The sequence below is a fragment of the Octopus bimaculoides genome, chromosome 22 (assembly GCF_046866305.1).
Source record: "Octopus bimaculoides isolate indiv1 chromosome 22, ASM4686630v1, whole genome shotgun sequence".
In the NCBI taxonomy this organism is placed as follows: Eukaryota; Metazoa; Mollusca; class Cephalopoda; order Octopoda; family Octopodidae; genus Octopus; species Octopus bimaculoides.
Window position 1 is genome coordinate 22,605,057 of NC_142949.1, and position 144,179 is coordinate 22,749,235.

Genomic DNA, 144,179 nt, shown 5'->3' on the forward strand with positions numbered 1-144,179 from the left:
AATTTACAAATACCCTGCTTTTCTCATGGACAACTATATGTCACATGCTCTCAAGTTAGCAGTGCAGATGACTTGTATATTTATTCTATCAATACTTGGCTTATGCAAAACATAGTTTACCCAAAAGCATTTCACTTAACACATGTTGAAGTGTGCAGTCTGCCCAAGCATTAGAGATGATGCTTTTCACAATGAAGCAGCTTTCTTTCCATGTACCTTACTTTCTGCAATGTGGATACCTATACATCCTCATACGTCATCCAATTTTTTAAACCTGTAAGTCTAGGTCATTTTGAGGGCAACATAAGGATTTCATTCTAATCTAAGCTGTCATTCTACATGTTTTTGGTGTCAACAATTTCAGCATTGTTCATCACAAAATGACCGAAAAACAAGTTTATAAAGAAGAGTTGATTGTTTCACACTCCTTGTGTGCTGATTCTGCCCATAAGAAACAAATTATACAATGTGGCTGTAATCATAACATCCAGGCAACACAGTGATGCACTGCTAGTATATAGAAAAAAGTTGAAAATCATTTCAGTATTTATGACTTATGAAGAAATTTCTATACACTCACAATTAAAAAAAAAACAAAAACAGACTCCTTATGTCAGTTGTTTGCTGTCAGGACACTACACAGCCTTCCAAGATTTCATGCTTCCCAAAATTCACCAACACTACTCCTGACATACCTGTATACCCTTCCCTTTTTTGGCTCTTTTACTGTTTATTTTTCAGTCTTTTTGTGTTGTATATTGTGTACAAAGTATATATTTGTTACTTTCATTGCTGTCTTTCTTTGACTTATGGCTGCTTTCTGTCCTCTCTTTTACCCTTTCCTGACCACTTGTAGTGCACTTCATGCAAGAAGCTCATTTCTGTTATCTCTTTTGAATTTTTTTTTTCAGTCTTTTCTTGAGAATCTGCTATCACATCCTGGCAAGAAAACTGCCTTTATACAAACAATCTTCAAAAGTACAATGAATCGGATAAAGGAACACAAAAGATATATAATGTGTGATGAATTCGCTGTGGCTGCTATCATTAATGATCAGTGTGTGTTAGACAGTGTGGAACTTTATGCAGAAGTAGAACTGAATGGATCTATAACCAGAGGTCAAATGGTACCAGATTGGAGAAACATAACAGGCAAGTCAAGTAATGTTCGGATTGTGACAAAAATGGATATGAACATTGTAGAAGACATCTTGAAGAAATGTTATGATTTTTAAATCACAGACATATGCGTGTGTACCCTTTTCCTGATGACACATGACTGTTGTAAACAACATTGTCATACAAGTGGTCTCTTTCATATCCAGTCTTCTGTGAAAACATGTCTGATCATGGAGGAATTATTACCTTGCTTGGAAACAGGTGAGAGTTAACCATTTGAAAGTCATCCAGCCATAGAAACTTTGTCTCAATGAATCCCATTGAATTCATAGAAGCATGGAGAAGCAGACATTATAATGATGATGATACATTGAAACTTGTGTGTGTGTTTGTGTGGGAATTAAATTGGAAAATGTTAACATATTTGGTCTGAAATTTTATTTAATTTTTAATTTAAAATATATTGGAGAATTTATATTGGTGGCCAAGGGCTCTTAAAAGCCCAGTTCTCCTTATTTGTATTTAGGGTAGGTAGGTAATGTAAAATGGTAAAATTCACTTCCAAAAGTAGCATTGGAAGCATTGTCAAATTAAGTATTTTGCAAGATTTTGAAGAAACCAGGGTTTTATCTCTTCCTGTGGATTTAATTTCTAGAAGAATGAATTCTGTCAATTTGATATTCTCTAGTTACACAGCATGAAGGTCTCCAGAAACTAGGTGATGACATTCAATCTAGCAATGATTAAGTCCACCAACAAATGATTACTTTTGATTTATGCTCAAAGATATTCCAGCCATGGCTGTCCCATTTTTAATTCAGGCACAATTTTTGTTGGGCTGCATTGTTTAATGTGTTGTTCTTGTTTTGTAAATTGTAAGATGTGATGAGATGGGAGATCTGACAGCTACTTCTAGCAGCTCATGCAACCACACTGCAACACTGGAGTTCTCATCTCTGAATGTAGAAGAAATTGGTGAAACAAGTAAAGGATTAGATGAATCATTCAAGAAAAAGCGGGCCAATTCTAATGGTTTTTCATTTTGAGAGAAAATCTAAAATGGAAACCCACAGATTACAGAAGCACTGTGTTCCTGAAAATCTTGTCATAATGTGGAATTCCATAATGCAAAACATATTCTTTTACTTATGTCATCTTCATGAACTTCCATATATACCAGAAAATAGGTTTCATTTTATGGAACAACGCAATAAGGCAAGATTTGTCTGGTTCCATAATGCAACTGAAACCTGTACATCATTTCAACAGCTAAGTTGAAGCACACAGAATAATGTCCTCGCCTTTAGGATACTGCTAGATCAAACACCAGTCTAGGATATCTATCAGATTTTCTTGATAACTGTGAACACAATTTGTTAAATTAATGTAGCTTACTGCATCATTTTATACTTTTTTAGACTCTGACTTGTAATATACTATTTAATTTTTAAAATAACGAAAAGTTTAGTGAGATAACATTGTAGTTATTAATCTCTTTTGAACATAACATGAAATTTTGCAGGAGGATTTTAATTTTGATCACTTCAAAACATGAAGTTAGCCATAATTTTACTTCATGGTGCACCAGAGATAAAATATATATAATTACTGGTGTACTTTGTATACAAAGTACCCCCCCACCCCACCAAAAAAAAAAAAAAAAGAAAAAAAAAAGAAGAAGAAACTGATATTTTAGAGTTGAAAATTTAGTAAATAAGTCTATCACTGACAGCTAATGAAATACTTGGTAGTATATACGCTTTTGTACACATACAGAGAGGGAGTAAGATAACCATGGTACTATTTACAGTGTCCTTACCAATGAAAAAGTGCTAAGTTAGTGAGAGGATTTTTATAGTAGATGGTCTTCATCAAAATTTGAACCTGTATGTTTAAGTTTTAAAGGCAATATATCTGACAAACAGCATTACTGTATTTGGTAACATCGACTGAATTACTGTTGGTAAATATTAATACCTTATATGGTAATTGTCATCATCTTTTAACATCAGTCTTCTGTGCTGGCATGGTTTCTAATGGCTGGATGTCCAAATGCAATGTTAGTGTTCAGATATAGTGTTGATTGTTATGTGGTGCATCCTTTTGGATGTGCCTGTAGATGTACCTAGACATATGTCAATTGGTAACTAGACCTTTACCCAACAACTAGGTTATGTGTTCCAGCTAACAGTTGATTATATATCAGTACTTGACTAGTACTTTATTAGCCCAGAATAGGTGAAAAATAATTGTCTTCTAATGATTCTACTAATATAGAATCCACTGCCATAGACTCCAGACTTTCATCCTGTCATTCTCATGTTTCAGGTGGCCATGATCCCCGCATATTGTTAATCGACAGGAAATTGAATAGTATACAAGAAATATTAGCAAGACAAGGAAATGGTTAAATAGAATCATTACTAAACATTTGCTTCCTAAACATGTTCAAATCTTATTCCTCAGATCCAACAGCCTTCTGAAACTTCCTTTTCACTTTTGGTTTTACCTTTTTTCTTTAGTATGGGTACACTCTCTGAGTGGTTGGCGTCAGGAAGGGCATCCAGCTGTAGAAATTCTGCCAAATTTAGATTGGAGCCTGATGTTGCCATCCGGTTTCACCAGTCCTCAGTCAAATCGTCCAACCCATGCTAGCATGGAAAGCGGACGTTAAACGATGATGATGATGATGGGTATGACGTTGTCACTTGACCTGCTAGAAATGGCAGCCAAACTCCTTCAAATTGCACTTTATCATCTTAAAATGTGACAGAAATTTGTGGATCTAGGATATAGGCCTAGATACATTATATTGTTAACAAAGGTGGGATGATGATAGGACTGCGGAATCAAGGATGTTCCAGGGCTAAATAACAATTTAAACAAAACCTTTTCTTCTCTAACTTCATTCATCTCAATTTTATATCATAGGGATGGAATACACTAAGAAATAAAAACGTCACAAGCACGGCTTTTTCTATTCCAACCAGAGCCTATGTGAGAAAAAAGAGGCCTGTAAAAGCCCATAAGTACTTCAGGGAGCACCTTTCTCCAAAATACTCTTGCACAGCACCCTAAAATTATGAGGTGACCCTTCCTCTTTCAGAAATTGAAAATATCCTTGTTGCACCTGGCACCAACAATAAATGGTAAAGAAAAAACAAAGAAAAAAAAATTGCACAAAGAAAAAAAAACACCCAAAGTTGGCTGAAAGACAAAATAGAAAGTGAAAAAAAAACAACAAAAAAAACTTTTTTTTCTAAAATATAATTTTATAAAATTCAAAATATAAATTTTATCAATCAATACTAATTTTTTTTTTAATCTCTTAACAGAAAATATTCACTTAATTGTGAACCATGCTCACAAAATGTACATATTTCTGCACATAAAAACCCATTCACTATGCATACATCATTTTGCCAACAACCATAATAACAAGCAAAGCATGTTTATTGTTATTATTATAACGATAATGAAAATAAACACTTAAATAACAACAGCAGTATCATATTAGACAACTATTTCATTTACACTGAATTTGGTCTTTCAACAGATACAATTTCATCAAATTGTAAATTTATTGTAAACAATAACAATATAGGCACAAAGCCAGAAATGAGGTGGGACAGGGTACTTGCTTATTTAACCAACTCCAGTTTTTGATTGGAGCTTTACTTTATCAACCCTTAAGAAAGAACAGTGGTTCTCAACAAGAGTTCATATAAGATTTTGGGGTGGGGCCCATGCTAGCAAAATCGTAAATTGGGGATCCACTGAAAAGTTTTGAGTTAAATGTATGTATTGCAAGAAACAGCTACATTTCTTTTCTCTAACGTTTTACCTTGTTCAACCTATACAAGTGAATATGTGAATAACAAAATAAGAATTTTGAAAAAGTATCTATAAAATTAGTTAATAAACATTGAATGGCAATGGGGTTCCACCAGAATAAAATAGTAAACAAAAGGGCCCATAGGTAAAAAAATGGTTGAGAACTATAACCTTAGAAGGATGAAAGGCAAAGTTGACCTTGGTGGGATTTGAATCCAGAACAAAAAAAAATCATGACTAAATAATAGTAATAAAAATAATAATTGTTTCTAATCTAGGCCCAAAGCTAGTAATTTTGAGGAGAGGCTAGTTGATTACCTCAACTCCAGTATTTGGTTGATACTTTATTTTCATCAACCCTGGAAGAATGAAAGGCAAAGCTAACCATAGCAGGATTTGAACTTGGAACATAAAGACCCACAACTCAATATTTTAAGACATTTAAAATAAAATCCTGTGCTCTAATGCTTCTGTCAATGCACCATTTTTTAATAATTTCCAATAATAGGTGCAGGCATGGCTGTGTGATAAGAAGCTTGCTTACATGGTTCCGGGTTCAGTCCTACTGTGTGGCACCTTGGGCAAGTGTATTCTACTATAGCCTCAGGCTGACCAAGGCCTTGTGAGTAGATTTGGTAGACGGAAACTGAAAGAAGCTCATCATAAATTTATACATACACATACACAAATATATATGTTTGTGTTTGTCCCTCACCACTGCTTTGCAACTAATGTTAGTGTTTATGACCTTGTAACTTAGCAGTTCAGCAAAAGAACCAGGCTTAGAAAATAATAAGTCCTGGGGTCAATTCACTCAACTAAAAATTCCTCAAGGCTGTGCCGCAGCATAAATGCAGTCTAATGACTGAAATGAAACAAGTAAAAGATAGGTACAAGGCCCAAAATTTCAGGGATACAGGGGTTAGTTGATAAAATTGACCTGTAACTGACCGGTACTTTTATTTTATCGACTCCACCCTCCCTCCCCAGAAAGACAAATCTGATCTCAATGGGATTTGAACTGGGAATGTAAAATCCTGAAGGCATTTGATCTGGTGCTTTAACAATTTTGTTACTACCACCTTCAGAATAATTGTTTCTGAATTGTGATTTTTTTTTGGGGGGGGGGATATGGTTTTGTTGATTCAACACCCAATACTTGCCTGGTACTTTATTTTTACCAGTCCCCAGTGTGATGAAAGGGAAAGTTAACCTCTAAGGGATCTGAACTCTGAATATGAAGTGTTGGAACAAACACTGCAATATATATGTTCTGACACTGTGACACTAATGATTCTGCTATTCCAACACCTTCATAATAATAAAAACAACAATAACCCAACAAATTCTGTCCTAGTCACAGTCATATACTAAATATATATATAAAAAAAAACAACACATTTTGAACAATTTGTCCACCTTTACTCCAGCAATCATCCACACACTTTCTATTTACCAACAAAAATTAGCCAACAAATAAATTGTAATTTCTCTAACTTTACTTTGATTGTTAGCGAATATTTTGATCTGTTATCAATCAATCAATCACTCTTGGCTATCTTTAGAGAATTCTGAGTGGGCCTGTTTGCTGTGATCATGTTTCCTTTAGCTTTGATAACACCTCGGCACTTAACAACAACAGAATAACACACAGCCCATTCCATTGACCAGTTCTCAGAATCCATCTGGGTGGTATAGCTTCGGATGATTTCTTGAAGTGTTGCATCAGGAAACATGGCTTCCAGAGAGAAATGAAGAGAAAAAAGAAAAGGTAGAAAAATACTGACAAATTTACAAGTTAACTTAAATACATATTCTTCTTTTTGTAGACTTTGTTGACATGCACAGTGACAGACAGACACACAAACAGCAGCAGCCACCACAACTATCACTACCAAAATCATCATTTTTTTAATGTCCATCTTCCATGCTAACATGGGTTAGACAGTTTGTTAGGATCTGATGGATTTGAGGATTACATCATGCTCCAGTGTCTGCTTGTTGTTGAAACAAATGAAAACCATGGAATAAATATAATGTCACACAGCATTCTTCACATTTGTTTATACTCTGCAATAAGCAAACAATAGATTTTCTGTTAATTTGAAACCTAAGTTTCCACAGGAGAAAATTTTCCATCATACACTTCAAGCTGCTGATCCTGTGAATGCTACCTGAGGTAAGAGCCTAGATTATCTAATTCCTCCTTGGTTATATGTGTATGTGTGTATGCCAGCAAAGAATTGCCAATAAATCAGCTTGTTCATAAAGAATGAGTTTATAGTATGAGCTATGTCCCATTACAGAGTGGTAGTGACGGTAGTTTCTTCAAGAAACTAGATGAGTTGGCTACAGCAGCTGGAGTCAGGGATAAATCCAAATTGTGAGGGCTGAATATGGCTGTGAGAACTCCAGAAGTTCCAGAGTGTTTCTCTGACATAGGACTCCATCAGTCTGGCGATGCAGCTAGTAAGACTGACTGGATGATAGTCGACAGGTGAGGTGTGATCACCCTTTTTGAATATGAGAATGATGCTGGCAATTTTCCACTGCTCTGAAGGCAGAATTGAAAAAAGAATGAAAGCTGGTGTAAATGAAAGAACCCACCACGTTTGAGAAACAGATAAGTAATGCCATCAAAACCAGGAGAGGCATAATTGCGTTTATTCCTGAGGTGGTGTCACAGTTGTAGGTGCAAATTTTACAAATGTTACAGAGGTGGTGAAGATGCTACATTTGGATTATCAACAGTAAAAATGCCAGCATAGTAGTCAGCAATAAGTTCTGTGCATTCTTTGGGATCATCAGTAATCCGACTTGTGTGGGGATTGCAAAGAGGGTCAACTGGAAAATGAGGTCTCTGCTTCGAAAGTACAATATTTCCAGAACACTTTGTTGTCAGGGTTGGTTGCTATATCGTCCAACCCATGCTAGCATGGAAAGCGGACGTTAAACGATGATGATGATGATGATGTTGTTCAAATTCAAGCACTGTCTTTTTTTTTTTTGTTACTTGCTTGAGATGGTTAGATGACCTATTGTGTCTTCTGCTATTCTCCTCTGTTCTATGTTGTCTGTATTCTTGTTCAGCATCACGATGCTCTTTCTTGCCAAGTTGGTCAGCTGAAGTCTTCTAAATTGCACTTCTGAGATTTTTAAAATCACTTAACTAAACTATCTGAAGGTAGGTGTCCCAGCATAGCTGCAGCCCAAAGGTTGTAACAAGTACAAGAATATAATAAAAGAAAAGCAAGATGAATACCTTTAGGGTCATTGTGGGTAAGTAACTGTATGTCTGTAGCCTTGGCATATTCAATCAACTCAGGAGGCATGGTACAGCAGCTTGCTAAGTTCACTTGGTTTATACAGGGTTTTACCTGCCAGAAGTGAAATGGAAAAGAAACCCAAGTGAATAATACACACACACAAACACAAAAAGTATACACATACTTTCACACATACCTACATACACATAAATTCACTGGCATGCATATTTACACACACACACACATGGGCATACACATTTACACAGGTTTATAGAAACACACACTGGCTTACATATATTTACACATACATAGACACACACACATTTGTACAAACCTACACACAGAGGCATACATATTTATACTTACCTATACACACCTACACATGCATGCACTCACGCACACACAAATTTACACATACCTACAACTTACATGGTTCCACTCTCCCAAAAAACATCTACAAAGAGCCATTAAATATTTCCTACATCGTGTCTTTTCCTTCTTTTTTACGATGCTAGTGTAAGGGTTGAGGAAGAATTAGCTATTATTTCTAGCAGTATGTAATATAGAAGGTCACATCTGTTGGTTGTGCAAAGACATGAGAGGAGGAGGAGGAGGAGGAAACACTGAATCCTCTTTCTCCTTCTAATCTAATCCAAACTGGTCATCAGTCTTGCCAATCATTGCTTTCATCAGTTACCAGGTTCGTCAGTCATCAGTCTCACTGGTCTGGGAGAGCCTACATAGGCTAAGAGTACTACCCATTCTGCCCTGACTAACATATTCTCTTACTGTCCCAATGGTTTCCAAAGATACACATATATACAATATATATTAACATAGCATGGCTGTGTAGGTAAAAACTTTGCTTTGCAGTCTCATGGTTTCAGATTCAGTCCCACTCTATGGTATCTTCTACTATAGCTCATGTGAACCAAAGCCATATTAGTGAATTTAGTAAAGAGAAACTGAAAAGATGCTTATATATACATATATATATATATATATATATATATATATATATATATATATATATATATATACACATGTGTGTATGTATTCATGTCTATTTGACATTACTTATTGTCAACAATGTCACCATCATATAAATGGTATCTTTTTCTTTATATAATCTCCCATGAAAAATTGCCTGGACTAAGGAAAAATATCGCCTTGCTTGAATACAGGGGAGGGTTGGCAACAGCTAGAGCATCTGGTTATTGGAAATCTGCCTCAATGTATCTTGTCTTTTCACCTGTGCAAGAAGTGGTTCCTGTCTGAGAGTATATTTGTTGACTTGCTGCCTGACAAAGCTGTTCATTTTGTGTTCTGTATATTGGATTTGTAACAGCCTTCTGAAGCACTTGTGCTCAAATGCCTAGATTCTTTGCTCCATGTTAGCTGTAAGAGTCCAATTCTTGCATCCATCCAGAAGGACATCCCATCAGGGACTTGTACACTATGAGTATTACTGGAAAAGTAATGAGATTGCTTTTCCATATGGTGTTCAGCTTTGTCATAGCAGCAGAAGCTAAACTGAGTCTTGTTATCTTCTTTTCAGATCTGCCATCCTTGGTTAAAGTGGATCCTAAGTACTTGAAGGGGTCCACTTTGTCAAGTCTTGATGAAGTATTATGTATTATAAAATGGCAAAAAAACATATCTTCCAACTGTGTAATACAAAGTGGAACACATTGTTGGCCCCACGCAGAGTAATATATCTTACTCTGGGCCCATAATAAAATTTCTGTTAGTAGTAAGGTTTGTTAGTCGTAGTCTGTAAGTCATCTGGCAGTTATTGTGCTAATGTAATACAGACGTTTTCACTGCAAACATCACAACAGCATCATCATTATTGTTTTAATGTCTACTTTTCCACTCATGCATGGGTTGGACAGAGATTATTGAAGCAAATTTTCTACGGCCAGATGCCCTTCCTGTTACTAATCCTTATCTGTTTCCAAGCAAGGGAATATTCCCCCATGACCAGACTCATTGTTTGCAGATTACTGAAAATGAACGACACTGCTTGTTTGGCAGTGACACTCATCTACAACTACCATATGATGTCAAAATAAGAAGATACAAGCATACACACACATGCTTGCCCAAGGGAACATGCAGTGGAATTGAATCAGAAACCATATAGTTGGGAAGCAAATTTCTTAACCACTGAGTCATGCCTGGACTATTAAAATGTTAACAAGTTTTGCTCATGTTCAAACACTAACCTTTGCCCACTCATATAATTCTTCCAACAGATCTCTGTCTAAGTCAGAGACTCCAGCATTAAGCAATAGATCGTCATCATGTAAGTCTTGCAGGACTTCCCAGTAAGGTTGCAAGTGCTTTAATCTTAGTTCATCTTCATCTTCGTCTTCACCAAACTCAGCATGCCATGATAGCAAAACAGTTTCTATGTATTCCACATCAAGTTCACTGAGAACTGGAAACAAAGTACAGAAAACAACAATTTGTTACTGTGAGATATATATATATATATATATATATATATATATGTATGTATACATATATATGTGTGCATATTCTTTATATTTTACAATACAAATCTAGTCTAATAATAGCCAATTCATAAAACTGAATGGTTTCATGCTGAAGAACCTTCAAAAGGTGAAAAGATAAATTAACAATCATCAGGCATAGTTGAATGGAAAACCATATAAATTATAAATTGACTGTTATGAGACTATAAGACAAAATAAAATACATATATATTTATGATATAAATCACACACACACACACACACACACACACACACACACACACACACACACACACACACACTTTAAAGATTCAATAGACGCAGAATCAACAAAAAAAAGTACTCCATCCAGTGAGAGATAAATATCAATTTAAATACACAACCGGAAGAGCTACTAATTGTTTCATGATACTTGGGCAGGAATGTTTATAAAATATGCCATGTATCTAAAAGCAAACTTTCGGGCCCTGTTTATGCATTATATATATATTTTAAAAACAAGGATGCTGGGCAGTAAGAAAATAAGAAATGACATGAGGAAGGTTGGTGCAAAAAAATGGGATGAGAAAAAAAAGAGAACGAAATCAAGAAAAGTAAGATCTTCATCCTCTCTGATTGCAGAAAGATCATTAAATACGACTGGTTTAGAACAAAATAACAGAAAACATGTCTAAGTCTGCGAGAGAGAAGACTACATTGGTTTGGATATGTGATATGTATGAATGAGGACAGCTGCATAAAGTAGTGCCAATCACTGGGAGTGGATGATACCCACAAAAGAAGGAGACCCAAGAAGATGTGGGATGAAGTGGTAAGGACCAATCTCAGGATGTTGGGCCTCATAGTGGATATGACAAAGGACCAAGATGTCTGGCGATATGAAGTTCTAGAGAAGAGCTGCCCACATCAGCAAAACTGAGTTCTAGAAGTGCTGATTCTCTCACCAAAACTTAATAAGAAAACTTCTCACACATTCTAACACAACAAACCAAACTACATCTCTAAATCTCTTCTCTTCCTCACATTTCCACTTCATGCACTAGACTTACCTCCCACTCTCCAATCCTGTCTTGTTGGCCTTGTGCCACTGCATCATTCTCTCTGTTAGCCCCTGACCCATGTGTTCCACCCACACGTAACAAGAAAAAATTTCCCAACAAACCAATCTACATCTCCACATCTCTGGCTCACATTTCCTCCTTCATACGCTATGCCTAGCTCTCACTGTCCTCAAGCCCCTGTTCTTCTGTATCATTGCTATCCAGTAGCTCCTCCGTCTATATATATATATGCCCAGGTTTTTGCCACTCACTCCCCCCTCCACACTCTTTAATCACACTTCCTTTGCAATATCCTGCCACAAGAGTATGCCCTGGCACTTGCCACCATCTATATCTCTCTCTTCCTTTACTCAACCATCCCATTTATATTCTGATCCCCCGTCCCTTGTGAGTATCTCTGGCATTTTGCCACCATCTTTATCCTGCTGTCTCTCTCCTATTCTCTCTCTCCTTCTCTTGCACTTCCCTCAGGTTGGGTAACCATGTATTTCCTTTGCAGTAGCACACCTGTTTCTGTCTCCATTCCTGATCTCCTGCTCTCTGGCCGGGTAACTTTGTACTACTTCCTCTACAGCAAGGCACTTGTTTCTGTCTCTGTGTCTCACTATAACCTTTCATCATCTGACACAAGATCACCTCCTCCTACGCCCCCTCCCCTCTTGAAAGCTTTTTCTCTTTTTTTGTCTTGCAAGTACTTGGTGACCCTGTCAGTGCAGGTGCCACTTAAAAGCACCCAGTCCACACTGTGAAATGGTTGGTGTTCTGAAGGGCATCCAGCTGTAAAAACCTTGCCAAAACCAACAACACCTGTGCTTGTGTCATGTGAAAAGCACTAAGTCCACTCTGCTGAGTGGTTGGTGTTAGGAAGGGTATTCAGCTATAAAAATCCTGCCAAAACAGTCACAGAAGTTTGATGCAGGCTTTGGCCTGGCCGGCTCTTGTGAAACCATCCCACCCATGCTAGCACATGGAAGGCGGATGTTAGACAATGATGATGATTATGATAAGAGCTGAAAATGTATGAATGGTAAAAATACTGGAATATGTGGAATGGTGATAGGTGAGAATGTATGAGTGGTAGAAATACAAGATACAGAATACTGGAATGGACTTATAAGTTCATTCCAGTATTCTGATTGGTGAGAATGTATGAAAGGTAAGAATACTGGAATCATGAGACACTGAATACTGGAATGGACTATATGGTATAAGAGAATGTATGAGAGGTTAGAATACCATATTCTATGGAGGAGAAGTAAAATGTTAGTAAGATATGAAAATAATTACAAATATAGGGCATACGAGAAGAAAATAGAATCAAAACTTAAGAGGTACTTTTACAAATTCTAATGGTTACATCGACAAAATATTTAATGGAAATGTAATATAATATAATTGATTTCTAAGCATTGAGGTACTTTCAATGAAAATGTTATTTATTTCTTATTATATGGCATTGAGCATATGGGAGATCAATTTCCCTTTGTTTATGAGACTATTTAGAATACAATATTTTACACAGAAATAACGGCATGCTTGAAACAGACTAGAACTTAGAACAATTCATATCCATCCACTCATCTTGCTTACATCTTGTCTCTGCAACCAAAGAAAATTTGCCTCGACAAATACCATCTGACACATGCAAGCAAGTAAAAGTGGGCATTAAAACAATGATGATGATAGTGGTGATGGTCTTGATGAGGATAAATAGAATAAAAACGAACATGTACCTTTCTTAACTGCATCTCTAACAATTGTCGCAGGTTGATTGTTGTATAAAAATATTTTCACTGCAAAACAAAATAAACTGCTATATTTACTGATTATTTATGTATGTGCGTGTGCATGCACACGTATGTACATATGTATGTTTGTATGTATGTATGTATGTATGCATGCATGCATGTATACACAAGACACATTTTTTTAATACAAACATATTTCTTCCAAGAGTGAGTGGAACTATACTTTTACTTACAAACAAACATTTTTCATGAGCTAACAAGTAAAACCTTTATAATTTGTGTCTGATGGATAAAGAAAAACAGATTTATTATGGATTAGATTGCATTTACATATGCAAATTCAAATATCCATCACATCAACAAAAACCACAAACATGAGCAAATCCAAATTTAGACGTTTCATTCATTTTCTTTTTTGTTATTTACCAACTTCCATTTCATTCTTCACTGATGATCATCCTGCTTCTCATCATCCATAGCTGCCCTTTCAACTTGTTTATTTAAGAGTCTCTTAAAACCTTCAATATTACATACAATCCTTTAAGCATTTCAAGTGTTATAACAAACACTGAAGTCTAGTACAGTCTTCTGCCAAACCATCCAAACCATGCCAGCATAGAAAGCAGATATTAAATGATGAGAATGATACACACACACACACACACACACACACACAAACACATATATATAGTAAATAAAAACATATATCAGAAAGAAGCACACTCTAAAGAATAGAGCAGTAATTATTGCAACAAAACTTTATATCTTGGATATAGAGTTAGCCGAGGTTTTGCATCCACAAAGCCCAAAATTTAAAATTTCTATGTTGCGGATGTGAGGAAATGCTCAGAAATCGAGATATAAATCGTAACAAAAAAAAAAAAAAAAAAACGTTAATGAGGAAGCAGAAGACAAAACAACCTTTGTAGATCCAAAGAGGCTTAGCCTGCAAACAGGGAAATCAAATTTTCCAGTAAGTAGTGCTAGTGGATACATTTAGAAAACACTTCTTTCCAACTATTTAATGCACCAGGTTTCATATAGTCCTTAAGAATTTTGGCTCTCTCCATGATGCAGATCTTGCAATGGCCACATCCATTAATATATGGGCCCGGACGATCAAATAATTTCCACCTGATAGCACACAGGGTCCCTTGATCTTTGAGGTGCCACACATGGTGGGCCAGGGACGTGACAAATCGTCTTTCTGGGACTCTGAAGGATGACTGGTGGTTAAGAAAATGTCACTTGAAAGAAGTACTCACAGATCCAGTATATTTACAAATATGGGACGTGGCCCTATTCGCATCCCTGGTAACATATGGTGTGGAGCTGATTATCCCATTGGTGTTGAAGATAATTATTTGGTCATGATCTGTGGTGGTGGCACTAGGAATGGTGGATACCTCTTCCACGTCGCTGGTCCTGGACTGGTCATCATTTCTAGGTGTGGCAATTGTACTGGTGGTAACATGCATTGTGGTCATGGTCACTCTATCTGTATCTATGGTTTGTTCATTATCTGTGGTGGTGGTGGTACCAGGGTCTTTGGCGACGCTCTCTGTGACAGTGGTCCTGGACTGGTTATTATCTCAGCGTGTGGCAATTGTATTGGTGTGAGATCTGGTTAATCTGCTAATATTGCTGTTGGATGGTATGTTACTGTTATTGCAGATAGCAGTTCTAGGTATTATGTAGTCACATAAATGACCCCTTCAGCCTCGCATTGGCCTCCTACTGGACAGTTATTATATACTCTGCAAGAACAACCTGCTTCCTCCCTCGTATAGTGGGTACTTGTTAAAATGTTTTTTATGTTAGGTGCACAACTAAAGGAGACTCTTAGGTGGTGTCTGTTAAATAAATGCCCGTATCTATGTGTGTGTGTGAAATGATTGTCTATCAATCTAAGGAAAATGTTTCCCACACAAGTCTTGACATTGAGCGAGATGGGTGGAGCAAAGCAAACAACATTTCTGTGGCACTTCCTTTTCCTGGTGCAAGGGCCAGGCATGTAGGAGATGCGGTCCTTAAACCTACTCGATGCCAGAACCTCATTGTAGTAGGGGACAGTGGCATTGAAGATATCTTGGTTTGAGGATAGATTCGATAGCCTCTTGCTTACACCTTTCACTGGGTTCTTGAAAATTATAGAGGAGTGGTAGGAGGCTGTGTTAATATAAGGCAGTCTCTCGTTTGGCTTGTGATAGGGCCTGTATGTACCAGAGCCCAGATCTAAAACAACATCCAAGAAATCTACTTTGGTGAGATTAGTTTCAATGGTGATCTTAAGACCCATTGAGCCTAAGGTACTAATTAGGTTCTTTCTAAGTCTATCTAATGTGTGGCCATTGGCTCCTCTAGAGATGGCTAGGGCATCATCTCTGTACAGGCCAAAGAGGACCGAAGGAAACCTCTTCCCTAACATGTTCAGGATGTAGTCTGATAAGATCACAAACGTCGACGATGTCATATACTCCCATAGCTACATCAAAGGAACCCTCAGGGTTAGATTCCTTGAACCAAGTTGAATCTTTACTGAATAGCACCGTCTTCCTGACATGCAGGATAACTCTAACATCTGGCAAAGGAAAGTGCCTTCAACAATAACCATGTCTATTCTATTGTTTATTCAAACTCATTTGTATCAAGGAGCACATTATATATAAATATGTCCTCACTGGGATTTTAAAAACTGTGATTCCTTTTAGTGCTGATGGGAAATTTGTGAGGGGCTTCTTACATTTGAGTTGATATTGTTGATATTTTAGATAGTAAAGTCATTTGGAGCTCTGCTAATTATAATAGCCCCAATAAGCCTGTTATTTTTAATTGCTGTTTGTCTCTGGACTGATAATACTGTGTAGCATGATTTTTGTCTGTGGGTAGCAACTGTTATTTCCTATTTGCTTACCCCTAGAAAGTATGAAAAATGGCTAATATTTTCTTCAAATTTTGCTTTGGTTACATTTATTCAAAACCCAGAGAATTCCTGGTGGGGCCAGAGAATAAAGGTGTCATCAACATATTGCAGCCATAGGGTTGGTTTTAGTGGTGTTGATCCTAAAGCCAAATTCTCAACAACACTAAAACCAAGCCTATGGCTGCGATATGTTGATGACACCTTTATTCTCTGGCCCCACCAGGAAGATGTCCAAGTGCTGTTAGACCATGTGAACTTAATAAAGCCATCCATACAGTTCACAATAGAAAAAGAAAAAGACAATCAGCTAGCCTTCCTGGACATATTAATAACACGTACCAAGTATGGATTCAGGACATCCATATACCACAAGCCAACCTTCACTGGACAATACCTAAACTTCAATTCTCACTATCCATACAGTGTAGAGAGAGGAATTGCTCAGTGCCTAAAACATCGAGCAAAGAATATAAGTAGCGATCGCGATACCCACCACGAAGAAATGATCAAGCTCAGTAACAATCTATTAAGCAACAACTACCCCAAAAACATACTATCTACTGCAATTACGAGGAAAAGAGAGGGTGAAACCAATAAACTGTCTACAGTCTGTCTACCCTATGTGAAAGGCCTCTCCAAAAAGATACAAATGATATATGGCCCATATGACATCAGGACAGTATTCAAGAGTAATACAGCACTTCGCAAATATCTCCTTCAGGTAAAACTACCAATAGAAGAGAATATGACCAAAAACTGCGTGTACTCCATCCCATGCAGCTGTGATAGGTTATACAAAGGCGAAACATGTCACCCCCTCAAAATAAGGGTAGAGGAACATCGCAAAGCTGTGACACGAGGAGATGTTGAAACATCGGGTATAGCTGATCATGTATGGAAAAGCGAAGATGACCTTCCTCTGTGGGATGAAGTTAACAGAATAGACAGAGAACACCACTGGAAAATACGAAAACTAAAAGAAGCAGCACATATGCTAGGACACAACCTCCTAAGCAGACTGAGTGCAGATATGAATAGCATATGGGAACCGGTATTAAGGAAGGATAGGAAAATATTAGATTTATAAACCCTAAAATTCACTCCGTAATTGTGAGCATATGGCGTAGTGGTTAAGAGTGTGGGCTACTAACCCCAAGATTCTAAGTTTGATTCCAGGCAGTGACCTGAATAATAATAATAATAACATCGGAAAATACCTTAGGAATGAGAACCCAGGTTCAAAATTTCCCCAAGACACCTGATGAAGGCTGGAGGGTATATCAACCGAAACATTGTGTTAACAACAAAGAAGATGACAAATATCCGACAAATGTAAATAATATACATAATTCCTCATCTCTTAAATACAAAACTGTACCAATGGTTTAAATCACCATTGCACCAGCATGGGCTGCAAACAAAAACTATTTATAATTTATAAAAAACAGAATTTTCAATCAGCTTGGCTGCTTGCTACTAGAAGAAATGTACCTGTTAATTTCAGTTCTGATCGTTCTTCCTTTGGTAAAGCTTCCTTAAATTCAGAATGGATGCAGTTGAGTTTTGGAACGTTCTATAATGGAGATAAACTTGGATGAACAATCACTTTATGCTGTTATTATGAATTGAAAGCTCATAAAATTTAATCAATATTAAAAAGAGGAGTAAAAGAACCCCAACAGCCTGTCTATGATAAATATTTTTTATAACACAATAAAATTACTTTTAATACACATAGACAGACACACACACACAATCAGTGACACCATAAAGTAATGTCCCAATTCCATCTATAAAACATCTTGCAAATATATTTATTCCTTCATCATTATTGTCATTGTTAGCAATAATATTTTCCTAACCTCAAAACAAGTTTCCTGATTCCTCAGGCTAAAAAAAAATCAGGTTTTTTAAAAGAGAAAAGTGTTTGGAGCACTGTGTTGGCATCATCTCCACTTCTCAATGTTTTTCCACTCGTAAAATGTTCAAGTTTATCTGAATAAGTGAAAATCTGATGGTACTAGGTCTGGTGAAGAAGAGTTTCCCAGTCTAAAGAATGTCACAGCTATTCATAGTTATATGGGTCAACAGGCTTACATTTTTCCCACTGCTCACTGATGTGAGTAGACATATAAGAAGAGAATTGAGTTTCTGTTATAAAATAGTAGCCAGAAAGGAAAAGTTAATATACTGCAGCTTTTGATAGTTTACCTGCAAAGTGTCCGTATGTGATGACTCAAGGAATGATGATAATGTTCCCTTCACACTTTCAATAAACTGAAGACAAAATGAAAAAAAAAAAAATCAATATCAACATCATTATATAACAACAACAACAACAAATCCGGTTAACATAATATTTTCAGTCTACATCACAATATTGTATACTATGTGATAGAGGGCATGTAACAATATCAAAAAAAGCAAATTTGTAGACCAAGTTCTCAGTAGTTCCAAAATAAGTGAATTGCAAAAAGATCTTTCTAACAGGGGCCTCAAATATTTTACATAAATTCCTCTCCATGTAAATACAATCTTACTCATTCAGTTGTATTATAAATTTTATATAATGATTTTGTTTCCTTTATAACACACAAATATCAATTTTATCAATTGCATAGTGTCACACCTGTTTGCATCTTTAGATGTAAAATCTTGTCCCTTGGCATCTCTGATTGAGACCTGGGTGCGGCTTGTATAAATTAAAAGCAAAACATAATTATAATAAGCAAACTTTAGTTTTAGTTAAAATATGTTTGTGACATATTTCAACTTCTAAATGCAAATTCACTTATGGCAAAAATGTGTAAAAACTCTATATCTGTCCAGTGCTACCCCCTGTCGGATTCTCATATGTGTTTCTAGCTCTTGTCCAGTGGTGCCCCCTGTTGGATTCTCAGATGTGTTTCTAGCTCTTTAGCCATTATCAATGGGAAATTTCGAAGAGAGACAACTCTTACAGACTTACAGCTGTAGCTTTAACTAAAACACAGTCATCAACATTGACTAAGTTGTGCCATTAGACTGCTAAGTCGTAAAAAATTACTACAATATCAGTACCAAGCAGTTTTTATGCATAAGCTAAATTGAGGTTAGTTGAAATATGTTTGTGACTTCAACTAACCTAAAGTTCACTTATGCCTAAACACTGCTTGGCACTGATACACTATAATTATAATAATAATAATAACAATAAGCTTGGAATTTAAAGAATACAAAAGAAGCACAACTAGTACAAGTAAGAAGGCAAGTGCTTGTTACATAAACATTGCAAAGGAAGCACTGTTTGTGCAGGTCAGGAAGGCAGGTGCATGATATATAAATGACACGAAGTGCAAGTAAGGAAGGCAGGTCTATTACATACAGAAAGCAATCAAGATCAGATAAATTACAAACGAAAGACAGAAACAAAGAAGGAAAACAACTGAATGGTGAAGAAGATGCATGGTTAGTTCTTGAGAGAGAAATACAAAGTAACACAGATCCAGATAAAAGATGGATGTGGTTATAAAAAGAGTGACTTGAAACAGGGAGCCAGGGGCCTACATATATGTAGGACAGGAACAAAGGTATATTTAGTAGAGCCTAGATATATGCAGTTCAGGAACAAGTGTTGCGAATAAACTATATCAAATACTGAACTAATCATTCCTCAGAGTGGTGAAATTGTGGCATATTTTAAGTGAATGCAGCAAATTGGCTCAGACAGAATACAACTGAAGGCACGACAATGTTGCCAGAATGGTTCACTAGAAAGTATTTAACAAGTCTAAATTAGAAAAAGTGAAAAAATTAGATGAATATGAGCCAAAGTGTGTTCACAGGAAGTGAACAACTGACACGTTAAAGGTACCTCCAGCAATAAACTGAGTAAGTTAGATACAATAATAATAATAATAATAATAATAATAATAATAATAATTATTATTATTATTATTATTATCATGTACATTGCTTTGTCTTGGAATAAAAGATGGGCTACAGCAAATATTCTGCTCAATACCACAGATTTGCTTGTCAGTTGTTTGACCGTAACCAGTTGAGCATGTTCCTTGGTGGCTGGCGATATGTGCATCCCTGATCATGAGCAGAAGTAGTGGAGGAGCATCATAGCCATGTGTTGAAAGGAATTCTTTGGTGTTTGTATAATTCACCTCTGGAAACATGGGTGCTTTGTTCAACATCCTTAAACAATCCTTAATCAGAGACCTTTTGAATGGGATAGGCTACTTGACCTGAAAAAAATTTTAACCTGCAAGGTCATGTGCTGTTTATCTTGATATGAGATCACCATGTCATGCACATATGGCTGTGATGCATGTACTTGGTGTACCCTTATCAGACGGGTAGTCATGATGGGTATATTGGGCTTCGTATATTTTACCCAGTGTCACTTCGATAACATGCACTGCTCTCTCACTCAATAATAATAATTTCCACTATAAGCATAAGGCCTGAAATTTTGGGGTACTTATTTTATTGAATCCAAAAGGATGAAAGGCAAAGTTGACTTCAGCAGAATTTGAACTAAGAATGTGAAGATGGACAAAATGCTGCTAAGTATTTTGCCTGGCATGCTAATGGTTCTGCCAACTTGCCACCTTAATAATGACAATAACAACAATAAAAATAATAAGATGGGCTACATCAATTATTCTGCTCAATACTGTAGATTTGCTTGTCAGTTGTTTGACCTTAACCAGCTGAGCATGTCCCATAGTGGCTGATTATCTATGCATCTCTGATCATGAGCAGAAGTAGTGGGGGAGCATCATAGCCATGTATTGAGAGGAATTATTGGGGTTTGAATAATTCACCTCTGGAAACATGGGTGTTTTGTTCATCATACTTAAACAACTCTTATTCAGGGACCTTTTGAGAAGAATGGGCTACTTGACCAGAAGAAAATTTTAACTGGTCCTCACCTGCAAGGTCATGCACTGTATATCTTGATCTGAGATCATCATGTGGACGTGATGTACCTGGTGTACCCTAATCAGATAGGTAGTCATGATAGGTATATTGGGTCACTTTGATGGCATACACTGCTCTCTCACTCAATTATAATGATGATGATAATGGGTTAACATTTTGGCACAAGGCCAGCAATTTTAAGAAGAGCCTAAATCAATTATACTGACCACAGTGCTTGACAGGCACTTTATTTTACTGACTCTGAAAGGGTGAAAGGCAAAGATGACTTTGGTCTGATTTGAACTCAGAACCTAAAGACCCAAAAGAAATACCACAAGGCATTTTTTCTCTTGCTCTAATAATTCTGCCAATCCGCCATCCTCCTGTATTATTCTTACAGTAGCTATGTATAAGGAACAGCTTACAAGAAAGTGTGGGGATTTACACAAAAATCAAATGAAATAAGGAGTGGCTGTGTGGTAAGTAGCCTGCTTACCAACCACATGGTTCCGGGTTCAGTCCCAGTGCGTGACACCTTGGGCAAGTGTCTTCTACTATAGCCTCAGGCCGACCAAAGCCTTGTGAGTGGATTTGGTAGACGGAAACTGAAAGAAGCCCATCATATATATATGTGTGTGCGTGTGTGTGTGTGTGTGTGTGTGTGTTTGTTCTCCCAACATCACTTGACAGCCGATGCTGGTGTGTTTATGTCCCCATAACTTAGCAATTTGACAAAAGAGACCTATAGAATAAGTACTAGGCTTACAAAGAATAAGTCCTGGGGTCGATTTGCTTGACTAAAAGGTGGTGCTCCAGCATGGCTGCAGTCAAAATGACTGAAACAAGTAAAAGGATAATATAGAATATATGGTCAAGTTCCAAGAGGAGGACCACCATTTATGGCCAATCAGATCCGGGATTATTCTGAGTACCAATACTGAGTGTTCTCTCACCCAAATACATTCCCTAGCCTAACAGTAATTAGCAAGGCCATACTTTGCGGCACCAAACTTTTTGGATCACCCTTTGCCTTTCCAAAATCCCTCATTTGAAGCCATTTGAAACTTTCCTCTCCTTGGGGAAGAAGTAGATCACTGTTCTCTTTGCTCTTTCTCATTGATGTACTCTTCAAACAAAGAGGCATGGGCCCCTTATGGCATACCTAATCCATGTCTTTTTTTCTTCTATAATATCCTTGTTAGGTTCAGGTGTTGCCAGTTGCCAACAACACAAACCAAAAATTGTTATTGTTGCTTACATTAATTTTACAGCTGCTTTTGCCAATATCAGCTCTAATAGTAGTGTTGTTGTTTACATTAATTATATTTTTTTTTTGTGTGTGTGTGAGTAATTATCATTGTTTTCTATAATTACCATTTTTATTGTAATTGTTAAAAATGTTTATGAAGACATACTACAATCAAAACCATACATCCACATCTCCACACATACACACAGCTATAGCAAGATTCAGGTCTGACTGGTGGTAAATACAAAATAATAATAATAAAACCAACGACAGTTTCTATATTTTACTATTATAAATTGTTCCATGGAGCAATAGCAGCAGATTGTGTGCACTAGATAATTTTGTGTCATGACTCACTTCCAGGTTGCAAGATTGAGTTAGAAAATGTCTGGTTATTTGGAAAACTGCAGTGCTTTTAATGTACTGCACCAGGTTAAATACATTTTTTTTGCAGCAAAGTACAATGCCTACATCCATCTCTGGTTTTAAAACAATTGTGAAACTTTTATTTATGATTTTACATGACCTTTTTATTATTATTATTACAAGAACATAGATGTTATTGTGTAAGCTTAAAAATACCCTTCAAAAATTCTATACAACTACCACCCTTTCCTCTTAAAAACTTTTTATTGTTCATTTTACTATCCTTTTGTTTCTTTATCCTGTGAACTATTGAAGTATACACTTTTGGCCAACACTGCTGTCTTTCTTTACTTGACTTATTGTTGCTTTCTATCCTTGCTTTTGCAGGGATGAAAGGCAAAGTTGACCTTGGCGGAATTTGAACTCAGTACATAGTGATGGGTGAAATACTGCTAAGTATTCTGCCCAGCATGCTAATGATGCTGCCAGCTGAAAAGTTCATAGGCTGACCTTGAAAAGTTCATAGGTAATGATCAAACAAGACCAAATGTGTTTTATTTTCCAACATAGTCTAACCTGTGGTCCATATACTTCTTCCATCAGTGATGCAGTGCTTGGATTCCCATGGCATAGAAGCTCTCATCCTGACCCTCAAAAAAGTCCTCAACAGCAGATATGACCTCATCATCAGTTAGATACTGTTTCCCTGCCAAGTGCTTTTTCATGTTGGGGAACAGAAAATAGTCAGATGGTGCCAAATCAGGAGAATATGGAGAGTGATCAACTAGTTCAAAGTCACAGTTGTGCACAGTAGCCATTACAGCCACAGATTTATGTGCAGGAGCACTGTCCTGGCAAAGCAGGACCCCCTTCATCAGTTTTCCAGGCTGTTTTGACTTGATTGCCTTTTGCAGCTGCCTCAGCAAGTTGGCATAGTATTCTCCATTGATAGCATGGCCTTTCTGAAGGTAGTCAATGAATACAATGCCCTTTGCATCCCAGAAGACAGAGGCCATTACCTTCCCTGTTGATGACACCCCCTTGGCCTTCTTTGGTGGAGAAGAAGATGGGTGTTTCAATGCATGGACTGCTGTTTGGTCTTTGGCTCAAAGTGGTGAACCCAACATTCATCTTGGATGAGGAAACATTCAAGAAAACCGGCTGGATTTGCTTCAAAAAGTGCCAAGTTTGCCTGCGACATGACCAGCCTGGTGTGCTTTTGATCAGGCATCCACCAAGCAGAAACCTTCGACATGCCAAGTTCGTTATGCAGAATGTTTTCAACTAGTTCATGGGAGATGCCTACAGCATTAGCTATCTGATTAACATTTAAACGTCTGTTATCCATCACCATGTGGTGAACGTGGTTGATGTCTTCTTGGGAGGTGGCTGTAGCAGGATGTCTGGACCTTGGGTCATTTTTAATACCTTCCCTACCCCCTCTTGAATTTAGCTGCCCAAGTTTGCACACTTGATAAAGCTGCAGTATCATCCCCTAATGTAACAGCCATGTCAACATGAATGTCCTTGGGGGCTAACCCCCTTTTTCTGCAGATATTTGATAACACCACGGAGCCAAAAATTATCCATTTTTCATGAAATGTCTCTTGTACCACTTTTCCAAGTCCTCAATTTTGTATCCAATGCTGGTTCATGTGGAAAGAAAACATGCACTTAGCATCAGCAAAGGTTGAATTTAAGGCATGCCAAGTTTAATTTCTGTATGATAACCCCTTCTTAGTCAGCCTATGAACTTTTCAGCCCAACCTCATACTTCGTTTCCATCATCTACCACCACCTGACCATTGTCCCTTGCCCTGCTCCACAGTTTATTAAGCTAGAGTGCTTGCTCTTCCACTTTTGTGGAAGGGACATGTTCTGGTCGTCAGAGGCCACTGAGTAGAGGACCGGGCATGCTGTGGCTAAGGATGTGCAGACATGCTGAGGCTGTGACATCTCCAGTGCTTCCTTAAAGTGAGCAGGTGTGGTTGTAGTTTGTCAGACAGATTTTCTGCAGCTTGTCTCACTGATGGTGTTACAGTCCTGGATGAAGTGTAGTGCAAGAAAGAGCACTTGACACCTGGAGTATCAGCAAGTTCTCAGAGCCCTCTGCTAGTTGGGCAATGTGGTTGGTGGAAATACCACATTGGAGTTCTGTAGGAGATTAGTGGTGGGCAAGAAAGATGAAATCCTTGGAGAAACTCTGACCATCATGAGGGATGAATTAGCTGGTCTTTTCCAGAGGACTTTCAGGCTGGGGCTTAGGGATAATTTCCAGAAATCCTTGGCATGGCAGTGCTGCCAGGGGGTTCAACAGGTTTGAGAAAAGCTCTACAGGCATTGCATTGCAGTCAGACAAACCTGTCCAAGATGTGTGCTGACTTGTCAAACAGCTTGATGACTGTAGGATGGATCTGGCTAATTTTTGTTGTTAATTGTTAGTAGTTTTACTATATACATGGATTTTAGTGCTAAGCCTCACATGTCTCTTGTTTTGTATTGTTCTTTTTTGTTTTGTGTTTGGCTCTTGTGGCCAATAAAGAAGACATTATTATTATTATCATCATCATCATCATCTTTATTGTTATTAAGGCGGTGAGCTGGTAGAATCATTAGCACACTGGGGAAAATGCTTAGCAGCATTTCGTCCATTTATTCGTTCTGAGTTCAAATTCTGCTGAGGTTGACTTGGCCTTTCATTCTTTTGGAGTCGATGCACTGGGGTCAATGTAATTGACTGTTCTTCCCACCAACCCAAATTTCAGGCATTGTTTCTATCGTAGAAAGGACTATTATTATTATTATTAAGTCAAGTTGAAATATTAACCTGATTGAAACATTGGTATGAAGAGATGGGGAGGGGCATTTAGAAAGAGTTCCATAAAGCACTGAGCCAGTCACAGACTTCAGCACAGTTGTATTCCTGAAGCCATACCTTCATTGCTCCTGTTTACAACGAGGTGTCACTGTTCTACCTGTGACAAGCATGAAACATCAACATAGGCATCGTGTTTGTGTCTACCATAAAATCATATCCAGCTGCTGTGGAGGTTCGTTGTTTTAAGGACCAGGGTAAGTCAGTGAATATATAAGAAAGCGCATTTTGCAGGAACACAGTTTTCTGACATATTTGGGGAGAGGTAGGAGGTGGGTCAGTAGCCTGTCAGTACTTTGTATCACAAACTGGCATTGACAACTTTCCTTATATTCTGCTCTTTAATCTTTTCTGTTCTTATCTCTCCTTTCCATCCCTAACCCACCACCATCCTCTTCCGCCTTCTCCAGAGACTCCCTCCCTCCCTCCCCCTTCTCTCTCTCTCACTCACAAAGTGTTTTTTATTTTCTCTCTCTCTCTTTTCACACTGTTTCAGTTTTATCACAAATTATAATTGATTCAAACTGCTGATTTCATTGTTTTGCCAACAATATACTGGGTTGTTGCAAAAATGAGGTCATGTTTGTAGGAATTTTCACACGACTCTCTCTCCATTTATTTGTTTGCTTTAGTTTTCAAAACTTTTGGAGTTCACTTTAAACTCTTTCTTTTTCAATTAAATTTACATTTAATTTTCAGTTTACGTTTGTACATTGCATGATTATTTCTAATATATATACATATAAATATATATTGTATATATACATAAATATATATACATATATATATATATATATATATATATATATATATATATATACATACATACATACATACATATATACATACACATATTGCCTTAATAACACTCTAGCTCCGTTCACAGTATTTCGGTTGAAAAAACTCTCCTCTCAGACCATGACATGATACTCTGCAATTTTAATTCCCGGCATATCAAAACCAAACCAGCCAGTCCCACTCCACTGCACTTATTTGACAACATAAACTTCCACAAAGCAGACTGGGGAGCAATCAGAAAGGATCTGTCCTACACTCTCAGTTCCACTCACATTGAGACTGCATAGTAGCACTTTGAGAACATTGTCACCTATACATGCTCAAAACACGCTCCTACAAAATCCACAAACACAAACAGAAACTGGCTCCCTAGAAAGAAGAAAACACTCATCAGGCACATCAAAAGACTCAATAAAAAATCAACCAGTTAAAATACTCCCTCATACAACATCCACATTCAACAACAATGAAAAGGCTGGAGTTGGAAAAACTTCATCTGCAGACCGACATGAAAACCTCCATTGAAAATCAAAGAGTTGCAGAGGAACAGTGGGTAATCAAAAACATCAAAAAGAACCCAAAAGTGTTCTATTATTATGCAAATAAGCATAGAACTGCTGTCTCACTTATTGGGCCATTGATTGATGATAATGGCATTCCTCAACACAATGCTAAAAAAATGGCAGAAATACTGCATAAACAATACTGCTCTGTCTTTAGTGATCCCACTGATACTGATGTAAGAGAAGCGAATGAAGTTGATTTGCAATATAAAATCTCGGACATAACCATCGCTGCCTCAGACATCAATAAATGAGGTCAAATACTATTCTGCTGTAGGCCCTGATAGATTCCCTGCAAGTCTCCTGAAGGAATGTAGAAACCAACTTGCAGTCCCTCTGACCAACCCCTAGAGAAATTCTTTAGACTCAGGTTATATTCCGAAACAGCTCCTAACCCAGTCTGTCATCCCGGTTTTCAAGCAGGGAAACATCCCTCGCAGTCAACTATTGCCCAATTTCACTCACCTTCCACATCATTAAAGTGTTTGAAAGGGTGGTAAGATCAAGGATAGCTGGCTTCCTGGAGACCCACAGACTCCTAAATGCAAACCAGCATGGATTTCGCTGTGGCAGGGACTGTCTAACACAGCTCTTACACCACATTGAAGATATACTTAAAGCCTTGGGAACAGGTTCAAACTCTGATGTCATATATATTGACTTCAGTAAAGCATTCAACAGGTTTGACCATAATATCTTACTCTCAAAATTGGCAAATGTTGGAATTCATGGAAAGCTTCTACACTGGATTGAGTATTTCCTGGCGAATAGAACACAACATGTTGTGGTCGATGGAGTTCACTCAAGCCCAGCAAAAGTCACCAGTGGTGTTCCTCAGGGGACTGTCTTGGGCCCACTCCTCTTTATAATCTACATAAACGACCTTCCCAGCGTTGTAAATCAATGCAAAGTGAAAATATTTGCTGATGACACTAAGCTCCAGCAAATCATCAATGAAGTAGAAGACCGAACTGAACTCCAGTCTGTTCTATATGCTCTGAGTCAATGGGCAGATAAAAACAAAATGAAACTAAACGAGGGAAAATTTGAGCTGATGCATTTTGGAAGAAAGACTATACTAAAACAGCCGTACTCTCTTCCTTCAGGGGAACCGTTCACAGCATCTAATAATATCAGAGACCTAGGTGTAATTGTTGATAACAATCTCAGTTGGAGTACCCACATCAACAATAAGGTCGATGTAGCTCGTAGGATGAACTCCTGGATCTTAAGAACCTTCCGGTCCACAGAACAAGGATCCCGTCATCTTTAAACAAAGTCTGGACAAATTTCTACAAGCCACCCATACCTGGATACAGATAAACCACCCATACCTGGATACAGATAAGCCACCCATACCTGGATACAACTCATTCAACAAGAACTGACTACTTGAATGGCCCATAATACCACAAAACTTGACTTAAAAAGGATTTAGATAATTCTATCAGGTGGTGCTATTAAGTTAGACATGGTTGTTATTTCTAGCAAGTAAACTACAATATTGAGACTCTTTGGTTTGTAAATTCAATACTACCATGAGAACCAGTGATTTGAGACATGCACGTTTTGGAAAACAATTAATTTTGCTTTGTCATGTTATTAGACAAGTAAGAAGAGTGTTAGTTGTCTTTTCTGAGATAGTTGGGTATGGTCTGAGGGAATGTGGTTAAATTCAAGTAAGTAAACTATGATATTGAGATTCCCTCCTTGGTTTGTCAATTCAATGTTGCAATGAGTGTCAGAGTGAGTTGAAATATGTATGTTTTGAAAGACAATTATTTTGCTTAGTCATGTCCCTTGACAGATAAGAGGAGTGTCAACTGCTTTTTCTGAGAGGGTTGGGTATGGTTTGAGGGAACACAGTTCCACATCAAGGATTCCTCCTTGGTTTGCAAGGTCTGTTTACAATGAGTATCAGGTTGAGGCGAACTACATAAATTTTCAAAAAAATAAAATAAAATTTATTAGCTTTGTCATTAGACAACAGTAACTGTAGAAACAAAATATAGGGCAGTTAAGTTTATGTACACTGTAGAAAATGCATGTAAGTTGATTTGCTTCTAATCCATTGGAGGTAGAGTAAACAAATGCCAGTAACATTTCTTAGTTGACTTAAGTGCTTATCTTGCCTCTTATTTAACACTTGATCTTGTGTCTTCAGAAATTCTGCAACTAATTTCAGATATAAAACCAGAGTGGTAGAGATTATTATTGCATTAGATACATTTTATGTATGCAGTCAAGAGCCTCTCACTTCTGAGTTCAAATCCCATTGTTGTCAACAGCTTTTTGTTCCTTTAGAGTCAATTGAAGTAATTGATGTCTTTCCTTAACAAAATTTGACCTTTGCTCTGAACAAGAAACCTATTTTCCATTTCCAGCCTCAGTGGAAAGATAAAGATATTTTGGAATTGTTTATTTATTAGCACTTCACTTATCCTCCTGGGGGTCTGCCGTCAGTGAACTGTCTTCTTAAAAAACAGTGGCCCTTGTAGTTAACCGAGGCAGATTCTTTTGCAAACTTGTAGAAGGTTTTAGGATCCATTTTAATATTGTCCACTGCCCTGGATTCTCTTTCTACCCTTTCTTTTATGGGAGAGTCTGGGTTTATTTTCAGTCACTAAGAGTACTTCTTTGAGGAGGGATTTCTCACTATCATTAAGTTTATTTAAGTACTTAGAGAACTTTATTCTCTGTTTCATAAGGACTCTCCTGCTCAGAGAATGAAGTTTTTATATGTAGTTGCTCTCTTCTCTGGGACATTAGTGACATGAATTCTTTAAGTTTCATATCAATGTCTTGCAAAGAGAGACTTTTAAGCCAGTTTTGCTGGAGAATCTGTTTTTCAACTGATTTGCAGCCAGCTTTATAGGAGTTCAAACTGAAAATGGTTTGAATACCATCTGTGTGGAATACATCATTAATTAGTTTTGGTTTTTACGTCATCAGTTTTATAATGTTATGGTCTGAGAATATTGTCAGTGATATCTTCACACTGGGAATAAGTTCCTCACAGTTGGTGGAGCAAAGGTCTAAGACATTGTTTCTGGTTGGGAAGAGTACGGTTTGCCCAATGAACAGCAGTTTTGTGAAATCAAGCAAAAATTCTATTTGATTGTGCTTTTTGCATGTCATTCCTGAGTTTAGGTCACTTTCCAGCCATCTAATATTATAGAAGTTGAAGTCACCCATCAGAAGTACATTTACGCTTTATTCTTGTTTTGTTAGCACTTCTTTTATCATTGTAAGGCTTTCCTCAAATTTACTGTTATGATTTGAGGCATTGGGTGGGCAATATAATGTGCATATTACCACATCAAGTTGCTTTAAATCGATAACAGGGCCCCTCCAAAGGATCCTTCTATCTACTACATATTACTAACATTTTATTTAAACAATCCAAGGGAAATAACCCATATCACCTGCAGTTTTTAGCGAAGTGATCAATATTTGATTCTCACGATCAGCCAACCTAATTCTGCATTTCACTACTCAGTCTTGAACTGCTAAACATTATTATTGCACTTCCTTGATTTCAATCTTAAAGACTTCATTCATACATTTCTACACATACATACTTTTTGAATGCCCATTACACCGATAATTCTGCTTTTTTACAGTTACACTTTTTCCAAGACAATAGATAAATTTTTTATTCCACAACATATTTGTAGTGGCTTCATGCAGGCATAACATGGATTCAATCCTTGATTGCTAAATTACATAAACTTGTGTTTTGCTCATGGCAGCTGTTTGAAGCATGACAACTGTTTTGGCTACCATATTCCCCAGTAGAAAACAGAATTTCATGGAAGCATGCTGTCCCTTCATTTCAGCTATTGCAAAAATCAACAAACATGGGAGATGCACTGTAAAACAAAGATGCACCATGTGGCAGTACAACCAGACTTAACACCAGTCAGCAGACTGATGCCTGAGGATTGTATCAAGTGGCTTCTAGCAGCAGAAGGCTGAACTACAATGGGTTTGTCCCACAGAGAACATTTCCAGTTACTTTTGGGTGCCGTCTTGTATATTATATATGTATATATATATTAGTATTTATAACTTGTGTCACCTTGAACTGTGAGCTACTCGGTAAAAGAAGAAGGTTAATAATGCAAAGACAGTGAGGAAACTGAATGTGATCCAGCAGTTCTTTGAAAGCAACATGCCTGGAAAAAATGCAGCTGGATTGTATTCATTTATGCAATTATTTATAAAACAATCCATGTAATGATACAAGACTGAAAACTAAACAACTTGCAGCTGTTACCACAGCATGGAAACAAATATTGCAATTGTAATTAAAGCCTGTAGTATAAATTTTCACACACACACATGTCCATATACACATATATATGCATATATATATATATATATATATATATATATATATATGTATATCATCATCATTTAATGTCCGTTGTCCATGCTGGCATGGGTCGGACGGCTTGACCAGAGCTAGCAAGCTGGAGAGCTGCACCATTATGAGTGACAGAAGCAGTATTAGTTCAAAATAGCAATCTGTGCATCATACTTAATGCAGATACACTATTCAAAGCCTGATACAACTGCAATATTTGTTTCAAGATAACATGGCTCATAAGCGTATGGTTTTAAAAGAAACAGATATACATCATCTACTACTGGTATGTTTTTTTTGTTTTGTGCATTCTAGCACTCAGTCTTTACAAAATGCGGTGAAGGAAATAAGGAAAAACTATAGACAGTGCGGTGAGGTATTTTAAAGAAAGAAAGAAAAAAGAAACAAAGATGAGAAACTTTAAAAAAGGAAAAACAAAGGTGAAAAAAAAAAGATCAAATCACCAGATTATAAATAAATCGGTAATCTTTCGATTTAGCCCAATAAATCGTACCAAAATGACAAGTTTCCAACAATAAGAAATTCAAGGCCATATCGTGGTCAGTTATATAACCTGATATACGTGAAATCACAACTATTGAACACAAAATCCGGTTTTTTTTTTGGGGGGGGGGGAGGACTGTAAACACCCGAAACAAAAATTTACCTATCGACTTTTTTTTTAGTGACCACCCCCATATATATATAAACAGGTAAACTGACGCACAGACAGACAAAGAGAGATAGATAGATAGATAGATAGATAGATAGATAGATAGATAGATAGATAGATAGACAAACAGACAGAAAATTAGATACATACAGACAAATATATAGACAGACATAGACAAATAGAAAGACTGATAGGCAGGCAGAAAGAAAGAGAGACAAAGACAGACAGAGAAAGGCAGCTAGAAATACAGACAGAAAGACAAACATGAATAGTGATAGACAAATACACATACAGAAGAACAAACAGAAAGATTGACAGAAAGACAGAGAAAGAGAGTGAGAGAGAGAGAGACTTACAAATAAAGAGAGACAGCAGACACAGAGACATATTTAAATGTCTTCTGATAAGCAAGGGGGAAAAATATATTCTCCCAGACAATCTGGCACTAACACATTTACAATGACGAACTAAATGGACTTGGTCAGAGAGGGATAAGGTGTCCTCCATAGGGAAACGAAATAAGAAAGCCCTTACATCAGATTGAACTCACAATGCACAGTTTATTTATTTAGCTAGTTAAAAACATTGTTCAACTTGAACATATACATACACATGTGCGATACGTGTCTGTATGTGTAAACACACACTGGTTACGCTAGTATGTGTATGTGTGTGAAAACAAAACGATGAGCATGTGGACTAATCTATGATTTTTAGGGTTGGGCTTACCTTTGATGCAATTTATTACAGAAATGGAGACACCCTCTAATAATCAACACAATAACTTATTTTATAAACAGTTTTATTTCTTTTTCTTTATAATTCTATTACCTAAGAACACCACGTTCACAGTACTTATATATATATATATATATATGTATATATATATATTGTTTTATGCGATCACCTCACATGCATAAAGCACACTAGCTTCACCTAAATGGAAACCTAAGTACGTGAAACTATTAGTAGCGTGGTTTATGCATGTGAGGTGATCGTATAAAACAATAATTTTTACTCTCGCCAGATGGAGTACACTTTTTGTTGACCAACCCGTATGAATTCATACATAAATCATGAGTATTTAGTACTGATTACTAGAAATAATTAACGAGCTATAAAACAGAACCTCCAAACCACATCTGGGCAAGGCCAATTTTCAGGTATATATATGCATATCATCATCATCATTTAATGTCCGTTGGTAAAGAATACGCACATCACACTTTTTCAGTGTTTAGTATTAGGGTTACGCCCAAAACGGGTGGTGTGCGTATTCTTTACCTCCGCCATATATATATATAATGCACACACACACACACACACACGTATATACCCTATCCCCTAGCGCAGGGTTACATAACCGGGTTGTTACATAACCCGTTGAATCCTTAGTGCGAAACCGATTGGTCACATCGGCCGTAATAGATATATAATACTGTACACTTCGATTAATAAATAATATATGCGTGTATGTGTGTGCGTGCATGAATTTGTTATTACAAAAGAGGAGTAAGATTCGAGATATGAAATTGAGTTCAATGGATTTTGTTGTTAAAAGAGCTTTTCAATTTCGACTTCTTATTCGATAAAGCCTAAGTTCCCTGATCAACGGCAACGCGAGCAATCATAACTATATAATGATAGAATCTTCACGTGGACCACTGTTACATAACAACCAAAGAGCTTATAATAATGATAAATAATACAATAATGATAAATACACACATTGTGGATTGAGTACTGTGTTTTTTTTCCCCCTCGTTCGAAAGCGTCTACGTATGTGTGTGCGTGTGTGTGCATATGCACACGCAAAGAAGATTCTTCAATATGTTGAAATGTTAGAAACAGCAACCAAATCTTCCTAAAATTAAATATCATACTATCACAAAATAAAGGAAAGAACAGTTTGAAGTATCGCAGTTCTTCTAGATAACTCTAAACGAAATTAAAATCAAAAGGTCGAGATGGTTTCAACTGAAACACTTTCGATCAATAGGTCAGTTAATTCAGGACTGGCCTGGGACAGTAAACAAGTATAACAAAAATAAACAAGAGACTTCTCTTTACCTCTTCTTGTTGACTCTGTAATGGTTTTTTCTTAAGTCGATTCCAATTTAATATGTTGCCACTGTGCACAAACAATGATGAAGCGTTCGGAAAGACTGGACATGGGTAGGCCATTTGCGAGCAGTTGGAGAGAAAGATATAGACAGAAGTATTGCTTCGATGGTGTGCGTCGCCACTGTGTAATTAGACAGTCGGGACTGCTGCAATATAAGAGGTCAGAGGAGATGAGACAGAGGTAAACGGGATAGGCCTGAAATAGAGAGAGAAAGGAAGAGGAAGAACGAGAAGGGAACAAAAAGAGAGAAGGAGGCAGCTGTAATATAGTTAAGTGAGAGAGGAAGATGTGTACAGTTCAGAGAGAGAGAGAGAACATGTATAGTGCAGATAGCGGGGAAGAACGTATATAGTACAAAAAGAGGGGAGAAAACGTATATGGATAGAGAGAAAGAATGTACAGTAGAGAGAGAGGAAGAAGAGTAAGAGCGAAGACGGAGTGAAATAATTTAAAGAGTTGAGGATGTTGATGAGAGACAGGGAGAAAGCAGAAAGAAAACGTATAAAATAGGGAGAGAGAGGGGGGGGGTGAATGAAATAAAAGAAAAAGTGTATAATCCCTCTCCTAGAGGAGGAGAATTGAATGAGTTGAGGATGTTGCAGAAAGAGAGAGAGGGAGAAAGATCAGATTGAGAGAAGGGCAGAGTTTAATCGGGCCAATAATTAATAGTTAATGACAGAGAAATGAAACAAAAAACAATAAAGATAAAAGCAACAAGAAAAGGGGATGAAATGGGAAAAGTGAAGCTGTAGAATAATGCGTGATACAGTTAGATCAAAGGAATTAGGGGGAGAAGAGGTTAAAAAAAAAGCAGTATAGATATCAAGAACACTCACGTATACACATATACAAAGATTTAAAATTATTAAAGAGTGAGAGAAGGAAAACAGAAAGGGGGGAGAGAGGAAGACAGGTCGCGTGAGTGACAAAGAAGCGGAAAGAAACATATACAAGGCGCAGTGTCATTTTGAAGTTCAGTCCCCAACCTACACAGTTTCGGGTTCAATACCACAGCGGGGTATATTGAGTGTTTTCTACTGTAGCACCTGGCCGATCAAAGCCTTGTAAATGGATTTAGTAAACGGGAACTGTGTGAAGCCTGTAGAGTTAGAAAAACATTAAATAAATACAAATAAACCTTTTGTATTTTTTTTAATCCCCTCTTATTTAGTTTTTTCTTGTTTGTTTTTAAGTTAGATGAGAGGGGATACCACTTTTAAAAATACAGAGATTATGATTATGAAAATGCTTTTTTTTTTTGTTTTATTAAAATTACAAGATTCTTTTTTAAAATTACAATGTCGAATATTGTAGCCGTAGAGACTAGTCAGATTGTTTTTTTTTTTCAGATTTGTACTCTAAAAAGTTACGTATATTTTTGAGGAATCGTAATCGCGGACATTTAAAACTTATGCAATGCTTAAAAACATACACACTCCAAAACACTACTGTTTTGGGCACATTAGATAATTTCCGACTCTATTCTCCTATAATGCCCCATTGCTTACATTATTTTCTTCTTTCAATTTGTCATCATCAACCAACGGTGAACAAAGGTTCGTGCACTTTGTTACTTAAACGAATCGTTTGCAGACTTCGACTTCATCAATCGTTGCACGCGTGATTGTGCAATAATAATGCGTTCGTAGTCACAAGTTCTATAGGTTGAAACTCAGAGAGCATCGCTATTTCATGCTTTTTGTGTGGTTCTATCTAATCAAAGAGCGAAATGATGACCTTCTAAAACTTCATATTCCGCTGGGGTTAGTTTTATCTTGCTTCAAGGGTCGATAAAACAATGCACCACTATTGGATCGGGTGGCGTTTGGCAATAGCTTTTGTTGACTCATGTGAAGAAAAAAAAGGCCAGGGATTGAGTAGAGTTCCCCACCCCCTCTCTCTTCTTTTTTTAAGATTCTTGTGCTTCATACAGCAGAACTTAGGGATTCGGAAAAAAATTACATTTTCTCCCCAAAAATTTTAATATTTTTAATATGTCTCACCCACCTAATTACGAACCTTTTTTTTACCCACTGAAGTAGTGAGAACCGTTCCAAACTCCGCCGATTTACAATAAAAGACCCCCGGAGGGTTTCAAGGCAAGGTCGACTTCAGCGGGTTTTGAACCCAGAACATAAATAATTGTAACTAAACTTCTCAAGGCATTCAGTGCTGCATGCTTGTGTTTTTCTTAGATACTGCTGATAGAATGGCCAAGGGTAAGGCATAATATTAACAGAATAACGATGATCATAAGAATTCCAATCGAATTTGATAGTTGATGACGGTTTTCGGAATTCTCCGGTAATTTACGGAAGTGACACCAGCGTCCTAAACAACAATCGAACGAAAGGTACCATAGAAACAGTTACTAACCTCTTAGCATCACGTGTAAACAGTGTACACCGCCAAAAAAAAAAAAATTAATAAAAAAAATAATAACTTTTGTTATTGATTAGCTCCAGCTTTGTCCTGACCAAGTAGACCCAAAGGCGTTCCAATCATGAATATCCATCGGATATAGTCTACCTGGGATTGTATTCTTCAATGTGACTCCTTTTTGGAACTGTGATGCTATATTATTTAAGTGAAATTTTGCTGTTATTTCTAGTAGGTCGGATAACCTTGTAGAGGGTTTCTCATTAGCTTGTTTATAAGTTTAACATGTCCGGCCAATAAACAAACATTTATCGTCGTTGCTTACCAAAATACTTCAACCTTCTGATCCACTGATGTGCTGTATCCTCTCTCCCTTTTCTGTTGCTACTACAATGGTTTCTGTTTCACAGAACTATCTGGTACTGTACTGCCTCCTCTCAGGTACTCCCAATCCACTTGTCTCTAGTAGTCATACCCCATATTGTGTTCATCTTAAACTCTACACTACACACTCTATCAAATTCTTCCTTATCAGGATTTTGACTCTCTGGAAATTCCCACTCAGCACATGGTTTATGTGCTACACTTGGAATGATGTAAGCAAAACATGAACACCATTAAACTTTTGATACTAGCAGACCTGACACCACCTTTGGTTCTATGATACAAATTCTTTGTTTCAAAGTGATCAAAATTAAAAACTTCCATCAAAATTTCATATTAATTTATATTCCAAGCACCAGCTTCATGACTGTTTCTAATTTTGGTATAAGGCCAGTAATTTTGGGAGAGGGGTTAAGTTAATTCTATCAACCCCAGTGTTCGTCTGGTACTTATTTTATTGACCCCCGAAAGGATGAAAGGCAAATTTGACCTCGATGAAATTTGAACTCAAAATGTAATGATGGACAAAATACCACTAAGCATTTTGCCCAGTGTGCTAACAATTCTGCCAACTCACTTAATAATGACAAAGTAATTTGACTAAATTCTTCATTATTTTCAAAATTAATTGAAACAAAGGTGGTTCATTTTGACAAATATGGTAACGGTAACATTATCATTATCTGGTCAAGCTTGCTCAGACATCTTTGAATGTCTTTCCTCATCATCATCTAATGTCCGCCTTCTATGCTGGCATGGGCTGGAAGGTTTGACAGGAGCTGGCCAGGCAGAAAACCACACCACACTTCAGTGTCTGTTTTGTCTCTCCTACTCTTATACCCCATATTGTGTTCATCTTAGACCCTACACAACACTCTGTCAAATTCTTCCTTACCAGAACTTTGACACTCTAGAAATTCCCACTCAGCACATATTTTATGTGCATTTGCCAACTCTTGCATTCCATTCTTTACTACTATCCCACTTTCCAATGATGGAATTTCAGCTCTTTTCAAGGCTTCAGGATTTCACTTTGACTTTGGCTGGGTGCTAACAGGTGCTATATCTTGCCAAAGAGTAACCCAAGATTTTCTCTCTTTCTTTTTCACTCTTTTTCACCACTCTCTCTCTAGCTGAGTAACCATGTACCTTCTATACGGTAAGACACCTGTTTCTATCTCTCTGTCACACCTTACCCTTTCATCATCTAACACAAGATCACCTCCTCCAATGCCCCTTTCCCTCCCAAAGATTCCTTGTCTTGCAAAATTACTTGGCGACCCTGCCAGTGTTTTTGCCACTTAAAAAATCACCCACTTCACACCGTAAAGTAGTTGGCATTTGAAAGGACATCCAGTTATAAAAGCCATGCCAAAACTGACCTTGCCTAGGATGTAATCTTCTGCCTGGCCAGCTCCTGTCAAACTGTCCAACCCATGCCAGCATGGAAGGAGGACGTTAAATGACAATGATGGTGATGACTGCTTACTGAGTATTTGCAGCTAACCTGTATATCTACAGGTCACTCCCCTATCTCCAAACAGGGGGCCTGTTGATTGGGAGTTATCATTACCACACCATAAATATGGTAGCAAAAGGATTAATATCATTTGTTTCAAATTATCTAATATAAAAAAAAATCAGTAAAGTGGCTGTGTGGTAAAAAGCTTTCTTCCCATCCTCATGGTTCTGGGTTCAGTCCACTGCATGGCACCTTGAGTACGCATATTCTACTGTAGCCTCAGGCCAACTGAAGCCTTGTGAGTGGATTTGGTAGATGGCAACTGAAAGAAACCTGTCATATATATATATATATATATATATATATATGTATGTATGTGTGTGTGTATATATATATATATATGTATGTATGTGTGTGTGTATATATATATATATATGTATGTATGTGTGTGTGTATATATATATATATATGTATGTATGTGTGTGTGTATATATATATATATATATATATATATATATATATATACACACACACATACATACCCATATATATATACACATATATATATACATTACATACATATCAATGTGTGTCTTTATGTCTGTGTTTGTCCCATCTCCCACCACTGCTTGACAATCAGTGTTAGTTTGTTTACATCCTTGTAACTTAGCTGTTTGGCAAAAAGTGACTGATAGAATAAGTACCAAGCTTAAAAAAAAAGAAGTACTGGGATTGATTCTTTCAACTGAAAGTTCTTCAAGGCAATGCACCAGCATGGCCACAGTCTAATGACTGAAACAGATAAAAGAAAAAGTAACATCAAGTTCCTTACATAGGGCCAAATGTATACTGTTACAAAACAACTAGCCTTGTATTTGGAATCATGTATCGTCTTTGATTCCTGGCATCACATTCACAAGATCACAAGTAGGAAGGCATCTATCTGATTGATTAACTCTTCTTTTTAGAATGTCATACACCTGACACACGTTCACTCAGACTTATGGGTAGTAAGCTTAATAGATTAATGCTACCACCACTGCCACTACCATTTGTTGGTAATTGGAGACTTTTAGTCATGTTCATTCTGTTGCAAGCATTCAGATCTATCTCTTTCTATTCTTCTCAAAGAACCCAGGTTATGATGATTAAAATCCTTTTGACCCTTTTATACCAACCTTCTTGAGACTGCTCTCTAGATCTATAATAAAAAAAGATCCCCTTATTTCAAAAATGATCATATTTAAATTAAAACTTATCATTGTTTTATGTAAGAACCTTTTGTAATGTCCCAAACACTGGGGTTTTATAAAAAAAATTCATTTAGTTATTTTATTTAATCCCACCAAATTATTTCAAAAATTAATTGAAACACGTTGGTTGAGTATTTCTTCCACATTCTCACAGGTTTTTTTTAAAAAGCAAGCTTCTTAACCGTATGGTTTTGGGTCCAGTCTCACTGCACAGCACCCGCACCTTGTGAGTGGATTTGGTAGAAGGAAACTGAAAGAATCCCACTGTGTATTGATATATATATATATATATATTCATAAGTTTGATGAACATGCAAATGACAATTTTGTTGTGTCTATGGAGAGTCATTATGCTAATATAATTAACACACATAATAGACTCCCAGTCCTTGATACTGAACTTTGGTTAAAAACTGCAAACAACAGTGTACAACTCCTCCACTCCTAATACATGAAACCCATAGCTTCTAAATACGTTGTTCACAAGGACTCAGCCTTGTCACACAATATGAAAATTAACATACTGATAGCAGATTTAGTTAGGATAATGAATAATATGTCCCTCCTATGTGAACCCAATGAAACAAGGAAGCACATACAGAACTTCATGAACCACATGCAATTCTCTGGATATGACCAGAAATATAGGATTTGTGTATACTGGGGAACTAGAAAGAAATTAGATAACATCATATGTAATGACGTCAGTGGTATCTGACCTAGATACAGAGGTAAAGACTGGAATAGTATACAGAGTGAACACATAGTACAAGGCTGATAAATATCAAGGACTGATGATTGTAGAGGCCACACCCCATGAGAAATTAGCCCATAAATTTAAGAAAGCTCTGAAGGACACCAAACTCAACATTAGGTTCGTTGAGAAGCCAAGGAGCTCCTTCAGATTACAATTATGTAGGATGTACCCCTTCGAAAACACCACATGGACTAATGAGAACTGAAGTACATAAGATAAGCTCTGGTATTAACTGTAAATGTAGAAATGTAGTCTACAGCATAAGGTGTATAGAAGTTTGTAAGGACAGAAATATGAAATACATTGAGGAGACCTCTAGAAGTATAGCAGAAAGACTAAACAAGCACTGGAGAGAGTATGACAAGAAACAGTCCTCCATACTCTATCAACATGCTAATGACCAATATGGTGGCACACTGGGATGAACTAACATCCACATTTTGTCCAAGCACCTAAAGGATCCAACACTTAGACAGATACAAGAATATGTCCACATAAATGAAACGTTACCTATACTAAATAAAAAATACATGTACAAGGTAGAGATACCCCAATGCCACAGATACCATTCACAGAGTATACATACATAGGTACATTCATAAGTCAGCAGTCAAGTAGGTAAATAGGTAGGTAGATAGGTAAGTAGATAGGTTTTAGGTGGTTAGGTCAGTTATATAGATTGTTAGTTACTTACTTAATTATGTAGGTAGGCAGATAGGCAAGAAAAAAAGACAAGCTAATAAGTAGATAAGTAAGTAGGTAGATAGGTATATATAGAGAGAGATAGAGAGATATGTAGGTAATACAGACAAGCACGCACACACACACACACAAAGAGACAGAAACACATGACCATATACACACACACACACATGCATACACACAAAGACACATGCATACACAACAGACACGTGCATCCTCACTCAAACTTACATGCATAGACACATTCAAACATGCACACAGAAGGAAGCAGAGATACATACACATACATACATACACAAAGAAACAAGCATGCACAAATACAAACACATGAATATGCAGAATACATCCATACATGCACACATACATATGTAAGTACATACACAAGCACACACACATGCTGCCACACACACGCACATGACAAATCTCAAGCAGACACACCCAACCTCTCTAATGGTCTGAATCAATAGTTATCGAAAAGGTTGCAAGTAACAATGAAAGAGCTTTGACAAGTAAAAACACAACAAATTGGTTACTTGGATATTTAACCAATTGACTAATAATAAAAAAAGTACTATATACACATAAACATTTATATACACTTGTATACACTCACATTCATAAGATTATATGAATTATATCATAAAAATGCTGAATCACTGTTACTTGATACCTTTAGAATTTCTAAAAGGTCAACATTTATACTGAATAACCATTGGTTTAAAAACTGTTTTATCATTGCAGTCACAGAGGTTAAGATATATCTTTGGAATAAACATTTCACAGTACAAGCTTATAAGATTAAACAATATGTAATACACACCAACGAAGAAGGGAGACTCTATGTTATTGTTTGACCTGCTAGAAATAGTAGCCAATTTGTGATCAAACTGTAACATCATTTTAGCATCTGCTTTTCAGTTCTTGAATAGGTTTGATGGAATTTGTTGAGGCAAATTTTCTATGACCAGATGCCTTTCCTGTTGCTAATCTTCACCTATTTTCAAGTAAGGTATTTTTTTCCTCTGTGGCTGGATGGTTACAATATGCAGTGTCAAGAACAAACAGATACTGACATACACACATATACATACCTCTCTTTCTCTCTCTCGCTAATATATATAGTTGGTGCTATGTAAAAGCTTTGGTGTTGGTACCATGTAAAAAGCACCCAGTATACTCTGTAAAGTGGTTGGCATTAGGAAGGGCATCCCGCTGTAGAAACTTTGTCAAAAGAGACTATGGAACATGGTGTGGTTCCTGGCCCTGCCAGCTCCTGTCAAACCGTCCAACCATGCCAGCATGAGAAATAGATGGTAAATGATGATGAATATGATGATAAAATTTTTAATTATAATCAACTCTAATAATGTAAACATCATCATTGTCAGCATACATACTGTATGTGTTTTGTTTAGGCACTCATTGGCTCTGAGATTCAGTGTAAAAACACTGAATATTCAAAACCAGGTGAGACAGGAGAAAATGATGTAGTATCTAATAATAACCTGATATTTCATCAAGTATTATAGGAAGCTTTTATTTCCGTATTTAGATTTATGTATTTGAATTTTAAAAGTACTAAATAATGATTTCATGGGTCAAGAGTCAGAGTTACTTTTTCATTTCTATTTTTAAGATGAAAGTATTTTCCTCCACCTTACCCTCACAAACTTCTCTTTTCATTTCTCTTTCCTTCTCCTTCTTCCACTCAGTTTTCCTCTCCTGCGATTTCCTGTGCATGCATGCAAGTTCACAGTGTTTTGTATTCCCCATCAGTTGCAGCCAGTTGCTTAAACATAGAGGATGGAAAACTGCTGTCTTTCTTTTTATTTCCCTCTTGTCATCTCTACTCTGAAGAAGGACTTTAAAACATTGGATATTCCATTCACCACAGCTATTTTACTGTACACTTTCTGTCACTTTCTCCAAAAACAAGTCTTGCTGACATACATCACCACCAATCTTCTAGAATTCTGTTTTTTTAAAAATTTAATTGATATAACAAACCAGTAATATCTTACTGTTAATTGTTTCAGCAACAACAGAGAGACCAAATCAACAAAGGAGCATGAATATGGTCTATCAGTATAACTTAAATAGCAGCCAAATCCAACTTAACTCCATGAAATATAAATGATATATTGGATAATGTATCTTTAGATACAGTGAATAGAAGACAGGCTGATCATGGTTGGTGCACTTTTGGTCACAAGGCAGACCTGGATTTAAACAACAACAGAAAGATACCGTAGATTATCTTCTGTTAATCATAAATGTCCCAAATATCTACAGGAGTGGACATGGATGGGTTATGTGATGCTAAAAGGTTTGTGCTTGAACCAATGCTATTCAAGATTTGAGTTAACTGGAACGGCAACTTACAGCTGCCGATGTATTTGACATTAGTTGAAATCTTCCAACACCACCATTGTCACCACCACCAGCAATTAGTTTCCCCACTTTTGCAACAAAAAAATGACCATCAGGTAGGCAAATGAAACCCCCTGTGTTCTTCATATATCACATTATGGCAAGCCAGTTGACTACTTTCCAAAAGGGTCTCAAATAATTTTTCAGAATTTTCCTGTCATTCATTCTCTGGAAACCTACATTTAGTCATCAGTGCGGGAACAAAATAAGCTTCGTGGGTGCAGACCCAGTTCTCCAGGAGGATCTTCATAGCATTTTCACTGCCCCACCTCAAATTTTAGTGGGTGTGTTTGCACACCATGTAACCCCTGTTTTTGAGCCTGTGTGTTTAGTACCTGTATTCTTTCCAATTCCAAACTCTCTCATTGAAACTCCTTTTCTTCAGTTCCCTTGTTACACCACACACATCTACTATCATCAAATATGTGGTGACAATTCCAGTTGATCTGATCAACATAACAACCTGCTTCTGAAATTAGCATGCATGTGGTTGAGCACTCCAGACATGTGTACTCTTCATATACAGGGGTTGGACAAAATAATGGAAATACCTAGCATCATAGCATCATAATTTTGAAATATCTACTTAATTTATCAACCTCGACAGCAGTACAGGCAGAGAAGCATAGTAAAAAGAAAAAGGGGAAAAAAAGCTGCACTAATAATTGTAAATAAGGGCACAAAGAAGAAATTGGCAATTCCTACACAAATATATTTAAAAGAATGAAAGAGGTACAAAAACACATGGTGAACGAAAATGAATCGGATATTTCTGTATCCGAAACCGAAAGCAGCGATTCTGAAGAAACTGAAAGCGGCAACAGGATGATTTACACCAGAATGGAGTAAAAACTTTAAAAATATTTTTATTAACAATTTTTCTGAGGAGACAGGGTCTACCCACAGTCTTTCTCAGGAAGCGAAACCAATAGACTTATTATTATTATTATTTTTTTTCTAGTATGCTTGTTTGAAGCGATCACTGCGGAAGCAAACTGTTATGCAGTATGTAAACAAGCTGGAAAAGAAAGATAGCTTGTGGTTACCCACAACCGTAGAAGAACTGGGGATGAGACACAATGCAGCTGTGGACTGAACCCAGTTCAAATGACAAGCAAAAAGTGAACGAAAATAGTTTCCCAAACAAAATAAACTGAAAAAATGGAAAAAAACAAAATAAACAATAACTGGAACGATTAAATTATACACATGTGTATCTCAAATGAAATATGTCATAAATAACAGTGACAATTATTTTTAAAATCTGGCGGCCAAAGGGTAATATGTCAGAAATAACAGTGACAAACTAAATATACACCGCCGGAACGTGTTGTTGACAAACAACAGCAGTAATTGTTTTCACCTCAATAGACGTCATTGACTGGTTGAAATTACCGAAATACAACTTTAACACCAAATAACTTCGAAAATAGATAATTCTCTTAAAAACGTCAAGAGTAAATGACGTTTTATATAGCACATTCTACCAGTATACGAAATTTGAAAGTGTTTAGTTACAAAAAATTATTTTTTGAATGTGCCGGCCAAAGGGTAAAGATCCTAATATTTTGTTAAAATTTATGTGCCATAAAGTGGTCATAATTTTACAATATATGAAATATTTTGTATAAAAACACAGTAAGACCTTTTTTTTATATATATATACAATCAATGGAGGTTGAGTAGAATAAAATGGGAATCAAGGGGGACCATTGTCTAAAAATGTTCGAGAACCACAGCTTGAAATAAAACAAGCAAGGGAGATAACTACTTTGTTTTAGTCATCTACGTACTCGCGGGGTACTCCCCTACTTTCCAGTCATATTGCCGATATTCTTAAGAATTTCTAATTTAGACAGAAGGTCAGCGATTAAAACGATCACAGTACTTGACTGGTATCTTTATTCATCAATAAAACCTCGATGGATAAAAAGCAAAGTTGACCTTGGCGCTATTTGAACTTAGAATGTCAAGATTCGGAACAAATGCCTACCGCAAGACATTTTGTCCATCACCCTGATTGTTGATATTTATAATGGCTTTTGATTTAGGTACAAGGCCAGCAATTTTTTTTTTTTTTTTTGGAAGATCTTGATAAAATAAAAGCAATGGTGGGATTTGGACTCAGAATGAATAAAGAAATACCACGAGGCATTTTGCCAATGCATTAATGATTCAGCCATTCCACCAGCCTTGGTTTCTGCTTCAGGCACAAGGCTAATAATTTTGAAATAATAGGGTTAGTCGATTTAAATTTATTTTAATGGCTCCGGAGGGATGAAAGACAAAATTGACCTTAGCGAGATTTGAACTCAGAGCATAAAGAGCCGGAATTTCGTTGATATTCATAAAATCCAAACATGTCTGTAACTTTTATCAGTTGATTTTAACGACCAAATTCCGTCGAATTTACATTGGATGTCATGGAAAAAAAAATTGATAAATTTAATTGGAGTTATCTTCCTTACATTATTTAAATGTACATTTAAACACCCGGAGAGGGAGATGGTTTTTGTCCTCTGCTTAAATACTTTCAATCGGTTCAACTTACATTACATATGATTGGCTAAAATTACCCAAATTTCCCAACTTTAATTCCAAATAACATCAGATTCTTTAATTTACGAGATAAAATAATTGGTTGATCGTAATCAAAATTCAGAGTTGCATCGATACATCACAATTGAAAGCAATTTGAACAAGATTAAGCGGGGCTCATTTTGCGAATAAGAAAGACTAGATCCATCTATACACACACACACACATACATACATGATGCTAGAAATAGCAACCAAATTATTTATTAATCGTACTTAGGCGAATTGGCCGAATGAATAGAGCGGCGGAAAATATGCTTCGCAGTATTTAGTTACGGTCATTTACATTCAAATTCCACTGAAGTTAGCTTTGATTGTCGTTCTTCCGCGTTTCGATAAAACTGAACAATGACATACAGAGCGGACAGGGTATAGCAGAGAACGAGAAATGGAAAGGTTTAGAGTTAGGGTTTACTGAGAAAAGTGGGGAAGAAAAGAAAAGGTAACAGTGTGGGTTGTACTGGAAGGTTTAGGGATATCCCACATTATAAGGGTGAGTATAGATGGAAGGTCGGGTGGGAGATAAGAGGAAGAGAGCAAAATATTAGATTGGAAAGGAATTACGAGACAATGACTGGTACTTTATCGAGGCGCGGAAGAACGAAAGCCAAAGTTAACTTCAGTGGAATTTGAATGTAATAGACCATAACTAACTATTGCGAAGCATATTTTCCATCGCTCTACTCATTCTGCCAATTCGCCTGTGTACTATTAATGAATAATTTGGTTGCTATTTCTAGCATCATTTTGGGACCACTTACACACTCTCATCGGCTGCAAGAGAGCCTCGTTGTCAGCGTTCTTTTGGGGACGACTTTTAACTGGTCATATGATTACGTCACCATGACAACAGGGCGGAAGTAACAAGACAAACATCATGGTGGACACAGCTCTTCACTTAATTAGTGTAAACTTTCACCTATGTTTACATGCATATATATACACTTAATACACACACATATATATACACGTGAATAGATAAGTCTGCTTACGTATATACATATATATATATATATATATATATATATATGGGAGAATATACAAATAATAACAACAGACGAGGACAGGTGGTGTAAATAACAAAAGTATATATTAGTATGACGCTCAGGAATACGGAAAGTCTTTGACGTTTCGAGCTACGCTCTTCAACATATATATATATATATATATATATATATATATATATATATATATATATATATATATATATATATATATACATAATACATGCATATATGTTTCTATGTGTATGCTAGTAAAACATCAGCATTTGAATATAACAGTATACTACCCAAACGCACTCCTCCGATAACTGTGTGTTTTCTATACACATATTTATGGCTACCTTCACATATATAAATACAAACGCATACATGTTGATACAATACTGTAAACATACACACTTGTATTAGCACATATATCTTCACTTGCGCAGACATAACATTTATACACGTATACATACGCTTATATGCGTATACAGTTACATTATTTTACAAATTTTTATACAATCTTACATAATCATAAATATGCACACAATTTTCAAACATACATAAATAAACACACATGAATTTTATCTTAAATAGATCAACAGATAGATATAGCTAGCGATACATACATATATATACAGTTGTACTCACGTGTGCACGCACGCACACACACATACACAAACACAGACACACACACACACACACACACACACATTTCGCTCAGTGTCACTGCACATACAATCTTTCACACACACACATGCATTGGAAAATTCATTGACCATTTCAGTGTGTTGCTTGCCACTACATGTGATGAAAGACTCAAATAGTAACCTCATGAACTCTGACCTGCCACCACTTACCCTGGCCAATGAAAAAGATGTCCCTCGTAGCAACCACACGCAAAACGATGAAGTGAGACCTGTCACCAGTCACCATTTGTTCAATGTGATGCCTGGAAAAAATGGTACTGTCAGGAATTCAGCTGGGATTGATTCCATAAAAAGTTTTGATGGGCCCCCAAACTTTGGAAACAATGTCCCATATACAGAGCCAGAAAATGGAGATATGTTTAATGAAGAGGTTTTCTCAAGCCATCTGACTTTACTTGATCTCAGCTCCAAAATGCTGACCAATATTCCTAACAGTGTGATGTCTCTAAACAACCTTGTGGTGTGTTGACTTAAATTTACTTTCATTTTGTTAGCTTTGCTTTTGTTATATGTTTTTGATGTTGATAGAACTGATCAATGATGAAAACCATTCTAGTCATGACCATTCCATGTCCTTTATCCTTCAGTTTATCAAAAAACACCATTGTTCAACGTGTTTTTTTCATTTTCCAATTTTTACTTTGATTTTCAGTGCCATGAGGAAGATTTATCTGCAATTTCTAGCTAAATGAGCCACCACACAGAGGCTCCTCGCTGTTGTAGTTTATATGATTGTAGGTATAAGAAAGTAGGGAGAAGAAGATTAAAGTATTAGTCCAGTACTGGGGTCAATTTTTCCTCTCTCACTTTTACACTTTTTCTCTTGAAGAGATTATTGACTGTGTTTAGGTCTAGGGAGGGATGTGCTCCTCTAGGTTTAAAGTACTCAAGACCTGCTGTATGACATGACAGCTCACCTATGGCTTCAGCAGGAGTTGAAGGACCAAGAAAGGATTGGTGATCAGTCCTGAAACCCTAAATGTATGTATATGCATGTGATGAGCCGACATCCATAAAACTGATTTTTCTTTGCAATCTCTTGATTTCAAAGATTTATGCAGATAAGTTTTTCCTAAAATAAAACCATCTCAATTTAAGTAAGCATGGCAGTTTGCCTCTTTTTTAATCCACATAGTTCCAGCTTCCCATGAAAAATACTATCAAATAATATAAGTTCTATATACCCCTACAAAGACTTTTGTTAGGTCATGACTGGAATGACATTGATATAATATCTGTCTACTTGAATTGGATTGATGCAGAGCTGGTCAACAAAGTGGTGTAATTGACAACTAGAAGTGATAGAACAGAACTTTTCTTTTTACTTCCTGGGTGTAGAGGAAGGGGCATTGCCCCAGTGTAGTGATTAGTGCAGGAACACAGTTTTAAACTCACACAGATGTCTACACCTACTACTTGCATACTACTTCTGTCAAACTATGTAACTGATTGCTTTTGGAGGATTTTGTTTTTTTATAAGTGATTGCATAAAGGTTCCTGTTTTGGCTTATGTATTTATACAGCATGTGAATGTGATGTTGTTGTTTATGTCAACTCAATCTTGATGAAACACACTTATGATTCATAGACATTCCACCTATGGACATCCCACATTTTTGCTTTGTCTTTATGCTGTTATATATTTAGCAGTACATTGCTGTTATATATTTAGCAGTACTTTTTTAGATAGTAATGTGTGAAATGAAGGAGATTTAGCTGTTCTTTCTAGCAAGTCAAGTGACTGAGCTGGAGATCCTAGCCTGCGGTCTGCAGATTCCAGGGTTTCTACAAAGACAAAAATTGAGGTTTGCGAGCTGTGTTCATAATTTTAAAAGGCTGCAGTATATAATGTATAATTGTGAAAATATTAGGAATTTCCTCATTAGTATAATGATGTGGAGTGATATGATGTGGTATATTGTGATGTAGCATACTGTGGTACAATTTAAAGAAATTTACTACACTGTGCTATATTCTATCACCCAACGCTCTATTAATGGTAGCTTGCAATGTGCCAGTAGAAAAGCTTCTACATGGTTGCTCAATCTGTTAGAAGTAGCAGCCAAATCTCCTTCTAACCACAGTATACCAGATTCAAAAAGAGATACATTGAATGTTATAGTTCAGGGTACGCTAGGTCTGAAGCAAAAAACAAGATGATCATGGCTAGAATACATTTGGCTATAGCCATACTGGACTTGAGGTTATGAAATATAAACAACAACAATGGGCATTAGAGTGGTGATGATGATATATGGTACCTTATATAATTAATGAGAAAATGCTGACTGTGCTGTGTGGTAAGAAGCTTGCTTCCTAATCACGTAATTCCCAATGCATGGCAGCTTGGGCAAGTGTCTTCTACTATAGCTCCAGGCCAACCAAAGCCTTGTGAGTGGATTTGGTAGATGGAAACTGAAAGAGGCCTGTTGTGTGTATATATATATATATATATATATATATATATATATTTAGATAAAGTCAGATAAGGCCGGTCTATGGGATTACCCTGGGTTTCACATCCATAAAGTGCTTAGTTTTACAGCATATCATTTGTGTGTGCCTGTATATATATATATATATATATATATATATATATATATATATATATATACATACACACATATATGTGTGTGTCTTTGTATCTGTGTTTGTCAACCCCACCACTTGACACCTTGTGTTGGTGTGTTTGCGTCCCCTTAACTTAGTGGTTCAGCAAAAGAGATCAACAGAATAAGTACTATGCTTAATAAATTAGGTACTGGGGTTGATTTGTTTGACAAAAATTCAAGGCCTCAGCATGGCCACAGTCTAATGACTGAATTAAGTAAAATATATATAAAAAAAAATAACACTTTTTTTTTCATTTTTCTATTCCCCAGCACTTGTACTTGGCGAATAACAAACTCTGCCAGCTGCCAGACCATTTCTTCAATCACTTCCCAGCACTACAGTGGCTTGACCTTCGCTACAACAACCTCACTTCACTCCCTGGTCGAGATATTGACAAGTGTTACAGCTTGCATTGTCTACTGCTGGAAGGTAACAACATAATAGAACTACCAATAGAGTTAGGTAAGTATGTGTGTGTGTGTGTGTAAAACAAACTTCAACCAGCTATTCTGATTATATGTCTGTGCTCACGTTTGAATGTGGTGAGTGCCAGAGGGCTTGAAAATCCAATGGGGGTCTTAAAAGACATGTTAGGATCCACAATGAGCAGAACTTACTTGCAGGTATTGGTAGTACAAATCAGAGGTGCAATCCGTGTGGGTGTTTTTTCAAAACATTGTCTGGTTTAAAAAGCCACATCAGACGCCATGAAAGGGCTAAGGTGTAGGTGCAGGAGGTGGTCAAACTCTGGGTAAGGAGTAGACAACCACCGTATATATATATATATATATATATATATATATATATATATATATACTGTACCTGTATCTGTTTACACTAAGCTGAAAGCTCTACTACCTCCAGGCAAGTGCAACTGTTAGGATGAGTATGACTTGATCACATGTACCATACCTTCACTAACTGTAGTCATGAGCTGACAAAGATTGTCTCTCAACTCTCACACATTTTGACCCAGTGGAACATCAACCAGATGTAGAGAAGGCTGCACCAGTACTTGAATAGTATTAATTTTTTGCTCAGTAGACTGGAACAACACAAAATATCTTTCTGAAAGACACAAGCCATCCAGTCCAGGAAAGGAAAATAAAACCTTATGATCATGAGCCTCCTTATAATAGTCCTTTATCTGGGCTAAATTTCTTTCAAAGTTCTTTATGAACATTAATTAGTTTTTCTCAGTTTCACCATTATTATCAAGCTATCAGCATGTATATGTATGTATATAAATAATATTTATTTTACCTTGTATTTCAATAGGTTATGTCCATACATTGCATGGACTTAATGTCAGAGACAATCCCTTGGAGATGCCCCCAGAACATATTGTAGAGCAAGGAGTTGAAGAAATACTGAAATACTTAAGGGAGAAATATCAAGAGCAAACACAAGGTCTGTTTGTAGAGTTTTATATACTTTTTCTCATTCATAAAGTAATGAAACTCCATCAGTTTCGACAAGCATATTCATTGTTCATTCAAATAAATTACTTGTTCCTTGAATTAATATGTAAGTGGTCAGATATCCTACAGAAACTTTGTACCCTTAATGTAATTTTCAGGCAGAATCAGCATATTATAGTGTATTACAATCTATCTGACAGTTCTTCTCTACCTAGTTTCTGTCACGCACGCACTTCAAATCTGAAGAGGCAAAAACAGCCTTTCATGATTTCATCACCTCTTGCTCTCCAGAATTCTTTGCAACTGGCATAAATAAGCTACCGATAAAATAGCAAAATTGTGTCGATCATTTAGGTGCATACTTTGATTAACTGCATTGCTTTTTGTTGAGATAAAGTAAAATAAACTTTCAGTTCAAAATTGGACATTTCATTCTTAATGACCTGATATGTATGTGTGTGTGTTTATATATATATATATATATATATATATGCATATATGAACAATAAATTAAATAGAGAGATACAATTGACAATCCAATAATTTATTCATATTATAATATACTATGAATATAATACATATATAAAAAACTTTAAAAAAACCAAAAGAGCCAACAATTTGTTTCAACATTATTTAATTTATAAACAATTCAATTCACTTATATATGTCTCATCAGAGCTATCGTTTACAGACGGACGAAATTCCATGTGAGAGGATGGCTGGATGGTAAAAAAATTAATTCAAATGGCTATGTATTATGAGCATGAGCGTTAACGTTTCAGCTACAATTACAATTACAATGAAAATATAACAAAATTATAACAGACAAAATAATTAAGTAAATAGAATCTAAACTATTGATATATATTTCTATATAACTCAAATAATATTAACCCAAACTTGTTTAGGTTGAAGACAATCTTTGGCTATTATAATAACATACAACAACAATACATAGGCATATAAATTAAGTATCAGGATCTTACTTAATCTAGAGACTGTAATAAAACATGTAAAAAAAATATAAATGATAATAAACTATTATATTGATAATATATAAGAACTCTTAGTATTACTTATTTCTATTATTGTAAAAATTGTCTAATCCATTATTAAAGGAAGTCATACTTCTAAACAAATTTTTAGATTCTGAAAAACCTATTCTAATCCTTTTATTATTAATTATTTTATTATATTTATGTTCTTTATTAAAGTGCTTAGATATAGATCTGTAAAAAAGCTTGACCAAATTCGTCTTTATTTGCCGTACTTAAGGAATGATAAACCAAATATAATTATCTTTATTGTAGTTAACATTATTAGGTGTATCTGGGTTGGCATATGGCGTATACTTATTATCCTTAGACTTAAGTCTATTTATATATCTATTTTTATACAGGATATATTTACTATGCTTGTTCCTATTAATATTATCACTATTGTTAATCATATCATTGCTACTTAGGAATAAATTGGATACATTTCTACTATTATATCCACTCACTTCGTTGTCAACCAATTTTTCATTATTATAATAAGATTTATTGCAGTTCCCATTCTTATTACAATATATTATTTTATTCAAATATTCTGCTTTTTTCAGGGCTTTATTATAATATTTGGCATTATTATTAAGATTTCCTTATTAGAGGATAAATAAGAAACACGTCATGAAATATTATTAACCAAAGTTCTTGTGATCACTTTAGGATGGTTACTATGAAAGTTGATATATTTCAAATTATTGTTGGGTTTATGATATGGACTGTATAGGCCAGTAACAAGGTTCAGATTAACATCCAGGTAATTAACTGAATCATGTTAATTTTCTATAGAGATAGATATACCAAATCTTTTTTAAAGTTATGGAATTTTTTCATATATAGGTTTGTTATTCTGTTGTATTGACTATTAATCAAAAATAGTGCATCATCTATATATAGTCCACCTTTAATGTCTGGAAATTCATCATGGAAGTGATATAGTATGTATGTATGTGTATTTATGTGTATGTGTGTGTGTATATACATACATACATATATATATATATATATATATATATATATATATATATGTATGTATATAGATAAGAAAGAAATGGAGCAACAATTAACAATTAGAAGCTGATCATTGGTATTAAAAGGTCATAGGTTAATTGTAGTTCCAGAACATTTACAGCTGTTTCAGTTTGTTATTTCGAAGTAAGTTTGCATTTATCTTGTTCCATTTAACAAACATTGTCAGAATGATTTAGAGTTTATTGGAGGAATATAGATAGGAGAAAAGGGAAAAAAAGAAGGAAAAAAGGAAAAATGTTTGTTAAGTCTATAGGCTTACATTTTTGTGTCTTTTTAGGTTCCACGTGTATGTATATTTCTTTAATTAGATGAATGGAGCAATAAGCAGGGGAAATGACTGATTGACCAGCAGTGTTAGTCGAAAGAGTTTTACCTGAACATCAGTCACATCACTCTTATCAATTAGGAGAAGGGCTTGGAAAGATCAAAGGCATAACTTATTTAGTCCTCATCAAAAGGCTGGGAAAAAAAAATTAAGAAAACGTCTATATTTGAAGATATGAATAAATGTACAAAAAAAAGAAAAATGTAGCAACATCAACAACAATGTTATTCTCTTGTTTTGTCAGCTTCCAAGCAATCCGGGGAAGCTGTGGAAGAAACTGCCTTGAAAATTGGTGTTGAAGATGATTGTAAGGAGCAGAAGGAGGAGGAGAATGTCAAGTCAAAGAGTAGGGTCCATGAGATTGGTCTCAAAGAGCAGCACCAACAACAAGAGTACCAGCAGCAGCAGCAACAACAACAACAACACCGACGACAACAACAACAACAACAACAACAGCAGCAGCAGCAGCGACAAGATCTGCAGCAGCAGCAGCAGCAGTCATTTCATCAGAGTGACCTGAAAGAGGAGATGAATGCCAATATGGAGCAGAATTCAGAGTTACAAAGGTTAAAATGATAAGAGGGAAAGCACAAACCACATCATCCTCCTCATCATCATCATCATCATCATCATCACCACCATCACCATCACCATCACCATCACCATCATCATCATCATTTAGCATCTGCTTTCCATGCCAGCATGGGTTAGGTGGTTTGACTGGAACTGGTAAGCCAGAGAGCTGCACCAAGTTCCAGTCTGATTTGGCATGGCTTCTACGGCTGGATGCCCTTTCTTAATGCCAACCACTCCAAGAGTGTAATGGGTGCTTTTTTCATGTCACTGGCATGGGTGCCAGTTATGTGACACCACCACGGGTGCCAGTTACATGTCACCAACACAGGTGCTATTATGTGCCACTGGCATGGGTGCCAGTTACGGGACACCAGCATCAGCCACAACTACAATTTCAGTTGGCTTGATGAGTCTTCTCAAGCATGACATATTGCCAAAGGTCTCAGTCACTTGTCATTGCCTCTGTGAGGCCCAACATTCGAAGATCATGCTTCACCACCTTATCCCATATCTTCCTGGGTCTACCTCACCAAATATCAAAAATAGAAAAAGCAATGATCACAAGAAAACCAATACCGGCATCATCATCATAGGTGTATACATTTACATAGGTCACTTGATCACATGACTGATCAGGCTATCAGATGTTGTTACACATCACTGGTCACAGTGTACTTTTGCATTGTTTTAGCCTTCAAATGACACAACCCCACTGGCTAGGTGAGCAGGGACAACAATCCCACCTGATCGAAAGGGGGACTGGTGCAATGTGAAATAAAGTATTTTGCTCAAGAACACAATGTGCCACCCAGTCTAGGAATCGAACCCACAATCTAGCAATCATGAGTGCAGCAGCCTAACCACCAGGCCACGTGCCTTCACATTTACATAAGTGTGTTCCTATAAGTGGAGGCAAACACTTCCAAAAAGGGCAACAAGTGTGTATTTTGGTTGTCTGATGATCCTTTCATTTATCATGAATATCTCTCTTGGACATGTTATGTAGCCAACTGATGAAACACTAACTGACAATATTACCATTATCATTAATTTGTATTGATTCACCAAGGAGAGATAAGTCACAGATCTCTGCAAATGTAGAATTGTCTCTAACACTTTAGCAGTTAAACTAGTCATGTCTGACCAAAACAATCTACCTGTTTTATGTTTGAACTGGCAAGACTCAACCTCTCATATTTCCCCTGTAATCTCATTCTAAAAGTAATTAATCACATCATTAGAATATCAAAGCTATGGGAAAATGCATAATAGATTCAAATTAATATGAATAAATAAGCTTTACACTTGACAGAGTAAGCTGAATGCTAAAGGGTTAACATAAATTCTAACTCAGTAATTCTGAACAAGAACTGGCTCAGTTTCTATTTGGCCATCAAACTTACGCCAACATTGAAAAGTAGAGATAAAATGATGATGAGGATATGGAATATAGGATAGGATAGGATATGTCTGTATGTCTGTCTGCTATGACCGCCCTGAAGTGGAGAGACCCACGCTAGTCCTACTTCTGTCCAAATGACCCCACTCATTCATTCTCTTCTGGTAGGGCCCCTCAGCCATTGGCATTACTGACCCTTTTCTCTTGGTTCATCTCATCCCCACAGACAGCTGTTGAAACTGCAATTAAGAAGGTAATGAAGGGATCAGAAATGATGGCTGATAGGGAAGGCTTGAAGAGGAAATTGAGCAAATGTTACAAAGAGAACTCTTTAGATTCATGTCTAATCCTCTACTCATATCTATTCTCTTTATGTTTGTAAATTTGTTTTATTTTATACATTTCTTGTTTTATATATAATTTTAGTCAGAATTTTCCAAAGAAACATCAGAAAGATATGAAGAAATTTCTAGAATATGAATCACAAATATTGGCACGTCAAAAGAATGCAAAAATAGAACACATTTTACAGAAGAGGAAGTACGTAACTTATTGTGCTAACTTGTACACTGTATGGTATATTTTATTTATTTTATATCTCATCACTTGTGAAAGATGGTTTTGTTGCTTCCAGATTCCCATGGATCCCCAATTTCACTTCATTTATTGTGCTAAGAGTGACAAAGAAATGCCTGTTCAACTCAGGCAGGATATATACATACCTAAAGGTATTTTTGTTTAAAAGACCAATTTATTGGTTCTTGTCAAGCAATGTTTATATCAGGTCATTAAGAATGAAATGTCTGATTTTGAACTGAAAGTTTATTTTACTTTATCTCAACAAAAAGCAATGCAGTTAATCAAAGTATGTACCTAAATGATTGACACAATTTTGCCATTTTATCGGTAGCTTATCTATGCTGGCAGCAAAGAATTCTGGAGAGCAAGAAGTGATGAAATCATGAAAGGCTGTTTTTGCATCTTCTTCAGATTTGAAGTTTTTTCCTTGAAAAAGTTGTCTAATGCCTGGGAAATGTGATAGTCAGTTGGGGCAAGGTCCTGTGAATATGGTGGATGACAGAGTACTTCCAAGTTCAGTTCCTGTAACTCGAGTAGCGTTCTTTGTGCAACATGTGGTCAAGCATTGTCTTGCAAGAGAATTGGCCTGTCTCTATTGACCAATCTCAGTTGTTTAATTGCAAGTTCACTCATCATTTCATCCAATTCGTTATGTATGCATCCACTATAATTGACTTCCCAAGTCTCATGAAGCTGTAGTGGATGACACCAACGCTGGATCACCAAACAGACGCCATTAGCTTTTTTTTGTGAATATTCTTTTTTGGATTGTGTTTTGGCTCTTCATCTCTATCCAACCACCGTGCAGAATGCTTGCTATTGTTGAAAAGAATCCATTTTTCATCACACATAACAATATAATGCAAAAATTGTTCGCTTTTTATGCTGTGACAAAGAACAGCAAGTTTCAAGACAATGTGTCATTTGATGCTCATTCAATTCGTGTGGTACCCACTTGCCTAGCTTCTTTACCTTGCCGATTTGTTTCAGATGGTCCAATACAGTTGGAATCAAGACCTCAAACCTTACTGCTAACTCATGCATAGTTTGAGATGTATCCACTTCCACTACAGTTTCTAGCTCATCATTATCCATCTTGGTCTCAGGTCCACCACAGGGCTGATTTTCAAGAGTAAAGTCACCAGACCGGAACTTCTCAAACCATCGACGTACAGTGCACTCATTCGCCACATCTTCACCAAACACCTCATTGCTGTTTTGATCTGTCTGGGATGCATTGGTTCCACAACGGAACTTATATTCATAAACAACACGAATTTTTGATCTATCCATGGGTTCACAAAAATTGAGTTAGAAGAGAAAACTCACAATATAACCAGACACCATAAATTGCATTTCAAAAAGTGATGATGTAACTCTTCAATGTTGTAAAACAAGGAATTGTCAGGATAAAACATTAGATTTAATGACTGTCAACCTTGGTGCATAAGAAAATCGGACATTTCATTCTTAATGACCTGATATTTAATTGCTAATTATGTGTCAGCAAAATATATACAAATGTACTATACTTGTACTACAACACATATCTGCTGTAGTATCAAAGCAAAACAAAGGTAATACACAAGTAATTTGTGTGTGTGTGTGTGAATGACTGATTCTGTGTATCTTCACATTGTCACTATGTGAGAAGAATCAAAGACATGTTTACACCTGTAAATAATATGTCTCATTACTATACAGTTTCATTGGTTTAGACATGTGAACACCATTGTAATAACAATGCATTTATTGAAAACAGCACAAGTATTGGTGACAGATACACACACATGTATACATATTAATATCAATGTATTGACCAGACAAGGAGGCGCAATGGCCCAGTGGTTAAGGCAGCAGACTCGCAGTCATAGGATCGCGGTTTCGATTCCCAGACCGGGCGTTGTGAGTGTTTATTGAGCGAAAACACCTAAAAGCTCCACGAGGCTCCGGCAGGGGATGGTGGCGAACCCTGCTGTACTCTTTCACCCCAACTTTCTCTTACTTCCTGTTTCTGTTGTGCCTGTAATTCAAGGGGTCAGCCTTGTCACACTGTGTCACGCTGAATATCCCCGAGAACTACGTTAAGGGTACATGTGTCTGTGGAGTGCTCAGCCACTTGCACGTTAATTTCACGAGCAGGCTGTTCCGTTGATCGGATCAACTGGAACCCTCGACATCATAAGCGACGGAGTGCCAACATTGACCAGACTGTTAGATGTTGTTATACACCACTGGTCACAATGTGCTCCTCATACTGTTTCAGCTTTTGAATGATGCCATCCTGCTGGCTAAGCAGGCAGGCCTATACTGACCCTGAGCAGAATGGCAATCTGTTGCAGGGTTACCTGTTTACAGCTGAGTAAACTGGAGCAATGTGAAATGAAGTGCTTTGTTCAAGAGCTCAATGCACTACTGGTTTGGTAATCAAAGCCATTTATACCACCAGTTTCAGATGATTTGCAAAGGCCACCTGTGCTACTTTTGCTACCTTAACTAAAAAAGAAAAATGAAAAAAAAAGAAAGAACTATTTCATGGTTGGCTTGTCTTTAGTTGTAGGAAGAACATTTAGCTGTAAAACAATTGTTTTTAGCAGTAAAGAGGATATATAACATAGTAGTAGTGGTGGTGATGGTGGCAGCAGTGATGGTGGTGGTGGTGGTTGTTGTTGGTGGTGGTAGTAGTAGTAGTAGTGGTAGTAGTAGTAGTAGTAGTAGTAGTAGTAGTAGTAGTAGTAATAGTAGTTCTATCTAATCATCAATAGTCTGTTGTGGGTTTCAGAGATGAAGACTCACTGAAAAAATTCAGACAGGAGACTAAACACAAGCAAGAAATGTTAACAGCTTCCGAGAATGGTAAGTAGAAGATTAGATGAGAAAGGATTTTTTTTTACTCTAAATTGTAATGATCTATGTTTCATTGTTGTTGGTTAGGCCCAGTTTAATCTTGAGTTCAAATTCTATGAAGGTTAACATGGCTTTTCAGTGTTCCACTGCCAATAAAACCAAGTACCAATCTAGAGTGGTCATTTAGTAAAATTGTTAGAGCAAAATGCTTTGTTATTTCTTTATTGCCCACAAGGGGGGGGGGGCTAAACATAGAGGGGACAAACAAGGACAGAAAAAGAGATTAAGTTGATTACATCGACCCCAGTGTGTAACTGGTATTTAATTTATTGACCCTGAAAGGATGAAAGGCAAAGTCGACCTCAGCGGAATTTGAACTCAGAATGTAACTGCAGACGAAATACCGCTAAGCATTTCGTCCAGTGTGCTAACGTTTCTGCCAGTTCGCCACTTTGTGGTGTTTATTCTAATTTTTACATTCTCTGAGCCTAGGCAGGTGTGACGAAGTTGTCAGTATCTAATTGACAAAAGAAAATTACTTTTGCATTTTCTCATGGAAATTCTCATAAAAGAAAAGTGGTTTATTCATGACAATCCTACTTTAAGTTATATATCCTAAATACAGTATATCAGGACTTCATTATCTCATATGTTTACCATTTTAAAGACATGAGAATGTGATCTGAGGGGTAGTTAGGCACTATTTGTAGCTGGTCAAATGATTGCATTGTAGTTTTCTTGTTGCCTTGACATAGCACAATTGTTTTTGTTTAGCCCTCAAGTCAAATGCTCATTATTCTGTACATCTAAAACTTCATTCTAAAACTATTATGTGTCCTTATTTTTTTGAACATCATGTTGTGATTTCAAAAGGATTTGATTGCTATTTCTGGCTATTGACTACATAGGTATTTCTTATTAACTTCACAAATTGTTATTTAATATCTTGTACTTTAGTCCAAGTGGAGGCACAATGGCTAGGTGGTTAGGGCAGCGGACTCACGGTCATAGGATCGTGGTTTCGATTCCCAGACCGGGTGTTGTGAGTGTTTATTGAGCGAAAACACCTAAAGCTCCACGAGGCTCCGGCAGGGGATGGTGGCGAACCCTGCTGTACTCTTTCACCACAACTTTCTCTCACTCTTTCTTCTTGGTTCTGCTGTACCTGTAATTCAAAGGGTCAGCCTTGTCACACTGTGTCACGCTTAATATCCTTGAGAACTACGTTAAGGGTACACGTGTCTGTGGAGTGCTCAGCCACTTGCACGTTAATTTCACGAGCAGGCTGTTCCGTTGATCGGATCAACTGGAACCCTTGACGTCGTAAGCGGCGGAGTGCCATAATAACTTTAGTCCAATTCAGCACTAATTAAGTAGACATGCAATCAAAAACATTCCAGTAATGACTGACCCATCTTTTATTCAGACCTAGTGATCTTTGACTACATTTTCCAATAAGATATTAGTGTGATTTGAATGAAAGAGAATTGGTTACTGTTTAAAGCAAGTTATGCATCCATGGAGCGGCTCCCTCATTGGCCATATATATTGCTGATTGTTGTTGTTTTCATTGCTATTATTGTTTAACCCTAGGTCAACCTTAATTGAGTAGATACATGATTAAAGGCATCCCAACTGTGATCAATATTTTTAGAGGTGTATCTTGGCCTACATTACTTAAGGTTGTCCTTTCATTTTTAAGTAGACCAGGTATGGTTTCAGGGAGAATTAGCTGCTATTTCTAGCAGTGACTGTGTAGAAGTTTCCATGACAAAATGATGGTAATAATTTTTTTGCAAATTACATTTTCTTTTCTTTTTCTTAGAAATCCCCAATATCACAGGTGATGCCCCGTTTGGAGTTTATGGGGAATACATGAAAATGATGTCCCGTGAAGAAGCTAATAAGGTAAATAATGTGACAATGTGAGGATATATCTATAATTTTCCAATTTACACCACCAACACCACAGTTCTTCGCTTCATTTTCTTACATGTTTTCTCTGCTTTTTTCATTAAAAAAATCCCTTTTGAAATAAATGCTTCTGAGGCACAAAGCAATAATTCTCCCTTTGTCCCCGTATATGAAATTTGGAACATATATTCTTTTATCCTTTTACTTGTTTCAGTCATTTGATTATAGCCAGGCTGGGGCACTGCCTTGAAGGGTTTTAGTTGAAGAAATTGACCCTAGGACTTACTCTTTGTAAGCGAGCCTGTCTGTCTGTCTGTCTGTCTGTCTGTCTGTGAGTCAGTGAGTGAGTAAGTCAGTCAGTTTTATTTCAAGATTTCCTGCCAATAGAGAAAGAACTGGTTTCTAACCTAGATCCAGGGCTCCTTCATTGGAATTTCAACATCACCAGGGTATTTTTGTATGTATGTATGTATGTATGTTTATGTATGTATTCTCATACATATGTATGTATGTATGCATGCAAGTATGTATATAAGTATGTAATGTAATGTGTGTGTATATATATATATATATATATATATATATATATATTGGTGTGTATGTATTTATACACACACAAAATAGACCCTTTCATACATACAGGGAGTTCAGGCTAAATTTGATAGTTTGCATAAAAGGAATAGAAAACACAATATCCCATGCTGAAATAAAAGTATTTTAAACAATCAAGAAATATCACCTAGATTATGGCTGGGAGATAACAGTTTACTCAAAGTATCCTCCACCTCAGCTTCCACCATGGCCTCAAGATGGCTTTGGAACCTGGCACATGCATTCCTCCCTGTCTCCCTGGTAAGACCTTTGAACACCTCCTTGATCTTGGCCACCAGCTTGGCCTTGGTGCTGCAGGCAGAGTGGCTGTTTTCTTTCTCACACATAATAATCCATTGGATCATAATCAGGGGAATTAGGAGGCCAAGAATTGGGGCTGGTGAAGTTATTGAAATTCTCTGGCAACCATTTCTAACTCTTTCCAGAGGTATGACAAGGAGCTGAATTTTGCTGCTACACATATGACCTTCCAGTAGCAGCAGCAGCCCTCTCCAGCCAGGTATTAACTACAGTCTCCAGCGGCTTTACATAACCATCTGAATTGAGCCTAAGGTCTGTTGAAAGATGTGGGGATTAATTCCAGCATGCTAACACAGAACACCTATTACGACCCTTCTTGCTAGCCACAGCTTCATAGTCTCCATTATAGCTCTCCATGTCTCAACTTATATCCTTTATAGTGTTCATGGAGCATTGAGTAGCAGTTATGATGTTAGTCTTTTGACACCTGGCATGAAACATTATGATATAGGTAACTTTTTTCCTATACCCAGACAGTTTTCAGTCCTCTATGTCAGCTAATTTTTTCTCAACTACAACTTTAATATTTATGCTTTCCAATGCAGTTCACTGTTCACCAATAAATATACCAAGCTGTTCCTGAAAAAAGGGGATATAAAAATCATCAACTTTAGCCTGACCATCCTGTATACAAGCTTCCCCTAACTGAAAAATTTGTTGTTTTATACTGCCTTTATTATAAATCACTTTTTCTTTGCTCATTATTTTCAGGAACCAGTATTGACTCAGCCACTTCCAAAGCTGGTCCCACTTGAAATTAAAAAGCTGATATCTAAAGAGAAGTGAGTCATGTGTACATAAATATCACACTCTGATATACACACACACACACACACACACACACACACACACACACACACACACACACACACGTATATCGTTGTTGTGTTTGTTATTACAAGATTCTTGGTATGAAATCATGTGCTGAAACAAAAATTGTAATTTGGGAGGTTCATGCTGCCAATTAAAACATGCCCAAAGTCCCATGCAGTGGGACTGAACCCGGAACCATGTGGTTGGTAAGCAAGCTACTTACCACACAGCCACTCCTGCACCTTCTAGACATTTCATAATGTCCCTTACTACCACCTTTTTTCCAGGTTTTGCAAGCCTTTCCCTTAGGCTGTTACTGCCCCATCAATCATATCATTCTACTGCTATGTTACTTTCAGCTTGGTTGGGACTTTGATCCAGCTACACGTCTAATCCGTGGCTCTGAGCTAGTTAATCTGTAGAAATTCTTAGCTTTTGATTGTGCTATGTGTATCTAAATCTAACCGCCCTACAGTTATATGAATCAATCATGATTTCTCTAAATCTCTACGATCTTTTAGTTTCCATCTCTTCCTTTGCAATGCCATCATTCATTTCTGTATTTGCCTAGCTCTGACTCTGAAGTCACTAACCATTAATCTATATTGAGTTGAGTATTCTGTACCAGGAAAGGTTTTGGCATTTACAAGAGCTCTTCTGTTCCTTTTCTTGATGAGAATGTAACTTATCTGACAGGTGTACAGAAGTTTTGTAGGTGATTGGCTGATTTCCTAAAGTACGGCAAAATAGACATTAAAAGACGATGGTATTACATGTATATATATATATACATATATATATGGGAGAATTTACGAAAAAAACAACAACAGACGAGGACAGGTGGTGTAGACAACAAAAGGATGTATTAGTTTAACGCTCAGGAATACAGAAAGTCTTTAACGTTTCGAGCTACGTTCTTCAACAGAAAGAATACGGAGAAAACAAAGAGAAAAACACGAGGAAAAATAGAAGTTGAAAATGCACTAAGAATAGTTAAAATATATTTTATTAATATATTTGAAGCTTTAACCGGTTTCGCAGTTTGCACTGATTTTCAAAAACTTCAAATAGAAAGACGTGGCTTATGTCGAAGCTGTCTTGCTTCTGACTAGTATTTGAAGCTTGCCCTATTGTTATAGGGAGTTCATGGCTGAAATTGGTATATGTTTTGAATAGGATTTGATTGGTAGAGAATAGTTACATGACTGGTCTTAAAAACATTTGTAGATTCCCCGTTATGTCCATGTGTTAGTATCAAAATGTTAAGGCCGACACAGTTGACTGAAAAAGTCCAAACATTCAATGCTCTGAATGTTTTCTGTCAAGTGTTTGTAGAGAATGAACATGTTAAAGTTTATAACCTTTTGTACGTTTCCCGCTACATCCATGCGTTAGTGTCATGTGACAGTATGTTCAATTAAGTCTATCTGAGGCTAACTAATAACAGTATCACACCACCACCAACATGCATTCACTTCTCCATGGGTTGAACAAATACATAATATCGACATATTGCTTCACAGTCAGATGCTGTTCCTGTCACTTATGTTTACCTACTTTCAAGTAAAGAATTATCTATTCTGCTTGTCTTTAAAAGCTACAAAGGCATTCCAGCTGTGACCATCCCATCTGGATTTATTCAGACAGTGTGCATATAGGACTATCATCTTATGTGATCCTCTTCTCCTTTAATGATAGCAAGGTGTGATACAATTGATGTGACTGATATTTCTAGCAGGTCAATCAATCGCATAGAGGCTTCTTTAATGGTTTGATTTAAAGTATTGTTATAGTTATTTTCAAAGATGTTCCGTCCATGACCATCCCATCTTCTTTTCAAATGATTTATCGAAGACTCCATTAACCAGCATGTCATTTTTTTAAGACAGCAGGATATATCATTAGGAGGCTTTGATTGCTATTTCTAGCAAGTTGAGCAGTTATCAAGAGGCTTCTTCATTGTGATGCTATTGATAATGCTGTTGTTAATGGTAACAGTGATAATGGTAATGTTGGTGATGATGATGGTGTAGTGGCGCGAAATTATGGCCGCCATTGAGGAAGTACAATCTACGCATGCGCAAGGAACTTGCATTCCCGGAAGCTCCTTGAGTGTGCATGCGTAGTAAAACTAGTACTTAAAAAGTTTCTTTCACTTTTTAACAGACTTAGCGCGATGCCTTCTATCTAACAACTTGCTCTTGAGGGCGATACCTTCGACGTGAGAGCTACTTGCTCCTTTGGCATGCCTCAACGAAGCTCTTAACCTTCCAATGGTGATTACAAGTTAACCAGCGACTACTAAGCTGAATGACTCAGGATTTGTAAAGCCAAGCATCCCAAAAAATAAAACTTATTTTTATTATGTTGTTAATTGTTCTACTGTTTGCTTAATATATAATTTTGTTGAAAGGTGATAGAGAGAGACTAATGCCTCTATTGCAAATATCAACCTTTTACAATGTCAATGATGATGATAAGGAAGCTTAAAATTGTTTCTTTATTTTTTGAGATCGGAGAAGATTTTGGAACTGGAGAATAAAATTAGGTCCCATTATATCAGGATGCATGAGAGACGTAAAAAACCAAAAGGGACAATTGCTGAAGAGGTGGCAGCTACGAAAGAATACATGAATATCGTAAGTGCTTTAATTATCATCGTCATCATTTAACGACCACGTTTCTTGCTGGCATGCGTTGGGATGGTTTGACAGAATCCAATGAATCGCATTGTGCTCCAATGTCTCTTTTGGCATCGTTGGACTCTTTTTCTAATGTCAATCACTTTACAGTGTGCACTAGGTGCTCTTTTTTTATATGCCACCTGCACTATTAAGGTTACTATGCAGCTCACAGGACTATGAATCTTAGGGTAGGGTGTTATCTTCATTCTGGGGAATAAGGAGTTAAATTATGAGAAGAGGTGAGGCGTCAAAGCAGGTTCTTGTTGCAGATCAGTATGGCTACTCAAATTTGATAGAGGAAGGGGTGGAAGAAAAGAGAAATGATCAGTAGGAGCTGAAAAGAGATAGATAGTGGCAATGAGGTGCCTAGGTGGCCCCAAAAGGCACAAGGTGAGTAGAAGTGGGTGGCAGGGTGGGTGGTTTGCAAGATTGTATGGACGGAGATGAGGGGATGGGGAAGTAGACTAAAATCTAAGACTGCTGAAGGGTGGATGAACAATGATCCATGAGTTGAAGAAGAAAGAGGGATGTAGTAAAGAGTAGGAGTGGGGGAAAGCAGCAGGAATAGTAATGGCGATACAGTTAACAGGCTGAGGAGGGGAGAGAGAGATGACATAGTTGGGTAGTCTGCAGGAACTGGTGGTGGGGAGAGGCAGGTATAGTGCATGGGAGAGAACATGGTTCATGGGGGAGGGAGTCACTATAATGTGGATAGAAAGTATGTGGTATGAGGGAACTGTAATGCAGGGAATAAAATACAGTTCACCTACCTTTCATTGTTGGCTATCCAGCTGTGTTAAATCCAAGCACATGCCCTACCTGTCTCACCCAATGTCAGAAGCTGCTACTACCAATGCCTGCTACCTCGTTCCACTCATGTCCATTCACCATGACTGCCCCAGGCTGGAAAAGTGAGGACCCTGGTCTTGCTTCCCTCACTGCCTCTCCCCCACTTCTTGTTCCTTCCAGTTCATCTCATCCCCACAGAGTACAATACATAATGCTTTCAGAATTCAGTTTTGCTGAAGCAGAACGGTCTTTTCAAGAATCTCTTTTCACCAGACATCTTGCTCCTTTGCCATCTTTTCCTTGAGATTCAGATTCTTGAAGTCAGTCTTCAATTTAATACGGAAAAATAATAACAAACAAAAGACTTGCAACAGAGTGAACTCCTCTGCTAAGGATACAAAGCACCAAATAGGCGTGTTACATCAGGTGATGGATTAAATCTGCTACTCACACTGGCCTCAGCAAGGTTTGAACAAACAATATGAACAGTTGGTACAGATATCACAAGGCATTCTACCCAGTGCTTTAATCATTTCCCCCATCTACTGCTTGAAATTGGCACTTTATTTTATTGAGCCTAGAAAGTCGAAAGTTGACATTAGAAGGCAAGGAGCTAGATGAGTACGATGAGGCTATTACCTTTATCAATTCACTGTGGCCTGTATGGTGGACTCATGATCTGCAACATTAGATTGTAGATTACACTTAGCCATTTATGTGACTGACTGGTAATATATCATCAGATCTGTTTACTTAACATTTTAGCATTTAATCCGGCCATATCAGACTGAAATAGCTCAGCTGTTTCATGTTCAAACCAGCCAGATCTGGCCTCCCACACCTACTTTACAATATCGTTCTAAAACTAAACAGTCATATCATCAAAATCTGGGAGTTACAAGATAATGCATGATTAATTCAAAGATGGCACCTGTGCCCAGCATCGCCTTTCTGGCACTTGTGCCCGCAGCATGTCTAAGGACTTTCGAGCGAGATCGTTGCCAGTGCCCCTGGACTGGCTCTTGTGCAGGTGGCACATAAAATACACCATCTTGAGCGTGGCCGTTGCCAGTACCGCTTGACTGGCTTTCGTGCAGGTGACACGTAAAAGCACCCACTACACTCTCGGAGTGGTTGGCGTTAGGAAGGGCATCTAGCCATAGAAACTTTGCCAAATCAGATTGGAGCCTGGTGTAGCCATCTGGTTTCACCAGTCCTCAGTCAATTCGTCCAACCCATGCTAGCATGGAAAGCGGATGTTAAACGACGATGATGATGATGATGATGAAACTGAATAAATAAGTATTACATTTGATAGGGTGATCTGAATACTAAAGGGTTGGGCTACGCAACAACAAACAAATAACTGCTTGACTGAAATGTTGAAGTTAAATAGAGCAAAGTGTAAGATGTCAGTGAGGTGTTTCAAAACCTGCCTAAAACTAGTTCAGTTGATTTATATACCTTAGGAAAAATGTAAATGTCTAAACATCATTTCCAACACTTGCTTAAAATTTGGAGTTCTTAAAATCTACTCAAACAAATAGAAACAAATTCATTTTTATTATTCCATTTTGTTTCAAAATTTCAGGCAATAAATCTACAGCTTGAACTTGAAGAGCAGCGCCAGAATCTAGAGTACCGTTTTAAAGCATTCACTGCTGACACATGAGTTATCTATACCCGTTACTGATATATTTAAAAGTTTTTGAAAAGTATATTGATAAGCTTAAGATTGTTTCTCACTTGTTTGAAGAATTGTTATCCAATTCAAATATAAAACAAAAACTCTTATATTTAAATTTAAATAAAAAATGTATTAAAAGATATGAACATATTTTAATGATATTAAAAGTGTATTGATAAAAACTGCCTGAGATTGTTTCTCACTTGTTTGTAGAATTTGTATCCAATTCAGATATGAAACAAAAACAATTACACTCTTTGTATTTAAATTTAAAACAAAAACACACTAAAAGATATGAACATATTTTAATGATATTAATATACTCGTTGCCAGTTCCGCCTGACTGGCCTTCGTGCGGGTGACATGTAAAAGCACCCACTACACTCTCTGAGTGGTTGGCGTTAGGAAGGGCATCCAGCTGTAGAAACTCTGCCAAATCAGATTGGAGCCTGGTGTAGCCATCCGGTTGCACCAGTCCTCAGTCAAATCGTCCAACCCATGCTAGCATGGAAAGCGGACGTTAAACAATGATGATTATGATGATGATGAATGGTTATGAAAACTATAAAAAGTATTGTTAAAAAAAGAAACAACTCAGAACAAATAAAAGAAAAGATCTCTCAAAGTAAATTGTTTTATATTGCGTGTACATCAGTGAAGGCACATGACTCAGTGATTTGAGCATCAAGCTCACAATCATGAGGTAGTGAGTTCAATTCCCAGACTGGGCTGTGTGTTATGTTCTTGAGCAAGATTCTTTACTTCACATTGTTCCAATTCACTCAGCTGTAGAAATGAGTTACAACATCACTAGTGCCAAGCTGTATCAACTTTTGCATTTCCCTTGGACAACATTGGTGGCATGGAGAGAGGAGGCTAGTATGAATGGGTGACTGCTGGTCTTCCATAAACAACCTAGCCTGAACTTCTGCCCCAGAGGGTAGATTTCTAGATGCAGTCCCATGGTCATTCATTATACCCTTTTACATCAGCTTCAGTTTGTATCAGACATCTAATATAGAAGCTACTGAAAAAGGCATCTAGCATGATAATGTGATGAGGCAGGTTTTCTTTGAGTTATGTTAGTCAAACTATTTTTGAGTTTTATAGGAAGTTGTCAGTATGACAGTACTTGAGGAATGCACTGCCAACTTTCAGGATGTTGTTCTCTCTGTTTTTCAACATTAGGTTTATATATTTGTAGCATAGACTCGGGTGAAATTCCTCACTCCCATTTATTATATAAGATAACACACAACGGTGGTCAAATATATATGTGCATTTGAATGTAGCAAGGAACGGCTAGCCTTTGGCCTCTATTTAGATCACGTTGTGTCCACTACTCTGATTGGTTGGTATTGGCGCAATTTGTCTCCTCGATTGTGCCAACTTGTCGTGGATAACCAAACAGAGGCTCTAAGCAGGATCACGTGGGGCAGCTTGTTTACTACCCTATTTTAGCCTACAGCTCCTTATAAAAACTCAGCTTTTCCTCATTCCGGTGTCTTTAGTTCCAGACCTTTTAAGGTCTAGCCACTGACCACAAAGACAGCCAGTTCCAGTGACAAGAACCACTACCACAGCAGCTACGTTCAGACTTACCAACTTCATCACCATGACATTCAATGAACTGTTTCAGCCACTGTTTGCCCCAGCAGAGAACAGAATTTTATAGAAGCAAGCTGTTTGATTGTTTCAGCCATTGCAAAAATCGATGAATGGGGAAAAGGCAGTGCAAAACAAAGACACACCATGTGGCAGTACAACTTCATTCAACGATGTCAGTCATCAGACTGATGCCTGAGGGTTGCATCAAGTGGCGTCTTGTAGGGCAGTCTGAATTACAATGGGCTTGTCCTACAGAGAACGTATCCGGTTACTTTTCGGTACCCCTCATACATGATGTATGTCAGTATGTAAGTGTATGAGTCCACCAGTTTTGTTTTCGATATCAATCACTAATATAATCATTACCTACACACTCTGAAAGGTATATATAGAAAATGTCATTAAAAAGTATCAACTTTCCTGAAAGTTACGAGGTAAAAGAGCTGACTTGTGTGAATTTTCTGAAACTCCTCTCTTCAACCTCCTTGAAACGTTCTTTCCCTTAAATCCCTATATACTCTGATTCTAGAGCATCTAAATGGCATTTTTTGAAAATTTCGTTAAAATGTATCCTTTTTTTCTGGACGTTATGTGGCAACAAAGTCAGGAGGGGTGGTACACATCTGTAGTTATGCCCTATCTATCTATCTATCTATCTATCTGTCTGTCTGTCTGTCTATCCGTCTGTCTGTCTGTTTGTCTATCTGTCTGTCTGCCTATCTATCTATCTATCTATCTATTTAGCTAGCTAGCTGAATGTCAGTCTGTCTGTCTGTCTATATTTGCGTATATATGTACGTACATATTTGTGTATAATTATGATAGATAGACGTGGCTTAGTGATTAGGATGTCGGATTTATGATAGTAAGATTGTTGTTTCGATTCCTCGACCGGACGATACGTTGTGTCTTCGAGTGAAACAATTCATTTCACGTTGTTCCAGTTTTTATAATTATGATAACAGCATCAAATAATAATAATAATTATTATCAGATTTATGGTTATTAATAACTCATGAAATTTATGAACGAAAAGAAGTAAGAAAGAACCTACAAACATAGGAAGTCTTTACCAAAACATCACAAATACGCTTCTTGGATAATCTATACACACTCCACCCTAATTCCACTTACACCGCTCCTACTACACCGGTTCATGGTGGAGCTGTTTATATTTCACAACTTTCTATTATGTCCCAACAAAGTAAGCAGTTTCTTTCATTTTATTTACAGAAGTTTCATTTTTATCTTAACTGTTTTAAATAGCATTGTTGTGCAATTAGATTTTCCATGTCTTTTTGTTTTTTTTTATAGATTTTTGGAGGTGGCTCTGAGCATGTGGGCGCAACTTTATGATTTATTTACTTTGAAAGTCTGCAAAGTAATCTCGACGTGGTTGTTGTTTAGAAAAAGCGATTACATCTTCCTTAATCTACATCTAACTGTTAGAAATGGTAGCTACGTCTTCGAATGTGACGCTGTGAAGTGAATGTAAGCACGCAGCCATGTCTGTCTGTCTGTCTCCTGCACACATTTACAGACACGTGTTTATTTGTAAACACACATATATACATGTATGTACATGTTTGCATCTCATGTCTGGTACCAACAGAGCATCACAGACGAAGAAAAGTTTCTGTGTACCGTGTGTGTGTGCTGACGTGGCTCTTTTACTCTGATAAGATCAGGGTCAGCCCTAGGGTTGTTGGCGCCCCGGGCGAGCTAAACTTCGGAGTGTACAAGCTGACAGTCGTGGAAATTTCTTTGTCTTTGTTACGCTCTCCTAGGTGTCCCCTAGCACATGGCGCACCGAGCGACCGCCCGAGTTGCTGGTACCTTGAGCTCGCCCTGGGTAAGATATGGACCCTTTACAGGCGTGTAAAGGTCCTTGAACGCCTCCATCAATGTCTGAGACACATTCCGAATGTTGGTCGTCTCTGCGGACTCCAGACATAGGGTTGTTAGGTGGAGCCGATGTCCTGAGCATCAAGACGATGGTGTACAGGCACCGTCTATGTTGGATTGGACACCTTGATCAGATGAATGATCGGAGGATCACTAAGCAGATACTATATAGTGAACGGCGGAGTTTCAGATCAGGACGCCACCCTAATTTGGATTTTCTCCGTTTTGACGGGGATTTTTCCATTTTTTTTTTTACCACGGCCTTCGAAATGTGCATGTGGTATTTATTAATTTATTCTTTTACTTGTTTCAGTCATTTGATTGTAGCACCGCCTTTAGTCTAGCAGATCGACCCCAGGACTTATTCTTTATGAGCCTAGAACTTATTCTATCGGCTTCTTTTGCCGAATCGTTAAGTTACTGGGAAATAAACGCACCAGCACCTGTTGTCAAGCGATGTTGAGGGCGAGGCAGCGAACACAGGCTCAAACATATACACACACATACATACATACATAATATATATATATATATATATATATAAAAACAAATAGTAAATGAGTATATGCATATATACGTACAGGTATGTGCGTACCGACATCCACCTGTATGTATAGGTGCATATCTGGGTACAGGACATTGCAAACAAAACGTAGACGGGAAAACACACAAGCCACATAGAGAACATTCTACTTCATCAGCTACCTCCGTTTTAACACCGGCGTTTCGAAGAGCTAGATATATATATATATATATATATATATATATATATATATATATATAAATAATAATAATATATAAATAATAATAATATATAAATAATAATAATAATAATAATTAATAATAATAATAATAATGGTATTTTTTTCTAAGCTTAAAGCTTATTACGATCACCATGCAAATGACTAAGGAAAATAGTCTAATAATGGGGCTTCCTGTACAAGAAAGCCTAATTTTTTCTGTCAAGGTCTTATATGCCCCTTTATTAGACTATTTTCCTTAGTCATTTGCATGGTGGTCGCTATAAGCTTATTAAAAAATACCATTATTATTATCTACAGAATTGTAAAACTTGACATCGCTTAACAAAATCAGTCACACATATATATATATATATATATATATATATATATATATATAATAATAATAAGGAGTTACGACGCAAAAACGTATAAATTCAAAAGAACATATTTATCTCCTTCAATATATATTTCAGTATAAAGAATTCATTAAGATGCTATATCTGTTCCTGAATGATGTGTAAAGAAATTTTGATTTAAGCATCTTAATGAATTCTTTATACTGAAATATATATTGAAGGAGATAAATATGTTCTTTTGAATTTATACGTTTTTGCGTCGTAACTCCTTTATTATTATTAATATAACCAAAAGGATCGATTCTTGAAGAGTCTGCATATCTTCACTGTCGTTTTTTTCTGCTATTTAGGTGATGATTTTTTTAAGTTAGCTTACCAATTATTTTTGTTGGTAGTTAATTTATGATATATTTTTATATATATATATATATATCTTTTAAATTTGTCTATGGCAAACGTTTTGAATATGCAAATAAAGCTCGTATTCCCTTTTGCTGGCCACAGTCTAATGATGCTGACTGGTTTTTGGGGTTGCATCAAGTTGTACCAATATGATAAGTAGGATAAGTCTAGTAAGGAAAACAATAATCCTTGGATGGAATTCATAAGCATTTAATGCATTTCTATGCACATTTTCACAAATCACATGTCCCCTAAGATCACAGTCCAGAAACAATTAAAAAGTCACCATAAGAAAGTATCATTTATCAATTCAGACAATGAACTCCAACAATTGATGGCAGTAGTGGCTGTACCAGCTGACCTAGAGCACTGTCCAAGCGTGATCGTTGCCAGAGCACCAGCTACCTGGCTTCGTGCTGGTGACATGTAAATAGCACCATTTAAGCGTGACCGTTACCAACGTCGCCTGTCTGGCACGTGAAAAGACATTCGAGCGAGTTCGTTGCCAGTGCCGCTGGACTGGCTCCTGTGCAGGTGGCATGTAAAATACACCATTTTGAGCGTGGCCATTGCCAGTACCCCCTGACTGGCCTTCGTGCCGGTGGCATGTAAAAGCACCCACTACACTCTCTGAGTGGTTGGCATTAGGAAGGGCATTCAGCTGTAGAAACTCTGCCAAATCAGATTGGAGCCTGGTGCAGCCACCTGGTCCACCAGTCCTCAGTCAAATCATCCAACCCATGCTAGCATGGAAAGCGGACGTTAAACGATGATGATGATGATGATGATGATAGTCATGCCTTAAATGAGATTGAACAAAGGAATGTACTAACCATCCCTGACATCTGCAGATTGAATAGCAAAATAAGAACGACATCACCGCACACACCTCCATCTCCATATAACAATCATTCCTTCGTCTCTTTCCTTCACCTTCCCCTCTTCCCCACCAAATACACACAGAAATACCCACATAACTCAGTCAACTTTCACACTGGTCAAAAGGGATAAACAACCCTCTGTTAAACATCCATTAATGTTATATCACCTGAAGAAATGAATCCACAAAGATGATCTGCCTGATGCCCGTGGATACTACAGACTACACTGTAATCATCCCAGGAATATGGACTGTGATCTAAAGAAACACTTGATTTGTGGAAATGCATGTAGTTATGCATTAAATGTTTATAAATTCCATCCAAGGGATTTTTGTTATTATTATTATCAAAAAATAAGGGAAAAAACATAAAAAGACAAAAACTTCATGTATCACATGACTGAAATGTTTGCCTGTTTTCCATTCATTCAGCAAGGTGTCCGGTATGTGATGAAAAGGATTTTGAAAATATCGATGGAATGTATTACTGTTTAACCTGCTGTAGTCAAATACCGGTAAGTTACCAAATGGTGTTATCATTTTCATTTTATTAAAGCAGTTGGTTTGTAGAAATGTTAGAACATTAAACAAAATACCTGGTAGGATTTTGTTACAACTCTTTACCTTTTGAGTTCAAATCCTGCCATAGTCAACTTTGGATTTTATCCCTCCAGCATTGCAGTCTTGGGGTTGATGGTATCACTAAGTGCCTCTCATTGTACCAAAATCAGAAATCATTATTATTTTTATTATATAAGCATACCAGATTGACAGGCTGTAGACTATCTGGTAAAATCATCATCATCATCATCATTTAAATCTGTTTCATGCTGGCATAGGTTGCATGGTTTTACAAGACCCCATGTGTTAAAGGATTGCATTGTGCTCCTATGTCTGTTTTGACATGGTTTTTTTCATGGCTGGATGCCCTTCCTAATGCCAACCACTTTACAATGTGGACTGGGTGATTTTTTTCATGCCATCTACACTATTGAGGTAACCATGCAGCTTGCAGAACTACAAGCCCTAGGAAGGGTGGGGGTCAGCATCATGCTAGAGAATGAGGGATTTAATTATGAGATGTGTGTGTGTGTAGTGGGGGGAGCAGTGCAAGTTCTTGTAGAGGATCTGCATGGCTACACACATCTAATATGAGAAGGAGAGAGAAAGATAAAATGAATAGTAGGAGTTGTAAGAGACAGTGACAATGAGGTACCTTGATGGCCCCACGAGGCACAAGGTGAGTTGAGGAATTGGGTTGCGAAGTTGCATGGGAAGACTAAGTGATGGGGGTGGATGTCAGACTGCCAGAATGGGTAGGGTTGAAGAGCCAATGACTAAATCAAGAAGCCATGAGATGAGATGCAGATGCAGAAGTGAGTGGTGGAGTAAGCAGCAGGATTAGTAAAGATGATTAAATTGTCAGAGACAAGAGAGGGGGATGACATGGTTGATAATCTGCAGGAGCCAGGGTGAGGGGACGATGGAGAGTGCAATACAGAGCACTTCCAGGCTGCTGTATAATGAAGTGTTGGTCACTTAATATAATGGAGCTTACAGAAGGAGACCCTGGAAGACATGGGATGAAGTGGTGCAGCCTGATCTCAGGACTTTGAATTTCACAAAGGAGATGACAAAAGATTGAGATCTCTGGTGATATGCAGTTTTTGAGGAGACCCAACTCAGCAAAAGTAAGTTCTGGAAATGCTAAGCATGCACGTGAGTGTGAGAGTGTATGTATGTATGTCTAGATAGATAGGTATATATATATATATATATATATATATATATATATATATGTATATATATATATATATATATATATGTATATGTATGAGGACAGTTGCATCAAGAGGTGCCGATCTCTAATTGTAGAGGTAACATGTGGAAGGGGTAGAAACAGCAAGGCATGAGATGAAGTAGTAGGAAAGGATCTGCAAATATTGGGACTCACAGAGGGAATGACAAGGGATCAAGACTCCTCGGGGTTTGCTGTGTTTGAAAAGACACGTCAAGCCGAGTAAAAGTACGGTTGCCCTTGCAAAGTGTGGTTGCCCTAATCTCGTGGGCTTGTAAGTGCTGGTGCCATGTAAGAAGCATCTGTACTGGGGCTGTGTAAAAGCACTCAGTCCACTCTGTAAAATGGTTGGTGTCAGGAAGGGCATCCAGCCATAGAAAAAATGCAAAAACAGACATGGAACCTGAACAATCCTTCAGCTGGTCAGCTCCTGTCAAACCATCCAACCCATGCCAACATGGAAAATGGATGTTAAATGATGATGATGATACACACACACACACACACACACACACACATGCACAACTGGGTCCTTTTTCTCACTTTTGTTCCCAAGACACTTTCACCATCTTCTTTCTCTCTATCTACTAATCTTTCTCATTACCTGATACCATTTCACTTGATGTCCACCCCTTACCTTTGATATTATCCTGTTCAAACCACATTTTACATTGACCTTTTGTTCCCTTTGGTTATACTTTAACCCTAGCATGAAACTGCCCCTCTCAGTGTTTTGTAGTCTTGCAAGCTGCATGGCAATCTCACTAATGCTGGAGGCACAAAAGAAACACCCGGTACCTGCTATAAAGTAGTTGGTATTAAGAAGAGCATCGATTTAGAGAAGACATTGGAGAACTATATGGTTATTGGACTCATCAGATCCTGTCAAATCATCCAACCAATGCCAGCATAAAGCATGAATGATAAATGATGGTGATGTGTGTATGAGAGAGAGAGAGAGAGAGCTGGTGGTGGGATTGTGAGCGTTGACATAGTTTCTGGGTTGATGCAAGGAAGGGTATCCAGCCATAGAAGCCATGCCAAATCCGACTGGAGTCTGGTGCAGCTCCCCAGCTTGCCAGCCCTGGTCAGACCATCCAACCCATGGCAGCAGATGTTAAATGATGCACTGGTCAACTAATTCCAGGCACTGGTCAACCTGAAGCTATGGCACGAGGCACTTGCTCAGTGTTGCACATTGCCTTGCTTGAGTAACTGCAAAAAAGAGACCTTCACTTCTTAACTGACCAATAATGCTTGCTCTTGTGTTCATTTTGTCTTTTTTTTTTTGTTTCATTGCAGAAAGTATTTGATACAGAAGTTGAGAGTTATGGCCAAGAAAATTACATGTTTTCATCTAAGCTTAAGAGAGCACTTCCTGATGGTATGTATATACAATCTTTATTTTATTATTTTCTGTCAAGATTTGTAAACAATAACATTGTTGGTTCCAAGTCTTCAATGGTCCATTTGTTGGTTCTCTGCATTTTTGATAGTGAGAATGAGAGAAGAGTATCTGGAACATATGTAGAACAAATATCTTGAGTGTCTCAGTTTTTAGAAATACCTCTTGTTTAGGTTTCTCATCAGTGTTTTTATCCTTTGCCTGCCATTTCCTTGCGTTGGCCAAAATCTTTGGAATTTTGTAGACAGAAACTCTCCTGAATCCTATTGTATATTTCATTTGTTGATTTAACATTCATTTTCCCAAGATGATGGTCTTTGAAAGTGCAATTTGATCAGTCAGATATCACCACCTCACTGAGACAGCATTAAGCAAAGTCAGGTGGTGTCAGTATGCATTTACATACGCACTCATATAAAAACCCTCTTTGGTTATGAATGACCATGGGATTGCACCTGGAAAGTTCCCCTCCGAGGCCCAAGTCCAGGCAAGGTTGTTTATAGAAGGCCAGCAGTCGTCCATGCATACCAGTCTCCCTTCTCCTTGCCACTGATGTTATCCAAGGGAAAGGCAAAGGCCGATACAGCTTGGCACCAATGATTTCACAACTCATTTCTACAACTGAGTGAACTGGAGTGCTGTGAAATAAAATATCTTGCTCAAGAATATAACACACAGTCTGGTATGAGAATCAAACTCACTACCTCATGTTTGTGAGCTCAATGTTCTAACCACTGAGCCCTGCGCCTTCACTCAAATACGTATACTCATAAAAATGTATATTTGATGGATGGACTTCCATACAGCTCCTCTTTACCAATTCCACCCACAAGACATTGTTTGACCCTTAACTGTAGTAGAAGACAGATGCTCAAGTGTCCATGATGTGGGACTGAACCCCGTACCATGTGGTTGAGAGGCAAACTTCTTAACTACACAGCCACATATATTAATACTAGCAGTAAAACCTGTTGTTGATCGGGTAATTACTTTTACTGTTTATCAGGAGCCACATTGAAAGTATTATTATATGTATAATTTACTCCTCCTGTATGTGTGTATTTTTGGAAGAAAAAAAAAACCATGTAATAATTGAAGTAGAAGAAAGATCAGTATCATACATTTGTTATGATTTGTTTTGACTTTTGAATATGTGGTATGTCGAAGGAGAATTGAAATGTTCAGTTTTGAATCTGAAGCAGGTTACTCGTCCTGTATGTGTATGTTTTAAAAGAGAAAGTGAAAGGATAATTGAAAGATTCATTTTGAATGTGATTGAAGGTAGAAAAATAGCTATATCATATAGAAGAATATGTTTAGACAGACAGAGACAGAAAGATAGATAGAGATACAGAAAGAGAGAGAAACTGAAAGAGACAGAGAGACAAAGAGGGAGACAAGAAGAAAATTTTGGGTAATTTTAGCCAGTCGAAAGCCACAGACATATAGGTGCCTGTTTCCATAGTAAGAAGCCAAACTGTTACCAAACTGCACACCCACATGGTCATTTTTGTTTATTAAAATACTTCAAACACATGAGGTCTGTGGTGGTCAAAAATAATAGCTAAATAGGCCTTAAATCACACCACCCCAAAATTTTGAGTTTTTGCATAATCGTATAAATTCCCATGTGTAGAATACAAATTTACAAAAATTTTCTGAAAATTTCAAAACATAAAACACACACGAGGGGTTATATGGCATGTGTAAAGCAGAATTCTGTCAATATTTCGTTTGTTTAGAGTTGACAACATGTGCAGTCACGTACAAAATGACAGCTTTGAAATCCTGTTTTCTGACTGGGTTAAAAACTATCAAACGTTAAACCACTGTGACTTTTTTTAAAAGTTTTTCTGGAAAAAGCAAATTAGCCCCAGAGATTCAACATGGAAAATTACATCAATACACCAAATTTAAAAATTTTCACTAAACTTTAAAATTTCCAAAGGAGGCAGCCAAACAGAAAAGATCCATATACTCAACTCATTTTTCTTCAGTCTTCATATATATCCTGCATTTAATATCCATTTTGTGCAACTATGCAACATGCACTCTGTATACAAGCATAATACAATCTGCCCTTTTATTTGGAAAGAGAACTCTTTGTTGCTATCAGAGGTAATAACTTCATGAACATTTCTATTCAGTTCCTATTTTTGCTACTGTGCTTTCAGAATGTCTTTCTCTTTTTCACATAAGGTCATCTAGTTTACAGAAGGTGAACCTTTCTATGGAATTCTCTGAGCATTTGGACAATTTATTTTATGGGTGCTCTACTTTTTCTATGCATCTGTGATATAAAAACCCTTCTTTGTCAACCTGCCTGTGATCACACTGCACCTTATTTGTGCCCATAGCTTACATTACACATATCATATAGAGTACATATCTATTTCTTTTCTCCACATCTAATATAGCTGCTTCCCGAGTCCTTTCTTCTTTACTGATAAGTTTTGATTTCAAATTTAGAATTTTAATTAGATTTGATATTCAACTACATTAACCCTTTAGTATTTAAACCAGCCATATCTGACCAAAATATTCTACCTGTTTTTTTAATGTTCAAACTGGCCAGATCTGGCCTCTCACACTTACCCTACAATATTGTTCTAGAAATAAACAATCATGTTAAAATTTCAAAGCTACAAGATAATGCAGGACTAATTCAAATCAGTGCGAATAAATTAGCATTACATTTCACAGAGTAATATGAATGTTAAAGGGTTAAAAATGTTCTCCCTTTGCCACATAATTATTGGATTGATTTTCCATTTACATTTTTTTCTTCCAGTCGACAAATATGGTTGCAAATGGTCAACTATCGAAGGTTTCCAGTTTGTCATAAAGGAGCAAGTGAAGGCCTTGATAGCATTAGGAGCTGACCCCAAACTAAAGGTATCTATCTGTACATCCAAACCAAAGTAAAGGTGTAAAAGAAATTTTGTATTATTGTTTTGTGATGCATTTTAAATGCTTATTATTGTTCTTATTTAATCTTAAATCAGTGCTAAATCAAGTACATCCTTGGATCAAAGACATTTCAGCCTTGATTACATTGTCTTTTTAGGTCTCTGTTTAGGTCTGGAAAACAAATGAGGATTTGCAACAGGAAAGGCATCAGGCTGCAGAAAATCTGCTTTTATCCATTTTGATTGAATTTTGATTGGACATGGATATTAAAATGATGAAATGGAATAAGTAGAAATTCCATACGGTAACAAGCTACATTTTATAAAATGAGCTATAGTAAATTTAAGGGGACACTACATTTTATTCTTGTTTTAAAGCAAGGACTGTATTAGTATTGTAGAAAATTTTCGTACACCCCGAGTAGTTACACATTCATTACAACTTTGTTCTCTCAATAACAAATTTGTGTTGATATTATAGAGAATGAGTTATTTTTTTATTTTGAATTAAGAGCACAAAAAGTTCACAAATATTACCTAGAATGTGCATTTAAAATCAAACTTAAATTTTGGCAATAGGAATAATTTGATACATTGGTGTTAAAAGTTTCTCCTAAGACTTCAATGTACCCCTGCTTCAACAAATTGCCACATCACTGCATTTTTGATTTTAAAAAATCGATTTTTTTTTATTTGGAGAGACCAAGATTCTTTCAACTTTGATTTTTAATTAAAAATCAGTTAACTATTCAGACTATTAAATTTTATTATTCTTAATTTTCTTCATCATCCAGACTCAATTTTTTTAGAGAAAGGAAACATCTTTTAATTAATCACTGAAACTTGCTTTCATGATAACTTTCCCATTTTTCAAATTTCTTAACAGGCAGGAGTCTCACTTGAAGTTGTTGTTCAGTTGTTTCATATAATCTCATCAATAATTTTTTTTCTTTTTTTAAAATAGTTAAATCTTTTCCAATTTATTGAATATGTTAACGTTGAGTTTCCTTTTAATTAGTAATTATTTGATCAACTTTCATAGAGTACATTCACTGCAACTAGCAATAAAAGATGGATTGCAAAATTGACATGTAGCTACTCTCATTGAAAAACTGAGGCAAGTAGCGATTGTAGCCCCAACACCCAAAACAGATGCCATTTCTGAAGAGTCGTGCTGGAAAGGGGGCTATTTTAGATCAAGCAACACGCTGGGGTAGCACCTATTTGATGAGCAAATGTTTACTTGCACTAAAAACTTTCCTGGAGGATCTGGATAACCAAAATATTTCACTAACTGAAAACAAGTGGACACAAGTAAAAGAACTAGAAAGTTTGCTTTTTCAGTCTTTTAACGTCACCAAGAAGTTGCAATCTGAGGATTTAACCCCAGGTAGAGTCTTGTTGGAGTGGAAAAAGTTGATATTTAGCCTGAACAAAAAAAGGAGGATTAATTTCTTATGGCATTGTTCTTTCAATGAGAAAAAGAGTATCTCTCTTGCTGGACAATAAAATTTTGTTAGCTGCTATTTACAGTGATCCAATGAATCGAATTTTACTAAACAATGAACGAATTGATCAAGGAAAACAGGCACTGAGTGAAATAGCATATCAGATGAAAGGACGTGAGAGGCAGCCCAAAACTGAAACTAAAGATGTTCATAGTATCAGTAACATGAAAGCAACCTGTTCAGAATCAAATGAAGAATTAGACTTTGAAGCTGTCTTGGATAAAATGGAGCATTCAAAAGTGAGGCAACAATGATTGAACAAAGAGACTGCAAAAACACCAGTAAATCTTTCAAAAAGAAAGTTTCAGCAAGATGTTCTTAATGCCTTAAAAGAAGTGGAACAGTATGATCGGTCATCGAAATTTACTGTAGAAGAAGCCATCCCTCTTTATCCAGAGATTATTAGGGATGTAGCCAGAACAGAATTTTAACAACAATGCTACCAACCCAAGCCAGTGTTGAAAGACTGTTTTCTGCTCTAAAGATTATTAAATCTGATTTAAGGGTTTCTATCAAGGAAGATGTGGTAGAAGCCATTCTGTTTTTAAGAACAATGTATAGGTGCAGGAATGGCTGTGTGGTAAGTAGCTTGCTTACCAACCACATGGTTCCGGGTTCAGTGTCTTCTTGGGCAAGTGTCTTCTACTATAGCCTTGGGCTGACCAAAGCCTTGTGAGTGGATTTGGTAAACGGAAACTGAAAGAAGCCTGACGTATATATGTATATATATATATATATATATATGTGTATATATATGTATGTGTGTTTGTGTGTCTGTGTTTGTCCCCCCACCATCGCTTGACAACTGATGCTGGTGTGTTCACGTCCCCGTAACTTAGTGGTTCGGCAAAAAGAGACCGATAGAATAAGTACTAGGCTTCCAAAGATTAAGTCCTGGGGTCGATTTTCTCGACTTAAGGCGGTGCTCCAGCATGGCTGCAGTCAAATGACTGAAACGAGTAAAAGAGTAAAGAGAGTAGTTGACTCATGAAAAACCTTAACACCAATTGAACTTTTTTTTTTCATTTCTTAGGGTATTCCTGACTATATAATTAATAAAATCTGATGTTATAGACTTTTTATTTTTGTTATGTCTTTTATAACCTGTCAAAGATTATATTTCAGCTGGTTAGATAGTAGTTTTATTTTTGTGATGTACTTATTTCTTATTTACAGTCTATACATGTAAAAAGTCTTACATTTAGAGCATTTTTATTTTTATTGTCATTTCTTCTATATCCTTTCAAAAACTGTGTCTCTAATTCTGTTAGAAAATATTGAAGATTGAATAGGTATGATATAAAAAAATCACAATATCTTTATTCGTTAATATAAACCAGTTATAACAAATGGGCCTACTCAAAGTACAAGTGTATGCATATGCTTTATGAGGTACGTAGACCACCATCACTTAATTACATAAAGAGGAGGTGCCAATAGTACAGGAGTTGGTTTCAAAGTCTTTTGTTTCAATTCCACAGCCTTCTCACTCTCTCTTTCTCTCTCTCTCTCTCTCTCTCTCTCTCTCTCACACACACACAGAGTTGTACACATAACCACATATCATTCCCTATAGTCTTAAAATAAAGGAGAGAGTACTAATTCTACATCAGTTTTTTTTTTTCTTCCCCCCTCCATCTTGGTCCAAACTAGTCAGGTCTGCTCTACAGCATATCACCATTAGTCTTAATTCTCTGTCATTTCATTTGTGATGCTCAGTATACATTAAATCAGTTTTGAAGAATTCTTATTTTCAAAAAAACCGTTTCTCTTCACTTTTAGGATGTAGTCTTTGATTTGTGGGTTAAGTACCTTACCAAAATCAACATTGCATTCAATAACAGTGCCCATGGAGAGCAGCCTTTCATTATAAAATTTCCTACAAGATCTCGGTAAGTGGTAAATAAAATTATAAATTTTGAAACTTAATTTACTAATTAAACTTTAAGAGATGAAAGATTTTCCAGTATGAGCATTTCATTTAACCATTTCCAAAACAGAGCATTTCATATAACCATTCTCAAAACATCTTCTTTCCAAAACACAAGGAAACGTTTCAACTAACTCACATGTATATAAAAGGTAGGAATTTTCTATAAGGCACCAGGCTCCAGTCTGATCTGGCAAAGTTTCTACTGCTGAATGCCCTTCCTAATGCCAACCACTCTTAGAGTGTAGTGGGTGCTTTTACGTGCCACCTACATGAGGGCCAGTCAGGCGGTTCTGGCAGCAACCACGCTCAAAAGGTGCTTTTTATGTGCTACCTGCATAGGAGCCAGTCTGGCGCCACTAGCAACGGCTACACTCGAATCTTGTTTTTCATGTGCCACCAGCACATGTGCCAGTAAGACGACGCTGGCAATGATCATGCTCAAATGGTGCTTTTTACATGCCACCAGCACAGGAGCCAATCAGTGGCCCTGGCAATGATCACGTTTGGATGGTGCTTTTAACGTTCCATTGGCAGGAGTGCCAATCAGGTGGTACTGTTATTGGCCACGTCAGAGATTTTGATTTCCCTTGCCTCAACAAGTCTTTGTAAGCAAAGTTTATTGTCCAATGAATGAAGGGTACTCATAAGTGGGCTGGTTACACCCACTAGCATAGGCCACGGGTTATGGTCTCACTTGGCTTGTTGGGTCTTCTCAAGCACAGCATATCTCCAAAGGTCTCGGTCACTAGTCATTGACTCGGTAAGGTCCAATGCTCGAAAGTCGTGCTTCACCATCCCAGGCCCTCTTGGGTCTACCTCTTCCACAGGTTCCCTCAACTGCTAGGGCGTTACACTTTTTCACACAACTGTCCTCATTCCTTGCAATCTTACACATGTCCTCAGCAGTCACAGCCCATGTTTCATTGCCATGTAGCATGGCTGTTCGTACATATGTGTCATACAATCTACCTTTCACTCTGAGCGAGAGGCCCTTTGTCACCAGCAGAGGTAGGAGCTCTCTGAACTTTGCCCAGGCTATTCTTATTCTAGCAGCTACACTTTCAGAGCATCCACCCTCACTACTGACTTGGTCACCTAGGTAACGGAAGCTATCAACTACTTCTAGTTTTTCTCCCTGGAATGTGGCAGAAGTTGTTCTCTGCACATTTTCAGTGTTTATTGCTCCTGAGCATTTGCCACATACAAAAACTATCTTCCCAGTTAGCCTTCCTTTGATATTGCTGCACCTCTTATGTGTCCATAGCTTACTCTGGCTACATCTTATGGAGTTTCTACCTATGCCTTTTCTACAGATTGAGCAGGGCCATCTACCTGAAGGGATTTGTGGTTTGTCTGCCTTCCTACTTATTAGGACTTTGGTTTTAGCTAGGTTGACGCTAAGTCCCTTCAATTCTAATCCTTACTTCCACACCTGAAACCTTTCTTTCTCTCTCTCTCCCTCTCATTTCTGTTGATTGTTTTCAACTGTCATCATCACCAGTACCACCACCATCACCACCGCAAGTGCCATACACACACCATTCAAACTTCTGATGCCACTGACATCAGAGATAACTTCTGATGCCACCTTTGACCTTGACACCTTCTCCTCTACCACCATCACCACTGTCTTTCACCGTCATCCCTGACTGCCTTGGCTACCACCACCACCACCACCACCATCATCACAGTCACCTCCACCTCTGTCACAACTACAGCAACTCATACTATTACTATCACCCCATTACCATCACAACCATCAATCTACTACCACCCTCACTGTCTCTATGTCTACTATTACTTTCACCCCAACATGAGGAATAATAGAAGTGTCATTGAATAGTGAGAGAGGGAGTCAAAGTGTGACACACTGACACACAGAAATTCGATTTGGCATTATATACATATATATATATATATATATATATATATATATATATATATATATATATATATATATATATATATATATATATATTATATATATACATATATATATATATCTATACACACAAACACACACATATATGTACATAATTCAATAAACATAGGATTTAAATTTAAGTTATTATAAGTTTCATGCTGGGATAGTACAGTAATTGAATAAGCTTTTATAGTGTGCCATGTACTATACTATCTGTTCATGAAATTTATAATAGCTCGCATTTAAATCCTGCATTTAAGTGATATTTGTCTCTTGCTGGATGGAGTGGTTTTTTTTCTTTTTCTTTGTACCAATAACAGAATGTGTGATGTAAAATGCATCCAGCATACTGTAAAGTGGTTTGCGTTAGGAAGGGCATCCAGCCATCGAAACCATATCAAAACAGACAATTGGAACCTGGTTAGCTCTCTGGCTGGCCAGCTCCTGTCAAACTGTTCAGCATATGCCAGCATGGAAAATGGATGTCAAATGATGATGATGATGATATGTATATATAACCCATTGATCAAACTTTTATGATTTCAGAGATGTGGCAAAGACCAAAGGTGGATCATCAGTTGTGAAGCTTATGTCTCAAAGTCAGGAGACACCTGAGTCTTCAGGAAGGTTCTCTTCTTACCGGTTCACCAGAAGTACATACATCAATATTGCGCGGATGTCTATGGCGAAAACTATTGCTTTCTGTTACCTGGGCCTTTTGTATACCAACAATCTCACAATGCCCTCTGATATTGTCAGGTTAGTTGTCTTTTGAATTTCTTTTTACCTTCTGAATATGAAACAGGAGACAGAAAGAACATTGTTGTTATTGTTGCTGCTGTTGTTTTTGTTGTTGCTGCAGTTGTATAGCTGCAGGGTCAGCGCTGTTGGAGTAGATCTATGGTGAAAGACATTCCTGTCATGACCATCCTGTCTTTGTATGTAAAGACAGGTATGAACGTATATGTATGTTTCAAACTATGTAGATATTTTAATAGGTAACTGATGATGAGTGTTCTTTGTTTATATAGTATGTTTTTGTCTTTTTATTGTTGTGTCTGTTTGTTGTTGCCTTCCCCAGGAATTCAATAGTAGCTCTACTTTTAAGTGAGGACTTTAGTTTTTGACTGTACTGCAGATGTGAGATATCATCATCATCATCATCATTATCATTTTAACTTCAACTTTTCCATGCTTGTATGGGTTGGACAGAGTTTATTGAGACAGATTTTCTACTGCTGAATGGCCCTCCTGTTGCTAATCTTCACCTATTTCCAAACAAGGTAATATTTCCCAGTGGCTAGACATGTTCCTGTAGAATATTGGAAATGAATGACGCTGCTTGTGTGATAGTGTGAAAGGAATACACATATGAAGATGAAAGAATCTCTTCTCTAATTATCAATTTATCCTTTTTGAATTGACACCTGCACTGATATAAGTGAACATATTGGACTCAAAATATAAACTTTTGACTCATTACATCAAAATGCGAATGTTAATTGAACAATTAGAAAAAACCCTAATCAGAGAGATGAATCTCAATCGTGAACATAATACTCAATTCTTTGTTCTTGCTTTTCATTCATGTCATCATCATCATCATCATCGTTTAACGTCCGCTTTCCATGCTAGCATGGGTTGGACAATTTGACTGAGGACTGGGGAACCAGATGGCTGCACCAGGCTCCAATCTGATTTGGCAGAGTTTCTACAGCTGGATGCCCTTCCTAACGCCAACCACTCCGAGAGTGTAGTAGGTGCTTTTACGTGCCACCGGCATGAGGGCCAGTCACACGGTACTGGCAACGGCCACGCTCAAAATGGTGTTTTTTACGTGCCACCTGCACAGGAGCCAGTCCAGCAGCACTGGCAATGACCTTGCTTGAATGATTTTCTAACGTGCCACCGGCACAAGTGCCAGTAAGGCAACATGGAACTTTCTTACTGATTGTGATTTGCAGATCATCTGCTTGTGGATTCAAGCGATTCCTAGATTTTGTCTTGATTGACAAAAGAAAACTGAGTCCAGATTCACAAGTGTATGTATTTGCAAATGAAATGACAACATAGTTGTTGATCATAATCTCTTAAGGGTTAGATCTAACTAGTTGAATGATCTCCCTTGCAAGAAAGATTATAGAATAACCTCCCTTCCTAAGTTTCTCGAAGCATCTATGTCATGAGACGTGATTCTTAATTATTCAAGAAGATTAGGAAGGGAGGTTACTCTATAATCTTTCTTGCAAGGGAGATCATTCACCTATCTAGCTACTGCTATAAATTCATCATGAGAATACTCACTCTCCTCAATATTAATATCTTTCACCAGGTCTTATTTTCTTTTCGCTGTTAACCCTTTTGATACTAACCTGTATGAGACTGATTTTGATTTTTTGATACAAACTTGCTGTTTAAAAACCATTTAAATTGAAACTTTCACTTAAAATGTCATGTTGATAAATTACCAATGTTTTATCTTAGGTGGATTCAGAATGGCAAACTTCCTTACTTATATGTGTCTTCTCAGTTTCCTGAAGATTTCAAGTTTTTTGCAGAAGATACTGTCACTTTTAACCCTCCTGTGAGTATCACTTTTAAGCTAACCGCATCACTGTTAATCTTTGAGTGAATGTTGCTTTTAACCTTCTACTCTGTGTTGTCGTTTAGTCCCTTGTCAGCACTGATTCATTAAACTTATGATCAAAGATACTTCAGCTCGGACAATCCCAACTGTTATTTTGATGTAGTTTATTTCAGGCTGTATAAAAAGTGAATCATTAGCACGCAAAAAGCATTTCATTTGTCTTTACATTCTGAGTTCAAATTCCACTGCAGTCGACTTTGCCTTTCATCCTTTCAGGGTTGATAAAATAAGTACCAGTTGAACACTGGGGTTAATGTAATCAACATATTCCTTCCTCCAAAATTGCTGGTCTTGTGCCAAAATTTTAAACTATTATTACTAGAAATAATAGTGATAATATCAATAATAAAAATAATAATAATAATGATGATGACGATGCAGTACCAGGCCCTGGCTCTCATGTACATGTTTTGTCTTGGTATAAAAGATGGGCTACTGCAAATATCCTGCTCAAAGCAGAAGTAGTGGGGGAGCATCATAGCCATGTGTTGAGAAGAATTCTTTGGGGTTTGGATAATTCACCTTTGGAAACAATAATAATAATAACAATCTACATGTGAATTCCTTGTGATCATAATATCTGAGTAAAAGAATTTGACATGTTCAGAAAATATAAAGATTTGCTCATTGAAATCAAAAAAATATGGCATCTCAAGATGGTTACAATACTAGTGATTGTAGGAGCAATTAGAATGATCAAAAAAGGAACTGAAAATTATTTGAGAAAGATCCCTGGCTTACAAACCCTGTAAGAAGTGCAAAAGTTTCTTTTAACTGGTACATCACATGTATTGAGAAGAGCATTGTCAATATGAGAACGATTACCATCCATATAAATGTTTTTTCTTTCTTTCCTTTTTTTCTTTTTTTTTCACATAACTAGATTTTACAAATGAACGATCTGGTGTGTTTAATTTAATGGCCTACCAATGTATACAGTGAGTTTCTTTGCCCTATCCGTCAGAAAGACACTCAGCAAGAAATTTAAACAAAATTGAAAGAAGAAAAACTAATAATAAATATAATAATAATTATTATTATTGAGTGAGAGAGCAGTGTATGCCATCAAAGTGACACTGGGGTAAAATATATGAAACCTAGTATACCCATCATGACTACCCATCTGATATGTGCATGACATGGTGATCTCATATCAAGTTAAACAGTGCATGACCTCGCACAGTATACAATATCCTAAGGTTGTTGATTGAAGATATTGTACTGTTTATCAAGTCACAATGACTTCAGACAGATAGTACTTTATGCTGTATGATAGTACAGATAGTACTCTATGTACTATCTGACAATAGCGATAATCTTTATGCTTGACTCTTGTAGCTGCCACATCTTAGCGATTTCAATTCTCAGGTCTCCATATTTATCAACCTTTTCACTTTCTTTCTAGAATATTCCAAGCACAAAAAGAATTCGTTTGTTGTGTGGTCAACTGATTTACTTTTTGAAACTTAGTGATATTCCCAGGATACCAGTTTTGAAATTAGTTCACAAATGCATTTGTCAGTTAAATTTGCCAGGTGCGTATATTTAATAACAATTATAAGGATTTATTTCATTTGCTACACACAGGGTAAAACAGTAGGGTTTTATGCACGGAAAACAAAAGAAGTACAAAATGGAATGAAATGAAACAGTTGAATACAGGGAACTACTGATATCTGACACTTGTTTCTGTCATTTAACTGTGGCCTTAACCCTTTCATTACTAACCTGGCCGTAGCTGGCTGAAAAATTTTTTGGTTCATAAGACTAACCTGGCCATAGCCGGCCGAGTGTACCCATTGTTATTTAAATGTATATTTGAACCCAAATCTCGTTAGTACATTCGTTAAAGCACCTGATTTCACTTTGCAAACAGTTGAGTTATTGTCTCCGACATTGTTTGGCGTGATATTTGAACTCAGTGAATTTTGGAAGATTTTTTTCCACATTTTTTGCGGTGTTAATTTTTTTCAACTTTGAAGATGGAGAGGAGTTTCATGCTATCAAGCAGTGATTCCGAATTTGAAGGTTTTTCAACAGAAGATATGGAGATATCGAAGAAAAGAATGAATGAGCTACAAAAGTATGTGGTGAACAATAATGAATCGGATATTTCTGTATCCGAAACTGAAAGCAGCGATTCTGAAAGCAGCGACAGCGAGGATGATTTTACACCAGAAAAATATGATGGTTTTGGCTGAAGAAGAATATGCCTGTCTTTAGTCCTTTTGTTCTCATCTGCCATACAGCCTTTCCCATTGTGGCCACCAGGTAGATGAAAACTACTTGCCCTTCACAGCCAAAGGAAGCTGGCAGGCTGAGGGCTGACCCTGTCCTATACATGACAACAACAGTTTAACATAACTCCTCGAGTCAGTGATACTCAGACACTAAATGAGTGCATGCAGAGCAGTTTCATTGCTTTGTGCAGGCTGAGTAATGGTACTTCTGTGCCTGTAAAGTTTATGTAGATCCAGTTGTACTTTCTCCTCCCTCCCAGTAGTGGGACCATGCCATTGCTGCCAAATGGCATGATAGATATCTATCAATAAAACGAGGCGGCGAGCAGAAACGTTAGCACGTCAGGCGAAATGCTTACTGTTATTTCGTCTGCCATTACGTTCTGAGTTCAAATTCCGCCGAGGTCGACTTTGCCTTTCATCCTTTCGGGCTCGATAAATAAAGTACCAGTTACGCACTGGGGTCGATGTAATCGACTTAATGCCTTGTCCATCCTTGTTTGTCCCCTCTATGTTTAGATCCTTGTGGGCAATAAAGAAATAAGATATCTGTCAATAAAGGAATGAACAAGTATGGTGTGTATTTATAAAAGTTATAGGGAAGACAGTTCAAACTAGATGATTTTTTTTTTCTCTTTGCACCATTGATCATGTCTCAGCTGCCTTTGTTATATTCCTCATTTTCTGCTGAAAGTTGTGGAAAGCTGTCAAGGTAGGCAGTGAAGTCCACAGGTTCTGGTCTATCACTATCTCTGAGCAGTTATACAAAGAACTGTGGGAAAACTGCACATTTCATCTTTGAATCAAATTGTTGGTGTCTATGGGAAAGTCCATCAAAGCTCTTATTGCAAATTCATTGCTACTTCATATCTTTGGGGCCGTTAAATAGCTTTCTTGCCCTTGTGTGTTAGCGTATGCATCTTAGCTGTGATAGCACAACCTTCATGTTTTGCATCAGAGTAATAGTTGAATACCATTGTCTATAAACAGGCATGGCTATGTGGTAAAAAGCTTGCTTCTCAACCACATGGTTCCAGGTTCAGTCCCCCTTCATGAGCAAGTGAGTGAATTTGGTAGATGGAAACTGAAAGAAGCCTGTCATATATATATATATATATATACACATACATCTGTGTGTGTCTTTGTGTCTGTGTTTCATCGCTTGACAACCGTTGTTGGTATGTTTATGTCCCCATAACTTAGTAGTTTATCAAAAAAAGAGGCTGATAGAATAAGCACTAGGCTTACCAAAAATAAGTCCTGGGGTCAATTTCTTCGACTAGAACTCTTTAAGGCAGTGCCCCAGCATGGCTGCAGTCAAATTACTGAAACAAGTAAAAGAATAAACATGTCCATTGTGACCCTTTTTTTAATCCCCTTTTCAAAACTGCTAACTGATTCTCTCTCTAATCCCTTGTTCTCTATTGCTACTTCTTTGGTAAGCTTTTCAATACTGTTATTAAAAAGGCTTTATTCAAAAGCGATCACAATAAGAGACTTCTACTGTAAATGAAACAGAGGCAAGATGTTATTACTAAGGCTGTAAATTGGCTGAGACATTAATAAAGTAAATAGAATGCCTTCTGGTATTTGTTCTGATTCTTTGCAAATCCCTCTGAGTTATCTCTGTTTTTCATCCTTTCAGGAGAAAAAAAGGTACCAGTCCAGGTCAGTGGATTGGCAAAATTAGTAGAGCAACTGTGAAACTGCCTTCCACTATTTGTTCTGGTTCTCTGCAGTCTGACTGCAAATGCCTTGCAATATCACTGGTGCCAAGCTGCATCAGCTCTGCCTTACTGTTGGAAAAAATTACTAGTGCCAAGATTTGCCTGAATGCACAACTGCTAGTCTTTCACAATATATCTTACCCAGGCCTGCACTTTGGAAAGGAATTTTTCAGGTGTAATTATGAGGTCAGCCTTCTGAAGACTTAAAATGTTGCTGCTGTTTCCATTCCTGTTTTTTGATAAAACTTCAATGACTGTCTGCTTATTGTTGTTCATCTCTCTCCCCCTACTCTTATATTTCATACTTTCATTACAGGACATATACATGGTTTGGCTGTGAATATAATCTCTGAAAGGACACAATTTTTCCAGATTAATCACAAATCTTTGCAATCTTTACCTCCAATGGAACTTTTTGCAATGGCTTATGTGATTATCCTTATAAAAACCTTATTTCGTCTCGATGGAATCAATGAAAGGTAAGTATCTTTAAAAGAATTTATTTTTTGTTTCTTTTCAAATAATATCTACGGAGGAGAAGGCTGTAAAAAAAACATTCACTGGGCACAGGCATTGCTGGTTTGCTTTACGATCATGGGGTTCTAGATTTAATCTAATATAAAACAAGAGCACTCAGAGAGCGCAAACCTCTGCCAATGCAACACCAACGTCTGCTTAACGATTAACCTGAGATGATTTTTAAAATGAGAATATCTGAAATAAAATCGACTGCTCTCATAAAACGAAAGTACTAAAAATGAACCTGATTGTTTCCAAATGGAAAAATAATCCATATACCTTGTCTAGTACCTGTCGAGAGGTCTTTGGGAGTCACTACGTAAAACAGGAACTTTGTAATTGAACATAAAAATTATAATTGTAATGAAATGCATACTGTATCGTGGTCGGAAAAATACGTGTCTATTACACATTGAGTGAGAGGTGAAGGGAGAGGAGATGAAATACTAATACAGTGAAGGAGAAGTAGTGAGAATAATAGCTATGACTGAGAGAGAGTGAGAAAAAGTAATGAGAAAGATGAAATGGAGCGAAACAACAATAAACTGTTCATGAATATCTCTCATTCCCCTTCAAGCTTTTCTAATTGCAGTTGATGAAGGAGAAAGGAAAGGTGTGATAGGGTAGATATTTTCTTTTTCTCAGAATAAGGAAGAAATAATCTTGTAATTGAGAGCTGCCAACCTTCTCAGGCAAATATGTATATTTCCATTATTTCATTTAATAAGAATAAATGATTTTTGTTTATGTATTTGTTTTGCAAGATTCTAGACGTGAAATCGTTGAAAGAGATATTGCTGTGCTTGAGTGTAAGTCATTTTGCTAATAAACACCTGCTCTGTTTATTTGATCTTCATGTTAGATTTAGTATAACTATTAGTTTATTTGTCAGAGTTCTTTCATAACATTCTGTGATCTCTTCAATGACTGTCTGTTCTTCATGTTTCCTCTTCCCTCTGGTCTTGTCCTGTCTATTTCATCTTGTCTTTCAGTAGTATGTATCCCTATCTGCATCTGCGTCTCTGTGTGTGTCGATGTGTTTGGTATGTGTATGTGTGTCTTGTGTGCATGTGTATGGATTTGTATATTACCCTGTTTGTACCTGTGTCTTTTTTCTTTTACTATTCTTCAGTTGTCAGGTTGCAGGGTGGAGTGAGAGGATGTCATTACTCCAGTCACATTTTCTGTCAAGGCTCAGTCTATTTTCTATTATGTGTGTGACTTCCACAATCTCTGAGCGTCCTGTCTCAAATCCCCATGTTCTATTTTAGCTTGTTGGTATAGCATTGCTGAGCTTTTCTCCTCATATTACTGCCAGTGTCCACTTACCCTCTCTTCTATCTCTAATGTGCATTATTGTCTTGTTTCTGTCATATTACTGCCAGTGTCCACTTACCCTCTCTCCTATCCTAATGTGCATTATTGTCTTGTTTCTGTCATATTACTGCCAGTGTCCACTTACCCTCTCTCCTATCCTAATGTGCATTATTGTCTTGTTTCTGTCATATTACTGCCAGTGTCCACTTACCCTCTCTCCTATCCTAATGTACATTATTGTCTTGTTTCTGTCATATTACTGCCAGTGTCCACTTACCCTCTCTCCTATCCTAATGTACATTATTGTCTTGTTTCTGTCATATTACTGCCAGTGTCCACTTACCCTCTCTCCCATCTCTAATGTACATTGTTGTCTTGTTTCTGCACTGTCCCTCTGTTTACCTTACTCTATAGACTGCTTTCCTAGTTTTGCAGTTTATCTATGAGCATACTCTATACACTAATTTTCTTCAATTGTTCATCATTATCATTATTTTTATGTCCACTTATTTTCCATGCTGGCATGGCTTAAGTGAAACTTTATTAAGGCAGATTTTGTGTGGCCACATGCTCTTACTGTTGCCAGTCCTTATTGTTTTCCAAGTAAGGCCCTTTTTCATTCCACCAGTTGTCACATGTCTGCTGTACTATGGAACATTTGTTCACTGGGGAGAGAGTGAACAATATTGGCCTTTCACTTAAATGGTGCTTATGATGATATGCTAGACTCTCTCTCTCTCTCACACTCAGAGCCGATGTAAAGAAGCTAAAAGATGAGTGTTTTCATTGGGGTCTCCAATCCTTTCACTATCACTCTGTGGCCACCACAAGGAAGAAGGGTTCTGACTTTCAGATTGTTGAATAATTGTTTATTTTCTTTTTTCTCACATCAAATTTAGGAAAATGTCCAGTTTTGCTGCCGAATATGCCAAACTAATAGAAGGTAAGGGTTTTGAAATACTTAAAGTGTCTTGAAGATTAACTTCATTTTTAGAGATACAATACAATGTGTATGTGTGTGTGTTTGCGTACAGAGAGAGAGAGAGAGGGGAAATTTGAAATTTTTTTGCTGGAGGCACATAAAGTGTACTCATTACATCCTGTTAAGAGGGTAGCATTAGGAAGGGAATGCCACAACAGACAGGAGTCTGGATAGTTCCTTGCTAGCCAGCTCCATGTCAAACCGTCAAACCCATGCCAGCATGGAAAGTAGACATTAAATGATGATAATGATCAGGTCTGACTTGGGGTTAAACAATCAACACCCCACATTGCACACACTCCACCCTCACACTTGACATCTAATGCTCTGTTTTTTTTAGAGACATTTAAACTTGTTTTCAAATTTTCAGATGATGATATATTTATTTGGGAAAACTGGGCGAATCACATGACTGCAATTGCAAACAATTTGAAACTGCAACGAGAAACCCACAAACCATGGTAAGGGAACTTATTTCACTCAGTTTTCTTCTGTGTATCACCTTAACTCCTCCTCCAGTCTTCTAATGTTTTCTTTTTCATCTTTTTCTGCTCTTCTCCCCTCTGTACCAGATTTGTTCTGACTCTCTGTACTCTGGATCCAAATATCAACTTTGTTCTTTCAGCTTTTGTAGTTGTTGATAAAAAAAATATTACCAATCTAGGGTAGGATGAATTGGTGGAACTGAGAGTTTTGGATGGGATGCTCGTAATATCTATTTTGTTCTGTGCATTCTTTGACTACAAGTTTCACCTCCTATCACTAGAAATCAATAATAAGACTTCTGTGAAAGTTAGACCCAACAAATGGTCTTAACAATTAAATGGTCTTCATTGATATAATAATGATACTTGAAAGACTCGTAGTTAATCAGTCTTGTTGTTAAAAAGTGAAATTTGTTTTATATGTCAATTCAATGAACTGGAACAAACAGTTGCATGTTTTATTGTTGTCCTTGGTCAATCCAGATCACTCCAGTTATGACCATTCTGTAAAATTATATAACTCAAATGACTACATTGTCCAGTGAGATTTTTAAAAATAAATAATAAGGTATGATTTGAGATACTCTTTACTCTTTTACTTGTTTCAGTCATTTGACTGTGGCCATGCTGGAACACCGCCTTTAGTCGAGCAAATCGACTCCAGGACTTATTTTTTGTAAGCCTAGTACTTATTCTATCGGTCTCTTTTGCCGAACCACTAAGTTACGGGGACGTAAACACACCAGCATTGGTTGTCAAGCGATGCTGGGGGGACAAACACAGACACACAAAGACACACACACACACACACATATATATATATATATATATATATATATATATATATATATACATATATACGACGGGCTTCTTTCAGTTTCCGTCTACCAAATCCACTCACAAGGCCTTGGTCAGCCCGAGGCTATAGTAGAAGACACTTGCCCAAGATGCCACACAGTGGGACTGAACCCGGAACCATGTGGTTCGTAAGCAAGCTACTTACCACTTTTCCTATAAATTGAGCAACTGCCTAGAGGTTTTCTTATTAGTTAACATAGTTATGTCTTGTTGTTTAGTCTCTATTCAGCTCTGATTGGAAAGGTCCCCAATCAAAGGTAGTCGAACCATGACCATCCCATCTTTTTTCCCCCAGACATTGTGTAATTAGATCCATATTGTTAAAATATGTCATTCCCTTTTTTAAGGTAGTAGGGTGGACATTTAGCTGTTACTTCTAGCATGTTGAGTTACCATGTAGAGGTTTTCCTTCCCTTGTTCCACAGTAGTAGTAAGGTTTGAATTTATAGTTGTGTGGTTGGCATTTCAGTTTATTAAACCCAAATGCACTTGACCCTCAAATATAACTTTTATTTTTTTGTTGTTGCTATTTTGTTTGTTACCTTGTGAAGGAGCCCCTATGAGTTCACTCTTTCTGTTACATATTCCAGCTAAATCACTCTTAACTCACATGTTACTCTCTAGGAAAAGGATACATTGAATAATGTAGTCCTGAGTTCCCTACTGTACATAGGAAAAACAATGGATTGGTCTTGAGTGGAGTGTTTTCGTCCATAGGTCTGTTTGACCAAGGTTGACCTGGTGAACTAAACAACAACAAGCCACTTAGTTTGCTGTAATTATGCCTCACTTTTTAGATAACCTTCAATGATTTTTTTGTTTCTTTTAGTGCTACAACTGTCATCCAAGATTTAGAACAGTTTTTGGATCACTGCAAAGAAACATCTTGTTATAAAACTCGGATATCTGTCAACACAAAGAGTGAGTTTCAAGTTTTTCCAGTTTCTTTTATTGTTCTTGTTTAGACCGAGATCAAACTTGATTAATCCTTTAGTTTGATTGTTCTATCAAACATAATGCTTATTGATTCACATTGTTTTGAATTAATCATACATTATCTCATATCTTTGAGATTTTGATGGTGTGATTGTTTAATGTAGAATAACATTGTAGGGTAGGTGTGAGAGCCTGGATCTGGTCAGTTTGAACATAAAACAGATGGAAAATGCAAAAGGGTTAAAGAGACTGACCTACTATGATTAAAGGCATTCCAACCATGAACACCCTGTCTATTTATAGCCTATTCATAACTACATTAAGACAGTAGGGTGTGATTTGAGGGAGATTTGATTGCCTCTTGTTGTGCTGGTTCATAAAGTAATGACCTTTATAATATTTGACCCTTGGCACCTCTAGATCATGGAAATGTTGAAGCAAATATATGTATATTAGCATTATGTGTGTGTGTAGAGAGAGAGAATTAACCAAAATGATTGTAATTTTTTCTTTCATAATTCAGTAAATTGAACAAGAGTGAGAAAACATCTAATTAAATTAAAATTGTACTTGTCTGGCAAGTGACTTCATTTGAGACCATATTTCGAAAACAAAGCAATTATATTGTGGAATATCCATTTTAGCCATTACATAAAACCCAACTGTTTGAGTTGAAGTGAAACTCAATAAGTGATCAGGTTGCAGTGGTCATCATCATCATCATCATCATCATCATCATCATCATCGTTTAACGTCCACTTTCCATGCTAGCATGGGTTGGACGATTTGACTGAGGACTGGTGAAACCAGATGGCTACACCAGGCTCCAATCTGATTTGGCAGAGTTTCTACAGCTGGATGCCCTTCCTAACGCCAACCACTCAGAGAGTGTAGTGGGTATGAATATTTTGGCACTCCAAGAAATAAATGTAAAGTGAATGTAAAATTTTAGTGAGTCTCTAAATGGTTAAAATGGCTTTTTGATGCTGAAGCTGCATCTCATTAAACTCTTTTGTTGCAGTCTTACAAGGGAGACACATTGCCTTTATATTTCAGTTAATTTTGAAAACATTCCAGATCTAGTAAAATAGTGAACTCTTTTCTTCATTAAACTGGTGTTTTGTTTTTATGTGAAAATTATGATAGAAAATATTAATTTTAAATAATAAACAAACATAGGCGCAGGAGTGGCTGTGTGGTAAGTTAGCTTGCCTACCAACCACATGGTTCCGGGTTCATTCCCACTGCATGACACCTTGGGCAAGTGTCTTCTACTATAGCCTTGGGCCAACCAAAGCCTTCTGAGTGGATTTGGTAGACAGAAACTGAAAGAAGCTTGTCGTATATATGTATATATATATGTATGTGTGTCTGTGTTTGTCCCCCCAACATCACTTGACAACCGATGGTGGTGTCTTTACATCCCCGTAACTTAGCGGTTTGGCAAAAGAGACCATTAGAATAAGTACTAGGCATCCAAAGAATAAGTCCTGGGGTCGATTTACTCGACTAAAGGCGGTGCTCCAGCATGGCCACCGTCAAATGACTGAAACAAGTAAAAGAGTAAATAGAAAAATAGATCAGACTCTTTAATGCTTTTGCAGACAACTTCAGTTGACCATGTACCCGGTCCAAACTGTAAAGTGGTTGGTGATAGGAAGGATATCCAGTTGTAAAGAATATGCTAAAAATATTGCGACAGCAATTTACATCTTCCAAATTAAAATCACAAAACTTTGGTGAATTCCTGACTGTAGTAGAAGGTATACCCAAGGTACTGCATAATAGGCTCAAACTCTGAGCTTTGTGGTTGCTAAGTGAACTTCTTAACGACACAACCATATCTGTACCATTTTAAATTTTTATTTCACCTTTCCTTGTAATCTCATTCTCTAAGTCTTTTTTCTTTTTCTTACAGAGAAAACAAGTCTGCACGAGTCTATAAATAGTCTTTTCATCAATATTGCTGACTACTGGAAAGAGTCAATCCCTGAACTGGATTCCAGCATTTCAAAAGATCTTCCTCTTTCCTCAGACTCTTTCAGTGTTCCTGTTAATCACAAATCAAAATTTCGGCAATGCTCCATCACTTACAGAACACAACCCAAAGACTTTCTTCACCAAAACCGTTACAAATTATCAGACTCTACCATTCAGTCAGCAACAGAATATGAAAGCAGTGATGCTGATACTGAGATTCTGTCCAGTCAGATGGATCTTTTCACTACTGGACCTGTCCAGAAGAAACCTCGACTACTTGCTTGCAAAGTTGTGGCAAACACTCTGAAACAAGGCAGGAGAAGATCAATAGATACAAACGAATGCAAATACTTACAAATGAAATTAGAGTCACTCAACATCAACAACACATATTTACCAGCCGACAATATAACATTTACAGACTACACAGATCGGACTTACCAATGGTTGGTTTCAGTTTGTAGTTATCTCATTGAAGAAAATAAGCATGCTCTCAACAATCAAGTCTGTAACCTTGAATACCTTCTTAAATTGCAACCCTATTCTAAATCCAGAAAGGGTTCATTTTTAAATATTTATCAGTATTTTAAGAAATGAAGAAGCCAGTGAATCAACAAAAATAAAAATGTAGAACAGGAGGTTGGTAAAACCTTTTTGGAGGAGGACCTGATTGAAATGTTTTTACGCCCTTGTGGGCCAAAACAAATAAAAAATGAAACCATGATTTTATAAGGCTTTAGAAACAACTTTTTTTTTTATTTTCCTAATTTTCTTTTCATTAAACACCATGAATGTACAAAAAATCGACTCCCTCAAATGTCAGTGGGGATACTTAGAAGTAGTGGACAGTTTCTAACTTAGGTGACCAAGTTAGCAGTGATGGCGGTTGTTCTGAAAGCATAGCCGCTAGAATAAGAATAAGCTGGGCAAAGTTCTGAGAGCTGCTACCTCTGTTAGTAATGAAGGGCCTCTCCTTCTGAGCGAAAGGCAGATTGTATGATGCTTGTGTACAAACAACTTTGCTATCTATATGGCAGTGAGACATAAACTTTTTGATTACTGAGGATATGTGGTGGTGGTGGTGGTGGTGATAATGATGATGATGATTGCAATGAAGGATTTGCTACACATTTAATAACAAAAATTGGAATGTGCATTGTCTGAAATGGCATGCAGTGACAAGTTTGAAACATCTTTTAAATTAAACTGAATGGGTGTATTGTGACATTGGATCTATTACCAGCTAGTTCACTTGCTTTTCTCAATGGATAAGTCAATCTTTTTTTTTTTTGCCATTCATACTTTTCTTAGAATTCATTATTTATTAACAACAGCATGAGATGTTGTTAGGGTCTGTTACTCCATTCATTTAAAAAGGTGAAAACGTTTACTGCTTAAGCTGTGGGAACTTTTTTTACCAAATGATGCAAAATTTGGTGTTTGGAGAACAGTTTTACTACATTCATTTGTTAAATATAAAGTTTTCTTTTGATCAAACTTTATATGTCAGTGGAATATGGGATTAAATCCAGCTGTTTTTCAGCATTGTAAATATTTCAGGCATAGATCTTTAGAACATCCACAAAGAAATTATGGTTTATATTAGTATTTTTTGCTGTTGTAGACATTAGGACATAACCAAAAAGATGTTCATAGAAGAAATGACAGTGGATTTAAGGCTAAAATAAAAAAGAACCTCAGATTGTCACCTTGGAATATTCTTGTTGGAATATACCATCAGAGATAATTGTTCCATTTTCAGGTACAGGTGTGATTTCAGGTACAGGTGATTTCAGGTACAGGTGTGAGGATTGTGGGCCTAGTCTTTATGAGCCTTTTGAAGGCAACAGACACTGTTGCCAGCTGGAGTGATGTCAGTAGTTATGAGTAGGGAATGGAATAATCAAGCCGTTCTGTAACAAGGTTGCTGCAAGCTTTTCTTTGGAGAGTACAGTTTTATTTACTAGGAATTATTCAGTTTCTTTCTACCTGTTTGCTTATCAATGATTATATTGTTAGACTTACAATGATCTTGAAGGAATTAATTCAGCTAGCTTGTGTACAATTTGTTTGCAATATTCAGGTAAGCTATGGCCCTTTCTCTACTGAAGCAGTGTTTTTGTTCTTGTTCACAAGATTTGCTTGTGCTATGACAAGCTTGTTCAATATGCCTGTCTGGCCTTCCATAGTTTTTTGCAACATTTGTATAAATAGCTTCTGTAAAAAATCTACACCTTGTACTAGTAGTCAGCTCTGACCTATCCAGGCTGTGGTGCTGCAAGCTGATTTACGTGTATTTACACCATTTGTCTACAGCTAGAAATTTTGTCCATAGCAAAACACAATGAGTAGCTTGTTTACGAATTTGAACTTGCCACTGGCATATTCTAACTGATAATAACATTACATTTATACACATCACTGCTTACTCTGTTAATATGCTTCTAATACCCTTTCTTGCTTTGTGGAACTTGTTGATATCCATGGTTTTATAGTAGAAGACACTTGCCCAGGGGGTGCCACGCAGTGGGACTGAATCCAGAACCATGTGGTTGGTAAGCAAGCTACTTACCACACAGCCACTCCTGCGCCTATATATATATATATATATATATATATATATATATATATATATATATATATATATATATATATATATATATATATATATATATATATATATATATATATATATATATATATATATATATATATATGTAAAGGATATGAAAGGTTATTATTTGCTATTATTAGCACTTCTAACAGGTAACACTTCAATAATGGATAAAGAATTCCTTGGCTTCTCCCTTAAAGACACTCCTATTCCTTCACAAAAAACTTTCACTATACTCCTCCTTGCTAAAACTAAGGACCTCATCCGAAGAATGAGATGGAAGGCTTTCTTCCACGACAACCAAAAATATAAGAATGACATAAGCAACAACAATTTCAACCTCACATCATATATGAATCCTCCACACACCCCACAACTCGAAAAATTCGAAGTGAATATGATCGATCTAATCAGAAATATTAAATTCTCAAAATACAAATCCCCCTTTCAAAGAAGACTATCGCATACCATAAAACGGATTATTACATCCCCCCAATTACATGTATTTTCAGATAAAACAGGAAATATGTATCCCATTACCATAGAAGAATATAATAAATTCATTAGGAATGAGCTCAACAGATCCTACAAGCTAGTGTCAACATCTGCTTTAAATGATATCAACACCATCCACTGCAAACTCATGAGGAAACTACATGTGGACGACAGAACAGAACCATATTGCTCAGCATCTCCACACTTCAACCTCAAAGATCACAAGAAGGATTTTATCACCAAACCTTCAATACGCCTAATATGCCCTACCGAATCCGACCTCGGAAGGGTTAGCAAAAACACTGGATAAAATTATACCTGTTGTCAAAGAAAAATTAAATGCAAATCTATGGTACCATACTGGGGAGGTCATTACATGGTTTCACACCTTAGATAACAAAAACTCATTTTCATTCCTTCAATTCGACATAAATAACTACTACTCCTCTATCTCTCCTAAACTTCTAAATAAGGCTATTCTTTTCGCTAGGAACTTTACTAACATAACCCCACTAGAAATCAACATAATACTTAATGCACGCAAAACACTTATATCCTTCGAAAACAAACTCTGGTGCCGAGCTAACCAACATAATAATAACTGTAACAACTTATTCGATATAACCATGGGATCATCTGATTCCGCTCAGGCCACTGATTTAGTTGGGTTATATATACTTCACCAACTGCGCTCACATTTCCCTAAAATCCGAGGAGGTCTGTATAGGGACGACGCGTTACTACTTACCAAGGCCATTAATAAATCTTCTCTGGAAAGGACTAGAAAAGATCTACACAAATTCTTCTCTAATCTAAATCTATCCATCACATTTGAAAACGCATATAAAACGGCTAACTTTCTAGATGTTACTCTAAACTTATCAAACTCACAATACTCCCCCTATCATAAACCTAACCAATACCTGAAATACCTCAACGTACACTCCAATCACCACAAATCTACTTTCAATAACATAGTCAAGGGTATTTCAACCCGCATATCTGATCTATCCTCTTCCAAGGAAATCTTCAACAATCACGCACCATACTACAATCAAGCTCTTGCCGCTAGTGGTTTCTCCCAACAAATAAAATACATCCATAACACCAGATTTAAACAACTTATATCCCAAATCACATCCCAAAGACATACCAATCATCACAACTGCAACCAACCCCCCACACTCTCCAACAGACCTCACAAACACATCTATAGCACTAGGTCTAAATCCAAGATAAATAAAACAATTAGCAACACGAAAAATGTAGATAGCACTTCTCTATGAAAGTACTTAGATTATGATTTACACAGAACCCCCCAAAAAGGCGGCGGCCGCTCTATACTGTGGTACACCCCACCATTCTCACTTAACACTAAGAACTTAGCTAAATCTTTCTTCAAAATACTTGACTCAAACTTCCCCCGACAACATAAATAGCATTCTATATTTAACAGACCCACTTTGAAATTATCTTATTCAACCACTCCTAGCTTCGAATCTATTATAGCAACTTCTAATAAGCATAAACTCTCACTCTATTATCAAAACTCACGTAATTATAACTATGGTAATACTAGCACTTAGCGCCCGCATATACCCAACATAGACATTCACACACGTGCATCTAGCACGGATACTCGTACACTTGAACACGACCATAATATATCCCAGCCCACTAGTATACCCCGAAATATTACTACTATATCTTCTAATAATAAGAATAGAGGTAATAATGACTATAACAATAACGATTGCATTGATCTAGATTCCTCTGCATCCTCATATAACCTATCCTCCGACAATATCACCTCATCCACCACAGAACACAACTCCGAAGCTTCATCTACTTGTGACTGTCGCTCCGGGACAATCTGCCCACTACAAACACATTGCGTTAGATACAACATAATATACAAATGCACTGTCGCCAATCTACTACATAACTCTACAGCTTCATACATAGGTTCAACTAAAAATTTCAAGCAACGCTATGCAGCTCACCTTCACTCTTTTAGATATGACAAGCACAGCAAATTTACAACACTAGCCAACCACATTCACCACCTCAAAAACACAAATACCCAGTATACTCTAACACGGTCCATTTTGGACTCAGGAATTCCATATCAAGGCCAGCACTCTAATTGCAAACTTTGCTTGACGGAGGCATTCCATATTTTAAAATACAATTCTCCTACACTACTTAATAGATATAACGAAGCACTTAGCACCTGTAATCACTGCTTCTTCCATACATTCAAATTCTATCACAAACACAAATGCATAAATGACCACACAACGCACTCCCACAATCCCCATAGGTAACCCCAACCAACTTGATTCACGCTTGTAATTATATGTATAAGTATATATGTTCTTTTATTAGTTAGCTCTTAAGTTTCCCCACTATAATCCTTCAAATAAATTCAGCTCTATTTATAGAATATTAACACCTTTCTCTCTTATTATACATTTTTTCTTTTTATTACTATTTTTCGAACCCTACCAACACCACTACCCCCTACCGGTTCCTTTCTATCCTGACACTGAACACAACTGTAACTGCCTCCCTTTCCTACTTCACTTTATTTCTTTACACGCCCTTTCTCCACCTATCCATTTCTTTACAACCCTTATACTTTCACCCCTATCTTCTCTCCTTCGCTCTCTTTCCTTCTTCCTTCCCTCCTGTCCGTATAACAATATCTTACACATCTTCATCTATTCATCTATTTATAGCCTACTACTTGCACTACTACCTTCATTTCTCCCTTAACTATTTCCTCCTCCTTCCTTCCTGTCTTAAGGCTTAATCTCACAATCCCACACACATCTTCCAGTCACTTCCGGTTAGATGAAGAGGGGAGGAGAGTTGAGTCCATGTGGAGCAAAGGAGCGAAGAGAGAAGATTAATCCCTGTTCATGGCACAAACACGGACAGTCCAAACACGGACAGGTGTTGCTGCAAGGAATGACCGGTAGAGCGGAAATGGCTTGACACCGGGGTGTCATTGCCAAGGCGGATGTCTCAGAGGTGTTCCGCGAATCGGTTGGTCAGGCGGCGCCCCGTTTGTCCGATGTACAGAGAATGGCAGAGACAGCAGGAGATGCAATAGATGATGTTGATAGAAGTGCAGGTGAAGGAGTCGGTGATGCGATAGGGTCGATGATGGGTGCTGGTGAGGAGGGTGGTGTTGGAGAGGTAAGGGCAAGTGCGGAAGCGTGGGCGATATGTTATCGTCTTTTTAGGGATAATGTAGGACATTACATACAATGGATGTGTGATTTAGGTAGGGGGATACTTTGGCTGCTATTTTTAGCATGTCTAGCGACCAGGTAGAGGCTCTTTCATTGGTTCGATTGCGTGATGAAATTTTTTTACACATATGAAATATGTATATATATCATCGGCAGAAGTTAGAGAGTAAGTCGAAAGCTGAGAGTTTCGTGTATTGGCACTTATCAAACACGAATTTGTCTATTGTCACTCTGTAACTTGTGACGAAATAACTTCTAAAATACAAAATTTTGTCCAAAACGTTAAGAGTAAACCCTATTCTATGTGAGACATTCTACCAGTATCGGAAGTTTGAAAGTGTTTAGTTAAAAAAAAAAAGATGAATGAAATAATCTCTACGTCAAAGTCGACCTCGGTGAAATTTGAACTAAAAAAACGGAAAGACAGACAAAATACAGTTAAGCATTTCACCCGGCGCACTAACGTTTCTGCCAGCTCGCTGTCTTAGGAAGTAAACATTGATTTTAGAAATATATTCTTTATTCTTTTAGCTGAAGCGTTACTCCCTTACTCTCTTACTTACTGACAGGAAGTGGATGCGCAATGGCCCAGTGGTTAAGGCAGCGAACTCGCGGTCATAGGATCGCGGTTTCGATTCCCAGACCGGGCGTTGTGAGTGTTTATTGAGCGAAAACACCTAAAGCTCCACGAGGCTCCGGCAGGGGATGGTGGCGAACCCTGCTGTACTCTTTCACCACAACTTTCTCTCACTCTTACTTCCTGTTTCTGTTGTGCCTGTAATTCAAAGGGTCAGCTTTGTCACACTGTGTCACGCTGAATATCCCCGAGAAATACGTTATGAGTACACGTGTCTGTGGAGTGCTCAGCCACTTGCACATTAATTTCACGAGCAGGCTGTTCCGTTGATCGGATCAACTGGAACCCTCGACGTCGTAAGCGACGGAGTGCCAACAACAACTGACAGGAAATTTCGTAACATTTAACCTCATAACTCTTTTTCTACTAAATTTTTTTCAATGCGACTAGTGAGTCTGAATTCCTCATGCATTTTTCTATCATTTAAGCCTAAGAAAGGTATACTTTTAATTTAAAATTAAAAAGTTTATGTTAATTGAAGGTGAATAGGTGCCTTACTGCCCCACTCCTTGAGGTCGCAGATATTTTGATGTAACTTTTTTTCTACTGAACCAAATCTCAAACTATTTATGTGAAAGTGTAGCTGAGGAAGTGTCCTCTTTAAGACTATTAACAATTTGCAATTTAGTTGAAAACTGAATTAGTGGTGAAGCTTGGAAACTGCTGCAATTGACGAAATGGTGGACTTAAGAATATATTCAACCACTACCGTGGTTGAATGATGGCCATTTTCCTGAAGGGATTTGTGATTTGTCTGCCTTCCTACTTACTAAGACTTTGGCTTTTGCTAGATTGACTCTAAAGCCCTTCGATTCTAGACCTTGCTCCCACACCTGAAACTTCTAGTTTTGGTAGTGATTCAGCTATTAGAGCATAGAGGAGCTCTCAGGGGCAGCCTGTATCGAATTCCTCTGTTATTGCCTGGAGTACTATGATGAATAAGAGGGGGCTGAGACTGATCCTTAGTGAACCTCTACTTCTACCCGGAATTCTTCACTATACTTATTGCCAACCCTCACCTTATTGACGGCATCCCTGTACATGGCTTGTACAGCTCTCAACAACCACTCATCTCTCCCTGGTTTCCGCATTGACCACCAGATAAGGGATCGGGGGACTCTGTCAAAGGCTTTCTCCATGTCAACGAAAGCCAAGTACAGAGGTTTATATTTGGCTAGGAATTTCTCCTATAGCTGTCTTACCAGAAATATAGCATCTCGTCTAAACTAACTCTCTCCCTAATTTGTTGGGCTATAACCTTCTCCGTGACTTTCATCACCTGATCCAATAATTTGATGCTTCTGCAATTACTCCTATCTAATGCATCACTTTTACCTTTGTACCAGTTGACTATGGTGCTGCTACACTAGTCATTGGGTATGACACCTTCATGTATCACCTGGTTGACTATACAGTTGATAAGACTATAGTCGACACCACCAGATATTTTAAGCATCTCAGAGATTCCTGATGGACATGCCCTTAATTGCTTTATCTACCAAGGTACTGTCAATTCGAATAGCTGGTCCCTCTGTTGGATCGACATTTGGCAGACTCTCTTTCTCCCATTCATTCTCTTCATTTAGCAACCTTTCATAGTGGCGTCTCCAAGTTTCTCTCTTTGCAGCATCATTAAATGCAAGTGAGCCATCATCCATGCGGACACATTTCGCTCCTATAACATCACGATTCTATTTCACACACTGTCTTGCAATATGAAACATTCCAAGTCTCTGGTCCTCAAGACGGAGAACATTGGCAATTTTTTTTTCTTATCTGCTTCCCCTCTGGCTAAATAAACCTGTCTCCTAGCTTCCCTTCTGGCGATTTGATACAGTTCCCTGCTCTCACCACATTTCCAGCCCTTCCATGCCTGTTTCTTTTCCGTATTGGCCTTGTCAACTACGTTGTTCTACCACCATGTTACTTTAGGTCGAGAGGGGACTTTGTACCAGCCACAAATTTGGTCAGTAGCCCTTAACAGGTTGTCCCGTAGGAACCTCCAGTTGTCCACATTATGTGATTCTATATCCTCTTTTTCGTCAAAAGCTTCAAGTAATACGTCTCTAAATCTCTATCCATTCATAGAATCTTTAAGCTTCCAGACCCATTTTTTCCATACCGGTCGTCTTCTGGGTAGCCATTTATCCCTGATCCTGAAGTCGCTGACTACTAACCTATGTTGTTATAAGTAGCCATCTTTTCCGTTTCCTGGCGAGAATGTAGCCAATCTGAACAAGTGACTAGCAGGTTTCCTGAAGTTAAGTATTACAGATCATAAGATCATTTGCATCACAGAATTCCAGCACCCTGGTTCTCTTATTGCTGGAACCAAATCCGTTGCCACCATGGAAGCTCCTTGGATGTTGTCCAACATGCCCATTGAAGTCGCCAGCCACGAAGAGAAGGTCCCTGTCATTCATTGACGAGGTGGTCTGCAAGTAGGTGTCATAAAATCGGTCTTTCTGTTCATCAGGTAGCCCTGGCTAAGGCGTATAGGCTGAGATAAGAGTTGCTATCCCATGTTGCAGCACTAGTCTAAGTTTAAGTGTTCTATCACAGACTCTGACTACCTCGATTATCTTATCAACCCATTTCTCCGCACGCAAGGAGTATGCCCACACCCCCAACCCCATCAGTGTTCCCTACCCAGAAAATCTTATGCCTGTGTTCTTTGCCTGTGAGGAAACTAGTAAAACTTCCTCTCCACCTTACTTCTTGGATGCAGCACACATCTACACGTCACCATTCATGCTACTCCAGACTGATGACGAGCAAAGACTCAGAAACATGTCTCTGGATGCAAGCTTAGCTGGGTGGAGGTGCTTGTCTCCTCCTTGTAAACATAAGGACACAGGAAATGTGTCAAGGCCGACAGGAAGTGGTGCAGCTTCTTAGGGCTAAATAGCAGTAGTATTATTCCCTTCATGCGACTGTCACATTAAGTTGACAGCATACAGCTACTTTATCGTATCACTACTGCATAAATCTCTCTGAGAGATTTAGAATTATATATATGTTCATATATATATATATGTATGTTTATATGTACGTTTATATATATATATATATATATATATATATATATATATATATATATATATATATACATGTCCGTTTTTATATACATATGTTTATATATACATGTGTATGTTTATATATATATATATGTATGTATATATATATATATATGTATGTTTATATATATATATATATATATATATATATATATATATATATATATATATATATATATATATATATGTATGTTTATATATATATATATATATATATATATATATATATATATGTATGTATGAAACTGGAACACCACGTGAGCATATTTCTTATGGATGATTTTAACTTCCCCAACGTCAAATGGCCCGAAGGTCTCATACTCTCAGGAATGACTCATTTCAAGCAAGCACAGGTGGAGTCCCTTCTGAACCTCACCAATGCCCTATTCATGGAGCAAGTTGTACTCAGACCAACTAGGGCGAATAACATTTTGGATCTCTGCTTCACGAATAATACGGACATCGTTCATGATGTAAAATTGACGCCGACATTAGTCTCGGATCACAACATAATAGAGCTATGTTTGGGCCGAAAGTAGCCAGATACATACAGCCTAAAGGAAGCACCCGAAATCTCTCCAATCTGAACTTCCACAAAGCAGACTGGAAATCGATCCCAAAAGAGATCGTCAGACAGGACTGGCCGAAATTGCAGAGTAACAAATTCATGACGTGTTGCTTATAATGCTTATCTTCCCAGTTTGCACTGTGCTCTTCTGCTGAACCGACTAGTCTGGCGTTTTATATAACTCAAGAACATACTCACTTTTGGCCAGTTCGATCCGATTTAAACTTTTCTTCTAAATGTATATTTATTACATTAGAAAACACAGTCAGATTATATCATCAAACTACAAGAGAATTACTTCGTTACTTCTTTCATTAAATTCTTTTCATTTGAAAAAAAAAAAAAAATCAATGTTCCGTAAAGTTTTGATTTTCTTATTGCAACTCCAGTATGTTGGCAATAGAGGCTTTCGATTGGTTAAAATTTCATGATTTTACAGGCTTGCGACTTTTCTACTATTAATTTCTAGAGAAACGAATGCAAAAGTACATCGATGTAGAACATTAAAACAAATCTGGTAAAAATTTTGGAAAAAATTCTGGCGGTCGGAAAGAATTTCAAAAGATCTTTGGAAACATATACAAACAGATTCTATCATCATCAAACTACATTAAACGTAGTGTTTATTAGGCAATGGAGGCGAAGTGAAAAAGAAATAGTAAGTAATGAGCCGAATATAACTGGATGAAATCGGTTGAGGAGGAATAAATGAAGTGATTTAGAGTGTGTTTGAAAGAAAGGAAATTTCTATGAGAAGTGTAAAAGTGAATAATAAATATGATGTTTACTGATGAGATGTTGATTGCCTTCAATCATTTGTTTTCTCATTCTCCGTTATATTGCCATCCTTATATCATAATACAACTAGCTGTGTAGTGTTCAGGACTTTCTAAGAACAACTACTGCAGTATTGCATAAAAAGGGGTAAGAATTTGTATCGCTTTATGGCCCATGGTTATATTATTGACCGATCTTAACACTTTTGATGATCTATCATTTTTGAGGAGTGTGGGGTGCTTATATAGTACCCCTAGAATATGTGTGCTTTTAACACTGAAACGCAAAAATGGTGGCGAAAATCAAAGCAGAGTCACTTTGACTGTTTTATCCGATGTCCGGGGTTCTGGTTTAATGTGGGTTCCCACCCTCGTTTCTTTCTCTCTCTCTCTCTCTCTCTCTCTCTCTCTCTCTCTCTCTCTATATATATATATATATATATATATATATATATATATATATATATATATATATATGGAAAAAAAAGTCAAGGTAGAAAATGCTAGAATAATTTTATAAAAAAACATTTCAGTACCGGTTTCGGTCATTGAAACTTTATCAACTGTAAATATGGAAAACAATTAAGTTTTGGAAAAATTAAATGAAAAATCTTTTAAAAGAATATTTGCATGGTATTCAAATACAAGGGGCATTTTCCTTGTTTCTGCTTGTCTCTGTCTCTCTTGTTAGAGAGACAGAGACAGGCAGAAACAAGAGAGACAGAGATAGACCGAAACAAGAGAGACAGAGATAGGCTGAAACAAGGAAAATGCCTCTTGTATTTGAATACTATGCAAATATTCTTTTAAAATACTTTTCTTTTAATTTTTCCAAAATTGAATTGTTTTCTATACTTGCAGTTGAAAAAGTCTCAATGACCGAAACCAGTACTGAAATGTTTTTTATAAAATTATTTTAGCATTTTCTACCTTGACTTTTTTTCCATATATATACCAGCTCGTGTGTTCATTTTTATCCTTCTACACACACACACACACACACACACACACACACACACACACACACACACGTACGTATGTATGTATGCATGGATGTATATGTAGTTATCTTGGAAATTAATGAAATGTTAAAAGTTTAGTTATTTGATCCCTTACACCCACAGTGATGTGTTGGTAAGGAGTGATGTTAGTAGTATTGCTAGAGCTGACAGTGGTGGTGATGGAGGTAATGGTGGTAGAGACGATCGTGATGTTGGTAATGGTGGCGATGGTGGGGGTGGGGGTAACAGTATTTGTAGTGACAGTGGTAGAAGTTTCGAAGGTGGTGGCGACGGCATTGTTGTGGTAGTAGTGATATTGATGATGTTTGAAATAATAGTGATTGTGGCAGCGTGTAGTTGAGGATGTTACGCACGGTTTTCTTAACCCACCACCTTCCCTTCCCGTTGCCCATAGGGGAACACCTATCACAACTTCACGTTAACCACTGCCGTTGGGTGTAGCATCACCTTACCAAATGCTTTATGACATTTCAAGGCGAACCTGTGTAAATACTATACGGACTTACAGGGCTTTTTGTTTAACATCTATTGCTTTCTGTTGTGTCTGTATGTGTGTCAATATAGTTTGAAGCAGCCTATATCACACAAATAGTCTCTTTGCACGTGGGTGTCTTCTATGCAGTTTCCTCACCCAACTCCTACAAACCAAAACAACCGTTGGTTTAGCTTGATTCCCAGCCGCACTAATGTATCTCTTGTTAAGCAACATCACATTCTGAAACGAACGAGAGAGACTCAGCGTGGTAGATATAACTGCCAGAAATAGCAGGTAAATCTCCCTCAAATCATATTTCTTTTAAATCGTAGACCCTACTGTCTTTAAAAAATAAAAACAACACAATCAATAATGTTATCTCTGATGTAGCAAAAGGTGAGATTTTTGTGGTTTGTTTGATACGGGTTGGTTTCAGGTTAAACAACAGCAGCGTTACCCTTTGATCAAAGCTTTCCAAGCTTTTAGTGTGTTGCTGAAAATCGCAAAATTGAAGTCGCGAAATTAATTTAGACACGTGACTGGTGATTATTTAATTATGTTAATTCCCTGTCGCTAACTAAACTTAATGTGTCACGATAATTCATATTTTAAGATCAGAATTTCATCATCGGGAAAAGCAATGTCTTTGATGGACTGAAAGTCTATACTGATAAAAGGAGGACTCCTAATCCAGATTACTAGTCCAGATTAGTTGTCCTTGAAGGACTGAAAGTCTATACTGATAACAAGAGGGCTCTTAATCCAGATTAGAGGATAATAACCTCTAAGGTCATAAAAATGTTCTCTGCTTGGTGTTGTCAGACGCAAGCAAGAATGAACGTTCTGTCAATATGATCGTTCAACTTGGTTGTAATAATAGCCAAGTTTCATTAAGCCATTACAGTTCACTGTCGTCAAAAAAGAAACGACACATTTGAATAGTCTAGTTCAAGATACACCTGACAAAAAATGCTCCTTGATCATAGCTCTTCAACACACACACACACACACACACACACACACACACACAGAATTTATGATGATCATACTAAATGCAGCGGCTGTGACTAAATTTCGTGTGAAGGTAACATTTCCCGGTACTTCTCAGATGGGCACTTTATGGAACTTAGTTGAACTTTGCAAGAGTCCAACGTGCAAAACCTTTCGGGAAAGGAATAAAAAGCAATAATATACATATATATATATTTATAAAATATTAATAATTAATATATCGAGGGACATAACTCATACTTAAAGAATCAAAGAGTTATTTCCCTTGCAAAGGAAAAGCATGAGCAAATTTCGTTGATAGATGATTACTAAAGACGTAAGGAGAGGATGAGAGAGAGAAAGAGAGATTGAGAAAAAGAAGAAATAGAGGAAGAGAGATAGAGAGAGATGGGGGGGGGGGGAGAGATAGAGAGTGAGGAAAAGAAGAAGACAGAGAGAGGATAGAAGGAAATAATAAAGTAATAGAGGATATAAATATGAAACGGATGAGAGGTTGAACGAAGGATCACCCGCGAGAAGCACCCAGGTTATTGGGGGAAAGGGTGCACTGGTATTGATTCGATACCCCAAATGTGGCTTGGAAAGAATATACTTCCGCTCGTGTAAACGTTTTTGATTTGGCATTTAGGTACATTTCAGGCCTGAAGCAGCTGGTGTATATTTACGCGCACCCACTTATATTCTCACAATAAAGTACACAGAATGTATTTTTCACAACCCATCTGAGCTAGTTATTATTTCTCGGTAATACGCAGGACGACCTCTTTGTTCATTCGCCGTTCCGAATTATCACCAAGTCATAATGTCAATAACTGCTATATCTATGTGTCGCTTCTCTGTTAAACACAATCTGCATTTCCTGCTACCGTTGGAGAATGGCTTGCATTTCTTCTACGGACTCCATTTGATGTCTCCTTCAACTGGCATATGCGCTTAGCTAATGATCTGGCTCTTCCAGGCATCTTCCATTATGACGACTGATGCTTCGTCTCAGGGTCGTATCCGTAAACCCAACTCTCGTCACCGACAGAGATCCTCGACGTGAAGGATGGGTCAACAGTGGCACGCTGACGGAGATCCTGATAGACTGCGACGCGATGTTCTTTCTACTCAGTTGTCAGCAGAGACACACCGCGTGTTCAATTCAGACGTTAGGATTGCCTGCACCGACCCATACGACCGACCAACAACGTCAGTAATGTCGTTAATTGTTCTCCAACAATCCTCATGCACAAACTGATGAATTTTCCCTACATTTCCGGGTGTGATGTCCATGATAGATCTTTTAGATCGTTCATCGACTTCCAGGAACGTTCTTCCGGTTTTGAAGCACCCGTCCCACTCGAATCATTGCGTGCGACCCAATGCGTCGTCACCGTAAGCTTGCCGAAGTATGCTCAGTGCCTCTGTAGCTAACTTGACAAGTTCAACGTAAAGTTTCATGTCGACTCCTTGTTCCAGTCCATGACAAAATTGCAGGCAACAGCATACACGTGTTCACAAAAATACAAATTTCACAACTTGCGAAGTAAACACAGCGACGTCACTCAGCATACTGCCTCGTGAAGGCCACTGCTAGCTTTCACTGCACACGCAACCGAGTGCTGCTATCTGTTGGCGTGCTACGGAACTAATCCGGGAATTTTTTGATACTGTCTCGTATATATACAAAGGTCTGGTGATGCAATAATGCAAACAGGAAGACTAGAACTCAAAATACGAGTATTTTTATTTATTATTTACATTATTTACAATGGGCGGATAGGTGTCCTCACCTCGTTTGTTGTTACCACAACGTTTCGGCTGATGTACTCTCCAGCCTTCATCAGGTGTTCTGGTAGAATTTCAAACCCAACCCTTTTTTTGACTAATGGTGTATCTGCTTTTTGCTGATGGTACTTTTTCTGTTGATTTTTCTGTCGATTCTTCAATATCCCCTCGTGTCACGTCTTTGCGATGTTCCTCTACCCTTATATTAAGGGGGAAACATGTTTCGCCTTTGTATAACTTACCACAACTGCATGGGATGAAGTACACGCAGTTTTTGGTCATATTCTCTTCTGTGGGTGGTTTTACTCGGAGGAGATATTTGCGAAGTGTTATATTATTTCTGAATATTGTCCTGATGTCATATGGACCGCATATCTTTTATAACTTTTCCGAGAGGCCTTTGACACAGGGGGGGACAGACCCATAAACTGACCACAGTCTATCTACCCTGGGAGTACTGATGGAGCACTCCAATAAAAACAGCAATTCAAGTCCTGATGATGTTCTGTAGTACAGGGGACAACATTAATGCACTGATGTCCAGGTCAGCTATACAATCAAAAGAACATTTATTGTGAATTAATGCGGAACTTGCAGCTCTTGTACTATGACCGAATTTTTCAGCAAATTAATTGTGTTGCTTGGCTGGTTGGGAGTATAATTGGTTATATCGATCTCAGTGCAGATCTTTCTGTACTGATTTCAAATCTCGACGAGGTTTGAAATCAGAACAGAAAGATCTGTAATGTATTCACTGTAATACATTTATTCTGGGGCATTCCACTGATTATGTGGTAGAAGAACTTAGAGAAGAGGAACTTAAGTATTGTAGGAAGAAGGAAAGAGAAAAATCACATTTAAAACAAGACAGGAGGATTGATGTGCAAGTTGCGTGCAAAATTGCAGAAAAAATGGTGTTTAGGATTTTGATTCCCTTGTTGCCTGACAGTTTTCAATTTTCTTTTCTATTCTTAACCACAACCCATGTACACACACACACACACACACACACACACACACACACACACACACACACACACACACACACACACACATTATTTACATTAGACGGATATTTGTCCTCATCTTGTTTGTTGTTAACACAACGTTTCGGCTGATATACCCTCCAGCCTTCATCAGGTATCTTGGCGAAATTTCGAACCTGGGTTCTCATTCCTAAGGTATTTTTCGATGTTGTTGTTATTATTATCATCATCATCATCATCATCATCATTATTATTATTATTATTATTATTATTATTATTATTATTATTATTATTATTCAGGTCACTGCGTGGAATCAAACTCGGAATCTTGGAGTTAGTTGGCCGCGCTCTTAACCATTACGCCATATGCCAATTCCAGGCGGTGACCTGAGTAATAATAATAATAATAATAATAATAATAATAATAATGATAATAATAATAAGAATAAGAATAAGAATAATAACATCGAAAAATACCTTAGGAATGAGAACCCAGGTTCGAAATTTCGCCAAGACACTTGATGAAAGCTGGAGGGTATATCAGCCGAAACGTTGTGTTAACAACAAACAAGATGAGGACAAATATCCGTCAAATGTAAATAATGTAAATAATTCCTCATCTCTTAAATATAGAACTGTATGCACACACACACACACACACACACACACACGTACCCAAACATTCACATATATATATGCGTGTGTACACATATGTATCTCTCTCTCTCTCCCCCACTCTCTCTCTCTATATATATGTATATGTGTTTGTTTATCAGTGTGTGTGCGTGTGTGGGGTGTGTACATGTCATCTTATATATACTGACATTAATTGTAGAAACAGGTTATATTTCATAAATTTGATACAGAATTTTTCAGAATTCTTATCATCCTACCAGCTGTACAAGTACATTGGTATCAACATACGCACACGCACACGCACACGCACACGCACACTTAAAAGTATATATACATATATGTACACACACGCGCCTATATATATATATATATATATATATATATATATGCACACACACGCGCCTATATATATATATATATATATATATATATATATATATATATATATATATATATATATATATATATATACATATATATATATATATACATGTACATATATACATATACATATACATATACATACATACATACATACATATATATATATATATATATATATATATATATATATATAAACATGCACACACGCACACATTCAGTAGGGAGAGAAGGGGATTATACAGTGTGATTGTTTGTGTGTGTGTGTGTGTGTGTGTGCGTTCGTGTGTGTGTGTGTGTGTGTGTGTGGGTGTGTGTGTGCGCGCGCATTATTATATTTGTAAAAGTTGCTTAAAACTGCGTTTCATTTTTATATACTTACAGCATTGTTCCGGTTCGTATAACATTTTTCATGTTAAACTATTAACTTATTAATTGCTAGTAATATACATACATACATACAAACATACATACATACATACATACATACATACGTTCGTACGTACATACATACATACATACATACGTTCGTACGTACATACATATATACATACATACGTACGTACATACATACATACATACATATATACGGCGATCAGCGACGAGTCGCATTTTTGGCGTGAGGGACTATTTATTGAGAATACGATGAATATTATCCCTGACATTGAAGCCACAAATATCAACCTTGCTAAATAACTGGCTAATCTCCGGGTACATCGACTGAAGAAGCCTTTTATTCAACACTGTAGTGATTTTCGCCTGAAATTTGAATCTACCACGCGACAAAATACTACAAACAGCATGGGTGGACATATGAACATCATCAACAGCAACAACAACAACAACAACAACATACCTACAGAACGAAAAGAGAACATCGCAAAAGGTAAACAAACTTTTTGCATCTAAAACGCATCCATAAAACAAACATACAAATCTGCGCATACTCTAACACCAAATACTGCACACACACACATATGCACAAATACCTAGATGATGTTGATAAAAGTTCCAATGAAGGAGCCTTGAATCTATGTTAGAGTCCGGCTCTTTCTCTATGGACAAGAAATACAGAAATGAAACTGATTGATAACATACATACGTACATACATACATACATAAACAGAAGATTGGAGGAGAGACAAGCATCATACCAACAAAATGTAAAGCATGGGTATGTATCCATGAGCTAGAGAGCAACAATATCATTGACAGAAAGAGTAACCTCTCCTGGACCTGCAATAGATACATTACATCTTGCCTTGAAGGTTCTACCTTCGATATCCAGGAACAGGAGAAAGCTACTAAAAGCCCTTTAAACATGAGGGACAAAGATACCACCAAATATCCACGCTGTGAAAAAAAAATTGCTGGTTCTGCTATACCAGTGTGGAAGATATTAACCATATCATAATCAGTTGCCCTAAAATATCTACGAGATATTGCCTGTTCTGAAGCATGAAATAACTGCAAAGACTATTTACAATGCTATCTACGGTAAGGACTATCCTGACAAAGACATATCAGAACCAAAGGTATTCACAGCAAAGGCATGTCAGAAGACGTGTCAGAACCAGCAGATATTAACATCTTCAAAACAAGGAATACTGGTGGAGTTAGTAGGCCACGCTGTTAACCATTACGCCATATGCCAATTCGATGCAAACATAAGAGACTTGATATTGTTCTGTGGTACAGGGAACAAAAGTCATGCACTGTTGTCGAGGTCAGCTGCCCAGCAGATGTGAATGTACAATCCAAAGTTCAGGCAAAAGAGAACATTTATGGTGAATTAACGCGGAACTTACAAGTCTTCTACTTTGACTTTGAATTTTCACTTGAACCTATCATCATAGATGCATTATGTTATGTACCAAAAAATTTGCACAAAACCCCAGAACTACTCGGTTTCATGCAGACAGAGCGAAAGATTCTCCAAATCCAATCTATTTGTAGCCAAGTGAAGAATGGCAAGACATTCCGAAAATTCTCCGTCTGAGATTCTTTAGGTGAATAGACTCACTCACTCAGGTGTATATATTGACAGCTCAACCCGCACTCCAACTCAACCACATATTTACTTGTCGCTCTGTTAGTGACCGGCTTGAACTCTCTCAAGAAGAACTTAAATAAAACTCAAAGAAACATCATGTATGTATATATATATATATATATATATATATATGCCACCCCAAAATAGTACCTAGAACCCCTCACCATAGAAATAGTAGCCCATGATATTAATTTGAAGGCCATATATATACTCCTTAATTAAAGATAGTTTGCTAGTAGTACATACCGGGACCCTTGCAGGTGTTTCTATAACAATACCCTTATCTCTTCATCAAAATTCCGAGTTTAGATCCCACTCCTCACCCATAACAACTTATACTTGTAAGAACGACCGTGCGAACCAAAGGAGAAATGATGACGAATGGAAAACAGGCTCCTTTTTTAACGCGTCGCACGGTCGACACAAAAATATATATGTTATAATACTATAACATAGAGAATTCGCCAGCAAGGACAGATAGAAACGCAACCGATAAAGATGTATAACAGTATGATTTATTGGAGCATTAAACTGTATGTCTGTGTGTGTGGATGCGACATAATAAAACACAATATAAGACTGGCCGTCATGTAAACAAGATAGTGTATGAGTATGTAAGAGTTACAGAGTATAGATAAGAGTCAGTAACACGGATAAGAATATACCAGTTCTTAGTTAGGGTACACAGTAGTTAGTGTCTGTATATAAGAGGTTGAGGCGTTAGGCAGAGCTAAGTCACTCGTCGTGAAGTTGGGGCTTCGATGCCGGGCCGGATTCTTGAATACAGATGTTCTTCGCAGGTTGAGTTCTGGCTGTTAATTTCGTGGTGAGGTGATTCACACAAACAGGCTTGGAGAAGCTGCGGTGGCTGTTTGGTAGCTTGTGTACGTAGAGTCGTGTTGCTGCTGGCGACGTTGGGGGCGATGCTTGTAGTACGTAGTTGAACGATGCTGTTGATGTCGTCGCTGGAACTGGCTGGTTGTGTTACGCGTGTGGTCAACGACCAGATCTGTGAGGATCTGAGCCGCGACAAATTGGCGGGGATAATTTAGGCTATTTATAGATACAGATAGGCTCCAGAGAGCATCTGAAAAACACTCTATCACGTGACCTCATTAGTGGCTACGGTTGGTCGGTTTGCGTCCTGGGGCGAACGGACTGGAGACAATTGCCGCTCAAATAATAGTCAGTAAGGTGATGGACAACAGCAAGCCGGGAAAGAGTTATTTTCTGCTACGCTCGCATTTGTTTGGAAAAACCGTGAGAGAGGTGGTTTCACTACATGCTTATTAAGCTATTTCTCCTTAATATAACCCACCAACCCCCTTAAGCAAATGCTAGATATTTCAATCATGAACCTAATTGAGAACAGAGAGGACATAGTTATTTAACCCCAATGTTAAGACCCCTAGTAACTAATTTTAATTTTAACTTAATTTAATTTTATTTTTATTTTCCTGTACTTTTTATACCAAGGATGAGCTTGTTTTTCACTTGTTGTAATCTGGACTTAATTTTTCTACCAGCATATTGCTCTACCTCCACTTAAGTAGACCCTTCTAGTCCTACCCACTTAGGAACAACGTTACCTCCCTGTAGAATTTAATTTAATGAACTCAATGTTATATTTCCCCACTCTAGATTGCATAGACCTGTACTTGGACACTGCAGTAGCTGACTTCCGAGGGGATATTAGTACACTTGCCTTTTCGTGTACCTATGGGGCAGAATTTACTTAAGAACGTGTACAGATTTAATCGTTCGTCCATTATTACCATCACTTGGAATTTTACTGGCTATCTAGGATGTAAGATTTAGCATTTTTTTTTGGTTATTTCCACTCGCATGAACCTCTTGTACTAGTTATCTCCCCTTAACTATAAAAGAAAACGACAGCAGTTTGATAGTATTTTATCTATTTATTTTATTCTTATTTATGTTATGCCGAGAAGTTGCAGAAGGCCATAAGCGGCCTCGAGCCACTTATATCACAGTCTTCTCTCCCGCACCCTTTATTTACTAGTTCGCTTTCTTCTTTATTTACATATCCCCTGTAACGGTCTTAACTTTTGCCCTTGGTTTAAATATAATTGACCAATTGTAGAGGTGGATAGACTTTGGTCAATTCCATTGCGGACAACAGGTGGTGGTCTCTATAATATTTTAGTAGGTACACCGTTATAAGAACCCTACAGTTTTGTTTTTGGATAAATATTAACTAGTCCTATTTACGATATCATAAGTACTATTCTTTTTCTAGACATATTGGTAATTCTTGTCTTATTTTAGCACTAACTTCATTTTACTACTATTCAAACAACCTGGTTCCCCCTTAAATATAGAAATAACCCGTAAATATTTCCCTAGACCACTGCTAGTTCACACTTTTTGCCTATCGACTTTAAACTCCACGCTATATGATGGTATGATTTTAATATATTGAGCCTTCTGGCCTCTTCTCGAGGCCCTGTTCTTTCCTTTTCCCTATTCCCTCCGTTTATTTTATTTTACGTATTGGTATTCACTCTGATGAAGCTCCATGTACTAGATCGAAGGTGCTATGAAGATGACAAATATTATTTTCGGAATTTCTTTTGTAAGCACCGACTAACATTGGAAGCGGAAACGGCCGTAAGAAATGTTATGTCATGTCTTGTATTACAAAAATAATCTACCGATATGGCTCAATTTTTTTGTTTGTTGATCAAAATTTTTCTCCATTTTCTGATTATTTGAATTTGATTTTTGATTAACTTTTGTTTATTCTATTGTTACCTGTATCCTACGAGCATAGTGTGCCTGCATACCCATGCCCAGGGATAGCACAGGTAATTGATACTGTTATCCCTTAGTCGGTTACACAACCGCTAACTCTGCTTACCTATACATACATACATACATACATACATACATACATATATATATATATATATAATTGAGTGGTCTCAATGGTAATGGCGCGAAACCACTATAATATCTTGGGTCATTGACTGACGAGGGAAACTCAGCTGCAAATATTTGCTCTGCTTTCGTCTAACTTTTTCTCGTGTTCTTTCTGTTCAACCTTTGATACAACCATGTAGCGCAACACACACCCTGTTTGTTTACTTTATCGTAAAGAATATTGCTTGAATATTTCTTGTAGTTTGGTGACTTGCAGAATAGATATTTTATTTTCTAGATCCAACAGGACTGCCGCTACTAGCCACACAACATCAATCTCTGGTGGGACCTTCCCTATTTTTGAGGCTCTCTTGCCCAAGTAAGTGGGTAATAATAGCAGCTCTGATGACTTTAGAGGCACTGTGGAGTGTTTTCTGCTTCTTTTTCGGACGCAAACCCAACATCCAAAGTGCCGTATTTTTCTCCTCTCGCCACATAGGTAGTGCTGCTCCATATTCGTTGTAGACATTTTTCTATGCTTTCTTTTGATGCATGTTCAATTTTCTTAGGTGAGGGTGGGGAGAACTGCGGTCTTATTCAGAAAATATCTGGATTTAGAGAGCAGAACAATCTTTGTGGACCCAGAGGGCAAGTTGGTTGTCCTTAACGTGAACCATAGCAGTGGTAGTGCCTTCAGACTGGTCACTGTCTATGCACCAAATGACACTGGACAGTCAGACTACTTCAGGCATCTATTGACCTTCCTTGGTACGTCACACACTTCAGTATTAGTAGGGGACTTTAACACAGTCCTAGATGCACGTGCAGCTTGTGTTGGCTCGAATTCAGAAAGAAAATGGAACCCATGCCTCGCTAACCTACTCAGTCGCTTCCAGCTGGCTGACAGGTTTAGAATGGATTACCCGAATACTCCAATGTGAACATGGACTAACAGCATCAGATATTACTTAGATAAAGCTTTTATTAGGCTAGCAGATAGAATTAATGTTAGTTGCCCACTATTTCATATCGTCAGCTACACGGATCACAAATTTGTGATCTGTAAGCTTGACTTAGATAGATTCTGCAGAAAAAGCCTCGGTTTCTGGAAGTTGAATACGTCACTCCTGGCGGGCAAAGCCTACAGAGACTGGATTAGAGATCTAGTGCAAATGGCATTGACAGGATCCATCCTTAACAACTGGTGGTACGCCCTAAAAAGAGCCATTAAATTTGACTCCATTAGATTTAGCTCAGCTAAATGTATATGGATACATATGTTTGCATATGTGGGGTTTTAGGGAAAACTCGGACAGTTGGGTTCCTCGATTATCCCTAGAGGCCTTCCTGTATCAGGACCACATCTCTATCATCCTCCCCGCCACTTATTTTTTAAACCTTTGTATGCTATGCATATGTCCCTTCTTTTTCAGTGTATGCTGTGAATACTTACTTTCTCTCTTTCTTTCACTTTCTTTTTCATTTTATTTATTTTTTTATCATTTCATTCTATGTAAACCCCAACACTTTATGTATGTCTTTGTATTGCCCCCTTCATCATTTATCCTTGAGACAAATAAATGAAATCATTATTATTATTGAGTGAGAGAGCAGTGCATGCCATCAAAATGACACTGGGGTAAAATATCCGAAGCCCAGTATACCCATCATGACTACCCGTCTGATAAGGGTACACCAGGCACATGCATCACAACCATATGTGCGCGACATGGTGATCTCATATAAAGATAAACAGCGTATGACTTCGCAGGTGGGGCCCAGTTAGAATTTTCTTCAGATCGAGTAGCCCATCCCACTCAAAAGGTCCCTGAATAAGGTTTGTTTAAGGATGTTGAGCAAAACACCCATGTTTCCAAAGGTGAATTATTCAAACCCCAAAGAATTCCTCTCAACACATGGCTATGATGCTCCCCCACTACTTCTGCTCATGATCAGAGATGCACATATCGTCAGCCACTAAGGGGCATGCTCAACTGTCCGTGCAAGAAATGAGCCATGGCTTGGAGAAGGTGGTATCTGATGGTGGGATGGCTGCACATTGGTGACGTGAATGGGGGAGGTTGGTATGCATGGGTGACTGCTGGTCTTCCATAAACAACTTTGCCCGGTCTTGTCGCTGGGAGGGGAACTTTCTAGGTGCAATCCCATGGTCATTCATGACCGAAGGGGGTCTTTATCCTAACATAGAGATACAATTTGCCAAAGATCATTAGTGAAAACACGAAAAACCATTAGACTCAATCGCATTTGCACAGAGCCACGCACACACAAACACACACACACAAATGCATGTATATGTGAGTGTGTGTGTATGTATGTGTGTGTGTGTGTGTGTGTGTAAGCCGAGATTATTGTCAGCTGAAAGATATTTCAATGAAGATACGAAAGCTCTTGATTTTATTTTGTGTTATTTTCATTTAATCCACCACAGTGTGTGTCTATGCGTACGTGCGTGTGTGCTTGGAAAGAGATAGCTAGACAGAGAGTGAGAAAATGTGTGAGTGTATGTAAATATCGATGTGAGATACTTGTGTGTGTGTGCGTGTGTGTGTGTGTGTGTGTGTGTGTGCGTGTGTGTGTGTGTGTGTGTGTGTGTGTGTACGTAAGTTTGTGAGAGTGAGTTCGAGCATTTGAGCGCATATGTAGGAAGCGGGGGAGAGAGAGAGAGAGAGTGGGGTGTCGAAGTGTCGGTGTGGGTGGATATGGTTGTCTCGAGTGTTTGGATGTATGTTGAGGTAGAGAGAGTGTGTATGTGCATGTGGGAATATGTATATGTGCGTTAATATGAGAGAGTGCATGTGTGTGTGTAAGAGAGTGAGGAAGAGAAAGGGGGAGACATAGAGGGAGAGAGAGAGTATAAGTGAGTGTATATATCCGTGTTGTTGTCACATCTTCAGCTCTCTCCACTTATCTCTCTGCCTCTTCTTATTTGATATATCACGAGAAGTGTGACACGTCTCTTAAATTACAAGCCATACCAGAAGTATCTCTCTCAAAGACAGAGATAGATATATAGTACTATAATTCTATGGACCAAAGCCAGTAGCTCTATGGGATCGCTCAACCCGATAGAAATATCAGCTAAATTTCCCTCAAACCATCCCTTACCGTCTGTAAATAGGGTAAAGACCGCTACCCTCCTTTGATCATGAATGACCATGAGATTGCACCTAGAAAGTTACTCTCCGAGACACAAGTCCGGGCAAAGTTGTTTATGGAAGACCAGCAGTCACCCATGTATCTCCACGCCACCGATGTTATCCAAGGGAAAGCAAAGGCCGATTCAGCTTGGCACCACGTCGCAACTAATTTCTACAGCTGAGTGAATTGGAGCAACGTAAAATAAGGTGCCTTGCTCAAGAACAGCCCGGTCCGGGAATTGAACTCACTACCTCATGATTGTGAGTCCAACCAACTGAACCGTGCGAGACACAGTAGATAATATAGTTTCTTTTAAAACACGAGATGGTCATGGCTGGAACGTTTTTAATTATAGGTGTACCTCATCCTGGTTGATCTACAGCTGAACAACAGCTACAATTTTACATCATATCACTTAATCAGTTCTGAAATTTATGCGCTAATTTACTTACCCTATTACTTACCCTATTCAATTCATTGGTGCAGGTTCTCTTTCGCATCAACCTTCACATGGTAATTGTTGCCATTTTGAGTGACTCACCGAAACTCAGAGTATTAGCTGTGATAATGATAATGATAATTCATATGTCTCTTGAGGATGCCTATACCTTGAAAGTTACCCTCAATGGGACAGGTCCTAACAATTTTTTCTATAAAGACTATTAGTTGCCGATTAATGAAACTCTGTCTTCTCTGCGTCACCGATTTTCTCTTAAGAGGAAGGAGAATGCCAATACAGCTAGGATGAAAAGCAAAGTTCAAAGGATTTGAACTCATAGTGCAGACAGTCGGAACAAATATCGCAGGGTATTCTGTCCAATGTTCTACTGACTCAGCTAATTTGAGGTCTTAGATGAATCAGTAGAAGTTTCAACCCCGAAGTTTTATCAGGGGTCAATAAAATAAGGTACCAGTCATTTACTGGAGGGATGGGGGAGTATTGATGAAATTCACTAACCCTTTTCTCACAAATTTATGGCCTAAACCTAAAAACTTAACAAAATATTCTCTATAGCTTCACCAAAAATTATCCAGATATTTTATTAGCTACTTCAATTACAATCGGGTCAGATTTGAGGAAAAATTTCTTGAAAATAGTACCTGTCACCTATGTTTCAAACTCACGACTTCAACAACAAGTATGTAAACTATACTGACCAAATTTTACTTCCAAAGATGATGCAATGGTACGAAATGCGAAAAAATAACAAATCAGAAGTTATTCATTTTGACACAGTTACCAATTTTGCCCCACTTCCATAACGAAAAATATATGAAAAAATAAAAAAAATGAAAAAAGGTTCGATTTAATGAAACATTTGAATATATATGCAATAATTCTAAAGCTGAAAAAGAATGCTTTTAGCTGTTGAGAGATATAATTTTATAATTAAAACTAAATTCAAAAGTTTTCTTTACTTGCTTCGTAAAACAAGACCAGTTTTCAAATCCTCACTGAAATTAGTTTAGAAGTCGAAATGTGCGTGCGTGCGCGCACATGTGCGTGCGCGCACATGTGCGTGTGCGTGTGTGTGTGTGTGTGTGTGTGTGTGTGTGTGCGCGCACGCCTTTAACCGCTATTGGTCAAGCTAAGGTGAAAGCTCAGTCATGCGTTGAAAATTTTCCTTCGGTTGAGTGACGAACTATAAAACAACTTGTATGATTCTTTGCTTTCTTAACTTTTTATACTGTTCTAACGACAATGATCTTTATATACAAAAGTAAATGCATGCATTTTCCAATTTGTTGGCCACAGTTCCGCACTTAAAGAGTTGAAATTTTGCAAGAGAACAGTTTTTGAAGGAGAATCTTGCAAGTTAAGTGATTTTTGCTGCTATTTTCTATATTCTTACAAAAACTAACGATATCGTAATATTTCCAAAGACTACACACGGCAAAAAATTACTGTTTAGGAAAATAATTCATTTAGAGTAATTAGCTAAATTAGTACTAATAGTTTAATCTATACATATTTTCTCAGAAAATAAAAAAAAAAGATGCAAGAGCAAAATTATATTTTAGGTTCTACATTTAATTATTTTCATATTTATTGCGTATTTTTATGAAGCTTAATCTGATCGTGTTTTGAAATGCTTGAATGCAACAATTCTTAGTAATCAACAGTTCCGGTGCAAAAAAAAAAAAAAGAAGAAAGAAAAGAAGAAAGCGCCCAGTACACTTTGTAAAGTGGTTGGCGTTAGAAAGAACATCCAGCTGTGAAAATCATGTAAAAGTAACACTGGAACTCGACGAAGCGCTGTTATTCGCCGGTTTCTGTCAAACCATCTGACTTATGCCAGCAAGTTAAGCGGACGTTAGATGGTGATTGTGATGACGATGATGTGCAAGGCTAGTCTAATACATTGCTGCTAGTCAAATACAGTTAGAAGCCAAGTGTGGCCATGTCTTCATTTTTGTTCGAGGTTAAACTTCTAATCCTCACGATATTCCGAAGTCGTAGCCAGTTCCAAAGGAAGATATTTCTTTAAAACGAGACTTTGAACTAAATACTTATAAAAATTGAGTACTCTAACTAGTATTATCATGCCACTTAATTTACTTGTGTTTGATTTTTTAGCCATAACATAACAAAAACAAAAGAATTGCGGCAAAGCTGTGTGATAGTGATGTCGAACGTGGCATGCAGACCATCATATAACTTGTTTTAGTCTTCTCTTCCGCTTTATTTAAACATGCCCATTGCGTTTTTTTATCCTTTTCTCCATTTTACGAATTCAGCGTGCACATGCGCATTGCTTGTTTATACCTCTTTTTCCAGTTCCTACTCAAAACTGTTTACAGATCACAACCATCTCACGAACCGACGTTGGTGAGGAGCGTTTCGCGCTCTGATGGTTGTGATTTACTGGTTGTGATTCTACTATAATTAAAAGACGCGCTGTGATGGTGGGATTAGCCAATGAGAAGTGTCGAAAGCATATGCTTCCGTCTTCAAATCTAACCCTTCGGTTTTAAAAAAATGAAAAAAGGAAGGACACATATGATGCGATCTTAGAAAAATGGAGCATATTTGATCTTGAATTTTTTCGATTTGGGTTGACTAGGAAAACACTGTGCGGGTACTTGACTTAGAAATAGCAAGCAAGTCTCTTTCAAACACACTTCAGTATCATAAATAATGAACAATGCATTGGACAGCGTATTCTTTGATAGCGACAAAGACGAGAAGCTCACAACTGGAACGCGTTTGGTTATAGGTCTAAAGAGTTTAAGGCTGACCTGAGGTTAAACAACAACTCTAACAATAGTTAAGTCATTAAAAGAGTCTCTATGCGGTTCCTACTTGGCTAGAAATAGCAGTTACATCTCCCGTAAATAACCATCTTCAAAAATGAGTAAGGTCACTTCTTAGATAATATACTTGATGCCCAAGAGAATGATGGAATAATCAAGGCTGGAGCAGCTCAGGACTGACTTGGATCTTGACAACAACGACAGCAACACCAACAACGACGACGACGATGGAAACAGATTAATCTATCCAAAACATTGAAGAACTGGAAAACGAAATGTCATCGAAGACCTCATCTGAAGAATCTGATACCGAAACAGTGAATGTTTGGAATGGTGTAGATAAAGTTGTAATAATAATAATAATAATAATAATAATAATAATAATAATAATAATAATAAAAACCCAGTAAATTAAACCTAACTGTGGTTATTTTAAATTAATGAATTAAACAGCAATGTCAAATTTGTTGATTGGACTGAAAGACGCTGACAGGATTATATCAAAAGACTTTTCCATTTTCGTAGAGGAAAAAAAAACCCCCACATCGTGATGTGGTAAATTTTAATTATAACTTAATTGGTAATGATTAACGAACTGTATTCATTTGAAGGTATTGTAAACAATTAACCTTTCAAGAGTTAACAGTGTCAGAATAATTTGTGAAACTAGTGTGCGTGTGTGTGTGTGTGTGAAAGGGAGAGAGGAGAGAGGGAGGGAACGAAAGAGAGAGAGAGAGAAAGAGAGAGAGAGAGAAAGAGAGAGAGAGAGAGGGGGGGGGGAGAGGAGTGGTAGAAACTATGCAATTGTATTAGAAATTGGAATACGCAGTTTTCGTCACGATGCACAGGAAAACTGAAGAGATAAAACCGAGAAGATGATATGGGAGGGAAAGTGTCCAATGGGTGGTAATAGTTAGTCTATAGAAGGATATAAATTTGATGTATAAAGACTAGATTAAATAGTTTAATTCTTCGTCATTGAACTATTGACAGTTATTGGAAGCAAAAATGGAATTATTGGATATCGAAACACGAAAACACATAAACAACAAAAATAATAATATTAACCTGAGACGCTCTTCCATGAGGTCAAACTGTCTTCCAGCAAACTACTTCTGATCTAATACGTATACAAAATCAAACAATGGTTGCTTCAATGTTGTTTTTTATGATGCCGGGAGAATGGTTCAAATTTCTCTGTTCTCACATTTCAGGATTCTCTAAAAGAACTTGTGTGTGTGTGGTTCGTTCATTTATTATTACTTTCGGTCTTTCCATGTTAGCATGAGTTAGACAAATATTTTACTGAGACATTGCTTTACAGCCGGATACTGTCCCTGTCCCCAACCCTTACCTGCTTTCCAAAAAGGGATCTCTTATCTCACGCACCTTCGAAAGCGAAAAACCAGCGGATGCTTTTTTGACATGAGAAATGACATCACCGTTTTGTTGCTCGCGATATTCAGAAAAGCGAAAATGTAAACAAACAAATAGTCAAACATACACTCAAATACATATACAGTCCACCATTTACATACATAGATTTACTCACACAGACACAGAGGCGCGCATGCACTCAGTTTAACTGAATGACAAGAGAATGGGAATTACGTAATCAACATTATTAGCTTATAGTTGCTTCTGCTACAAGAAACAGTGCACTCAGAGCTGAATGCTTGTGAATCATAGCTTCCTTGGAGTCTATGTTTATTTCGGAAAGCATTTAAACACACACACACACACACACACACACACACACACACACACACACACACACACACAGACAGACAGACACAGACACACACACACACACACACAGACACACACACACAGACACACACAGACACAGACACACACAGACACACACACACAGACACACACACACAGAGGCACAGACACAGACACAGACACAGACACACACACACACACACACACACACACACACACACACACACACACACACACACACACACACACACACACACACACACACACACACACAAAACAACAGATTGATTGTGGTTCACTACAGCTAATTCAGACGTGTTTTTATTGACGAACAAAACTGTTACATCATGCAAAAAACCGTTTTATCTTCACCCGATAAAAACAGTTTTTTGCATGTGTAGCATTTCTGTTCATCAATAAAAAAAAACACGTCTGAAACAGCTGTAGCGAACCACAACCCATCTGTTGTTATTTATTGTTCACCTAACTTGGAACTTTCAGTTCGTTTGAATTTGGGGTCTATAGACGACGGTGCAATACGTGCAGTGAGTCTACCCATGTGTAACTTTGGTGGTACGTTGTATATTCAGTCAGCCACTTGTGAATGTATGCCTAACTAGAGGAACAAACCCGTGTCTACTTTAGTGAATACGTGTTTGTCATTATACATCGTTTGGACACAGTCACGCTATAACCGACCCTACCTTGGTGCTTTCACTAGTTAAATACTTAGTTATCACCAATCCTGAAAATTATATATATATATATATATATATATATAAAACTTACTTGGAAAAGGATGCGTAACGTTCGATCATATAATAATATAAATAATATATAAATATATGCATATATCCATACATATATGTACATACCTACATATATATGTATATATACATGCATATATGGGTACAAGACATTAAAAAAACGTTGAACACAATGAAAAACGAAAACATAAAAACAAATCATAGAAAACGAACTTCTTTGCGAACAACGAAAAAAACAAACAGAGAAACGAGACATGCAACATAAAGAGTATACCCCTTCGTCAGTTGTCCATGTTTCAATTACTACGCGTTTCGAAGGCAAGGATAATACACGACTTCGTTGAAACAGTCCTTCCTACAAAGCAAATTAAATAAAATTGGGGATTTTTTGCGGAGGGTGAAAGTGTTAACAAGAACAGGACAGTGAGAACAAGACAGTAAAAACAAACGGTGAGTGCTGTTGAGCCAAGACAATAGAAAAAGCTATTCCGCACATACAATAACAGCCATACCAACAATCCAACATACCTCCATCATCAGCTGTCCCACGGATATCACTATGGTTTCGACACCTGGGCAGTACCATTCAATCTGACGGTGTCAACAGCACTAAAATAAGTGTTGATTGGGAACAAACATACTATATATAGCACCACATTCATTTAATCTTAATTCTAGGAAGGATTAAACAGTAACATTATTAATTAAATTACAACAAAGAACCACATTTACCTTATGTATAAAAATAGTATCAGTAAATACATTCAATAGTAAACCTATAACTAATTCCTAAATTATCTAACTAAATACCAACCTAGCCCCTGAAGTCCATGCAGATAATATTCCCACCACTCTTCCATAGTTATTAATATAGAAGTGAAAACTTTTATATACTATTCTTTCTAAAACAAAAAGAAATTCGATTGAACCTAACTAATAATATAACTAACTCTGAGTGAATTACACTATTTCATAACCTAAAAGTTTATAATTAAAACATTACACACGTATTAATTATTCGTTACCCTTAAAATATCCTAATAATTAGGAGCTAATAAAAGAATACCTGTAATTACCAATTATCATAAAAAAACTTGTTACGATTAAAGCTAAATATATAACTCTTTAAACGATAATATAAAATATAAAGTATTACCATTTATATGTATACATATATATATACATCTCTCTCTCTCTATATATATATATGTATAAATGTATATATGTTATATACATGTGTATATATACATATATATATATCTCAATATATATATCAATGTATATATATATATATATATATATATATATATATATATATATATATATATATATATATATATATATATATATATATATATAGAGAGAGAGAGAGAGAGAGAGATATGCAGGGCAGGGAATCGTCAATTAGTAATAAAATTAATAATTAACAATTTTGCCGGGTAGCTCAGTATGAAAAAACCTTTTTCGGTAAAAAACATTTATAATCATAAATATATAGGGATTGACAGTAACCTGCTTCTCCAACATACTGAGAATTCAGAAATAGCAGTCAAAGAACTACTGATTTCAAAACTACAAATTATTACTCTAGATTGATAGCGATATTTTTGATACACACAGAACAAAAAACAGTAGAGAAGAGTAAAAACACTTGCCTTTAGTTAATTTAGTACGATCGTTTCACAGTTAAGAGTAAATAATACTCTATTCTGATCTTCAGCTAAATATTCTAATAAATTTGTTAATGTCTAAATAACTCACGTTAATTTTGACCATGTGAACATCAATACCACGTGAGGAAGACGTTAAGAAATTTATCGGCTAGTAAGTTCAAAATCCCTCGCCCTAATGAATTTCAATTCAGTGTGCATCAGAAATAGTCCCGCATAGGAAAGAGACTCGTACGAATTCCTGTGGTTTAACTATCCACCTTAGAGTTATTATTAAAATATAGATATGCAGGGCAGGGAATCGTCAATTAGTAATAAAATTAATAATTAACAATTTTGCCGGGTAGCTCAGTATGAAAAAACCTTTTTCGGTAAAAAACATTTATAATCATAAATATATAGGGATTGACAGTAACCTGCTTCTCCAACATACTGAGAATTCAGAAATAGCAGTCAAAGAACTACTGATTTCAAAACTACAAATTATTACTCTAGATTGATAGCGATATTTTTGATACACACACATATATATATGTCGTTCAATGCTCGAAATGAGGAGTAGATAGACAGCCGACAACTGATGAAGGGTCGTTCTTTATGTTACTTGTCCTGTTTTCCATTTGTTTCTCTCGCTTTTTGCGTATTGAACTCATTTGTTTTCGTATATCATGTTGCTTACTGTTGGTGGTGCCTTGTACCCATGTATGCACACACACACACACACACACACACACACACACACACACACACACACACATGTATATATTATATTATATTATATGTCTGTCTATCTATCTATCTATCTATCTATCTATCTATCTATCTATCTATATATCTATATATATATATATATATATATATATATATATATATATATATATATATATATATATATATATATATATATACATATATATATATATACTCTGTATAACAAATTTCAGGGTCAAGTAAAAAACATAGCTCTCATGTACATTTTATTACGAAGTTGATTGTGCTAAATTCAAATTTTATAACAAAACTTTCCCACCCGGTTACATTTTCTTATAAATTCCCGACTTAATAACAATACAATTTATACTAATTTGCACGATACCATAAATTTATGGTATACAGATTAAATATGTCTATTGTAATTAATTCAAAAATATATAATGAATCGGCATGTCTGTTAGCATTATATAATGTATTAAGCTACATTTTAGTATGTACTTCTTCGTCTAAAATCTGTCACGCTTCAATCTCCAGCAGAAATCAGCCAGCATAGTTGAACTCCATTTTCCCTTATACTTGTTTTCCGTTGACGCTATATCTTGATGGAACCTCTCTCCATGTTCATCACTCACATCTCCTGCATTCTCTGGGAAGAAGGACAGATGAGAATGAAGAAAGTGTATCTTCAGTGACATATTGCATCCGAGATCTTTCACTTGGTCACTTGGTGCTTTCTCAGAGGTCCTTTGTATACATCTTTGAATGCATGCCAGGCCGCTAGCTCAGTTTCATCCATTGTTGCCTCGAATCTTCATCAGCTATAAGTTGACGAATATGCTTTTTGTAAATCTTGGCATCACTTATTTTAGGGAAGCTCGCCTTGAGATACTGGAAACATTGCTTATTATGTTGCAGTGCTTTGGTAAATTGCTTCATTAGGTCTAGTTTTAAATGCAGTGGTGGCAAAATGATTTACATTATGTCATTCAGGCGTCATAGTTTCCCGAGGTGGCTTTTGTGAGCGCACATAATGATCTGATCTGGCCCTACTGTTCCACTTGCAAAGAAAGCACATAAACTTGGTGTATCCAGTTTGTAGCCCATTAAGTAGGGCTACTACTTTCAAGTCCGCACAAATTAGCCACTCATGCTCCTTGTAACTTATGTGGTCTAGAATAAAAGCGAGGTTCTCATATGTCTCTCTTAAAATGACTGAGTGAGCAATTGGAACTGAAGGTATGGTGTTCCCAATGTGAAACAGAACCGCTTTTATGCTGTAAAGGGATGCATCTATGAATAACCTCAACTCATTTGCCAGCTCAATTTTCATAGCTCAGCCCAAGGGCACTGAATAGGTCTCTGATATCATTTTATTTATTTATGCGCCCTTTTAAAGCCTAGCCAGGCTCATGGGCCCGGTTTCTATGGCGTATGTGTTCCCCCAAGCTGGACGGGACGCCAGTCCATCGCAGCGTTACTCAAGAAACAGGAAGAAAGAGTGAGAGAAAGTTGGGGCGAAAGAGTACAATAGGAGTCGCCACCACCCTCTGCCGGAGCCTCGTGGAGCTTTAGTTGTTTTCGCTCAATAAACACACACAACGCCCGGTCTGGGAATCGAAACCGCGATCCTCCGACCGCGAGTCCGTTACCCTTACCACTGGGCCATTGCGCCTCCAAATAAATGCGCCCTTTTAAAGCCTAGCCAGGCTCATGGGCCCGGTTTCCCGGTTTCAATGCCGTATGAATTCCCCAGCTGGACGGGACGCCAGTCCATCGCAGCGTTACTCATTTTTGCCAGCTGAGTGGACTGGAGCAACGTGAAATGAAGTGTTTTGCTCAAGAACACAACGTGTCGCCCGGTCCAGGAATCGAAACCACAATCTTACGATCATGATGCTGACACCCTAACCACTAAGCCACGCGCCTCCACCTCTGCTATAATTACAATAAGTTAAGTTGTTTTCCAAAGTAAAGAATTACTGTAGATCTGCAGAACGCTTCCTAAATACTGTAATTCGAGCATCTTTATCTAACAGGTCCCATTATTGCAGACATGAAGCCAGGACTTCAGTCTGTTACTTAGTAAGTGTTAGATCACGAACTAGATCATTGAGTTCAGGTTGGGTGATGAGGTACAGTTTCTTGTCAGATCTACCACGGATTTGGACCAATATAATTGAGTGTACTTTTATAATTTTCATAGGTTAGGTTGACAAATGTTTTAGAAACATCTCATTAAAATTGTACCAATATCCGTTCATAACGGAGTTGTTAGTTTCGGCCCAATCCTGTTTGCACTCAATTCTTACGGAGCCATCAGTGTATTTAGCGTAAGAAGGTAATTTACGAGAAACTGGAGGATCACAGAAAGAAATAGATTTCACACAGACCCGGGTTTCTGGGTAGTTACTCGTCATCAGCGTGTGGTAATCACCAGCTAGCGATGGGAACTCATTTCAAACGCAAAATACTATATGCTTTTCCAGTGACAAACTATCGCTGATCTCGAAAAAGGAGAAACGAGCAATAATAAATCTCTGAGCGAAACGTAAAGAGTAGCAACACAGAATCGTGAAGTATATTTGCCACCTAAATGTGGTGGACTCATAGGGGACGATGCTACTGTTGTTTATAGCCCCAGGAAGACATCTCCTCCATCTGCCTAACGACACACTGCCAGTGTCCGATTAGTATTTGCGAAGGGAATAGAAGATATACTTCACGATTCTGTGCTGCTACTGTTTACGTCTCGCCCAGAGATTTATTATTGTTTGTTTCTCCTTTTTCGAAATCAGCGGCAGTTTGTCACTAGAAAAAACATATAGTATTTTGCGTTTGGAATGAGTTCTCATCGCTAGGTGGTGATTGTCACACGCTGATGACAGGTTACTTCTCAGAAACCCGGGTCTGTGTGTATCACGTAAGGCTAGAGAGGGGAACGATGATTTCCCTTCGACCAGACTGATTCAGATGTACGGAAGGCAGAAAAGGTGTCGGCAGAATTCGAACTCGGTGCAGAAAAAGCACACACACACATTGTGAGAATATGGTTGCGTATATTTTTTGTCTTTTATATTTTATATTTTTTCCTACCTGTTAGAGAAACTTCCCTTTTATTCAATGTTTTTTTTTTATAGCGTCTATTGTCATAATAGCGTCTATTGTCATAATAGCCGGTGAGAATGCATCGTAGCTCTTAGCTCCGGTATTTGAAATATATATGGAAGAGGCTGCGTGTGTTTCTGGGCCAACGGGTACTGAAGGTCGAATAATAAAATTTCACATGTGCATCCAATGCTGCTCACGGCAGGCGCGCAGAAGCACGTTGACAGCGAGCGGAATAAAACTGCCTGCGTCTACTAAATTCAAACAAGGCAGATGGGTAAAGCATGAGGAATAGTAGAATAGTTGAATAGTGAGAGAAGGGTCGGCCAAGAATGAAAAATAGTAGAAGCATTGAAAAGTGAGAGAGGGGCAAAGCATGAGTAATAGTAGAAGTGTCATTGAATAGTGAGAGAGGGGTAAATCATGAGGAATAGTAGAAGTGTCATTGAATAGTGAGAGAGGAGTAAAGCATGAGGAATAGTAGAAGTGTCATTGAATAGTGAGAGAGGGGTAAAGCATGAGGAATAGTAGAAGTGTCATTGAATAGTGAGAGAAGGGTCGGCCAAGAATGAAAAATAGTAGAAGCATTGAAAAGTGAGAGAGGGGCAAAGCATGAGTAATAGTAGAAGTGTCATTGAATAGTGAGAGAGGGGTAAAGCATGAGGAATAATAGGAGTGTCATTGAATAGTGGGAGAGGGGGTCGGCCAAGAATAAAAGATAGTAGAAGGAACATTGAATAGTGAGAGAGAGGGGTCGGAGGAGTAAAGTTGAAAAAGTGTAACACACTGACACACAAACATTCGCTTTCGCATTTATTATTACACACACACATATGCGCGCGCGCGTAACAAATCAGTATCATATTAAAGTACCTCTTTGTGTATTATATTTAATACAGAAACATCGCGAAAAGTAAATTAACTGTGGCATTCGTTCGGAGAAAATTTCTCTTATGGACGTAGTGAGTCTAAAAGCAAAAGTATTTCAAGAGTAGACGAAAATCGTGCAACAGCAGCGGTAAGAATGCTAGTTGTGCGTCTCTGTCTTTATTGGACTTTGTCAGTAACGTGTACCAACTGCTGACCGCATACTTAGAAAAATCTGTCGCTAATGGTATATAAAAAAGGTGATTGAAAAATTATAAAATACCTCGTGAAAGAACTGTTTTATTATTCAATACGGAGTTAGTTCACTTTTGGTATAAATCACAGTTCTCATAGGTTTGACTCATACATGTTTTGAGCGGTCGTTAGTGAAACTTTGAGCCATTCTTCCAGTAAAATCTGCTTTGATTCTTTCGGCGATGATGGCGGAGGGAGGCGGCTTCACACTACTATTCTAAAATGCACCATAAATGTTCAGTTACACTGAGATCTGGTGATTGTTGGGAATCAGTTCAAGAGGTCTACTTTAGTTTTGTACCCATGATACCAGTTTTTTAATAACGTTAGCCATGTGAATCGGTGCATTATCCTCCTTGAAGATTGCGCTAACATCAGGGAACAATGTTTGGGCCATAAGATAGGTATGGTCATGCTACGGAGAACAACCAAAAGAGCCAAGAGAATTCTATATGGTGCCCAAATCATCAAAAATTCACCTTCATGCCCCACGGTAGGAGCCAAACTTCTTTGGGTTGTCTTCAGACATAAACTCACCTCCCTCTAGGAAAGAGGGCAGATGATGATTCATCAAAGAAGATGACATTGTTCTATTGAACCATTGACCACTTCTGATAGTCTAGAAACTACCTTTTCCGAATATCAATGCTGCTGAGCGACAAGAGAAGTTTAGCAACTGCTTCCTCTTCATGGTTTCCAGCTTTATAGTGCTCACATCAAACAGTTTTAGATAACAAAGGGTTAGCAAGGTGATAATGAAGCTCTGCTGCTACTTTTGCTGGATTAGTTTGATGGCTTTTAGACACAATACGATTCACTACTAAGCTATCCCTCTCTGTGAGTTTTGCCTTCCGTCCAGAATTTTGCTTGCCAGAGCTGATTTACTTTGGTTCCGGAATACCAACATTATTGTAGATATTGTATCTCCCGAAACATTAAGCAAACCAGCAGTTTTAACAACTGAAGTGCTATCCATTTGCGCTCTAACAAGTTGTTTTCTTTAGAAATAAGATAAGTTACGCATTTTAAAGTCAGCGGTAGAAAAAGTCCAAAAAGGTGAAATAGGGCAAATGGCAGAAATTGAAATCGGGTACATGGCAGAAGGTGGTTCACAAGTGCTACGCGGATGATGGAAAATCGACGACGGAAGTAAACAAAAGTGTTCATTTTTAAAGAGTGGAAGGCAAGGGTGAGAAGGTAAGAGGCTACAATGTGTATGCGCAGTGGTATGGGTGGGTGTTAAAAGGTGGCAAGCCAGCAGAGATCAAGTTACTTGCTTGACTGCTACTGACATGAGTTGAAGGATAGAGAGAAGTGAGGGATTCAAGAGAGCATATCAGGACAACTATGGCCAATGTATGAATGTGAGTGGGCGTGAAAATGCCAGTGTAGATGCTTGTACCTGCGCGCGTATGTACGCATAAGCGTGTATAGACAAAAAGTATGTCTGTATGTGTAAGTGTGAGGGAAGAGGTATGGTGTGGATGGTGGAGGGAAGTGATTTGGATGGATGAGGACGGCATAGGACAGAGTGCAGGTTGGATTCTAGAGAAAAGAGAAGAGAGGAAAGGAGAGAGGTGTAAATGTGGGATGCTGGAGCAGGCAGAGTGATATGTAGAAGGACAGATTTGGTATAAAGTCATGTTGGGAATTTAAGCTGAAAGGTATGTAAGTTTTTAGAAAGAAGATGAGACCGTGTTCCCTCTTTAAGCGAAGGTCAGGAGAACAAGCGTTGGTGGAGAAGCCAAAGATAGAGAGGTGTTGGGTGGATTAGTCAGAAGAGTGGAAATGCCAAGCGACAGGCGACTCGTTACCAAATGAGATGTTTCTTAGGTATTTTAGCGAACCTGTCGGATAGTCGCCGGCCAGATGTAAATCGAATGACAGGGAATACTGAAGCGCATGAATGAAGTGGTTAGTGGTGCTAAGGAAAGAACCCTTAACGTGGAAGGAGTGATGGCTCTCGGGACGATGAGAGTAGTGGTGCTGTAAGGAGTGTGGTAGTGAGGACAGGTGTAGGTAAAGAAACTGTGTTGGGTACGAGGAACTGTGAGCAAGGAGGCTGTGTATGTCGCGGGCACATTTAGAGGGGTAAAGAGTAGGAGAGAGAAGAAACGAGAAGTGACAAGATTAGGTTGTAGGCGGCGGAAGAGGTGAAAAACCATACGCTGTAAAGGCAAACTGAATAGGTGATAGATAAGGGGTAAAGAGATATGCTACCCGGGTGAGTGGACTCAGATTTAAAGGCAGAAGTACGGCTCACGACACGGACGCAGGAGAGGGCGGTTTTGAATAAGGATGGGTGGGTAGCTGCGACGAGTGAATAGTCTGACCATGTGTTGAGCTTGTACCTCAGTCATAGTTGTGGCTATAGAGGCGGCGAAGACGGATGAAGTGTGAATCGAGTTGTTATACTCGGTGTGAGTGGGAGGGAAGTGCATTAAGGTCGGAGGGAAAGTCAGTGGGTTTAAAAAGGATCGGAGATGAATAGGGCGAGATTTGTATGGTCAACAGAGACAGCAATGTCTAGGAATACACTGTCATATACAAGAGAACATAAGACATAATTATACGTGAACTTATACAACAGAACATTATCATACGTAATCTAAAACAATAGAACCTTATGGCACATAACAGAACCGAATTATGCACCAGCTTACAAAGCAGAACATTATCAAGCATTATCATACACTACACTGGCCACCAAAATAAATATTTTATTCTCTGGTATAAAATCTTGGAGCTGTTTTAGACTAACTTTTGGGTGCTGATTCTAAAACTGACCTCATATTTGCTCTATCACATCACATTTTTGAGTAATCGATATATACCTTTATTTACCTGGATCATACTAAAAGTCAACTTTACACCACTATTTGCGGGAATTTTGGCTGGATTGTCATGCTAATTTTGAATAATATGTTCAGGCTGAGTATTTACTTTAAAACCCTTTTCTCTTTTTTTGAGGTTCGAACTGAATCACTATGATGGATACAACATCAAAACGAAGGAAGACCCTGACATCTTCTCTTACATCTGTGGAAACTTCACTCCACAGGCTCAAAGGCGCAACATTAATAACTTTATCAAAAAGGTGTATCTTGCTTAGTTTAAAGCAGCACTTGGGGACCAGGACAAAACCTGAGCTCTCCACAATGTTTGCAAAACTTGTGTTGAAACTTTCGGATAATGGTCTGAAGGAAAGAATGCGAAACTGAAGTTTGGTGTGCCAATGGTTTGGAGAGAACCAACAATCCATGCGGATAACAGCTACTTCTGCCTTGATGATGCAAAAGGGTTCAATACGAAAACCAAACGACACTTGCAGTACCCAGATATTCCGTCGACCGGTTGCCTGTATTTATTGAGAAAATACCTGTGCCTGTATTTATTGAGCTGTCATAGATTCGTAATGAAGCCCTAAATTCGCCCACTACTGATGAAGATGATCGGTTTATATCCTCTGATACAGACTGTGATAATTTTTTCTGTTTAATCAGCCTGAATTGAATGATCTAGTTAAGGATTTGTATTTGCCGATGTTGGCTTACAGGCTCCCAGAGAAAAGACTGCTGAAGTCTGGCACTTGTGTTTCCTTTAATCGTAACGGAGAAGCAAAACTGTGGAAGTTCTTCCATTCAGATGGTCAACTTGTTAATTGTAGTGATGCTGAAGGGCTTCTTCTCAATATGGAACTGCCAGTATATGATTCATTTGAGTGGAAACTTTTTTATTGACAGCTCTAAAAGCAGCTTGAAATGTGTTTTACTTCACAACGGGAATTTGTATTGCTCAATACCAATAGGAAAATATAAAAATGAAAGAGGAGTATGCCAACATCAAGATTGTTCCGGAGAGGTCGCAATATCATGTTCATTGTGTTGATTTTAAAATGGTAAACCTTCTACTGGGTCAGCAAGGAGTACCCTTGTTTCCTGTGCTACTGGGACAGTAGAGCTACAAAGATCACTGGGGGAAAAAAAGAATGGCCCCCAAGAAAGTGTGACGCCGGGTGACTAGAACATCATTAATGACCCTCTGGTTGAGAGGAAAAACATCGTCTTTCTCCCACTGCACATATAACTTGGTGTGATGAAGCAATTTTTCAAAACTCTTGATCGCAGTGAGGACTGCTTCAGATGTACAACCTTTCCAAGTCTCAGTGTCGAGAAGGTTGGAATATTTGATAGACCGCAAATAAGAAAATTCCTCAGGAATTCACATTTTGTTACAACGAGTGCGGTGGAGGATTGAGCCAGGAATGCCTTCTCTGATGTGCTGTGGAATTCCCTTGGGAACAGCAAAGCTGACAACTATCAAGAGATTGTGGAAGAGCTGCTCTTGAGTTTGAAAACACTTGGATGTAGAATGAGCATTAAATAGCACCACTTACACAGTCACTTAGGTGAGTTTCCAGAGAATCCGGGTGATGTAGGCGAAGAACAAGGTGAACGCTTTCATCAAGATGTAAAAATAATGGAAGAACGCTACCAAGGTATGATAGTAGATTATTGATAGTAATCTACTATCTACATGATAGTAGATTACTGCTGGAGCTTGGTAAGAGACATTTCAGAAGCTGTGGACAAGAGATGATCAAAAAAGAGAAAGTTCTTGCAGTAATAACAGGATTAGAATGAATGACCGCAATGAATAGAGATTTTGTATCTATATTTTATTATCATCAAGCTTAAGTCTTACAAGCTAATGTGCAGTTACTTCCACAACTTTGTGTTTTGATTTATTAGATTAGAAAAAAGAAAAGACATATTGCATCTACGTATGTTTAACCCATCCTTTACGAGCATTAAATAGCTGCTTCTAGCAAAACTAAAAGAATCTAAAAGATATGATGTGATAAACAAAAATCTGATGCCAGATTTGGATTCAGCACCCCAAATTAGCTAAAAACTGTTGATAAACCATGGGTCAAAAAAACATGTGTTGACCGGTGTTATCTTACGCAACGTTATCAAACATGACTGGGATGATGATGTTGATGATGATGGTAAGAATATTCAGTTTGGAGTCAGATTATAGAAGCCAAGTCTAACTCAGCTGAATAATTCTAAACGATTCTTATGAGTAAGCACAGCTTCATCAGTGAAAGCTGGGTTATGGGCTTCTTAAAAAAGATCTCACGACGTATCCCGAAAAGTTTCAGTTTAACAAGCGGTCCTGGTTTCTTTCCTACCTCGTGTAAGTGTCTTCTATTGAAATTTCGGGCTGACTATTGCTTAGTGAATGAAATTTGGCCGACACAGACTATGGAAGTCTGTTGTGTGTTTAACGGTGTAAAATGGTGAATCAAGTTGTCTCACTTATGTAAAAAAAATGTAACAAGCCGTCCGATAAATAGATATCGATAAAACAAACAGAAGACTGAAAAAGTACTGGGATCGATAGTGGTGCCCCTTTCCATATAACCACAAATCAGTGACTAAAACCAGTATTAAAAACATGTTGAGAATTAATAACAAAATAAAAACTGAAATGAATCTAAACCATTTTGATGTGGGTTTAATAATTAGTTGCGGTAATTAACAACAATTAATTTAAAGAAATTGGTTACGATTAACACAATTACGCCATTCCTAGACTAATTATTTTGGCAACAAAACTGAATTATTAGTTTTTGCTTATTGTGCGCAAAGACACACACATCCAAATACACATACACATACATACATAATACATACGTACATGCATACATACATACATACATACATACATACATACATGCATACACACACACGCTTATATAATCACCTAATATTAGGCTTGATGTTATGGATATTATTTCGGCCATATTGGTCTTATCTAATAACAGATGAACTATTAAAGTGATTTAACTAACGAGAGTAAAATAATGGTTATTAATGAAGTGCAGTAAATCTCTTGGTGTTAGCTAATCTACGTATTAAGCATGAAGTTCAAGTTATTATTAAGATATTATTAAACTATATATGTTAATATATATATATATATATATATTTGTCTGAATGTTTTAATGTCCTCTATTGCGTTTTTGTTCCATTTATTTATATATATATATATATATATATATATATATATATATATATATATATATATATATATATATATATATATATATATATATATAATCATAAATATATAGGGATTGACAGTAACCTGCTTCTCCAACATACTGAGAATTCAGAAATAGCAGTCAGTAGTTCTTTGACTGCTATTTCTGAATTCTCAGTATGTTGGAGAAGCAGGTTACTGTCAATCCCTATATATTT

At 37.3% G+C, this 144,179-nt stretch overlaps 4 protein-coding genes across 9 annotated transcripts in view; 3 read left to right on the forward strand and 1 right to left on the reverse strand.

Moving 5' to 3' along the window:
* Nucleotides 1-1,542, forward strand: part of LOC106872257 (nucleoside hydrolase) — a 39,937-nt gene extending 38,395 nt beyond the window's left edge. For 4 of the 5 annotated variants that reach the window (XM_089339813.1, XM_089339815.1, XM_089339816.1 and 1 more), the window contains one exon: nucleotides 912-1,542. In XM_089339813.1, coding sequence (XP_089195939.1) covers nucleotides 912-1,235 — 324 coding nt within the window. In that variant the 3' untranslated portion in view covers nucleotides 1,236-1,542. The remainder of the gene's footprint in view (nucleotides 1-911) is intronic. The other variant, XM_089339814.1, reaches the window with a different exon arrangement.
* A 3,012-nt stretch (nucleotides 1,543-4,554) lies between these two features.
* LOC106872290 (glutamate--cysteine ligase regulatory subunit) lies at nucleotides 4,555-34,510 on the reverse strand. Its single transcript, XM_014919223.3, has 7 exons — nucleotides 34,330-34,510; nucleotides 18,664-18,729; nucleotides 17,944-18,025; nucleotides 13,515-13,574; nucleotides 10,448-10,662; nucleotides 8,216-8,330; nucleotides 4,555-6,691 (listed from the first exon to the last, which is right to left on the reverse strand). The coding sequence occupies exons 1-7, from the start codon at nucleotides 34,441-34,443 to the stop codon at nucleotides 6,495-6,497; spliced, it is 849 nt and encodes a 282-aa protein (XP_014774709.1). The 5' UTR covers nucleotides 34,444-34,510; the 3' UTR covers nucleotides 4,555-6,494.
* Nucleotides 34,511-47,954: 13,444 nt separating this feature from the next.
* On the forward strand, nucleotides 47,955-68,868 carry LOC106872221 (uncharacterized). Its single transcript, XM_014919133.3, has 10 exons — nucleotides 47,955-48,504; nucleotides 50,927-51,119; nucleotides 51,936-52,067; nucleotides 54,726-55,047; nucleotides 56,883-56,996; nucleotides 59,818-59,891; nucleotides 61,708-61,790; nucleotides 63,420-63,490; nucleotides 66,034-66,160; nucleotides 68,586-68,868. The coding sequence occupies exons 1-10, from the start codon at nucleotides 48,145-48,147 to the stop codon at nucleotides 68,664-68,666; spliced, it is 1,557 nt and encodes a 518-aa protein (XP_014774619.1). The 5' UTR covers nucleotides 47,955-48,144; the 3' UTR covers nucleotides 68,667-68,868.
* A 1,567-nt stretch (nucleotides 68,869-70,435) lies between these two features.
* LOC106872230 (TATA box-binding protein-associated factor RNA polymerase I subunit B) lies at nucleotides 70,436-100,486 on the forward strand. Of its 2 annotated transcripts, none has more exons than XM_014919142.3 (13): nucleotides 70,436-71,493; nucleotides 75,008-75,090; nucleotides 77,676-77,757; nucleotides 80,570-80,673; nucleotides 83,978-84,087; nucleotides 86,599-86,811; nucleotides 88,537-88,636; nucleotides 90,105-90,234; nucleotides 92,983-93,145; nucleotides 95,402-95,445; nucleotides 95,855-95,945; nucleotides 97,657-97,748; nucleotides 99,682-100,486. In XM_014919142.3, the coding sequence occupies exons 1-13, from the start codon at nucleotides 71,481-71,483 to the stop codon at nucleotides 100,338-100,340; spliced, it is 1,884 nt and encodes a 627-aa protein (XP_014774628.1). In that variant the 5' UTR covers nucleotides 70,436-71,480; the 3' UTR covers nucleotides 100,341-100,486. The 2 variants fall into 2 exon arrangements, with proteins under 2 accessions (XP_014774628.1, XP_089195947.1); XM_089339821.1 differs by lacking the exon at nucleotides 70,436-71,493 and adding an exon at nucleotides 71,762-71,780.
* The last annotated feature ends 43,693 nt before the right edge of the window (nucleotides 100,487-144,179 follow it).

Bases quoted from the DNA above. Each gene is read 5' to 3' on its own strand.
- LOC106872290 (XM_014919223.3), bottom strand. From the start codon at position 34,443: ATGGCCTACCCATGTCCAGTCTTTCCGAACGCTTCATCATTGTTTGTG. The intron at 13,575-17,943 runs GTACATTTCTTC...TTTGTTTTGCAG, and splicing joins ATCAGAACTGAAATTAACAG to TGAAAATATTTTTATACAAC. The intron at 8,331-10,447 runs GTTAGTGTTTGA...CACTTCTGGCAG, and splicing joins AATTATATGAGTGGGCAAAG to GTAAAACCCTGTATAAACCA.
- LOC106872221 (XM_014919133.3), top strand. From the start codon at position 48,145: ATGAAAGACTCAAATAGTAACCTCATGAACTCTGACCTGCCACCACTT. The intron at 51,120-51,935 runs GTAAGTATGTGT...GTATTTCAATAG, and splicing joins AGAACTACCAATAGAGTTAG to GTTATGTCCATACATTGCAT. The intron at 52,068-54,725 runs GTCTGTTTGTAG...TTGTTTTGTCAG, and splicing joins ATATCAAGAGCAAACACAAG to CTTCCAAGCAATCCGGGGAA.
- LOC106872230 (XM_014919142.3), top strand. The intron at 80,674-83,977 runs GTATCTATCTGT...CTTCACTTTTAG, and splicing joins GAGCTGACCCCAAACTAAAG to GATGTAGTCTTTGATTTGTG. The intron at 95,946-97,656 runs GTAAGGGAACTT...TGTTTCTTTTAG, and splicing joins CGAGAAACCCACAAACCATG to TGCTACAACTGTCATCCAAG.